Source organism: Beta vulgaris, chromosome 3 (genome assembly GCF_026745355.1).
Source record: "Beta vulgaris subsp. vulgaris cultivar EL10 chromosome 3, EL10.2, whole genome shotgun sequence".
Taxonomy (NCBI): Eukaryota; Viridiplantae; Streptophyta; class Magnoliopsida; order Caryophyllales; family Amaranthaceae; genus Beta; species Beta vulgaris.
This window is the reverse complement of record NC_079204.1, coordinates 1,636,886-1,759,004: the sequence shown is the minus strand read 5'-3', so window position 1 is coordinate 1,759,004 and position 122,119 is coordinate 1,636,886. Positions and strand designations below refer to the sequence as shown.

The following is a 122,119-nucleotide window of genomic DNA, read 5'->3' as shown; positions in this document are numbered from 1 at the left end:
TATTATCTTTGAAAGAGTACTTGTGAAGGTTGATGTTTCCAGAGGTGGTACTTGACTAATGACTATTCATCTTAAGGGATGAGCTGAAATTTCGAATACGGTATTGAACTCGGGTACGTTTCTGGTTTAAAGGATTAGAACCTGTTTAGAATCGATTTCGATTTTGAAATTGCTGGACCCACTGCATTGGGTACCCATTGGAACCGGTTCTGGTTCAGGTTAGGGGTATGCAGTTTCCGCTCCGTGAAAATTGGGGATTTCGGATTTCCGGTCTGGTCCGGACCGAAGTGGACCGGAATTATCTTAGTTTGTAAAAATGGGTTTGAAGGTTAAAAAGAAGTTTAAAACTTAGAAAAGTTAAAACCTCATCTTTATTGCCTTTAAGATTAGTGCTTTTAGTATTATTATTAGTTTTAAATCTATCGATTCTATAAATATGTTTAATCGTATCAAAAAAGTTTTTTTTGAATAAAAAAATACATGTTCCGGTCCAACTGGTCCAAAATCGAGCTGGAAAAATTATAGTCACATTTCAAAAAAAATCGGATTCTGCTCTACCGGTCCGATTTTGGGCCCGTGCACGCCCCCTCAAGGTGCTCAATTAAACTGGTTTGTGAATTGTGTGCATTGTACTGGAATTGGTGTATTATATTTGTGTATCCCATAAAACAATCTCACATCCTATAAATGCCCTAAACCCAAAGCTAATATTACCCAAAAAATACAAAAATAAAAATAAAAGTAAAAATTAACATGTGTATATGTCGAATATAGGAATATAATTGCATAAAGTAGTGACCATTTTTTTTAATTGTAATGTTTCCCTTATTATGAAGTTTTGGGACTGATTTTCATTGCGTCAAGGTTCGGGCATGAAAATAAATGAACCGGATTATGTTCCAAATCCAATTCCCGGTCGAGTTCATTCCCGATGAAATTAACTGAGTACCCGATCTTGCTTACCCGACCCCCATTCCCTCCGTCTTGTATTGTTCTGTCTTTATTGAATTTTACATATTTCGGAATTGTGTTCTTTGATTACTTAAATAAGTGTTTTTTTTTTGAATTGTGTTGTTTGATTACTTAATTTTTTTTGTATTATTTTATGTAGTATAAAAAAGAGTCATGAGAGAGATTATGAATGTCGCCTACTTATCTATATTTATATACTTTCTTCGTTCCATTATTATGCAATATTTTTCCCTTAGCAATTTTTTTTTTAAAGTAAAGTGAAAAGGAGATAGAAAAAGGCAGATAAAAAGTTGGACCTATGTGATAGAAGACAGGTAGAGAAAATATATAAAAGTTGCAATTGATATGAAACTTCTTAATAAGAAAAACGATGTAACTAAAAATTGGGTAGTATACTAATAAAACTTGTGGGGGATCTTGCATCTCCCTACTGGTTCTCCAAATTAATCCCGCAATCACATGTAATTCAGAAGAATTGTAAGTAATTCATATACATCCTTTTCTTTTATCAAGTATTCAACCAATTGATATGTTTCCACAAATAATTCAGACGTTGATAATCTGGCATGGCATCATGTAAGTTCAAATTTGATGATCAATTAATTATAATATCATCCTTTTCAATGCACCATCAAGCTACATCACTCTTTTTTTTAAAAAAAACAAAACTCTAATTCAAATACATTATGCTCATGCTTATTTTAAAAAATTCAAAGAAAAACAAAAACAAGATAAAAGTAATAAATCAATACATTAAGTTAAATCAATTTTCTTTTCCAAAGTGGTTTTCTACTCCCTCTAGATACTTCCATGGCCAATACTGCATGTAAAGTTTCTTCTGCATGTAACTAGATGATGATGTCAAAGGTTTTGCATTCTTCTTGAAAAAATTAAATCTAATATAGATTTCATTACAAAAAAAAATTAAAGTAATTCACCCCTAGATTTCTTATTCATCATCAACTTGTAATGCATAAGATTGAGAAAATGTTGGTAATTATAAGTCTAATTATATTAGGTCTAACGAATTATAGTTGATCTCTAACAAATATTATAACCACCTAAATTATCTACATGAATTTATACTCATAAATAATGACATACTAAACAGATTAATACTAGTTCAGTAATGACTTCATACACGTTCAAATCCGGTTTAGTAATGAATATGTTACAAGTTTATTGCTATGAATACATAAGTATTAACGTCTTTGTTTGTTTTCCACGTTGTAAAAAAAAAAGTCTTTATTGGGCCATTATCCTTGGAATACCATGTCCAAATGTAAACTAAATAGATTCTTGAAACAATATTGTATGCCCAATTAAAAAGCGTTAACTTTTGCATCTAAAATTATAGATTATGGACCGATGTATTGACATCAATGTTATCAGGATCGAGATCCTACTTTGGATTGTAGGAGTTGGTAGGATCGAATTAGTGGGATCGCACCGTAGGATCGTAAGATCCTACAATTTCGTAAAGTATAGATAATTATGCTAGAAAATGGTGAGAAACTCGCGTTAAAAATGTACACAACTTGATAATGACTTATATCATTAACAAATGGTGATAGTTTTTCAATATTATAAGATTGAAATAACATGCAACCAAAATCTAATAGGAGAAATATAATATGTGAAATTACTTTATAATTTTTTTTTATGATAGGATCGAATCGTAGAGTCGTAGGATTGTAGAATCATATTATGATCCTACCATGTGAACTTTTGTGGTTAGGTAGGATCGAAAAATCCTACAAAATTAAGATCCTACGTAAGAGGTCTTTCTGAATCGTAGGAAAGGTAAGATCTTTCGGAATTGTAGAATCGTAAGATCGTAAGATACGGATCGAAATTTTAACAACAATGGTTGACATGTCGATCATGCAGGTTAAGCGTGGGTGAAGCGTGCAACGCCTCATAGGTGTTAAGATTGACGTAATTTGTCAATTGTGCACGCCGGTCTAAGTTCATTGCATAAAGCCATAAATCATAAATGTCGCCAAAAATAGACCCAACACAGGAATATATCATATATAGATAGTTAGACATACAATTTGATTTGATGGCTGATGTGATGCAGTCTAAGAGCAATTTTGTTGCTATTAATGAGAGGTGGGCATGGGCCGGGCCGGCCCGACACGAGCCCGTTCGAGGCCCAGTCCATCGTCCGCTACGTGGGCTACGGGCCTGTTACGGTAAAAAAAATTATTTCTGACACGCACCGGCACGAGCCCGTGTGGGACGGCCCGCGAGTCGAACACTCCCTTTTTTTTGTTTTTTACCCTAAAACTGTAAAAAATACAACATAAAACACCGCGGGCTTGGGTCGAGCCGTGGACAAATTTTTAAAATTTCAAGCACGGCCCACCACTCATGGGACTGGGCCCGGCCCGGCTCGCCGTTTACTCAAGCCCGCGGGCCGAGCCCATGAACACGCCCGGCCCATGCCCACCTCTACTATTAATCATAGTTAATGAATCAATCATACTATTTATGCAACGTAAAAAGTTTTTCTTTTAAAAAAAACAATGTTGAACACAGATATATATATTCTCAAAAGCTCTCAAAATAAAATAGTAACAAACTTAAATTAACATTACAAACTAGGATAAAATTGTATTAACAATATAATAAGAGTGAGCATTAATTAATTTGGTCTCGATCAGTATTAGATGCTCTCCTCACTAATACTAGTAAGGTTCACATCAAAACTCTCAAATGTTTCTTCAAATCTATGTCAAAATATAATACAAGATCTCGTATAATTTAAAAAAATAGACAACTTCAAATTCTAAGGCTCTTCAAAAGTGGAATATAACTAAATAGTACCTTGATTTTTATTTACGTACATGTTTTAGCTTTCAACTTGTCAATATATGCACCAAGTAAGTGTTGGCCCAGTGGTGATGGGAACTGGCTTTGGTAGGACGGACCCGTGTTTGAATCCCCGCAACACCCTTGGGAGAGGAATGGAACCTAACCACCCCGAACTTGGCCTCGATCCGGATGTACCCCGAAGGGTAAACTGGGTGCAAACACTCAAAAAACTTGTCAATATATGCATAATTTGACGGTTTTAACCATATCTTTAATTGCGAAAAAAATTATCAAAGTGCAAAGCGCATAGATTAAAAGAAAAACCAAGAGACTCTTATGTTTTTTTTTTTTTTCTTTTAACAACTTTTCTTACTTTTTTTTAATAGGAAGAAAATCTATCATTAATAATAAGCCACACTTACAATGCATTTCTTTGTTTTTTCTTTGTAAAAAGATTAGTTTAATAGTTTTTTTTGTTCTCGATTAGATTAAACAAAACAAGCTATTTTCAGTATAATATACAATGTATTTCTTTGTTTTTCGTATATGATTCATAATAAGCTTCAAATCCATATATGGAACAATATGTACCTACACAACATCATGTCGGAAAAAGCTCTTGAAAATCACCTCGTACCTACACATTTTACTTTGTAAAATCACATAGTCTTTAATATATAGATTTTGTTTTCTTTGATGAAAAACATTTTTCATAAAAAGCACATAAATATTAGTTTTCCTTTGTTTGATTTGACGGAAAACTATAGTTAAGAAGGGGAAAATAGAGATGTTGAGAATGAGAGCTTGAAAAAAAAAAAAAAACTCATTTTCCTTCAAATTTCGAAGGAAAATATTTACAAAAAGACGGACAACTAATTTCTACCTAATTTTCCTCAAAAATATTTTCCTCCAAAATTAACGGAGGGCTTGTTCTCCCCATCTTATTTTCAGTTCAATTCAGTTCAGTTCAGATCAGTTCAGTTCAATTCAGATCAGTTCAGCTCTTGACAATACTTTAACTCTCACATATCACTATTCATTTCAGTTCAGTTCAATTCAGTTCAGTTCACTTCAGTTCAATTCAGTTCAGATCAGTTCAGTCCAGCTGTTTTATGCCGAAGAGAACATAAATTATACTTAAATCTTCAATTTATGCAGCTTTTAAAACTTTCCCATCTTCTCTAACATTTACAAACGTACATGGCCATTCACTCTTCACACCAAAACTCGGCGCTGAATTGGAGGAGGAGAATTGAGCACAGAATAGATTCTTTCTTTGCAAAATCTTTCCACCTTATGAAAACATCTCACTGCATGCACAAGCTTAAAATCCTTTCAAGACAACGATTAATACGAGCTATCAATCCTTTAGCTTTGGTGAAGAAACGAGTGAGAACAATAAGTGAGTAGTAGGGGTGGTTCGCTTACCATAATTCCACATTTTTACTTTGGCCAAATCTTACATATTCTTCCATTCTTCGTCCTTTTTTTTTCTCACTTCAAATAATACAAGTTGAAGGTCTGATACCTCCTTTCGTAAGATCAAATGGCTAACAATCTTGTTAGACCTAATCATCTAATATTGGTCCATACAGTCCTCTGAAGCTAATGCGATGGTCTGAGAATCGAACGATCTTTATCAAAATTTGAAATTCCGTAAGCATGATCCCAGCACCATAAACAAGCATTTTGCAAACAAAAATAAGTTCATTTGATATTTAGATGGCTCTACAATAGATTGGGAAATTCATAAGTTCTCATATGCCATCTTATACTTGCGACTAAAACCCATACATTGATCAGATGACACCACCCTGCATAGAAGAGAGAAAGATGAAGCATAACACAATTTCCATCTCGACAAAATTCATCCACGCCACCGTTGAATGCCTAAGAAGCAACCCCATAAAAGGTAAAGAAAAGTGTCCCTAATGTTCACAAAAATAATCCAGGCCGGTGCACCTCCAAATTAGACGTGAACGTAAAAAAAATGCAATCAATACAGAAGGGGTCTGAATATTTTTATAGAATTGACAATCGATCATACCCTCAACAACTGAATCATCATCTGATTTATCCTTTGCTGATAGGGTTCTAATAAAGAATGAGCAATACTCCTATTCTGGCATTTCAAAATAATATCAGCAGCTTGAACAAATTGCCTATGGAGTATACCTACCACTAACAAGTTCAACATTTTCCAGTAAACACAAAAGGCATTCACTCCCTCAGAAACCAAGGTGTAAAGAACATTAAAATTGCTAAAACATCTATACCCACAACTCAATGCGGCATTTTACAACCAACCCGGTATGTTCTTGCCAGACATCTGACTTCAATACTTATACGAGTCAATCACCCACCAGGCAGTAAAATGGAAAGAAAAGCAACAGCATGGACTGAATGTCAAATGCCTGGTGAGCTTTCTATGTACATACGACGCTGCAAAGTCTCTCATTTGCCAATCCTCATAAGCCTTTTTCAAGCATGAAATAAGCAATTGTTTTACCTTTACGCAATCCAGAAAAATGTCCTCAAAGGGATTCCATCCACCACCACAATTGTTCTGCCAGATTCAATTTCAGACATTTTTTCTGGATCAACCATCAATAGGGCATGAACCAAATTGGTCCCAGAGCTATCAGGTAAGCAGGGAAATCCTTGAGTTATCCTATGAAGAAGATAAAACCACTATTTACTTGAAGAAAATCTCAAGGAACTATCACGAGGGACTTCCTGGCTCATCATCACTCGACAGGAAAGGGTCTGAAACATCAGCAAGGGCATCAAGCATTGTAATGACTTCTGCAGTATCATCCAAATAATATTTTGCTTTGCTCGGCTTTTGTCCGACTGTACAAGCATATACTGATGTATTAGATGACAGAACACCACTGCTCATTGCACTCCCAATGATCTCAAACATGTCTTCATCAGATCTATCATCACCAACACACAGTACAAAATCAGCCTGCTTTCTAATCTCAGCCATTTTGGTGAATATCTTCTCCGCAACCAAACCTTTACTTACCCCCTGAAAGAAGGAAAACAAATTTCATATATCAAATCAAGGCATTCTCCAGTAGGATCATATGATGAACTTCTAGTTGCAAATCTTCACATTATGCCATGCAGAAGCAGTCACAAAGTGCTGGATATTCCACATCCAACTTGTAAATTAGTTGCAAGTCAAAAGTAAATGATACTCCATTGCAGCTGTTAATATAGTGCCCACAAAGCCACAATGTCGCATGCACATAAGTGAGATACAATTAGGGGCCATTAAGAATTTCAGGTAAGAGCAAAGCAATATGCACCTATTCTCTTTAGCTGGTCTACTGTTCATTTTTAAAAAGAAAAATATCCCTTCTCTCTATGACAAAGATGTTAACACAGAGAATTTTAAAAAAGTACTAGCATCGTGCACGCACGCACGCACACACATCAATCAAAACATACCCCCTAAACTTTTAACGTGTGCAAAATCATACAAAGAGAGAATGGATTGTTGCCTATACGTTAATAATACTGATGTCGCAGAAGCGATCAACTACCTAGTTGTTTCGCAGATTTGTTATTATTTTTTGCTATAGTTAGTCTCTCTCGAGAAACTTTGTTACATTTTAGCATTAACTGTGCATCATGTATAAACTAAACTATATGACAAAAGTTGTTGATACCATGTCAGCTCGTTTGTTAGTCATTAATAAATGGTGGTAATGGGAATGAATTTTAAGTGTAATATTACAAGGGAAGTATCCTTAAAATCTCCATGGGGAGGCAATTTTTGTTACCACCTAGAAGATGATGGAGGTATTAGATGGGATGAAAATTTAAGAGGAGAAAAACACTTTAAAATAAATTAGCATTACCATGGGAACGAACAATGATTTTTTTCACAAATTTACATACAAATTCATTCTCATTACCACCATTTATAACCAACTACCAAATGGGCCGTATTGAGTTTTCAAAAGTATAAGTGTCAAGAACACACACACACATCAATCACAAGATATGCTTTATAAGTAACATTGTATCCCTTATACCATCTACTCTTTTGTGCACAATACAAAGAAAGACATAGTGAGTTGTTACTTCATGTTAACAATAATAGTGCAGCAAAAGCGTTCAGCTACCTAGTTCATTGTTTGGCATAGTTGTTATCAAATTTGTTTAAGCTCTTATAGAATCTCTCTGAAGAAGTGTTGTTACCTTTTACGATGCCATCATGCAAAAGTTCTATTAGAATATTAGATATAAGAAGTTGTTATGTGAGTTGTGTTAAAAAGATAAGGATATCCAGTGAAATATATACATATACTTCCTCTGTTTTTTAATAGTTGCAACGCCTTAACTTTCACACTTGCCGATACACAATTTGAGGATTAGTGTCTCTAATTATGTATTTGTGAAAATTACAAAAAGTTGAAATCTTGCAAATATGTATAAAAAAAATTAACATCTTACCTGCTAAAGTTTGCGTCATATGTTAGTCACCATTTTTTTGGTTAAAGTAAGTGCATGAATAGCGTAAAAGTCAAAACGTTGCAACTTTAAAAAATGGAGAAAGTATAAAAGATTTCACATTCAAATATAGTTAGTAGTTCAAACTATTTGTAATATACTCACTCCATCAACTAATATACATCCTATTACCTTAAATAGAAAATCTACATCAACCCATGTGCATGAAGTGAGCCCCTTTGCTAACTATCTCTCCCACATCCATGTGAAGTGGGACCTAATTCTCTCTCTCTCTTCAATCAATTATTTAATTCTTACTTTTATGATACCCACCAAAAATAAGCCTACATTCCCCTGCTATTTGCTCTTGATAAGAGCCCAAAAGCCTAAGAGGATATATATTTATGGACGGAGGCAGTATTATGTCGAAATCAAAACCATTTGATGATTCCACTTAGAGCAAAAAGAAAAGTGAATATATGTTCCGACGGTTAAATTATCACCAGGATAGCATCTACATTTAAATTGCTTTAAAAAAAGTAAGTGCAAAGAGAGAAGTATGAATATAATTTATATAAAAAGTGAGTAAACTTTAGACTTAGTTAAACTTCATCCGCTACCTGATCCTAGCCTAACAGAATCCCCTCACTTCCCCTCCTTACCTTCGGGTTGTGTCTTGTATACCTCATAAGAATAGGAGTCCCAGATGACACCATTACACTACCAAATTTAAAACCCACAGTGAAATCACTTTTGACAACCCGCAGTGAAATCAGTTTTCACAGCCCTCAGGGAAAATGAAGTTTGAAATCATATCTCAATTTATCTGACTTTTGTCACTTTCTCCATGCATTCACTTTTTATGTTTAATAAAAAATAAAATTATATTCTTCCACCAAATAAATGATGGAAAAAACATCTAAGAGCTGTTTCACTATTGCTAACTTTACCCATTTTTCATCACTCATAACTCTCCGACAGTTAGATCTCCACGCTGCACCCTTCTGATTATACATGCTTATGTAATAGTCTATTCCCAGATTATGTTAAACTGGCGCAGAATTTTTGTCAATACATCTTTCTATTATTAACTAACAAGTTTAAGGAATTAAGCTAGCAATTAACAAACAAAAAATGGCATGATTAAATGGAATGGCAATTCATGTCTGAAAAGCAAAGTAGCTACCTGAGGCTTGACTTCAACAATATGCTGGCCACTTTTTACAGCAACAGGCTCATTTGCTAAAACACTTTCTAAATGATCTAGCATCTCCTTTGCTTGGCAAGACCCAAAACCTGGATCAGCATCTCTATAGTGCCAGACCAAGGCACTCTCTTTAGTTTCGATTTGAGAACCATCTGTTGACTCTGTATACAGCTTCATAACAGGTTCAGCTATCTGTACCCATCCAAAATCACAATTTTGACTACATGTTTCCCATTCTTCTTCACCACCCCACCTGACGTATCAAATACCACACATAAGTAGAAGAACAAGAAGAAAAAGTAAAGACATTACTGGAGTACAAGTACAGCGTCAATACCTCATAAAGTATCCATGTTCAGCAGCAATGCCAACCTTCTTGCAAGGTGAAAACCATTTACCTAAACTCTCTCTTCCTCGTCCACTAACAATAAAAACAGTGTTTCTAGGGTCTCCGGCCAATAGGTTGATAATAGTTATCACCTCTTGACTAGGCTTCTTGTCAATGGATGTCTGGGGCATCATAGTGCCGTCATAATCTAACAATATGGCCCTACTTTTAGACCTAGAGAATGCAGAGACAATAGCATCAATGGTCAACTTTCTGAAATTAGGATCTAGGGCAACTACCCTAAATCCAAAACCCAACCCGATTCCCCAGCAGCGCCGCCTGAAATGGTCCCTGCACGTCCTCTCTAGATCTTGGAAAAAGCTTCTTGACCAAAATCCCACATCATGCGTACAAACATATCTGTAATGTTTCTCGTGGCGTAGCTGCTTCTCAGCGTCATTCATAGAGATAGCCTCGTTCATTGCCTCGGCTGTTGCATCCACATTCCATGGGTTTGTCCTGATAGCGCCACTCAGAGAAGGAGAACAGCCTATAAATTCTGACACGACCAACATACTCTTCTTGGGATTACTAGGTGATGAACCTGACCCAGATTCGGAGACACCTTGCCTACAGACTATGTACTCATATGGAATGAGGTTCATACCATCCCTTACTGCTGTGACAACTACACACTCAGCAATGGTATAATACACAGCCCTTTCACTCAGAGATACTGGTCTGTCAATATAAACAATGGGTTCATAGCCAGGACGTCCAAAGGTTTCATTTATTCTCTTACAGCTAGCCAAAATCTCAGCTTGAATCTCTTCGAGATCCTTGCCTTTCCCCCTGGAAGGATTTGCAATCTGAACCAAAACTGCTCTTCCTTGCCACTTAGGATGTAGCTTGAGCATTTGCTCCATAGCCAAGAGCTTCAGGTTGACCCCTTTAAAGATATCCATATCATCCACACCAAGCAACACAGTCTTTCCTTGAAACTGCTGTTTAAGCTCCTGCAACCTCCATTCTTTATCAGCAAGTCTCAAAACCGACTCAATCTGCCCCATATGAATGCCAACTGGCATAATCTTTATTCCAACAGTCCTGCCATAATATTCTAATCCAATATATCCCCTTTTTGATTTATACTCCAAGCCTAACATACGACTACAACAAGAAAGAAAGTGGCGAGCATAATCAAAGGTGTGGAATCCAATAAGGTCTGCATTTAGCAATGCCTTAAGGATCTCCTCCCTCACAGGCAAAGTCCTGTATATCTCTGAAGAAGGGAAGGGGCTGTGTAGAAAGAATCCCATCCTCAATTTGATGAATCGCCGTCTCAAGAAAGTTGGCAACACCATCAAATGGTAATCATGTATCCAAACATAGTCATCCTCAGGGTTTATCACCTCAATCACCCTCTGTGAGAATATTTTATTCGCAGCCACATAGGCTTCCCACAGCGACCTGTCAAACCTCCCACCATGGCTTGCCGAAAAGGGCAACATGTAATGAAAAAGCGGCCATAAATGATGCTTGCAGAATCCATGGTAAAACTTAGTATGAATATCCTGGGGCAGGAAAGCCGGGACACATTTAAACTTCTCCAATAAAATCTGTGACACATCATCTTGCTCATCCACATCCACTTCTACCTTCAATGATCCTACATACAGAACCTCCATGTCCTCAGGTAACCCATGCTTCAAGTGCAACAACAACGAGTCCTCGTCCCAACTAAAACTCCACCCCTTATTATCCGGCCTCCTCTTCGCTCTCACAGGCAGCTGATTCGCTACAATAATTATTCGATCTTGTACAATCGATGACGGCACATCCGACGACACACTATTAGCCTGATCATCATCCATCTCCGAAATCACTCCCGCTACCGTCATCACCCTCGGAAGCCGCCTTTTCTCCCTCCCCATCTCCATCGCCGGAAAATTCCCCGACGCTAGATCTAAAAGGTTTGTATACGATCTTGACATCATTTTTCCTCTCTTTTCTTTGATCTCTCCTCTCTTCTTCCTCTTCTCCTCCAAATCCACTATCAACTAAACTCTTTCCCCCAAAATTCCAATATCGCTTCCTATATACAACTACACACGATCCATATCAATAACCAAAAATCAAATAAACAACACAAAAACACTCATATTCATCCAATATAATCACATAAACTCAACATTTCCAACCAAAATAACGATAAATTCATCATCCAAAATCAAAAAAAATCGCGTAAATCAACAATCAAATGCAGCATAAATCAACAAAAATAAATCATATAAACACAAATACTAACCTCGATTTAATCAATTTGAAGATCATGAACGAATCAAAATGAAAGATTAAAAGTATAAAAATCAAGATTTCCAATTTGAATAGATCTAGGGTTTATTTTTTCTACCCTCTATCTATTATCTCTGCGACTTCCAACTTTTGTTGTTATTTTATCCAAAAAAACATAAACTTTGCTTTAAAAATTTAATTTTTATGGCACTACACTTTTCGAATATAGTGACAGAAAAGAAAAAGAAAAATGAAAAAAAAAAGTTAGTAAAATCCATACAAAAATATTAAAAGAACTACCTGATAATGTATACACGTCACGTGGCACATCTATTACCTCATTGGAATTGTTTAATGTGCACGTAATGTCAATTTACAAAAGTAAAATTATTATATTTGTATCTTATATTTTAATGAGAATGAAACAAATGAAATCAAGTTCGGAAAAAAGTACCAACTCGAAGAAATATCCGGACCCAAATACTAGTTGATTAAATAATAATATAGGGACAAGAAAATAATACAAAAAATGAAAGAGGATAAGGTTGGACAGCTTGATTACCCCGTAAAGCCAGCTGGCATTGTGAGTTTTTGTTTCAGTCACGCGCTTTTTTTTTGGGTTTGTGGAAAGCTTGTTTTAAGGAAAGTGGGGCCTGAGATTTAGTCTTGGGCCACATCAGCGGTTTGAATGGAAGAGTAGTACTAGTAGTATAACGTAACGGTCAAACTCGGCATCTATATTTCAATAGTAGTAGTATTTTAAAGTTTTATGTTTTGTGATGTGAATTGTGCACATTTTTGTAGTGGGAGGGATGAAAGTGTGGTTGGTGGACTATTAGAGTATGATTTTGTTTATGTGCAATGATTAGGTCATGTTTAGGGGCTTAGCCACCCTAATAATTTTCGGTTCAGTTTCAGTTCAGTTGCAATCAGTTTAGTGAATTATCATTTTTATTGTTTATAATTTTATTCATTTTGGTTCAGTTCAATTTAGTTGTTTTATGTCGAAGATAACAGATCCTTAGGATATGCTTCCTCGTTTTTCTAGATGACTCGTTTTGACGGTTGATAATGTTTATATATGTAATTTTTTTACTATCTTTTATGATTTGTAGTTAAGAAAAATTTGAGATCTTGTTAGATTTGTTTCGATATATATTTTCAGAATATCAATTTTTTATAATTTTTGCTCTTGATAATTAGAGATATAAGTGTATATAATAGTGTGTTGACATGTGAGTACAAGAAAAACGAGTCAATTAAAAAATAGAGGAAGTATTATGTTCGCCTTGTATAAGATATTGATGTGGAATTTCTAAGATTTGGTTTGATTTTAATTTTATTTTTTAAGTCTATTGTTCTGTTTATGTGTTGATCGAAATTTGAACTATATTACAATAATCTATAAGAAAAAATATATTTGCGTGGGATTTGGTTAGATTTGTTTTAGCAACTAGTTTCATAAACCTTTTTTATGTAATCTTTTACTAATATGAAATTATATATATATATGATAATTAATAGACAAAATTTCTTTAGGTGTAATGATTTAGACCCCACGTATAGGGTATGTTCTTTTCATTTTAAGTAGGTGGATCTGGTCGAAAATTGTAAGATTTGATTTGATCTGGATTAGTCTACTCTAGTATTGTAATTTCACTATATGTTACGTTGATATAAGAAAACATTTTCGCCTCGGATGTTGTTTGATTTGTCTCAACAGGTAGTTTCAAAAAAGAGTTTTTTAAAATTACTTTTACTAAAACAAAGTTGTATATATATAGGGTTGGGATCCAGTAGAACGGGTCCTTATATGAGAACATATTTATGTTTAGAGCATTCACAACACTTAGCTTTTTAGAACATACTTAATTTTTTGTTTTTAGAACATATTCAACCCTTCTTAGAACATGTGCAACATATATTTAGAACAATAAGTTGTAGAATATATTCTATGATTTCTAGATAATTAACACGTCTTTTTACGTAAAAACCTAATCAACACATATACTCATATTAATATATACATGTTTTAAACTTTTGAAGCTTATGTCCTAAATTATTTCAAGTATGTTTTAAAATTATTTTAAGTGTGTTCTAACTTTTTTCAAGAATTAATGTTCTAAATTGTCTGTCAAAAAAAAGTATGTTATGAATTATTTTTAACATGTTCAAAATTATTTCAAGTATACATGATTACAAGTACATCCTAAATTAATTCCAATAAAATTTTAGGAACATGTACATATTTTGTAGAGCATCTATACTATATCTTATATCATATATAATAACTTTTAGAACATATGTAATACCACATATACAAAATCACAATGTAAGGCAACCCCATCTTATCTCATCTCAGCAAACTTTAAATTACTACTTAGCAATAACTAATCATCATCATTAACCATATCAAATGATCAAAAGCATGTATCATCAACACAATTATTATAGCAATTATTTTAGAACACGGGTTTCCAAAGTTTAGAACATGAAATACAAAATTTTAGAACATCAAATTCAACCTAAATAAAATCGAACTCCAAAATTTTGATAAAGAATTCGTTAAACTTGGTAAGAACCTCTGTTGGATTCATGTAACTTTATTGATTTATATATGAAGAACTTTGTTGAATTTTCTCTTGAATTTGGTTGAGTTTATCTGAGGATAGAGAACGGATATTCTTGAATAGTGAAAATGATCATCTTGAGAAATTAGAACAAACATGAATTCACTCTAAATTAGTTGAATCTTTTATGAAAAATTTCGTTGCACTTGTGAAAAAACTTGATTGAAGTTGAAATTGGAGCTTCAACTAAAAGAAAATGGGTATTCTTGCGGAGAAATAATTAGTCTTTTAGAAGAGAGATATGAAATAAATTTGTAGTTAATGAATGCGAGCTAAAAAGATTGAATTTTATAAAATTTAGTAATATTTGTGAAGAACTATGTTGATTTTGAGCTTTAAACTTTAATGGGGTATTTCTGAGAAGAAACATAATCCAAAAAATATTACTTAATTTATAGAACATATATAGGATGTGTTCTCACATAAGAAAGTGTTCTCACATAAGAAAGGTGGTCTCACAAGAGTCTTGCCCTAAAGAAAGTTTGGTGTGATCTGGTATGATTTGATCTGATTATAGTAAGAATCATAAATAAAATCTTGAAATCAAGTGGATACAACATAGCTTTTGTTGAACTTTTTTACTTAAGTACCTTAGGTTTATAGGAATTTATGATAATGTGTGACATTGAGATGCAGATTAAGGATGATGTATCTCATTACTTACGAGATCCTTTAAACTCAATCATGTCATAACACAACTACAAAGAACAATAAGTCAACAAGTGAAATCAAGTTTATAGCTATCTCAAAGCAACGATGAGAACAATATAAAGTCTCCACTCTATTATACCTGATTTAACCTAAACTTTTGATAAGTATAAAGAACGTGGAGATCTTTGTTGAGTTGGCTCTATCCTCAACCCTTGCCAGGGTAAGAAGTACTAATGATGTTGGGCTTCTAATATATACTTCAAATGGCATAAATTGAGTAGTTTTACCAGCCACGTTTTTATATAAGTGGATTTCCAAAATTCCGTACATTTTGATTTTTGGATGTTTCTTTCGAAAACCAAAAAATTGATGTTTGATGTTTTGTTACTTTCACTTAAGTTTCTGATTGATCAAATGTTCATTGCTAAAACTCGATGATGTGACTAATTGGATATGTAGGTGGTTGCCGTTACAAATTGGAGTCTGCAGAATAGGCAGGGGTGGAGTGGTTACATATATACATGGTCAAACTAAAAAGTTTGTCACCATTAAACCTCTTGAAGTCCAAACAATGTAAAAATTAATTAATGTTGAAGAGTTGTACGATAAAGAGAGATTTGGCATTTTTTTCGACAACTAGCAAGTTATATTGATTTCAATCTGTAAGCTAATAAGTGTACATCTGATCAAATTTAAATTATTGGGTGGGCCGAATATTTAGGCTCGGGTCATTGGACAAGCTTTTAACTGCCCGAAATATTAGGTGTCCGTTGTCAAGGACCACACCCCTAATTTTAGGAGCATCACACACCTTTACATCTAAGTACTCAACCTTGTAATATTTGAACTACTAGCGGTAAAAGACATTCATTAGGATATATAGTTATACGAGAGTTTAGGCTTTTTGATAAAGGATATTAAATATATCTCATTAAATTTGAAAAATGTTTATCATGCTAAATTTACAAGTTCATCAAGCCTACATGCTACAAGCATAACTCAATCATTTTGAAAGTTAATTAGCTCATTTTAAACCCAAACGGTAATATTGGATTGTAATATGTCTCGTTTCCATATAAATTGAGAGACCTAGACTTTTGATCATTATAAAAAATTCAACACTATAACTAAATAAAAATACAAGGAACTAAGTTGTTACAACATAGACAATCCTAGCCAAAACGACTCTACTTATATCCACCAATAAAATGGGAGACCTCAAGGGCTGCCTCATGAATAAGCAACCGTGGATACAATAAAACTCAATAGTTAACTAACCAATATACAGCTCGATAAACTTCTCTATATAAACAATGGATTGTGATTTCCAACTCGGACCTACTAATCAATGTCTTGCACTTATTTACTACACAACATGATAATAACGAGAAGAGGGGGGTTACGTACGCTATCTATAAAAAAACGAGCCACTAGCTCTGAGTCATTTGTGATTGTGTATCCGATAGTGACCCGCATGTATATCATTAATAGGCGTTACATCGCCGCTAAATGATCGGTATTCAATATAATATTAGTTGGTTGAACTATTGAAACGTATGAGTTAAGTATACAAATAAGGATTAATGTTTTGCATTTTTAATTTCATTTTTAAGGACCTCATATGTTTTTGTTCACCTTTTAGGACCTAAGTTCACAATTTCAATGACTTAATCCAACTGTTAACTCAATTTGAGTTTTCAATCCAAAAAAAAACATGCTTTTACAACTTGTTTTTGCAATTAAAAGAAGACTAAAATTATTTCAATATTTAACAGTTAGAAATGTGGGTTACATAATACTCGAGTAAGGCATACAATTAGGGATTTACATTTTAATTTTCTCACCTTTTAGGACCACGCAGGTTTGTCTTTTTTCATGGTTTAGAACCTTACGGATCCCATTTTCAAAGCCTCTTAATCGTATGAACTCAACTGATGAACCCTTAGTAAAATATATATTATTAAATGAAAAAAAAATGATAAACTAAAGTATTATCATTGTTTAATTTATTATATCTTACTACCTCCGATCTTTGTTAGTTTACTCGTATTCCTTTTTGGAATGTCGCCTATTAGTTTACCCATTTCTTTTGTTTTTACTTTTGGAATGAGACCACTAACTTTCCATCACACATACATTTAACTTTAATATAAAATAATAGTTTCTCTTTCTTTCTATGTCCCACAATATTGTTTCTCCTAAAATTTTGTGCAAAAAAAAACCCTGCATAAACTAATAAAGACAGATGGAAGTATTTCTTAATAGATGTAAATCGTCCTTGGCTTAATTGCACATATTAACTTTCCAACACATTCTCTTTCCTATGTTCTTTAAGAATCTTTCTAACTCAAACTTCACCACGTATAAAGTGGATAAATAATCTAAGATTGAGGTATGTCAATGGTAATGCAAAGTTACCGATGTTCATTCCATAATAAAACCTTTGCTCACTTTGTGCAAACAATCAACCCAATCATAAAAATGACAAGTAGTTGTTTGCTTATATTTCCGACATATATAAAAACCTCATTAATGAATTGCTCAATAGCTCTTGATGTTAGTTGTTCTGTTCGTCGACTAAGTGATTCAAGTGTATGTTATTTTCTTATTCCAATGTTTTTAAGGACAAAGAAGATATTTTATGTTGTACGAACTTTGAAGAAATTGATTTTTTTTTTTTGAATTGAGTGAATATGGAATAACATGAAGAATTTTTGTTATAACTTTTTGAAAAATTCGAAGAATTTGTTCCTATGGAAACAAATGAAGTCGGCATGTTACATCCCATGTTTACAACTATTTAATAGTAAATTTGTTTTTTTTTCATCGAAAAAAGAAATTGTAATTTTTTTTTTGTTTTACTAGTTTGAAAAGTCAACTTGGGTTAACAGTGAGGTTAACTAATCCAAATAGCGGACTTAGGTCATTTTTTTAACGCAATCCAACGCACTTTTTTAATCATTAATATCTTTACTTGTGCATGCATAAAAAATACAAAAAATTATACTTAGATAGTACATCGAGATGAATCTAACAAGATTCCACTTGATTATATTTTTTTTATAATTATAAATTAGATTCAAAATTGATCAATAAATAGTATCATTTACTCATTTCACATAATATTTTATTTAAAACAGAACGGAGTCGATAGTGACTAGTGAGTCTAGTAATTGTATGCTCTCAGAACGTAACACAAAAACATAATTCTACATAGTCGATAGCTTAAAACTGACGTGAACAGGAATGAGAGTCTGATAGATCATCAAATTGAATCACTACATTTGATTTTCGAGGTTTAACAAACTCAAAATCAATTCAAAAACATCAGATCAAGCAAAAACACATCTCAATTCCGCAATCCCCAATTAATTAGGGTTTTCTTCGATTGAAATCAGAAAATTGTTCAATACTTGCAGAAAGAAGAGAGAAAGATTAAAAATGGGTTGGGGATGGACATTAATCGAAGGAATTGAGGTTGTAGGTTCACTAATTCTTCTTGGATGGGGAGGTTTATGGTTTTTAAATCGTAGATTATACAAAGAGTATGAAGAAAAAAGAGTTTTAGTTCAGATCATTTTCAGTGTTGTTTTTGCTTTTTCTTGTAATCTTCTTCAACTTGTTCTTTTCGAGATTATTCCTATTCTTTCTAAAGAGTAAGAATTTCTACTTGTTTTTTTTGATTGGATAGTTTGAATTTTATATACTGTGATTTTACTTGTTCATAATTATGTTTCATTGTAGGGCGAGATGGATGAACTGGAAGCTGGATTTGTTTTGCTTGATTTTGTTACTAGTCTTCATGTTGCCGTATTATCATTGCTACTTAATGCTTTGTAATAGTGGTATGTCTTGATTTATCTTTGCTTTCGAGCTTTTGTCGATTTTCGTTGACAATGTATTGCATATTAGGGATGGTTTTGATTGTTTGAGTTAGTTTGCAATTTGAAATTGAGTATAGGTTATTTTTGTAGGTTGGCTGGTATGGAATTATTGTTTTGATTTGATCTGATCATTTAATTAGGTGTAAGAAAGGAGCGAGCTGCACTTGGGGCTATCTTATTTTTGTTTGCTTTCTTGTATGCTTTTTGGCGAATGGGCATCCACTTTCCCATGCCATCACCTGATAAAGGTAAATGTTGTCGTTCAGATTTTCCTGCTTATGCTTCCCACATTGGGGATTCTTTATGTGAAGACATGGTTTTGTTGAATCATGTAATGAACTGACATTCATATGGTAGATTAGAGAAGAAGATTAAGAAATCAAATGGACTTTGATTAATGATTTTTTAGAAGGCAGTAAAATAAAGTGATAATTAGAAGCTTTCGAGAGGCTTATACTCTCCCAAACACCAAACTGAACTCTAAATAATTTTCAACATGCTCTCTCTCCCTAATGTTCTGTATTTATAGCATTTGATCCCTCACTAACTCTCTAGCTTATTCTTCAAGCTACTACTAGAACTAACAACTAACTAATTGTGCTATGCCAAGGGCCCAAGAGTCCCCCTCTCATATTCTCATTAGGTTGATTCATTAAAAATTATTTATATGTCTTGGTGTTATATGCTATATCATACTCATCTTGGTATACTACAACAGCCCGGTGTTGATTGTTGATGGGAGGATTTGTTGAAGTCAAGACTTAGGTTATAGCTCCAACATTCTAGTTTATGATGTGGTATTGACTTTACTTGTTACTGATACGTGGGACCTTTGACCACCAACTATTTTTTTGGCTGTTACCCTAATATTGTGGCAAATTATGCGTTACACCCAAGGGCCAAGCCCCAAGGAGCACCAAGCATGGTTTGAGGTTCATCAATCAACCTACCAATTAAGGTTTATGAATATGATCTTCTAATTGAATTTTAGTGACACTGATATTCCCATAACCGTAAATGAAACATTGTTTGTTGAGCAAAATTAAATCATATCTTCATTAACTGAGATCTATTCATGAACCTACTAATTAGTCTTCATCAAATTGAACTTTATCTGTCAGAACCCTTTTGTAAACAATTTAATTTCTCATCTATGTCAGGATTTTTTACCATGCCTCAGTTGGTTAGCCGAATTGGGGTCATTGGAGTGACCGTCATGGCTGTCTTGTCATGGCTGTCAATCTACCTTACAGTTATCAGTCTCTCTTTATTAGGTATATAAATTATCGCTCTCCTAGTTACATTTATTATATGGGTGTGAGAGCTTTACATTGTGGGGGTTATGCTTGTTAGGGAGATTGATGAGTTTGAAATAAAATCCTTGGAGAGGCAATTAATGCAATCAATTGAGACATGCGTTACCAAAAAGAAGAAAATTATACTTTGTCAAATGGAGATGGAACGAAGTCAAGTATCAGAAGAGGTTTATTTTCTCTCTCTGGTCTTCTCTTATTTTTGATGTAGCCATGTTGGCAAGAGTATATCGTGGTTGATTTTCTTAGCTATTGCATACATGCTTTGTTTTGTCGTTCCTAAGAGAGGAGGAACTCATGTTGCTAATTTAAGATTCATGTTCTGATCCACAGCAGATGGTGAAACTTGAGATTCTCTTTCTCGTTTTGTGATTTTCAATTTTCTGCTTTGATTGCTTGGTTCACTAACTAGTTATTGTTGTAGAAGTTGAATGCTCGATCTTTCTTCAAGAGAATTGTTGGAACAGTTGTGAGATCTGTACAGGAAGACCAAAGGGAACAAGGTTGGTGGCCTTCTATCATTATTTAGGTTGATCTTATTATCTTCCAGTATGTTTTGGTTTAACACATCTTGTTGACAAGCTGCTACTGCAATGTCTAAATCTTGGGTAGTTTTATCTTTTTACGTTGGTATTGGTTTCATGGTTATGGTGCACTTGAAGAAGGGTTGTTTTAGCTTCTATCAACTTTCTTCTATTAGATCTCTTTCTTTTGGATGTGAGGGGAGGTTTAATTGGTCCACTTATGACCCATGGAATGTCTTGACAAGGAAATTAAGAAATTTGGACAATGTCTATACTAGAAGACATGTCCATTTTAATGGAGCCAAAGGTTGACTATTCTCTGTCTTTGGATTATCAGGTTTGTGTAGCTATATACTAATTTCGGACCATTGCTGAAATGGGTCCGTGTATTCTTGGTACATTTTTAATGTTACTCTTGAAAGTTGGATCCATGCCCGAGTTAGCAACTTGTATTCCAATCTAAATATCATTGTTTTTTCTTTCTTTCTCTTTTTGTTCTCCCTCACATACTAAAGCCCATCCAACTTGCATCGTAGAATGACCTAGCCTTAGAGGAGGCCTACTAAGGGTGCATTGTCTTTGCACTGTTTTCACGTGATTTTCACTTTTCAGATGCTGTTTGACCTTATCTTAACTTGTGAACTTATGAGGTGTTATATGCACTTATTGACTATGAACGTATTAGGACTTATTTAAAAATCATTAGTATTTATTGTAGTTCTGAATTAAACTTGAGTAGCCTTGTTGACCTTGAATTCAAAACTTATCTGAACTTATTAACCATGAAAGTAGCTGAACCAAATATTCATTTTCGTGAAATAACAGAGCATAACTCTCCAACGAAAGAAAGGACATGGTTTATCTTGGTTCACCATTGAAGGTGGTACTGCACACCTCTCCTCTTCGTCCTGTTTTGTTACGTTTACAACTTTTTCTGCCTGGTTTTTGATTGCATCAACATCCAAAATAAGGGTAGCCTTCTATGGTCCTAGCCTAATATGGGGCTCACCACCTTAGCGCATTACCTGCCAATAATAATTAAAGTGCTCTTTGATGTTTCACCTTTGAAGGGGATGAAGCTGGTGTCATTTTTTCTCTACATCCTCAACTTTTATGTTGCTTAATCTTCTCTCCACCTCTCCAGGGGATTGTTGTATCAGCTTTCAGAGCCTCTCTCTCTCTCTCTTTCTCTCTCATCTCAGGTGCCTTCTGTCAGATCTTTCTTACAGTTGCATACATTCAGATAAAATGAACTATCTGTGCATGAGTGTGTCGTTGACTTCGTATGGCACTTTGTTTCTTTTTAGATGTCGATGATGAAGTGCTTCATTATTTTCAGTCAAGCATCAAAGTCGCAGCCTCATGGAGCTTTGGTGTCTTGGATCAAATGAAGATGCAAGCTACTTAAAAGTTAAATGACTTGAAAGTTAAAAGTAAATCCTATGTGATTAATTTGTTCTCATAATATAGTGCAAAATTTTGGCTAGTGTTTCTTCCTTTTAGACTCTGCACCTTTGCTTTTGCTTTTGTTGTGTTCAGGTGATGTATATGGTCTATGAAACCAAATAGAATGCATGGATTTTAGTATATTCCGGGTAGTACTTAGCTTGATTTCTAAAGAATTTAGTCACCAAGAAAACAAACTAAGGGCTGAAAGCTTAAAGAAATCAATTACCAACTTTCGGAATTGTGTTCAACAAACAAATCTGTTTAAACTCTCCTTTGTATTTCGTGAATGATTAATTCGAATACAAAAATAAGCTGTTTAAATAAAACTGCTCCTCCTACTATGCTTAGGACAAGTCCCTAAGTCATTGTCTGCTATAACTTTACTTAAAAACTAGATAACAACTGAAAAGGATAAAGGATAACAATAAAAGGAATCCTAGATGCTGAAAACAAGAAGAACCTATCCCAAGTAGGATAGTAAAAACATGCAAGCGAAATACTAAATAAATTAGCATATGGAGAGCTCTAAGAGAACTCAAGTATGACTGGCCTAAGCATTACTTGACGCTCAAGTCATGGCAGACTTTGTATTGAGGACTTTGCTTTGCCAGTTTTTGATAGGTCGATTGTGAATTCTGGTAAATTGGTGCAAGAAGAGTTCAATTCCTTTACACCCATTATGGAACAGTATATCTGGGTTTTGAGTCTTTGGGGCTGGAGGGCTAAATACTATGTCACTCTGTAAACGTGCCTCTCTGCTGGAAAACAGCTCACTGAACACTCACACACTATTTACAATCAGCTCCTGTATGTTTATGAACGAGAGTAAAGGTTTTATAAACTCCAGATTCACTGTATCCAACAACTCTGCTGCACCAAGGTAAATTTGGCCAATTGTTGGTAGTCAGAAAGGTTTGGCAGATATTCGCAACCGAGGAAAACGTATTGTATAGTGCGTTTAAGTGCAGTGCAGGTGTGCAACGACGGAGATTCAAAGGAATTGGGTGAATGTGTAATAGCTTCATTTGCCTCAAGGATTCTTATCTTGTTTTTTACTTCTTTCTCTATTTTATACAGAGTACTTATTGCAAAAGAAAATAGAGGAAAGACGTTATAATTGCACGCATGTTTAGGTCTTAAACTGCAATTTCATTGCAGAATTTTCTTGCTTTCTATATACCTTCTCTTCTGTGGCAAATTCTGCCTACTTCGTAAGGCTCTTTGCCCATCTCATAAGGCTCCTTTCTTTATTGTAGACATCAAGAACCTAGAAGCTGAGGTGCAGGCGTTAGAGGAGCTGTCAAAGCAGCTGTTTTTGGAGATTTATGAGCTTCGCCAGGCTAAGGTACACTCTGCTCACTGCTGTGCGTTGTTGTGCATCTTGTCTTGCTATACCTTATTAAAATATCATGAATGTGCAATTATTTGAGATGTTTGATTTTCTGGATCTATGAACTGGTCCCAAATTCATCTCCTCTTTGTGTGAGATAGTACTTGAGCTGATCCAGCTGTGGTTTTGAAAACTATTTTTGATTCATATTTCACATGTTTCAGGAAGCTGCTGCTTTTTCTCGAACCTGGAAAGGCCATATGCAGAATCTTTTGGGCTACGCATGTTCAATATATTGTGTATACAAAATGATTAAGGTGGAGACTTTTCTTACATGTTTAGCTTACCTGCTTCTGATATGAAGTTGTCCCAATGTGGTGGCTAATCTGTACCTGAAATCGTGATTCATCTTGACTTCTTAAGAGATGGAGATTTACAAAAGGAAGGAGGAGAAATTATGTATGATAATAGAAATATATTGTTAAACAGGAAGATTAATAGTTGGGGCAAGTAAACTAAGTATTATTATTATCTCAAATTTCTCTAGAGAATGGAATTTCGAGGTGATAAAGAAAATTGGAAATGGGAGAGAGAATTCCATAACCTTTGAACTATAAGTTACAGAATTATGTAGCTTTGTGGTACTCCTTTTAGAGTTCTGAGATATGGTACCTAGTATTACGTCTCTATTTTTCTCTTTGGCTTGTTCTTGCAATATGTTCTGTCTTACTGATTGATTTCCTTGATCTTGCAGTCGTTGCAGAGCGTTGTCTTTAAGGAGGTATTTTGCTGCCAGATTAGTCTATATCGGGACTTGCTTACCTTTCCAGCTTAATAATTTATTTATTTATTATTATTGATGGTGTCTGAGATGACATATTGACATACAATTAGCTGGCTGCAGCCTGATGATCTTTCTTTTTGTCCCCCATCTCTTCACAGGCTGGTTCAGTTGATCCTGTCACAAAGACGATCAGTATATTCCTACAATACTTTGATATAGGAATAGATGCTACTTTACTATCCCAGGTGATATAATGCATTCTTCAGATATTGCTTCTAGTATATAATGACTCTTCCTATTGCTTTTGGTTATTTTTATGGCGCCTAACTTCAGATACATTATTGCTCACATTTGCTCTCTCCTAGCATGTAATGATGGGTGTTCTTTAGAAATGGAATAGCATCTCTGTTTATTTATCAAACTCTATTGAAAAGATAACATTCTGTTAAGCCTATTTATGAGTCAAACGATTGACTCAGAAAAACCTCTTAAAACATGTTCTGGCCTATTGGTCTGCAAAGGATAATGATATAACAATCAGTACCCTAACCCTACTATGAACTCATTGTACGCCATGATAATATAGAAAATCCGACTTGCTTTGGAGTGGTGGTGCTCCATCATTCAAGCTTCATCGAGTCTCTTCTTACTTCTTCTCTAATTCTGTAACGCATACACTGATTCTAAGAGGACCATAAAAGGAGGAGAGAGACTTCACTAACAAACGCTTCTGGATACGGGCTTTTATGATAGGCGGAGCTTTTTTTTTTTCATTCTGTTTCTAGAAATTGATATCGGGGGATGTTAGGTTGAAGAAACAGAAACAAGGCGTGAGGAAGAGAATATGAGCTAGTAACGATGGATTTTGAGGTGTTTACTTAGTCCAATGCTAAAGTCGGAGATAACTTTGATTTTAAGCAGATATTATGAAGGAAAAGATTGTTTGGGTGATGTTAAAGGCTTGGATTACAGTTTCAGTGAGGAAAAGGATGGACTCGGAGCAGGTTTATGAGGATTAATTAAACAGGTCGTTTGTGGAACAGAAGGATTCATGTTTATTTTTCTGTATTAAAAAGAGGTAATAGGTGTGTTACACAGGTTTTGGAATAGTATATTCTTTGGTGAATCATGGAAATCCTGTAGGCCCTTTTTTGTTGGAAAGACTCAGTGAGTCTTTACAATTTACTGATTGCTTTTAATGAAATTGAGTTATTTTCTCGATCTGGCATTATCGTCATGCAGATTCAATTTTTCTAGGTTTTTCTTGGTACGCTATTTTGTATAGATGGTTATTGATAGAGGGTGATCATTATCAGATTTTGTGTTGCTTTCTTTGCTAATAGTCCTTTCATTCTAAATAAATCTCGGTATAACAACTTTCTTTTCCCTTAAGTTTCCTATTATATACGACTTGACATATCAATGTACCGTTACTTGTTTGTTGAAAATTCGAATGCACCATTGCTTGTCATTCTAGAATTCCAATGCAAAACTAACCTCTCCTTGATCTATATGCAGACAACCTTAAGAGACACTTATTCTAAAACGGAGGGAGTAATGTTACTTTTTTTTGCTGTTCTTATGTGCGTTCAAAGATATTTATGAAGAGTTTTGATTTTTTATTCTAGAATAAATTCTGGATAAATCGACATTTTCTCCTGAATTAGAAAGGATCAGGAGTAAGTAAATGGCCTACAGTCCAGGGGTGGTCAAAATTTTCTCATATTTGGCCAAAGCTTAGTTCATTGCTGCCCCCTCAGGTGCCCGCAGGCCCTCACCTCCAAAATGATGATGAAGCATCATGGACATTCTAGGTTTGAGGGCAAAGTTAAAACTACTGGACCATCATAACCTTTTAGGATAAATGTTGAAGTTTGCAATCTTAATAAGCGTTTTCATTGCTTGAACCAAGTGCTCAGTGTTGATGCTTATCTGAGTATTTGTAATATTTTTATGATGAAGTTTGCAATCCGTGTGAGATATGCGAAGAACAATTAGATTATGTTTTCTTTTTTTTGCTGACTAGTTCATTGTTCATGTGTTAACTTCTTGCCTTGCATCTTAACCTCTCTAGATCCAACCTGCACATGGTGATATTTGATGTCATGGTGGTCATTTATTGGCATTCTTCTTAACCTTCTATTTACCTGTCTTCTATCGTGCAGTATATATCTTTACTATTCATTGGGATGTTGATTGTCATATCAGTTCGAGGATTTTTATCAAATCTAATGAAGGTAATGTTACCTCAACTCCTCAAGGTCCTTTCCCCTAAAATTTCATGCTCTTACAACATGTAATTATGCTGCTGATAGCTTGTAAATGTGTGTTATTTGTCGAGTAAAACTAATGAATGAAGCAATATGTTGCCACCTGTTATAGAAAATTTCTACCTATATGAGTTTAAAAACCTTGACATAGTATCTTGTCAATTCCTTTCTATATTGACATCCAATGTTCTCTTTCTTACTTGAATTCTTTGGTACTTGCAGTTTTTCTTTGCAGTTTCCAGAGGTGGGAGTGGATCTTCCAGCAATGTTGTCCTATTTTTATCAGAAATTATGGGCATGTATTTTGTCTCATCTATTCTTTTGATAAGGAAAAGTTTAGCAACTGAATACAGGTAATGATACAGCGCTTCCCTTCTGTTTCTGTTAGCAATCTTTTAAATTACCCTGGTGCTGTAAAACACAGTTATTTGCTTGACTTTGCCCATTTCCCCATCTTCTAGAGTGCTGTCCCTGGGCAAACTCAATCATTTGTTTGCTTTTCCCCCCCTTTTCAAATTTCTTTTAGTCAGGTTCCTGATGCTTTATAACACCGAGAGCTACAAAATGCGAAGTTGCTGGCAGACATCCATCTATGATCACTTGTAGAATTTTTGTTGAACGTTGTTATTGCTAGGGTTCATGTAGGGTGAAGCTTGTGCACGTCTAGGTTCTGAGTGGCACTTGACATTTCTTGATTTTGTAGATAAATTTTTACATGCTAGTGGGAGCTGGGAGGACATGATCTTTTAAACCTTATCCCTCATTTTGTAGATTAGCTTTTAATGCTAAGGTCCATGGATATTTTCGATTACTACTTGTGAGTTGTGACACTATCAAACTTCAAACTTGAAGATATACTCACAAGATGCACACTATTTTTTAAGAATTACTCCCTCCGTCCCAAAATATAGTTCCCATTTCCATTTTGGGTGTCCCAAAATATAGTTCCCATTTCCATATTTGTTTCCACATTTTTCCATAATTTGTCTAGAAAAAACGTGTCCCATCATTTATTTGCTTCTTGAATTTTGTTTTTTTCCTTTGTTTATTCAACAAAAATGTTACAATTAATGCTCTTTCACCAATAATTCTCCATTCTCTCTCCTAAAATCATCTTTTCCCATACAACATTTATTTAAATAAACAAAAAATATTTACTATCCATCTTAGATTCTACTTGCATAAATTACCGTGAAAAAAGAGAAATGGGAACTATATTTTGGGACGGAGGGAGTATTAGATATTAGGGAACAGACTAGTCTAATGGGTGATAAAGTTACTATATCACCATGAGAACCTCTCCCCACCTTCCTCATGCAGATGAGTCCCTCCTGAAGTTGCATGTCTATGAGTAGGATCAGCTCATCAGGATCTAAGGATAATGTGTTTCACAGGTTATAAGACAAAATTCTTCAGAGTGCTAGATAGTTTCTTCACTGCTATTTTTGCCATTTATTCACTGCTTTCAATATTCATATTAGGATAATGTATTGAATGTGGTAGATTTCTGTCTCTGGTTTGAAGTCTTCTAAATCATTTTCCCAACCCCCTTAGTTTTCTACTATTGTATTCATCCGTCGAAGGTCTTCCTTCTGTTTCTGGATTTCTGTCCCCTATTTAATGTGTTGCTATTTCCAGATAGAGGGAGTATTCGGGAGGAAATCTGGTTCTCATTCTAATTGTTTATCATTTTAAAAACTCAGTCCTATCAAGTTGTGCAGCGAATAGTCAAATGCTTATAACTTCTGGAGCTTTCGGCTGCCTGGAATTAGGTTTTATACCCCAAGCTTAGTGGTGATTTTTTGAACTTTGCAGGATGATAATAACTGATGTTTTGGGAGATATACAATTTGACTTCTATCACCGCTGGTTTGATGCAATATTCGTTGCTAGTGCCTTCCTTTCCTTGCTTTTGCTTTCTGCACATTATACATCTCGCCAAGCTGACAAACATCCAATTGATTAGGGTGCATGTAAGTCCCTCTGACCTTGTCTTCTTTTTATCTCTTTGCCATGTTCTAATGTTGAACCCTTTTGCTGCCCATTTGTTAGTATTGTGGATGAGTTGTCTCGGCTCATAGATCTTGATCATTTTGACAGAAGTATGGGTGCTGCCAATCAAGATCACACGACTATCACACAGCATGTATCATCATGGGAAAGAAGAGTTGTCAGTCATTGTATCCTATGCTGGTAAATTCGGCTCCGTCTTGTGTGTAGATACGGTAACATTGTTCTAGAAAATTCATGGTGTTCTATAGCTAGAGATGTTTCCCGGGATATGGTCTACTGGAGCCGACCTTGGATGACGGTACTCAAGTAATTCCAATTTTCAGCATGCTAGCTTGAAGCAGCCGTAGCAGTTTTGGTGGATGTTTCTTATGAGAGGTTTTTTTGGCTTTTGGCACCTTCACTGAAGCATCCGAGCTTTTGCGAAGGCTCAAGTAGCACATTTATGGATGTATTAGAAAAGTGTATGTAAATTTCCTCATTGTGTTATAGAAGAGGTGTTGAATCAAAATGTTGATTGAACATATTGAATTCAAAATAGATACAAGAATCTTTCATCACCTTTCATGTTTTTTTCTGTCAAAATAGATCAATTTGAATTGCAGCTTGCAAATCGTTTTTTCCCCTAGGTGTTGTATGTAATGAGAGATGATCGTGCCCATAGACTCATATTTTGTGCGTAACTCAGATCAGGTTTTCGGATTCTTGTCAGGACGATTTTTATGAATTCAACAGGGAAAGTTAGATATATACATTCTCCGTTTTTAACTTGCAATATTAAATTATGGCACAAGTATTTGGGAGAAGACAGAGACAAAAAGTGACAAGTTAAAAGACTCTCCCGTGTTAGTATATACTCCCTCCGTCCCATATTATAGTGCTTCTTTCCTTTTAAGGTGTCCCAAAATATAATTCTTGTTTCCATTTTTTATTCCACACATTTCCATGATTTTCCTAGAAAAATTGTGCCACCATTATTTATTTGCTTCTTGAAAATAGTTTTTTGCTTTGTTTATTCAACTCAAAGGTTGAATGAGTCATGCATTTAATTCTCTTTCACCACTTATAGTCATTCTCTCTCCTAAAATCAGCTTTTCCCCATAACATTTATTTTCAATACACAAACACTCTTTACATTTCTCTTAGATTCTATTTACCTTAATAAACGTGAAAAAATAGAATCAGGCACTATAATATGGGACGGAGGGAGTATAAGGAAATTTGAGCATGAGTTTACCTTATCAATTTTATTAGGATTCAATGGGAATTGTTCCTTTTTGACATAATTTAAACTTCTTTCCGTTTTCTTAAAATAATCTCAATCTTGAAATATATAAGAATATTCCGAAGTTTTGGGAAGACATTTTCCTAAAAATCCGAGTCATTATTATAATTGCATTTTTAAATCCAATTTGAGTCTATACTATAAAGGAAAATTAACAACTCATTATCTTGACTGGAAATTGAAATTATTACAAAATAATCAAAATTAACATAATCTTGGAAAAAGATGTAAAAGATGTGAAAGTTGAGAACGTTTAAGCTCTAGAGTATTCAAACTTTCCAGATTTATTTGCCATTAGAATACAAGTTACGTCAACAGACAACAATGAGGCAGTCATAGCAGCAATTCACCTTTCAAATGAAACCTGCGATGCCAAATGAAAAGCAGAAGACATACTACAGTCTATAACGATTCGTAGTCTTACTGAACCTCGACTACATTTTTATGCCAACGTATAAGAAAACATATCTACGTAAAATCTTGTTAAATTTGTCTTAATATATAGATTTCATATATCTAATTTTTGTACGTTTTACTAATACGCAATTAGAGATATTTTGCAATTAGTAACCGGAATTAAAAAGGCCAGAAATGATCAGTCTAAATCTTTTATCTTATCTGATTATAATAAGAACAACTAACAAGTTCTTCAAATATGATTAATAGCATATACCCTAAACAGCGCATCAGAAGAAGATTGAAACTTAAGGTCTCAAATTTAACCATCAATCATAACAAACTTTTTGACACATAATCAATAAAAAGTTTAACGTCAGATGTAAACTTATTTGGAGACACAGGTTGTACAACGAACATATCAACCATTACTCAGGAACAAAATATGGAAAAGGTCTGTCACAAAGGCACAACATTATTTGCTAACTGATCAATATAGCTAGCAAGGAGGACCTGAAAATCTCATACTCTATGTGACCAGTTGCAGACTACTACTTATAAAGAAAAACATAAACTAGCAGCCGGAGCAAGTGAAGGCGAAGAGTTGAATTACTAGTATTTCATGCTTCGCATGTACCCTCCGATGTTGCTTCCAAAGAGGGACAATACCAAAACAAACTTCTATTCAATTCTTAGCTTCAGGCCCCTCCAGTAGCATTTCCACTAATCGGTACGCCTGATGCTTGCCATCTTCTTTTAAGCACAACATCATACTGTAAAAAGGCTTTTCATATAAGTATTAACTACATATATTTTTAATCAACAAGCAAGGATACCAAGAGCTTCAGAACATACCGGATTAGTGCTAGCTCAGTGAAAGCATCCCTTATTTCAAGAATCTGCAAGAAAAAGAATTACAGAAGATTTTCAGAAGATGATAACAATTCTCTTTCATTAATGAATAATAGCACTTCACCTTGACGGGAAAATGGGCTGGTTGAGAAGTCCGATGTAGCCATTGGTACGGAAATGGAGAGCTGTGTCGTGGAGAAGGAAACCTGATTGGCCCTCTCATCTTCCATACTAGACCATGTCTCCCTGTTATTTGGCCACTCCTCAAAGAAAGGGTGAAGAGACTGACTGCTCTGTTTCATAGTCTGCGGTCGGCCAAATTCACAGTTGATAAGAGAATTGTGGCGACGATAATCATCATTCAATGAGGAACCATCCTTCGGCTTTGACTGAGAGAGTGAGGACATCTGGGTTGACAATGAGGGCCATGTATTGTCCAAAGCCGAGTCCGTTAGGAGAGATTTGTTTCCACCTGAGCATTGAGAGATGGATCTATTCTCACCAGACTCAGGTTTATATCCCTGGAGGTGCCTGCATGTCTCCATCAGTAATGGCTAAACTAAGATCTGTATTACTAAAAAATTCTTTAAAGCAAGAACGTGAAGGCAGATAAAACATACAATAGAAGAGAGTGACACTGCAGTAGAAGTAGAATATGTTATTACATAAGATTAAACCATTGCAGTCAGCCTATCGGTTACATAAATGTCCCCAGATGTCCTTCACAACGGAAAAGAATCAGAAATATGGAACTTAAAGATTCATTGAATCTATAACGATACAGGCAGGAGATACTCAAAAAGTACAACGTCTTGTAATACAGAACAGCATATAATTGACATTTCTTGACTATTTAAACTGTGGAAGGACCAACCAAGGGACCCAAGTTTCAGAATGATATGACTATATGAGTTCTGTTTCTGAGTTGTTTATCTCAAGTGGGAAAATGAAAGAAGAACATTAAAGTCCTAACCCAAAGTTGTAGGTGAAGTTGATAATGAATGTTCGTGAACATGGAAATATTCTGAGATGTTAAAATTGTTTATGTTTAGTGATATGGTAAAGAAGAGTTCTAAACATGATGCCAGAGAAGTACAAGATAAGGCCTGCCTATGGGTCTGAACTTTCTTCATAAAGAGTAGTATAAAGTACAAAAATGAGAGTCAACCAGCAAATGGGATTGACAAAGATCGGAAAAGAGATCAAGTTTCTAAATAGTGATGGGTACGTTTAGATTGATCAATGTCGTTTGTTCCTATTATTTCGCTTCGATTATAAGATCCAGTATTGAACGTTTCTTCAGGTGCTTTACACTTGCAGCAAAAATTTCAAATCTAAGGTAGATATAATGAATACAAGTGATTGATAATGGTGGAACTGTGAAATCTCAAAGTCATCATTTAAGAGTTACTGTATCTCACTCCAAGAGGCACAAAAGTCCTAGTGTTTTGGTTTTAGACCAACCAGTTCAAGTTTAAAGCTAAAAAATTCAATCTCAATATGATTTCATAAGCCACAAAATTAGCTTCTAGATATAATAAGCTTAGAGACGTTTGTAAATAACTGATATATCATTCGTGTTTATGTTACAACACGGCGAAAGTAAATGTCCTAACACTAGAGTAATTGGAACTCATCAGGCTCACGACTTTCCCAACACTAGATGTCCTACCTGAAAGGGACGGTACTAAATAATTTAGGAAACAATTGCAACAAACTCATAACAAGAACTTTCCTATAACAATAAAATCATGTGATAAACTAGAGGCTAAGGAGAGTGACTATGCTTGCTCTCCAAAGCTAAAGATAATCATCCAATTAAAGCCTTGGTCCTTGCTAACTCCTAATCCAACTCAGCAAAAAATTGGAACCTATCACAGAATTCAAAATTGGCCCAATAGCATATACTCCCTCCATTTCTTTTTAATCTACACACTTTCCTTTTTGTTGCTTTTTCTATTTTCAGTAACATGTCCCATATAATTTCTCTTTTTGTCCACCAATGAGGTTTACTTTTTTAATATAATAATCCATCTTAATGTTTCTCTCTCCACCTTTTAGTTTCTCTATCTCAAATTTCAGTTTTGCTCTCAACCTTTTTAGTTCTTCTCTCTCACTTTTGGATTTTCTCCTTGGTCCCCCCAAAGTGAAGTGAGTAAATTAAAAAGAAACGGAGGTAGTACAGATCAGACTCAATTCCCATTTAGTTAATAGATTGAATTAGGAATTAATCACGCTTAGAGCTGTTTAATTCTTGATCTAGCATTAAAAACAATTAGTGTTTGGTACCAATAGCTGTTGGATTAGTAAGGAATAGAAAATGAACTATGTTGTACCTTTCAAAAGGTACTCCAGACGCTAGCACTACCTCAATGCTAACTTTTGAGCTTTTCCAAAACACTACCTCAACTAGTAGAAGCCACCTTAAAATGCTACTTTATTGAACACTTCTTTCACATTTAGAAAAGTGCAGGCTTTGTCAAACCACTGACTGTTACTTGAAATTTTATTGCCGATCACACCCTTCGTGTAGTAGTCATCCTTAGCTTTGGAGGTGCATATTACTTTCCTTAGTCTATTTTATTTCCTAACTCTACCATGATTCGTTCCAAAAGGTCTTTGTTAGGTGTTTGTTATGATTGTTTCCCAAAATATTTAGGATTCACTTCACATATTCTATAAGCTTATTTGAAGGCCAAAATCAGGTTGATATCAAATCAGTGAGCTTTGAAGTTGAACTAGTTAGTCTAAACCAAAACAAAAATTTGAAAATTTTACGCTGAAGAAAACCTCAAATTGCAAATTTGAGATCTACCCTTCATGTGTCTATCATCATCAATCACTTAAACTTGTTCAATCTATCCACAGTAGTTTTCAATTCACACGTTCAAACTTGTAGACTAGTAAAACATCCAAGATTTGCCCAAAGGACAGATTTTTCTCCCAAGATTTGCCCAAAGGACAGATTTTTCTCCCAAGATTCTTTGTTTTCCACTTTTCCTTAAAGATTCGCCAAAAAGGATCCTGTCCTTGTCTCGTGTTTAGCTTGTGATGCTCATGTCATATGCATTGATTTTCTTGATTCAGTCTATATTTGTTTGATGGGAGTAGTATAGTCTGTAATTTCGACAGTTTAACAAATTGGGAGGCAGCAATCTTCCTAAAAGCAAGGAATCAACTTCCAATCAATGCAACAAGGATCTCCACATGTAAACATAACACAATTTCAGCTTCAGGTCTTTTGACTATTGACTAGCCCTAACCCACATATGAAGAGTTTACAATGCACCAGCGATGAGGGAAAATAAGAGCCAACAACAAATTCCAAACAGCAAAGCATCCAAGGGAAAGCCAACTCCTACATAATTGACATTGCACAAAGAAAAGCACCCAGTATTGCTAAACAGAGGAAAAGCAACAGCAACAGTTAGACAGAGTAAAAAACAACTAAAGTAACCGTAAATACCTGGAGTAGTGTTTGGTAGGAATAGCATAAGGGATAGAGTCCAATTGAAATTGGGAATGATTAGAATTAGAAATGGGCCCAGTCGTCGTACTAGCTGAAGCAAAAGCATCAAATTTAAGAGGAACGCTCTGAGTTTGATTCAGGGTAAGAGCAGCAGCAGCAGCAACAGGCAGCAAAGATGAAGATGACGACGAAGACGAACAAGATGAAGAAGAGGAGGAGAGAGAATGGGATTCCACAGGCTTTCTTGAACGGTTGCGGCCACGGTGCATGTGGCGCTCGCAATACTTCGAGTCCAGGTATGCTTCTTTCGAACACCTCCATTTTTTACCATCTGTTCTTCTACATCTACCCGGCTCCGGATCCACCTTCTTTCCACCATACCCATATCCAATACCAATCCCATACAATGAGCTTTCTCTACTACAATATCCCACTGCACAAACCCAACCCACCAAATCAAAACAAAAAACATCAACCAAAATCAGCATAAAATTTCCTCAAAAACCTAGAAAAACAAAATTAGAGCCTGATTTTAATCAGTATATAAACTCAACACACCAATTCAATCCTTCAGAAAAAAAAATTAGGGTTTGATTTGAATCAGTACAAAAACCCAACCCACCAAATCAAAGCAAAAACATCAACAAATTTCAGCATAACTTTCCTTAAAACCCAGACAAACTAAAAAAAAGTCTGATTTAAATCACTACATAAACCCAACCCCTACCAAATTAAACAAAAACATCAACAAATGTCAGCATAAATTTCCTCAAAAACCCAAATAAAAAACAAGAATAAGGGTTTCATTTAAATCAGCAAATAAACCCAACCCAAGCTCAATTCAACAAATTAAAACAAAAATATCAACAAAAAAATCCAGCTAACAAAAACCCAGAAAAAACAAAAATTAGGGTTTGGTTAAATTGAGAACAACTTACAAGAAGGTCGATGGAAGAATCTAGAAGACGACATACTAATACTTGAATCGAAGCTATTTTGAATAGGAAGAACTAGATCCGGTGGTACAGGAAGTCCAGCAATTAAATACTTGTAGATCAAAGCTTGATGCTCTAATTCCTGCCATTGTGATACTGTAAATGGCGAAACCCCAATTTCTGATTCTCGATTCATTTTTTCTGCCTTTTTCAACTTTCTCTCTCTTCACCAAAACAAGCAAACATTTGCATTTTTTCTTAGATGAAGTGAAGTTTTCTGGGATTTGATACTGTGTTGAAGTTGGGGGAAATTAGAGGAGAGAGAAAGAGATGAATTTTTTGCAGGTTGAATTGAATATAATGTATCTAGATTATGAACCCTTTGAAGTTGGAATCTTTCTGGTTTTGTTTCTCCATTACAGCGTTTTTGTTGATTGCAAACAAAATACCTGAAATTCAATTTAAGGTCTTAATTTTTCTTGTTTCATGGCGGGTTATGTTAAGGTCTTATTACGGGAAATTCCTAATTCACAAACATTTTAATAGAAATTTTATATCTTAGAATAATTAATCTATGTTCTTTTAGATTAGATTAACGGAAATTTAGTTCAGTTTAGTTAGATTTCTGCCACAATTTTAATCCAAAATCAATTCAGTTTAGTTCAGATAAATTTAAGTTACGTTTGGATCGGTTTTACTTCAGTTCAGTACAAAAAAGTTCAATGCAAAAAAAAAAACAGAGCCTTCCTCAACTACTTGTGTGTTTGCACAAAACAAAAACTATATATGTTGTGTACTGAATCATAAATGTTGTACATATAATTAGGAAATTTATATATGAAAATTAGGTATGAATATCATGTATTACTATTATTACTATTATTTATATATAACATTCGTGATTCAATATATATCATTTATGTATGTTATGAGCCAAAATTGTTAAGCATAGTTTGAAATTGAGAAATACTCGTCTTATTACGGCGTCAATAAAGCAATCTAGTATTACAAGTTAAAGCAAAATATCCATCGTATTAGTAATTTCACACCAGTTAGCAACAAGTTGTGAGGAAAGTAAATTTGACGGTTTAATATTTGATTAGGTACACAAAAATAATTAAAAGAATGGCAAAAAAAAAAAGAAGGCAATAAGTAAATAGTAGGATTGCTATACCAAGTGAGACTATTTTGGTCGATTATAGTTAGTTAGTTTTTTTCCCCTTATGAGTTCATTGAGGATATTTTTTAAAACTGTATTTTATATGGTCTCGTAGATTCTCTATTGACCATTATATAAAGTTCTTCCTGTTTCATTTTGCATGTTTTTTGCCCATTCATGTTTTGTTTTATTAATCTTTTTACATGTTGATAAAAATGAAAATGATATATGCAAGACTATATCCGAGAAGCTAAAAGTGAAGATATTAAGCCATAAATTGAAGATATTATGATGTGTATATATGTCATAAATTTCAAAATTAATTTACTATTCCAAAAAAAGTATATAATAATTATTTGCAACCATAAATGTTACATATATCAAAACTCATTTAAATGCTTACAATAGAAAACATAAAGATCAAGAGAAACGTAAAAAGTTAAATAATCCCACTAAAAATCATTTTGATTAAACCTTCTAACAGAAGATCCAAATAATGATAAAGAAAACAGATACAGAGTATGGAAATCATGATTCTTAAACTTTAAGCATGATTCTTTAATTTAAGTGTTAATATCTCATTTAAATATTTTTCTGTACAACTTATATCATTGAAGCCAAGTTCATTTTCTCGTTGAGTAGATTCTTTGCGTAATCCTTATTCTATAATCTATAGTATATGTAAGTTGTCACATGTTAGATATGGGTTGGGCTTTTGGATTCATTTTTGTTGGGTTCGGGTTTATGATTCAATGGGGAAATGGGTAGAGTTATGGAAATAGAGGTTTTGGGTCTTGTACATATTTTAAGTTGGGTTGGGCTATGGATCAGAAGTGAAGATCACAGATGTGGGCATTCTTTTCAGATGTTAGGACTATGGATCAGATACTTAGATCCAATTAGGTTTTTGATACTCGCAAGTCGCAAGCTTGAAAATCGATACGTTAACTACATTCAATAAGGTTCAAATACATATCCTAGTCGATCCAAATGGCTAGGCAATGGATGAGGTTTTGGGGACGGGAGGACATGGCATGAAGGGGAGGGGGTTCAAAGGGAGGGGGATGTGGTGGCAGGGGGAGGGACGGGAAACGGGTGGCTGTTGGTGGCAGGGCAGGGCAAGGCCGGGAATTGGGTGGCGGGGGTGGCAAATGTTGTAGCATCTAACCTTTCACCTGTTGTTGTAGCAGATCATTAATTTGTTGGGACCGTTTTTGTAAAACATACGCCAAAGTTGGGACCACAGAGGATTAATCAAAAGTTGAGACTAAATTAACAGAACGCCCATAATTGAAACTATTCTCGTCAATTATTTCTTCTAAATATAACCACAATTACTCCCCAATATTAATTCCCCAATATTAATTACTTACATTAACACATAAATTAACACTCCAGAAACACGACTAGATAGTCCGCATCATATAATATTCTTTTACACTTGATATATAGTTGCATTGAAGACTATCACTTACAAACAAGGGAGAAATGATAAAGCAATAACAGGTAGCAGCCATTATTGTTCGCTAACAGTAAAATAAGTAGCGATATATAGCGATTATGTTTTGCGATATAGTATTTGTGTTACATATATTATTTGAGTAAACAACAAGACAAGAGAGAGATGTTTAACAAAAGTGAGAGAATATTTACCAATTCACAAACACTTTGTCAAAATATCAAAGTACGAGAGAAATGTTTACCAAAAGTGAGATAAATATTTACCTTTTCACAAACATTATATTTATTTTGGTATTAAAAGGTAGGGTTGTCAATCCGGGTTATCAAGTATGTCTAGGTTGGCCTGAGTTGAGTCGGTGTGTTTGGGTCAGATCGTATTGGATCAAATCTTTTCTCATATCCAGCATGGTCGGGTCGGAACCACTTAGGCCTGATCAAGCCTGGCCAACATATTCCTGTGTGTGGGTATGGGTCGGACCATTCAGCTTGGCTCAAATCGTTTTTTCGGGTAGACAAAACTGGTGTTCCAAATGGGTTTGTGCAAATCAAGTTGGATTCAGATGGACTTGGGTCTAGGTCGTGTTTGGATGAACTTGGGTCAACTGGTCCATTATATATGTTTGAGTTCATTCGTTCTAGTCATTATGGACATCGATCTAAGTTTGGGTTAGCACATGATACTCGTGTGCGCAACAACGTGAGAAATACATAAATGAACAAGTTAATAAACTTGATCTATGTTAACTGTAATCATATTATCAAATGTCCAGAGATTTTATTAGTAGCAATATTTTACTAACTTAGCTTGTATAGAAAATTATAAAAACATGAACAAAAGTTATTAGCAAAACATATTTGATTGATAATGTCAGGTCGGTAATGGGTTGGGTTTGACATGGAACGGGTTACAATTGGTTAAGTCTACATGAGTTTTCTCGAGTCTACTTGGGTTCAGGTTGACTTTAGGTCGGATGCAAATTGAGTGCAGATTTTGGTATTCGGCTTTAATTGAATTCAAAATTATTTGTGTCGGTAACCTATCGAGTTGAGTTTTGATATGCTCGGGTATAACTGGTTGGGTTGATTTCAGATCAAAGGAGTCAGTGGAAAAGATAATTATGTCATATCCGAATAGATTGAATGCATAACTGATGCTGATAAATCCATAAATCGGGTCTATTTTTGACACTCCTAGTTAAAGGCTACAATAGCTACAAAGGAGGACCTAACATCCAAGGGGTACATAAAAGATATTTTGTCTTCTCAAGATTAGATTTGTTAAGATGCAAAAGTGCCAGAGACACAACTGACAATTGACAAATTCCATGATATCTTTTCATTTTCACGAGGCAACTGCAGTGACAGGCAAGCAAGTGGCCCAGTGAGGTAAAAAACCCTATATCTAAACGTTTAAATTATACTATTATATTACCCATAAACTATCCGAAAATGTGGAGCAGTAATTATTGGAGTAGGTGTGGCAGTGCTACCAATCATGCTATAACTACTCAAATATCCTCCTCACTTTTGCTGCCGCAATCTCCGAGTACTATACTAGTAAGCCCCAGTACTAGTACTAGACTCCGCAACAGTAGTAGCGGTAGTAGTAGCAGTAGCCGTAGCAGCAAACGCAGCCGTAGCATAACAATCAGCATGGCTGTTGCGCAGGAGATATCCACGACTGGCACAGTAAGGTCGAGGGAAGAATTGAATAAAGGCATTGCAGAATTATATGATGAATCTTCAGGGATTTGGGAGGATATTTGGGGAGACCATATGCATCATGGTTACTATGATCCTTCACAACCTGCTTCTCTTACTCAACATCGCGCTGCTCAGATCCAAATGATCGAGGAGGCGCTTCGTTTCGCTGGTGTTTCAGGTCCTCGTTTACCCTTTGATTTTTTAAGTTGCGTTATACTTCCTCCGTTTTTATTTACTTTTGTTTCTTTTTGATGCATTTTACAAATATCTACTTATTTTTCCTCTGAAAGAGTGATTAGATTTGTGTCGTGTCAAATTCGTGTTCATATAATTTAATGGCGTTTTTATAATTGACTGAATGTGGCTGGCGGCTGATTAGCATGTTGTGGTGTTGTTTAAGTTGTATGATGTTTTATGTGTGTGTTGTTTTTTTGGCCTTTGGGAATCTATTTTTTTATTGGTCTTTTTCAGTGTGTCACTATTAAATTTCTTCACATCTAGTTTTTTTTTTTGTAAACTGTCACATCTAGTTTGTTTACCTCTTCCCTGCCTCAATTTCTTTTGGAGCATCCTCCTATCTCGTGTGCTTACAGCTGGATATTGGAGGACTTACCCTGAAGGCCTGAAGTCTACTTTCTCACCCAATCTTATTTCTTCTCGAGAAATTCCAATTGGTACCATTGTATTTTGGATTTTTTTATTTGGTATCCAATTTTTTTGGAGTACCACGGTAGTTTGGAGGTCAGTAACATTTAGTTAAATAAAATATTAGTTTTGGGTTAAATGAAGTTAGTAGTTTGCCTCGTTTACGTACCTTTTGCATCGAGAATAGTTCAACTAAAGATTTGGGAGTCATTTTGGCTTTATAGGTTAAAATTAAAGTCGAAATTGGAAAATTAATGACAACCTCGTTTTACGTGTCAGGAAATGCCTACTTGTTTTTTTTAATGAAATTGGACCTTAAATTTGGTTGTTAAGGATAAAATTGACTCCAAAAACAGTAATTATACAAAGTTAGTCAAACTTGTAACTCTATTTGACCCCACACTAATATTTTGTTTAATATAATGTTTACTTTATAGAATAATTCCAAACTACAGTGATACTATATAAAATCAAAAGAAAATTGGATATCAAATGGAAAAGTCCAAACTATAGTGATACTATAACGTGATTTACTCAATAGTATGAGTGATTTGTAAAGTTTATTCTTTTAAGTGATTTGTGAATGAGTGTTGTAAATTAATTTTCGGTAGTTTTTTTGAGTGCCGATTATGATTTTGACATTCCTTTTGTAATTTAGAAAGGGAAGGGGGGTAAAATAGGCATTTCAAAAGAGGACACCATTGCTCCCCCTTCCCTAATATAATGGAGATATGTAAGAAGGAACATCTAGTTCTAGGTGCTCTCAGAAGCACTACGAAGCCTTTGGATACCTATGGCATATCGTGTTCTTATCAATTCTAACACGAAAGCTGTAACGACTTGCAGATGATTCAAGCAGTAAGCCGAAAGTAGTTGTTGACATTGGTTGTGGGATCGGAGGCAGCTCAAGGTACCTAGCAAAGAAGTTTGGGGCTACATGTCAAGGAATCACCTTGAGTCCTATGCAAGCCCAAAGAGCTCAAGCTTTAGCTGCTGTTGAGGGTATTGCTGATAAGGTCAGTACCATCAACTATCAAAAACATGGTATTTGTTGCACACGTAGATGCAAAATCTTTTTGTTCTTCTAGGGAATTTCTTTGATTATCTAATGACTAATGTAATGTACATGTCAAAATGAAAAACTAGACGTACTCTATTGAATCAGTAACACCAATTTTCTGTGAATATAAGAGAGTCGAACTATTATCCCTACATAAGGCATCTTTTCCTTTCATAAAATTGCCTATTTGTTGAATGGATATTGATCAAAATTAGTTTCTATTCGTGACTAGTTTTGGTTAGTAACGACTACTTTATTGATCAACTCCACAGATCGGAAAAAATGCAATATAAATATATAGGTGCACTTGAGTCCTAAATTGTTTTTCCATGTTGATATCAAAGAAGTGATATAGTATATCTGTATTATTTTTCTTGTGTCACACTTAAGATAAATAGCAAAAGAGAATAGAAGAAAGGAGAAACAGAGGATACATGATTTCCTATATAAAGTGCCGCACACTCAAATTACATGGTGACGCATTAGTAACTTTATTAAGACATTATTTAGTAACTCGTTTAAACTTTGTACTATATGCAGCATTGACGATAATCTAACTATTATCCAACGAATACTTATCAGTAACCCACGTCACACCATCAACTAATGATGTAGCGGACTGCATATTAGAATTTGCCGTTCTCTATAATCCGCATTCTTAATAGGAGTAGGAAAATTTAAGCTAAGTCATTTGCTCATGAAGCTAGTAAAATAACAGGCATTCTTTCAAGTAGCAGATGCTTTGGATCAGCCATTTCCTGATGGACAATTTGATTTGGTTTGGTCTATGGAGAGTGGTGAACACATGCCTGACAAGAAAAAGGTTTTGTTTTTGTTTCATGTCTTAAAAAAGTTTTCCTAGTTTACATAAACAACTTGGTAAATTACACACTTATACTAATTGTATAATTCTTGTTTCAGTTTATCAGTGAATTGGCTAGAGTTGCTGCCCCTGGTGCAACAATAATAATAGTGACATGGTGTCATAGGGACCTTGCTGCCTCAGAGGAGTCCTTGCGCCCTGATGAAACTGAACTCTTGCGCAAAATTTGTGATGCTTATTATCTTCCAGCTTGGTGTTCTGCTGCTGATTATGTCCAGTTGCTTGAATCTCTCTCTTTTCAGGTACATTGCCTGACAAATACGTCGTTTGGATATGGTTTATTTTGAGTTATGAGTATGCTAACCTGAAATAAGGCGATCTGGTCTAAATTTATTATGATTTGCCTGGTTTGATCCAATTTGGTATTCGGGTTTGACTGAATATTAACCATATCTTGACGCTCATTTGTATGACAACATATTTATATGAGATCTTATTAGATTTGTGTGTTTTTTTTCCCGAAAATCTATACTTAATATATGGCCTGTTTTGATTGGATCATCGGGTGTTTGTAAATTTGAGATCAAGTCAATTTATTGTATACCAGGTACAATTGAATCAGTAATATTAAATTCATTTTACTTGTAAATGATACAAAGTTGTGAGTTCTTATTGCAGGACATAAAAACTGAAGATTGGTCTCAATATGTTGCTCCATTTTGGCCAGCAGTTATACGCTCAGCACTGACATGGAAGGGTCTGACATCGTTGCTGCGCAGTGGTATGCTTAGAATAATTCTAGTTACATACTACTATATGTGTTACTAGTAAAGTTTAACAAATGTTGCCTAAATAAGCAGTAAAAATACGGGTGCAAATTGCAAAAACATAATTTGTTGCCCAATTTTGTTAAAGCGACGTAAAAGTATACCACTTGCATGTACCAATATAGATTTTTTTTATTGTAGTTCGTGGAAGTTTTAGCTAATTTGATTTCACTAAGTTTAACATTCAGGGAAATTCAATCACATAAAAGTTACTCTATTCCAAGTGACATATTGGTGTTTTATTGTCTACAGGATGGAAAACAATAAAAGGAGCATTAGCAATGCCATTGATGGTTGAAGGATACAAGAAGGATCTTATTAAATTTGCAATTATTACATGTCGAAAGCCCGAGTAATTATCTGTTATTTATAGAAGGTTGTTTCTCCTCTTTGTTCTGCAAATTACATTACATAAAGATGAATGTAGAACATAGAGAAGCATTGTCCTTTCTATTTTTTTCGATACCGAAATAATAGTCAAAATTCAAACTATTGAACTTGATATGATATTGTAATACCTTCAACCTTCTTTTGGTTCAAAAGATGCTGAAAAAATGAAATAAGGATTTGTACAAGGTACATCAGAGTTGGGGAGGGGAGTCCCTCATTTCCAATTTGCCTTTTAAACATTTCTATGCAAGTTTACATACAATCCAAGCAATTACTTGAATTAGGGATGAGTATTAATGGCAAACTAGCAACACATATGGTGGATAGATGGTAGATGGTGAGTTCCAAAATTGTTTCCGCGAACAAACAACGCATAGTTCGTAGTGGACTGTGATACTATATGGCACGACTGCTAATCAGCCAAGTGCTCAAACGATTTCGAAACACTTGATCACCGACAACGTATGTATTAGTACGAGCACAAAGGCATGAAAATTGCCTCATTTGAATTTCTTATAGCTGGTAGGAACTAGGAAGAGATTTTTTTTGGCTTTTACACAATCATATACATCACCCTACGGGTTTCTAAGGGCTGCATTTCAGGACTCAGTAGCCAATGTTATATTAAAGGAAAAATCAACAAATATAACATCGTCATAGAGAGCTAAATCTTCTAGTGCTAGTACTTATCACCAAGAAATGCTCATAACAATGTATATAATCAGTTCCCCTAACCACCAGTGCACACAAAGCCCGCTAATCACCTAGAATTTAGATCGAATTCTGCGCTTTCACGCCACTCCTCTTGCATTCCCGCATCTCCATTTTCTGCCTCCTCATCATTCAAGAAATCATCCGAAGGTTCTCTCTCCACCCTCTGTGCGTTATTGCCCCACCCATTGATCATCTCATCAGGGATGACCCCTTGTTCTTGATCAGTCAGTTCATGATTCATGGAAGCATCATTTCCTTGTGATCCAAGAGCATTAACCCTAATAGGGGCTCGAGCCATCAACTCAGCATGTGCCTGTGATTCAGCGCGAGCTTGCTCAGCCTGAAGGGCTGCCATCCGCAACTTAGCCTCATGAGCCTCTCGGCCAGCTCTTGACTCAATCTCTGCCCGTACTTCCATAATGGCTCGTTTTTCTTCTTGTAACAGAGCCTGTTCAAGCATCAATCTCTCCTCTGAGCGAAATTCTCCCAAGGTCCGCTTTCGAGTTATAATATTAAAGGCCAGTGTCTGTTTCTCGAAAGTTGATGTGAACTCGGCTACTTTAGCAGCAATATTGTGATCCCACTGCTGGGAGCGTGAGAGTATTTGCCCTGTAGTATCAGAATCAAGAATTCTATCATCTTCTTCAGCTTCATAATCTGCCACAACATGGTACGGTAGCAGCCTGTATGACAGAGCAAGTACAAGAAAATTAAACAGAAATATATGATCTGAGGAGCACTTTACAAACAGCACTTGACCAATTAGAGAGAGAGAGATTCTAATAGGGACCACTACAGGAGGAATAGCAATCTAAGAAAAACAGTTGCCAGAGACCGCTTAATTAAATTAAGAGTATAAAGCTGAAGTTCTTTTGATTAGATCATTAGACTCCATATAGTTTTTTGAGGGGAATTAGACTCCATATATAGTTAATACAATATGCTCATAATCAGTTTTATGAAACTTTACTATCTAGAATTTCGTCATTTTAGATCATGTACTTAAACTCTATACCCTGATAACCATTATGTTCAACCTACAATTCATCAACATATTTGAAACCAATGAGTGTTTCTTGATGTGTTTTTATGGTAGACTAATCAACCATGCTAAAATGCTCTCCTTTTTTTAGTATTGTAATTCCCCCTTACCTTCCACGACTCCAGGCTTCATATATGAATCACACAATAACATATCAAGATAACACCTTTTCATCACCAGTAAGATTCCTTTTAATTATTATTTATCTATTACAGGTAAAGAGTTCCAACAGGACTTCAACCAAGATAATAGACACAAATCTTCATGGCATCATGGCAGCTAATAGTATCAACCTCAAGATAAGACAATACGCTATCAGAAATTTCTGCAACCGCACTCCACCTAATCCCATATTTAAATATCACCAGTAGGGTAGCAGATACCCATCAAATTTAATCCACTAAAGTAAAGTTAAATTATGCTCACCATTCCAGCTAAAATTACCAATACATTAAATACAATTTAAACTCTAAGAAGGCATAGTAATAGAATGAGAACTTCTTCAGCCAAACTGGCAAGAGGCTTACCCTCGCCTTACGGGTAGGGAAGGGACGAAGGATTTATAACATACCTCACATCACGGAGGTCATATCCCTACTAGTTTAAACTGATTAAGCTAAAGTAGCACACATCTAGAGTTCTAGACTTTTCTAGACCTCCTCAAACTCAACAATGACAGATCCATACCGCATTGTTTATCATGTGTGACCACAAATGTCTATTTCAGCACAAGTGATGCTTTTTTGTGGGTTTTAGGCTAATGGGTGACTCAAGGTTCTTTTTCGGATAATGTTTAATACAGAGATCAGCTACTTAAAGTTTAATGATATAGATATCTAGTTTACTTTTCTAATGATATACCGACACAAAATTTAATCGGAACCAGGTTCAATTTTAGCGAGTCAAAATAGGTGGAGTAGTAGTGTATTACCAAGGAGGCAAAATATAATCATATGGTATAATTTAAGAGGGGGGAAGTGGGAGGAGAATTAACATGCTGCACCAAAGAAACTCCTAAGACGCATGATTCCAATCTCCACATAACTTTGATAAACGAGTTCACAAAAAGGTGGATAAAGCCAAAAGGCTTCTTGGAGACCAACTAACAAATAACAAGAACCAACTGCGGATCTCAACTGGAGAGGATGTTAAGGGACAGCAATCAACTACTCCAAATGGAGGAAGTAATGCTTCTAGTTTCATTGATCTGCTTAAAATAACATCACATGGAATTATTTAACTTAAGACTCAACTTAAGCCATAGCGAAAGTGGTTTTTCATGTTCCCTTTTTGCTGGTAAAACAGAAGAATCTTGTGCCAAGACTTGTAGCAAGCAAAAGTAACCTCCATACCATGCTTACTAATGAAAAGATTGCCCATTGGACTTCATGTCAGGTAGAACATGCCATGTGACAATTTAATAGGAGTGATGGTGACAATGGAAAAAACAAGGCTTACGAAGATGATAAAACAAAAGAACAAAAGGATATTAGAATCGCAAGATTAGAACACGAAAGCAAACATTGACCACGCTTACTACTAAAACAAAAGGTCAAGTGTCGTAATAGACTTCACTTACACAACCTACCTCACCCCGCTTCCCCCCAAACACACCCAACAACAACAAAAAACTTCATAAAAGCAGATTCAACCTTGAAAATTCTGTCAATTTCCTTCCCAAGTGAATAACCAAAATATCAACTAAACCCTTTCTCAAAAAAAAAAAAAAAAAAAAAAACTAAAACACCCTCTAAAAGGACATTTCTATGGTGATCATGATAAATATGCACATGGATATATAATGGTTCAAAATGATCTTGGGCCCACAACTTTAAAATTCAAATCATTCTAAACCACTAGATTTCCCATGGCCATATTTATTATGACCACCATAAAATTTTCACTGTAAGAAATAAAAAGCCCACTCATGGTTGAAGACCATCTTTTTTTCTTTTTCCATTTCTTTTTAGCAGAAATGATAAAGCATACATTAAAAACCAAAGGAATGTCAGCCCATGTGTAAAAGGTGGGTTAGAGCCAAAATTTTCAAGCTCTCAAGCTATCATAAAACAGTATGTAAAGTTTACAAAAGGTCAAGTATCACACTAGACTTTAGTTACAACTTACAAAGCCTCAATCCCCACCCCAATAAAAACTTCATGAAAGCAGATCAACTGCACCTAGGTCGGGACTGACGGGGCTCGATCCCACTTGAAAATTCCGTCAATTACTTTTCCCAAGCGCACTACCAATTTACCAACTAACCACCCTCTAGAGCTCAGCAATGCAACCTTCACTCACCTTTATTGTACAAGCCACTAAATGAGCGTGGTTGTTCTCATTCCAAAAAAGCGATAAATGAATGCAATTGCCAACAAGACGATAACCATGGGAAAAATAGAAAGGGGTGATGGACAGGCCAATCCTCCTCTTCACAAAAGCTAGAATGAGTTGCAACATTAAAAATGTCATCTCTCAATTACCTCTCTAAGACATTGCCTATGCACCTATAAAAGGAAAAAAAAAAAACTTAGCCTCTGGTCTAATTATCTCGTCGTTCCCATCAGGATCAAAGTCACCTAGAAAAATAACCCAAACACACACACCCACACACACCCACAAGAAACCAGATGACAATGCCTTGGATTCTAAAATTCCAAAAGAGCCAAGTCAAAAACACAAATCCATGTACTATAAGCTACCTATCCCACCCTTAGTAATTACACTCTTCAATAGCAACATTTCCTCTTCAAGTATTTCAATCGTTTCTATACAAACCGATAAATATTTAGAATTTACCATGCACCCTGCACCCTATCAGAAAAGCTTACCACTAGAAGCAACATAGTATCAGCTAAGTTGACAATGCCATCACAATCTATCCTACGACGTAAGCTAAAAGACATATATAAATCCCCTTAAACGTCTCCTCAGAAATTAAGCATCAGACAAACTAAACCAGTGATTGTTCCCTATAACTGCTTTCTTGTTCTTATATTAATCTTCTTTTGACTTCAACCACCATATAAACCCAACTTTTTTCAGATAACCACCTTATAAACAACTTTTCTTCCAATAAACCACCTTATATAATTGTTTTTATTTCAGATTGTGACCACTTAACAGATTCAGTCGAACAAATCGCCTTTTTTTTTTTTTCTCATGGAATCCATCAATTGATTGTAATCTAAAGCGTGGTTGTATAAAAAAAATCGACTTTATAAGGTCTTAAAAGTTAAATAATTCTAAAATTAATCAACAATTTCCACAAAAACAACTAAAAATAATGAAAATTCTCAGCTAATAAGAAAGAGGAAAAAAAAAACCTTTCACAAGCATCTTCAAGAGAAGAGAAAGGACGCTTAAAATCAGGATGACAAACACGCCAAGCATCCTGATAAGCCATCTGAAGTTCAGCTTGATTTCCAGCAAGCGGAGCCGAAGACGGCTGCGATTGAGACGGCGTTCTATTCAACTTCTGCTGCAATTGCTGCTGCTGTTGCTGTTGCTGTTGTTGTTGAATTTGAGAATTCGAGCTAGGGTTTACTTGTTGCTGATGAATCGGATGAATTGAATTAGAACTAGGGCTATTATTATGACTTTGATTTTGATTTTGATTCTGATTTTGACCTAATGGACGATTTGCACCAAGAGGTCGCAGATGAGCATCGATGTTCGACGGAAATCGCGCCATTGCTGCTTGTTGTTGTTGTCTTTGTTGTTGATGTTGTTGTTGATGTTGTTGTTGTTGATGCTGTTGATGCTGTTGATGTTGTTGTTGTTGTTGTTGTTGAAAGTGTTGAAGAAGATAGAGTTGTTGTTGTTGTTGTTGATGTTGTTGCTGTAAGATTAGTTGTTGTTGGCGTTGCGCTAATGCTTTCGCTTCTTCCATGTTTTCTCTCTCTTACGACTGGCTACCTCTGTGCCGAGAAATTTGGGGGATGTGCGAGAGGTTCTTACAACTATCGTCGGATAATGGAGTAGGAGATTGTCCTTATATCTGAATGGGTTAATTTTCTGAACTTCTATTCGTCGGCCTAAAATTACTTAAAATCGCCTCCAAATAAAGTTGAAATTACATTTATTTCCTTTTCTTTCTTTTTCCTAACCCACCTCCACCACCACCCACCAGCAGCCCCCACCCCCCCTCCCCACCCCACCAGCAGCCCCGGCCCCCGGCCACCACCCACTCATAAAAAATCGAAATTTTTTTTGGGACATGGGAGAACGTTCTGCTTGAACGTTCCACCCATCGAATTTTTTTTTTGTTAATCTTCCGTATGAATTTTGTTTTCCATCACCCATGTTTTTTGTTGTTTGTTTCTTCCTCATACTTACCTCAAAAAATGCCGGCAAGTGGTGGTCACATGCACCTTTCCAATGGAAAAAGTTGGTCACATCAAGAAAATTATATGGCAGGTGGTGGTTGTGGGGATGGAGGTGATGGTGGTTGTGGGGATGGAGGTGGTGGTTGTGAAAAAGAAAAGGGAAAAAAGAAAGGGTAAAATTGGAAATATTTAGTGGGACCGGGGCGATTTTAAGTAGTTCGGGCGATGTTTAACAATGTCTCGCATGGATCGGATTTATAATAATTTATTGTGCACTCAAATTGACTCAATTACACAAATATTTAACTATATTAGGGAAAAATGAATGTACCATACGAAAATTCATTACTCCCTCTATTTTAATTTAATTGTAACACTTTCTACTTTAGGAAGTTTCAATCTTTTCACAAATATTTAACTATGTTAGGTAATAACTTTTCTATCTCTCTCTCCTAACATATGAGACCCATTTATTTTCTTTCTCTACCTCTCACCACTCCAAAAATTGCCTAAAAATACTGATTTTAAAAGTGTCACAACTAAATTGAAACAAAGGAAGTATATCATACAAAAACTAACTATATAAAAGGTGATTTGAATAATTATTTATCTCAAATGTTATCAATTAATACTAACTTGCTGAAATAATTTTAAACTTTTGATTATTTTATATGTTTTTACTTGGTTAATTTTTTTTTTTACAGATTTTCATTGTCCGGTGAAACAACTAAAGCTTTATTCACTTTATTTAATCAAACTCTGGACAGTTTTCTGTGTTTAAATCGAACCCTTGTCACAGAGGTGGAAGGAAGATATGCAACTTTCTTCAAAGAATATACTACTGTCTACTAGACAATATTATAAACACGGTAACATTTACAGCAACTATGAACCGAACATTTCTCTGCATTGGTGAAAGTTGTAACTGTTAGCAAAAGGAAAGGAGGAAATAGTACTAATCGAAATATTTCGTCAGGGAAGAACAAATTATAGGAGCTGAGGAATATGTTGAAAATCAATTCCATTATCAAAAAATTGCCATGCTTATAGATCTTAAGAGGCTTAGAATTTAGTACACACATCGCCCAGTAATCGGAGTCCAACGTTAGGTCTTAGAATTTAGTACACACATCGCTCAGAAATAAATACGAGCACGAGTACGAGCGGAACTGACATACTGTTGCTAATCAATCAACCGACGAAAATGGCATGATCCCCAAACTGCAAATTCTTCACACAATGAACCAATTCATCTACATTTTAGTTATAAAGCTATCCAGACATCTAATCTGGTGTGTAACAAAAGCAGAGAGATGCTACAATAGTGGTGTGTTCTACAATCAAGTCATGATGAACCATTGCTGGCGAGGTAGCCTTGGCGTGCCCTCCAGCCACCTGACTCATTTGATAATAGTTGGAACGATTTCGATTAACATCGAGAAAATGGAGACATTGGTAAATGTCACTTGGCCTTCACTCAAAACGATGCACGTTGCATTAGAGACAACAACAATAGAAGGTAACATCATGAAAGCAAACCAGAAGATTTACTTCAAAATTCATATAAATGACAGATAATTTCCAAAGACAATGAATGAGCATGTTAAGGATGGAAAAATTCTACAGCACAAGCTCACAAAAGAAGGAAGTAAAGTGGAGCTTCCTTGCTAGCTCCAGAAATATGATAATGGAGGTGATATACTAGGAGTTTGCAAGATCACGATATCCTTCCATAGTCTTTTCTTCCACGAGATGACGGTGGAATGTTGACAAGTTGGTTTGTTCTACGACCTACCAAACAAGAGCAATAACTATCAAAACGCATAACAATATTGTATCTAACTCCTTTCCCTCAGTGTTAACCTTGACAAGAGAATAAATAAAGCAAAGAAACAAACACCAAAAAGAAATTGCTCTTTGATTATTTGCATATCATACTTTGACAATTTCTGTTTTTTGAAGTTCGTCTCAAAATTATCGCAACACTTACCACTTCAAGTGTCCTAGAATAATTGCAACACTTCCTACAAGGTCAATTTCTCTCCCTTGGTGGTCCCCATTACCTTGTTTCAAATACACTATCTTCTATCATATCTACTTTTACAATTAAAAAAATTAGAAAAACTAATAGAAAAACCCTACAAGATAAGTCTGCACAAACTCTCTAGAAAGGCTAGTGTTGCGATTATTTAGGGATGATGGTAGTAGTATGTACAAATAGATGTTATTATGTAAAAAGTTGTCTTAATAGATATACTTCTTCCGTTTTCTAAAAGATGCAACATTTTGACTCACATGCTTGCCAACACGTAACTTTGACCATCAATTTTTTTAATTATTTATTAGTGTAAATTATAGAGTTAATATTTTCTAAATATACATTAACACAAAGTCAACATCTTACATATACTAGTCAAAAATTTCAGGTCGAAATTGGTGCATGATAGTGCAAAAGTCAAAGTGTTGCAACTTTTAAAACAGAGGAGGTATTTCCAAATTACCTACTTAATAAAGATATTTGTAGATATCAATGCCTAAAGCTGGCAAATGTCAAATCAATATGGAACATCTACCAGAAAACGGAAAGAGTTCATGTGCAGAGAGACAATTTCAGAGCTGGTTGTAATACTCAAAAGAAAGAAAACCAAGATCAAATCTGTGCTTACCCCATGGTGTACTGTTATTGAAGGAGCTACCTCCAAGAGAATGTGGATTTCCAGGATCATAGCTGAAAGAACTGTTCTGTGATTTTATATGATTTCCCTCATTCCCATGAGTAACAGATGATCTCCCATGATTGGTACGCTGAAAAGGCGGCTGCCCCAAACGACTCAGAGACGTTGGTGATAACTGTGACATAAATTGTGGTGGCCTTGACATAGAACGACCATACCCAGGAGGCATATTGTACACAGAAGGTGGGCTGCTCATCTCTGGTTTTGGAAATCCTTGTATAGGTCCACTGGGCCTGAGTCAAACCATACACACACACATTAGAGCAAGCTCAGCTTTTACCTTTAAAACTCCAAGATTTGCAGCTTCTTAATCTTATCCAACAATTGACGCATGGAAACAAGTTTTGATAAAGGTCACAACATCTGGCCCACATGAGAAGTATACTTGGCTCCTCAGCAGGAATGTTGCACCAAACTAATGATTGGCCATTCAACTCTACCTCACTTCTTTTACTTGGCCCTAGAAGTTTAATTCAGATACTCCATGTCTCCATTGAAGGCAGTCATCCCTTGGGCCTAATGAGAAAGAGACAGTTGCCTAGTGACAATGTACCACCATCAGTCCTGTCCCTTCACATGACAAGAGTACAAGAAATGGCCTTTGGTGTGTTTGTAGCACATTGAAGTTGGTTGCAGGATGTCCATCTAGCGATCAGCGGTCTTTCATTCCTCGCACGGGGACTCACAATTGCACAAAGTGGTCACTCCGCAGCTCATAAACATCTTCCTTTTTGTACTGCTAGGGAAGCCATTTGAACCCCATCACCATTTTGAACAAAGGAATTTGTAATTACTCCTTTCTCCATTCAGCTTCAAGCTGCATAGCTGTCCCTGCTCCTACCAAGGGAGCCAAGCATCCATTTTGTATAGGCCAGATGTCATGACGTAAACAGCCCATTTGGTAGGCGGGCATTAAATGGCAATAATAATGATGAGATGATATGTAATTTGCAAGGAAAACTCCCTACTCATTAGTAATTACCATGGTACTGGCAGGGATATTATCCCAGAACATGTGACTATATTTACATATTTTCATTCCCACTCAAACCACTTGTAAAGTGGTGGTAATGGATGGTAATGACTTGATGAGATTTTATGAAGTAAATCTAAAGTTTGGAATGCACAAGCATTACATCATACTTTCTACACAAAATTACACATGACTACCATTTATTACCATCTACCAAACAGGTCATAACTGCCCAAACAGTTTCCCCTCAGTGTTTAAGTAGTTTGACTCGGGAAAACAAACATGGGGATCAACAGTAACACAATGGAGATCACAATCTCCAATAACTAATAAACTAACCACTGTATCAAGTATGCAAAGCCCATACACAATGGAATGGGTAGTCATATACAAGGCACCTAATTTAAATAAAAGAGGTAATTCAATTATCTAGAATACATCTAAATTGGTTACTTGTACATTATCTAAGGACGATCCTTAGCACAGCCATTCAAATGACAAACTGACAGTACACAAATGAATAATAGATACTCCTTCCTTCCCATATTAATAGCAACACACCCTTGTGCACAAAGATTTAAGGAAGTAGACAAAGTGGGACATGAGTTTTATTATTCTATAATGGGTAGATTTATATATATATGAATAAATTATATGGGTCCTTTAATTGTGTGTGAATGTGCGAGTTGGGGGGGGGGGGGGGGTATAGGGGGTTATTGTTTCATAATTATCAATAAAGGTGTGAAGTATAGTTGTAAAGTGAAATAATAATATGAAAAAAGAGGATCCCTTCCTTTTATAAAGTGTGCAATTTAATATGACACGATCGGATAATGAAAGTGTTGCAATTAATATGGGACGACCGGATTTAGAAGGTGTTGCGATAAATATGGAACGGAGGGAGTAAGTCATTCGGAATTCAACAATTGAATCAACATGCACAAGAAAGGCAACTATGATTAGGACTGATTGCGCCAGCCAGTAAGCAATTTACCTCCACGATGCACAAGAATTTGTATTTGAATCATGGCTGTATTTGCCAATACCAAAAGTTTGTGGCGATGCTGTAGCTTGATCTATATGCACCACCCTACCAAACTCAGAAGTGATGCTGCTCACATCAGAACTATCCTCTTGCAGCAGTAGTTCATCACTGAAAAAAGCAAACTAAGAACCTTCACAAAAATGCATGAGATATTGCTAGATAATCAATAACATACCAATGACCCCCCCCCCCCCCGAAAAGGGGGTTAGTACCTCCTTTAGTCAAATGACATTCTAAACAAATCAGAACCACTACAAGTGAACTACTTCAAAGTTCAAAGAATAGATTATCGATGTTCTCTTTTCTATGATCATCCAAGATGAAACCTTTCTAATGCAAGTAATCCATGTTCAACTGTTGTCTGTTTGAATGGACCAACAGCCAGTGCACCAGGTTGAAAAGGTTAATACAAGATGTTAATGGTCAAAGTAGTGCTTTCATAAATGTGAAAGTCAAAGTAGAACAACAAATAACAAGCAAGTTCAGACTTTAGCAAGATTACAAATAAAGCGATAGTACTAAAGTATGTCATATTCTGCCAGCTCTCTTCAAAGACAGAGGGACAGCTTTTGTTGACATTCATGCTCCTATCATCAAATTACTAGTTTCTATGTCTACAGCCCCCAATCTCATGAGTTAAGAACCAAAGCTTTACAAGTAGACCACGAAGTTCTCCACCGTGATTTACAAAGCATTCAAAGAATCTCCTCAATTCATTTTCTGGATAATCCCAGTCTATTAGAAAGATGACATACTCTATAAAGCAAGGAAGAACAAAAGTAATATACAACAACAACAACAACAACAAAGCCTCAGTCCCAAAATGATTTGGGAACATAAAAGTAGTATGAAAGCAAAAATTTCTTCAGGAAAATAGCAAGGCAAATAGACACTTCCCACAAAATGCACTCAAAATAACACGGCAGATAGCAGCAGAGAATATAGAGTATTGCATTTTAGCTATCCTCGAGGCATAACACTATAAACAAAGCACATAGCTTATTCCATGTATCCTCTGTCCCAACAGAGCCATCATAGTTTGACACAATCTTATGAGACATGAACCCTCAAGACTTCTCTTTGATGTTCAAAGCAAAAAAATTAGAAGGCTGCGTAAGTGGAAGGTAGTCAGTGCCTCTTTGACTGTTGGTACTAATTTGAAACCGATCCAATTGCCCCAACTATAATGAATAGTGTGACAGGTTATGAGGCAACAAAAGATTCTTCATATAGAAAACATCTACAAGCTACTTACTACTTAGCGACAACAAAACTGGTAGGCCCAAATGTGGTTGCGAGTATGACCTCCAGTAAAATGCATGCAGGCTATAGCAGAAATAATTACTATTCATGCTAACACTTGCAGTCATGAGCCACCGAAGTCCTAAGCGCATGCTCAATTTGAAGAGTGATCTTTTAAAGAGAAAAAAAAATTATTTTTTTAAAAAAGGAAGAAACTAGGAAGCATGCAAAAGGAAGTCCAAAACATAAAAAGTATAATTCTAGGACAAAGGAATTATATTAGGAAAAATGAAAAAGGAAGAGGAAACATTGGTGATTCAGCAATACCCATGAGTAAACATCTCCAAATGATTTTGAAAACAACCTAAGAAGTCTATATTTTATACACAAGGGAGGCACTAAGCGTACATACCTATAGTTTGGATCCCAATCACCAGGATCAGGCAATGCTGTTGCATCAAGCTTCTCATCAGCAGATCCTTTGATTTTTGAAAATTGCAGATTTGAACCACCCAAAATAGAACTTGGCATATGGGAAAGGGAGTGATCATTACTTAAGTTACTACTTACAGGTGGCTGCTTCCAGCTTGTAGTGTTAGAGTTTATAGGCATATGCATTGGACCACCAGGTACCTGTGAGTTACCCTCACCTTGTATAAAGCAAGGACTCTCAGTCAATTGTCCTTGACCATGCAAAGAGGATGTACTCTCTTGAGACTGCATATTTCCAGAATATCCCCAACTTTTCCTCCGGCTAAAATTGCTAACAGCAATACCTTTTCCTAGAGGAGATCCCTGACAATTTCCTCTTGCAGGAGATGCACCACCATAATGTCCAGGAGAACCAGAATTTTGAATGAAACCACTTGGTGGAGTAAACTGTGAAGGACTAGTTCCAAGGGGTAATGGTGCAAAATTTCCTGCAGACGGACTAACACCAAGTCCTTGTGGCCTTTGAAAAACTCTCCACCTTGCATCAGGGCTAGTACCAACCATGGTCATACCCCCTTGAGTGTGAAAATTCATTGCAGATGGACCAACAGGAGAAAAATACGTAAATGTATTAAAATTATCCCCATAGCTCCCATAGCTACTTCCAAGTACATTACCATCATTATAACTATTATGGCTTCCTAAACTACCATAGCTACTGCCGTGTGCATATGGAGCCATCTGAATGTGTGGAGCAGTATGCATCGATGCAGTCAGTCCTGGAACCTGCAAAAATTCTATCAAAAGCCAGCCACAAAGCAAAGATAACAAGACACTATCCCCAAGCCCTCTCTTTGGAAAGTGAAGGACCATTGTGTTTAATCAATTGAACTTCACTTGTATGTTTTTATTAAAACTTACTAAAATTATTATTCTAATATTAATTAATAAATATTAATAATAAATTAGTAATAATAATGATAGGACTTACATTAAATTAAGAGTAATAACAATATAAACATTAAAAATTATTATAAATAGGAAATAAATATGATATTGCATGCCATTTAATAATATATTTGTGTATTATCATCAACATTTATATTGTTGTTGTATAACTAATAATAATATTAGTGTCAATAATTATTATTATTATGAGGATCTTCATGACATAGTAGTAATAATTAATAATAAAGAGAAGAAATTTTTTATTTTGAAACTTACTGAAACTCATTGGAAGTTATTTGAACTTACTAAATTTTTTATTAGAGCTTATCTCAACTTATTATTAAAATAAGTCAAAATAAGTTGAACAGAGCACTAACATAGTGGTGGCAGTGGCATCGTTGATATCATCATCTAGGGAAAGAAAAAAAGTATCTGAAGAGGCAGAGCAAGCTCACATTAGGAGATAGACCAGCTGCAAACCAGTGCCCTCCACCAGGATGATGGTCCACCTTGAAGTTTTGTGACACTGGGCTTACCGGCTTCCCAATAGAAAATCACAAGAAACAGAAGGAGATAAAGAGTCAGGAACTTTGATAAGAAAGAAGAAGAGGAAAAAAATAAAGGCTTCCACAATAAAATGACACTAAGTTACTAACCATTAACCAATGACTAAAGACAAATCGCACAGCATGTGAGTATGGAAACAATAATATTTATGCTTAATAAACCGATGAATACTTGCAATCAGAAAACAGAGATCAATGTTGCATATCAATGACAATTACAACAAAAGGGAGAAGTCAAGCTACCAGAGGCCACCGGCCACTACTCAACATATTATGAATCTGTTCAAGGGGACCTCATTTCTCGACAAGTTCAGTTTTGTGAATTGATGAGTTTGCTACCTGATTTCTATGTAAGTCTAACCTCTTTACATCCTTTTCCCCGACTCACTCCAATTGATGCCTAAACTACTTTGACTCCCTTATGGTAATAAACTAATAGTATGTATAGAAGAAAATAGAAAGTTTCTAAAGAAAGAAGGATAATAGGAATCATAAGAATGTTTGATCACCAGATAACTGTTCAGTACTAAGGTGTCCATTCATAGTAGAGGGACCAATCAACAATCTTACAAGTTCTCAATTATCGTAATTTTTTTAGTATATCTAATTCTGCAAATGCTAGATAAAGCAACATTTCTAATCAAACATGAATCTTTCCCATGGAGGAATTTTCAAGTTTTAGTAGATATATATACTACTCACGCACATTACAGACTTATCACTTTAAAGGAATGACTCAGAATTGACCGTTGTTCATAGGTATTACCACATCTTCACATTTTTCATTTGCTCAACGACTCTCACATCCCCCTAACCCAAGGACAGCAAAAGAAAAAGAGAGTGGTCCTGGAATGTGCAAACTGGATTGCTATAAGATTTCTGTGGAAAGAAATATGACCTTACAGATTACTAACTCTACTTTCAATCTACATAGTTTGACTTTTACGAACGAAAACATTGACCATTAATCTTTTTAATTATTACTGAGTAAAATTTATGAAAAGTTGATACTATAAAATGTGTTGAGACAAATCTAACACGATCCAACATGACTGAAGGATGGACAACGTGAAGTATGTGAATAGTGTCAAAGTTAAAAGTGTGTAGAATAAAAAGAAACGGGGGAGTAGTACACGGCACAATAAGCTATCTGGAATTAGCCATCAGTAAACGACACAGCATGTGAAAAGGTAGGATGGGAGGAAGGCATTATTTAGTGAACTAAAAATCTTGATTCAGCACTTCAAGCAAGTCAAAGGCTAATTTTACAAAGCAATTCAGCAGGAGAAAACGATGTATGACACAAAAAGCATTGATCAAAATCTGGCACTTGAGCAAGATGCAGAGCAATCCATACAAGAAATACATATATCTTCATAGAAAAGTAGAGCCTTCAGCTAAATCAAGTATTAAGTAGGGGTAAGTTGCCAACAGCCAACATCAATGTGCCTCTTATGCTCGAAAACTTAAATTTCCCTGCATACTAAATAAAAACCAAAGTAGAAAACAGCTTCACGAGTAATCCATTATGACATGGTTTTGAATTACCATATTCCCAGGGATTCATGGCTTTAAAGGCTTACAAATTTATGTGTACAAAGTTCTTTCTAATACTACATAAAGAATATGCTTCAGTTTGTTGTCAAAAAGATTCATTATGTTAGACATTTTGTACATTTGAAGTCAATGAGTTTCAATATTCTTTTGCCAATCAACAAAGCATAAGTGCAAATTCAATATAAAAAGATATACGACCTTATGCGTGACATGAATTTATAAATAGAAGTAACAGGGATCCATACAAGGCCAGTGGTAAAAGAGGAGTTGCTAAAAATGATTGACATGGAATTCAAATTGTCCTTAGCAAGAAGTAACTTCGGCCAGCACACCTAAGTATGTTACTCAAGCTCTTCATTTTACCTGAAGTACCCGTGCCGGAACCCAACACCTCTGACCTGGGTATGGACACTTTGGACAGTTCATTTTGAGACAAATATCATGGAAGATTTTCACAAACTAGACGAATCGGACACTTCAACACATGCCCACGTTCGACATGGTACCAGAGATCAAGTAACATGACACCAGACAAAGTAACTAATTACAGATCTAACTGCAGATTTGATGGTGGAATTCAACTGATTAAATCTCCAGAACAATTTTTAATAATAATTAATAATAAATTAAAATGATAAACATAACAATAAATAATCACAATAATAAAATGATATGAATTGTAATAATCATTGCTGTCAAAAACCGCTCACCACACGTGGAGTCTCAATAGGAGGTTGATAAGGACTTGTGAATGGCTCTCCAGTCACAAAAGGATGTTTTGAAGCCTGCCGGTAGAAGTCAAGCAATTAGTACCATAATTGATATCATACTACATCAGATAACTCGGGAATATAAAAAAAAACAAAGCTGCTACTATGACAGAAGATGGAAGAACCTGAAACGGAGACCACCGTTTTGCAGGATCAAACTCCACAAGGCCCCTTAGAAAATCAATGAGAGCTAACCGTACTTGCCTTTCTGCAATAGACAATAGTAGAACACCCATTCCATTTAAGCACAAGTGAAGGAAGTTTTCCTACTGGGAGCTTCCAGAAGAAAATACAAACAGCATACAAACCTTTCATTATATCTTCTTCAGGTAAATTTTTCCTGTAAGGATAGGCTGCAACAATTCCTTCCAGATTCATATAATTAAAATATTCTTTTCCAATACCAGGTTTCTTCTTCTCCCTCTGTCTCAAAATGATGGAAAAACTTGAATGAAGATCGGAAGCAGTAAATCTAACAGTCATCTAATATAAAGGGGCCAAACACATAATCATACAACTCCATTTTGAAAAACAAAAAAACAGTGTTCATCCCAGAACAGCTTCTCTATCTATGTAGAGCCTTAGAGGTAAGGCTGTATAAATAGGCCTCCCAAACCCCACCATTGGTGAAATCTATACTGAGTGGTGGTTTTGTATAACATGATCTGTAACGTTAATCAGATGGGAGAATCTCGGATGTTTCAGAGTATTATGCTTCTCTTATAAATAGCAACAAAATTTCCAATTTACCTTCATACTCCCTCTGGATTTTATTAGTTTAACCATTTCCTTTTTGGGTTGTCATTTATTAGGTTACCCACTTTTTTTTCTGTTTTTGCAATGGTTTTACCAATTTCATATTATTATCTTCACCTTATCACTCTGTTTCTCTTGGCCCACAACATAAACATCAATACACTATGCATTAAATTACTTTATCTTCCCCTTCTAAGACCCTTGTACACATTTCTCCTAAAAACTCTATGCCCAAAGAAGTGGGTAAACTAATAAAAATCGGAGGGAGTAATATTTAAGAAATAAATGACTAACTAGCTCAAGTTACACTACACAATAGCCTTCTGTCCCTTGCATTCCTTGTGTACAAGGGTGGCACCCTCTAGTCAGAAAAGTACTATTGTTGCTAACCCAAAATGATAGGTAATGTAGATTGACTGGAAATTCTGAGCCCTAACCAGCCTTATTTTACATGATAGGAACTAGGAAGTGCCACCAACCAATAACTAAATTCAATATTTCTTGTGCTCACTTAACATAATCACAGTATTTCACGAGTACAAACACTTACTGCTTCATATTCTTCCTCAGATAATGCTTGGTAAGCACTTTTTCCCCTCGTAGAAACATGGCCAGCATCTACATGATCAACACTTCCGACAAACTTAAAAAACTTGTTTGTGCTTTTTGCCTCCTTAAGTAAATAATCAGGGGGTTGACCCCTACAATATTCAAATATAGACAACAGTCAGCCAAGATCCAGCAAAAAAAAAAAAAGGCAAGACTGTAATGGTCTTCTCTGTTGGACTACATAGTGATGCATTGGCTAAGATAACATTATGAATCATACCAGAAATAAGAGATGAACTGATCTTTGTAACACCATGAAAAAAATATTTGAAATGGTAGGATATATCCAAAATGAGATTGAACTGAAATATAGCACATAATGATTTTCTGCAACATCTCAATCTTGACTCTTAAGAGAATCCTTCATTATATTCCAACTTAGCCCAAAGAAGTACAATAGTCAATGGAAGACTTTAAGGAATATAAATTATGCTTTGACGGGAAAAGAGACTTCCTATGCTAGCCCTTGAAAGTACATCAACGCCATCACATCTCGTAGGGTGCAGGGTAGGAGCTAGGAACTACTGGGAGAAAGTATGGACAGTGAAGCAGGAGCAACCCTTTTCTAATCAATTTTCCATTTGTAACATCTCTATCATCACATCATATCCCTAATTCAGCTTTCATGGCAAAATATTGAAGGTATGAACTCTTGGACTTTTCATATTAGCAGGAATTCAAACTTGTCAACGACTTGCGTCATTAGCATACATGGTCATACATTTATCTTCCTATATAAGTTTTGTATCTCTATTCTATAAGCCAACTCTTGAGAAGTTTGGTGTCCACATGAGAAAATCACTAGAATACCCTTACTCGCACATTTTATTAAATTAATTTGAAAAAATGATGCAAAAATTATTTAATCAATGGATTTTGCTCCATACGCACGTGATTATTTAATGTTTGTTCAATAAAAATGATATCAATTTTTTCTTTAGTGGAAATTTGTGAACAATTTTTCTTACCTATTATTCAGGGTTATTAAATGTAATAGACAATTTTGCTTTCACACGCATCCTATGCATATAAGACTAGTAACTTATTGGATGGAGGGGGAGAGAGCCTTGATTATCTGAAAATATTAGACATCGGAAAATTTGATGGACTGAAACTCTCAGTAAATATCTTTTGAGAAGTTTTTGCGACCCCCCCCCCCCCCCCCCCCCCCCCCCCCCAAGAAAAAAAAAAAAAATCCATCTCCTGAACCTTTTACACCAGCCAGATAATGGAAAGAGTTTAACAAATCAAAGATTGGCAAACCTTTACTACCCAATCAGAAAAATGCTACATCCTGCCACCAAATGCATTTTAGAAAGTATATAAGAAAAAGATAACAGATATAATAGAAGGCTTTCTGCAAATTAACAAGGGACATCAGATAATCATATGATAAAACTTGGTTATAAAACTAGACAATGATTTAGCTACATGATGATTAACCAGCAGTTAAGCACAAGAGCCATGCCTACACTTTTCCAAAATACAAAAAAAGGACTCATCAGAAATCAGAGAGGCATACCCAAGTATTCGGATCATCCTTTTTAGAAGATCGAACTCGGATATTCCAGGAAATAAAGGGAGGCCTAGAAACAACTCAGCAACAATGCATCCAAATGACCACATGTCAATGGCAGTAGTATATCTTACAAACACGTTAAGGTATGCATATCATTTTGATGCATCATTCAAATTTGATTGATCAATAAACAGCTATATATACAGACAGCAATTGTAACTGGCATACTCTATCTATGTGTGTCTGGAACAATGATTTGTGCAATACTTCCTCTGTTGCTTAATACTTCCACTTCACTAACTTCTAATGTTCTATATTCACTGTATGTCTCCATTCTAATCTATTAAATAGGGCAGCTTGACACTTCAATTTACCAATGTCCGCATTCCCATGGATTACTATAAGTCTATAACTCCCCCTTTGTACAGGTATGGACTACAGAGTACTCCGATTGTGAGTGATCTGCATTCCAACATCTAACATTAGTGAGGAATTATTTTTTTTACTTAATAAGGGAGAGAAAATTTAAAACCTATTCATTTCTCACATCTGAAAATAATGTGCAAATCCTGCAACAACTGATACTGGGAACAAAGAGAGTAGACACAAACAAATAGTAGCAAGGTAGATAATGAAAATCAGGACTTTTTAATACAAGAGGTTGGAAACGAATTCACGTCCAATTATCAATAGTCCTGTAATAAAGATAGAAAGACATAAAAAGTGAGTGACAAAGGATACTGATAGCCAAGAAGCACTTCTGGGGACCTATAGTAACGACTCTGCAGGGGGGGAAAAAATAGATACTTCCAGTCAAAATATTTATTCAGTAGAAAAATTGCTTTGTCACTATGAAGAAGATGTGACCTGAATATAAGAGTAAACTGTCTTATCTTCCATGCAGGCAGATCCAAAGTCAATAATTTTTATTTCTGCTGGTTTCATACTGTCAATATCACAACAATGTCATACTTCAATAAGAACAAATACAGCAAATCAGCTTCCCACTTTTTCCGTTTCCCTCGTGCTCATAAAACGAAAGCTCACCTTGTGCATAGAAGAATGTTCTCTGGCTTCAGATCACAGTGAATAATACCAGCATCTTTCATCAGTCCCAAAGCACGCAAAATCTATTAAATTGAATTACTTAGAAATCCAAAGGAAATGACAAAGGTACTGTAGCAAATACCATACTAGTGTATACCAACAAGTTCTACCTGCTTTGAGAACAATTGTACAATACTCAACGAAAGCCCTCTGAAATTGTTTAGTTTTATCAGCTCATACCTGCCACAAAAGTATCAACTCCAAGTCACACAATAATGTCAACAGCTAGATTGCAGAGTCAGAGACAGGTAGAACTTACAAATTTGTGTCTAGCAATTCAAAAGAAATGCATAGATGACGCTGAAATACAAAGTAATCATGAATGCGAACAATATGATGCTTATCTTCAGGATCAAGCTTCTTATTTAACTGCAAACAAGAAAAGAAAAGTTATTCCAGTCCAGTTATTATAAATCACAATCAGCACCCCTTAAAAAAAAATTTAAATAAATCACAATCAGCAGTGAAGATACCGTCGTCAAGATTGAGACTTCGACCCATGCTTGTTGATAGTAAGCAGGCTGGTTTTTAATAATCTTGATTGCTACAAAACTGCTAGTTTCAGGCACCCAACACTTGGCAACCTGTCCAAATGTCCCATGTCCAAGAATATCTTTGACAATGTATCTGTATAAAAACAAACATAAAAGTCTATATTATTTACACTAATACACTTCAGCATGACGTATCCTGGCAATTGTGACTCTTAGACAACAGCAGTGATCATGGAAAACAAAAAGAACCTCTAGTAAATATTAGAGACCTCTAAGCATACCTTAAAGGACCATAGCAGTATAGCATAATTACATACATACTGTACTAGTCATAAACTGATAAACCCCATGACAAAAAACAAGGAATCGCTGAATACGCACTAAACATAAGCTAAATACCGGTGGTACCATATAAACAGAAAATTTTGTTCAGTTATCTATACCTGGAAGCTACTTTAGTCATCTGTTGTTAAATCTATTCTTTAATTATTACCTGTCCCCAGACTCCCTCCTCTAATATGGTCAGGGTTCACCAGCTGATAATCATTGATAATATTAATAGCACCATCCTTCAGTCATTCACCCCCTCTCCCCTCCCATACTCCTTCATTAAACAAAGGCATTCCCTCCTTCTCTCGCTCTCTTGCAACAGCAGCCGGCAAATTTTAAAGGCTCACATCAATCAAGCAACCAAAAACACCAACTTCCCATTTCCTTGTTTTTGATCTGGTGTTCTAATTGTCAAATTCAGGTTTCTGGAGAACTAACAAGATTTCTCCTTCCTCTTGATTTAGCGTCGAGTCTGTTCCCCTAACGTGTCTGACCAATATCCCGTGTTTGCACCAGGATCATGACGTGTCAACATGGGCACGACCGGCGTAAAATCCTAGTTTGAGCATCATTGTGCTAATGTTATCATTTGAAGACAAGTGTACATATTGATGAAGAATAACTAAGTTCCTCAGCAACTCTCGGAGAAAATTTACAAGGTATACTTTAGTTCCTACATAACTTCATTAGAAGAGACAATTTGTGCTTAAGTAAAGCCATATAAATGCGCCAAATCTTCATTTAGGGTGCAACAACATTGAACATACCCAATGAAGGCGTATTAAGGGTCTTAGTCAATAGTTATTACTTAATTACGAAGAAAAAGGCACGTAAGTGAGTGTTTTAAGTATTTTGGGTTACGTTTTAGAAAGCAATGTAGATACTGATTAAGACATGACTCCATATGAGATGATGAGGGTGGCTAAAATGCAAAGGATCAACTAGAATTTTGAGTGACCATTATGTACCTATACAAGACATTTGGTATGAGGGATAAGGATTATGGGCATAAAGGGGTGAGATAAAGATAGGAAATTGAGTGGGATAAGAATAAATCAAGTGCTTTCACTTGTTTCGTATGGGTCAAAAATAAAATTGGGATAACAAATTTCCTTAAATATCCTCACTCTCCATACTCTCGCATAGTGTTAAATAACGGCCGCATGGATTTCAACTTTGGCGAACCGAATTCCACCGTTCATACCGCCTTTTCAAAATACACCAGAGATTTCTCTCGTTCCGAACGAAACAAAGAATTATCGCCCGCATTTCCCGTTCCAAGACGCGATTTTCAGTTTTTTTTTTCTGGAGAAACAAAATCCTAGATCTGTCAATTGAAGATGAAATATGTGATTTCGACATTGGGGCTTTTGCACACGAAGTTGATTCCAGTAGGAAGGTATAATTTTGACGTCAATGTAAAATTTGTCGGCCATTTTCCGGCCACTGTAGGGAGGAGAGAGAACATAGAAGAGAAGTAGTGAAGAAGAAGGGGGTATCGAATAGATATTTGGTGATATGATATTTCCTTTTAGTTTATTATATGATTTGAGGTGGGAAGGGATATAACCAATAAGAAATTAGGACCCACGTGGTGTGGAGTACAACTACGGTAGAGAGGAGTAACTCTTTCTCCCTCAATTGTTTGATGTCTTTATTCTGTCCAGCCATAGTGTCAAAACAAGGCCGCATCGAATTGTATAGCTTGTGTCGTAAAGGTTTCCAAATCTACCGAAGCGATATTACCCGCATCGTAAAGGTGTAAAAAACGGCATTTTAGGCGGGTTTTAGGGATATTTCATGGTTTAAGCCGATATTCAACGGTACTACAACCGCATCATCCTCGTTCCCGCATCACCGTGACCGTTACCACAACTGTGACCGAAACCGTATTTTCGAACTATGAGTCCAACTCTTTTTCTTTCAACTCTTTACTGCATTTTTTGGGTTTACTAAAAGACTATCGAGGTTGTTTTCAAAAAAAATATTCTTTTTTTATTCTATCTAGTGTACTTATTTAAACTTTTCACTTTTCAACCCCATGTATCCTGAAATTTAAATCAAGAAGGTATATTGACGAGGAAATATTAAAGATATACTTAAGTATTGGTGTCCAACCATTAAAAAATATAAAAAAGCCTAAAAAGTGCTATAATTTCAAATTCATCACTGACAACCGCATCGCGGTCCGTGATTAGCGTATCCGTTCCGTTCCTCCAAAACAGCAACTATTTCCGCAACCGCGACCGAAACCGCATTTTCGAACTATGTACTCTCCTCCCTTCTTCCTTTTCCTTCAGGATCAAATTGTCTTTTCCTCCCTGTTTCTTATATCCTCCAAACCACACACTCATTTCTTCTGTCCTTCCCTATCCCACCCTTTTTATCCCCCTAAACACCCCCAAAGTTTACAAGGGAAATTCTATAGAGCGACAATTAGATCAACGTCTGTGGGACTAAATGTTAGCATTAGGTTGGATCATATTAGATTGACAAGGAGGTAGAAATACGTATGAGATAAATATGTGAAACATCATAAGTGAAAGGATCCTAAACGAATATATGGGCGAGAACATTAACGGGGTAGATATAGATGATAAGATACGAGAGATAGGCTTGGGTATGTGAGATTCGACTAGATGATAAGGTGAAGGTAGTGGAAATTTTAGATTCAAAGATATAAAGAAGTTGGAGGATGACAAAAAAAAACATTGACAAAGGGTGTTCAGACATGAAGAAACTAGATATGTGGCTTGGCTTTAAAAGGCGTGAAGCACCTCAAGGCCTAAAGGGTCCTTAAAGCCTAGGTGCAAGGCGAAGGCAAATGAATCTTATAGGAGAGGTGCACCTTCAAAGTATGGGGAAAGCAACAACAATGACACTAATAAAGCAATCTCCCATGTGATATTTGTTATGTTTGGTATGTATTGAGAGAATGAAAAGTAAATGGAAACAAAAGGGGAAAAAACAAAGGAAGGGAAGGGAGAGAACACACAAGAGAAGCTATTGTTCTCGATAAGAATGGCCATTGAGAGCGCTAATAGACAAAGAATATCAACAAACACGAGTCAGAAGAATCGGTCACGGTCTATGTTGTAAGCATTCTCCAATTGACTAATTCTTAAATTGAAGCATTAGCTAAATTTTAGTCTACACCTCCAAATGAAGAAAGAAATTTTGGTTATTTTCTAACTCAAATCTTGTCCTCCTTACTTGCCTCTTTCTTAAAAGCTTCCTAGGCGTTGTGCCTTGCTCGATGCGCACGCATCCGATACCTATGGCAGGTTGTTAAACCTATGTTTTCAAATGCGTTTTGGTTTGCGCCTTAGTATCCCCTTCGTCCCTCGCTCAGACGTGCTTTTGAAGGCTAACATATGCGGCACTCGCCATAAAAGAATGGAGGAAATGATTTATGTGCATGTTCACTAGAGAGAAATCTTGGCTCACACAACCAACCTCATCCTATTTGGGTTGACGTTGTGGCATTGCTATTGTTGTTGACTTCTTGTACTATATTATGATTGTTTACTACATGTAAACTTGTAACAATTATCATGGTGCCTTGGAAGGCATTGTGGTAAATCGTGATGCCTGAAAGGCTTTGGTCTATGCAACTATAACCACATAGTGGGGAAAAAAGGTACAAGTTTTTTATGTCCTTAATGGTGTTCAATGACACTCTCAAACAGTTCAGTAAAAGTCCAATAATGGCAACAATGTTGAAAATTGACCATGCAAAAAGAGCATTAAACCATATAACCAATTACAAATTGCTAAACCAAAGTCAAGCATCACCTAAGAACAATCATTTCTCTTCAGCTAATACAAAAGAAAAATTAGCAAGAAATGAACTTCATCTTCACCAAAGCTCCTCTCAAAAAATCTAATTCCATGACTAAGTTACTTCGTGGCATTAAAAGGAAAAAATTTACGGTTTCATTGGAAGCTAAGCGCAACAACTTTCATAGCTTATACTTGTCTCATAATTTTAAATTCCTCTATTCCAGACAGTGACTCTTATTCTGTCACTATAAAAGACTTAAGTGCTCTTCTTGTGAGGCTATTCACTAATTAAGCTTTTGGACTGTTCCTGATCATAAGTCCTAACTAGTTTATATTGCACACCCGCCCACATTACATGTCCACCATTGGTGTGTTGAAAAAATGAGCACTTTCTATCAGAAGCTTCACTTTGTCCAAATAATAATCTTGTCCCTGGAATCACTCGTATTCACTCTCAAACCTGGGCCCTTGCATGTTAGCCTCATCAGCATTATTGGGAAGTGGAACAAGTATAAGTTACCACCTCATGAAGAGCCTCATCTGCATTCTCTGGCAGCAGAGTATTCATGATTGGTGGAGGAAACAGTAATGAATCTGCATAGCTGGTAGTCCCCACCAATGTCCCCTTTTGCTACACAGCTCAATCTCAGGTCCCATTACCTCTAGCTATCACATAGATTTGAGTTCTCCCCTTGATATGAAACCTCATTTGGAGGAAAGTCAAAAAATTGCCACTTTCTCATTAGCAGCTTCCCATGTCCTTGCAAAGTGCATACAACTTGACACCTGGCCTTAAAAGAATAGAAGAGAAGATCGACCTCCCTTGAGTAGCAATGTGAAATCGATTTATATTGTACATCATCTTCCGTTAGCATTGTCCACATGCTCCCCACATGCCTCACACAAATTAATCAAGTGCTGCACGCCCTAACACTAGCTACTGACTTTTGTCATTAAGATAGAGACCTTGATTGTTCCCACACTTCAAATGCAGCTCATTACCGGGTACCCCCACATCCTTGAAATTATCCGGCCACCACATCCAACCAAAAAAATTACCTGAGAAAGACCACAACTGACTAACGGCACCTGTCATAACTTAACACAACCATCCACTCAGACCTTTTTATCCCTTCTCCTGAACTCCAAGTTTCTAACAGAACTGTCATATTTGTAAAATTAGTATCTAAAGTTCTTACATTTCATTGTCAAGTGTCAATGTGTCATCAACAATGGCATCCTGCTTCTATAATAATTTCAAGTAATGCTACAATCAGGACCTTGGGGAAGGGGGAGGAACTACCCAATGCAAAATAATCATAAAAAAACACACCTTTGCTGTGTCTGTGAATTCACCAACACATAATTTACGGAAAGAATAAGATCCGAATTTGCATTATCATGGCCATTATTGAACACTCCATCAGATGGACTTGTTAAAAACCTCTTGGGATTAAGTTCATCAGTATACTTGAAATCAGCATTACATACTTGATACGTTTCAACTATGTGCTTCGTAAGTTTCGATACCAACTACAAAACACAAATAAAACAAACACAAACACAACACACATAAATTAGCATGATACACAACCAACCAACCATCTCATTCATGATCATGATCATGCCAAAAAGAAATAACAATTGCATCCATCTAAATTAACTTGATCATACCCTAATTACATTACTAAAAACTAAAACAATCACACACAATTTAGCATGATACACAACCAACCAACCATCTTATTCATTCATGATCATGCCAAAAAGCAATAATAATTGCATCCATCTAAATCAACTTAATCATACCCTAATTACATTACTAAAAACTAAAACAATTACATACAAATTAGCATAATACACAACCAACAATCTCATTCACAATCATGCCAAAAAGCAATAAGAATTCTACCCATCTAAATCTACTTGATCATACCCTAATTACATTACTAAAAAACTAAAACAATTACAGCATCAAGTCCAGAACTTTACCGGTTTTCTAACCACAACCCTTAAAGTCGTAGGCTTATTACTCGATTGATATGGACGGAAAACCAGCTGCCGAGGACAAAACCCCGAACCGATAGACGGCGAAGATGATGGCAACTCATCCAATAGCTCACCGCCATCACTGCGACATACTTCTTCATCCATCAAAACCACCCCAAGGGGTTCAGTGGGTCAACTGAACCCCCAATTTCTCAATATTTTTGAACTTACCACTCAAAATCATATAAATTGAATTCTAAATTCTTACTCAAACATGTAAAGGCTACAAATTTGGTTAAAATTTGTAGTAAACAACCAACCCTTTGAAATTTTTGGAAGATCCGGGTCTTGGATGTTGTAGAAAGAAGATAAATTTGATAGCAAATTCTTTGATTTTTGTTCGCTAACAACTCTTGTTAATTGAATTATCAAATTTAGGAAGGTAATTTGATGAAATTGATGATGATGGAAATATGATTTGTCAGTTTTTTAGATAGGAAATTGAAATGAATGAAGGTAGAAGAAGAGAGAGATGTAAAACGAAATCGAGGGTTAGGGTCAAAAACTTCTTCTTTTGTATGTTTCTCTTTCCCATTGTTTTTTTGTTTATCTTTTTTCTTTCTGCCTTCCCCTCTTTGTTAAAAATGTCGAGGTAGAAAGTCAAAATAAGGGTAGTAAAGGTAAATTGGCTAGATATTAGGGGTGTTCGCAGTTTGGATTTGTGCGGTTTGGAATGTAACCCAATCCAAACCGCAAATATACGGTTTGACATTTTCCCAATTTAAATCGCACCGTACTTTTACCCAAATCAATTCAAACCGAATTGCACGAAACGGTTTGGTGTGGTGTGGTGTGGTTTGGTTTGCGGTTTGAACTTTTTTCTATCCGATGTTAATTTTGTAAACTAAGAGTAAAAAAAATTGTTAATAAATATAAAGATCAATTTCGTAATTAAACACAAAAATCTATTACTTAAGTCAAGGGAGGAGTTGTGGAGTCCCCCTTTGAAATGACTAGGATACCCTTTAATAACTTATAAATGTTTTCTTTTTATAAAAAAAAAATGAGAATCAATGCAATTTGCTATATGGAATAAGTCAAAATGGAATACGCAATCATCATTAATAACCTTACAAAAATAGATTGACACAATTAATTCACAAAATTAATTAGAATCTTCAATCAAGAAAAGTTAGCGATATACCATGACAACATAACACTTCGTATTTACAGAGTTCAAACAATATGGTTTATTAACATTTACAGTCACTAAATAAATATACTAAAGCCGCTGACAATGAATTATTAAATCTTTGACCAAATTTTTCAGTGACAGTATTAAACAGTTAAAATTGGTCATCTTCAATTTAAAAAGATAATAACATGTACAAAATAACCTCAATAATTTACATCACTACCAAAATAATTTTAGATTTAAACAAGATATGTACATTCGTACATAAGGTTGTTGACGCACGCAACGCGTGCATATACGACTAGTAATAATTTATCAAAAGTGTCCAACTTCTTTACCTCAAACTTCTATTTTCATTTATATACTTGTATATCAGCTTGTCAAGTGTATTTAAAAAAATCAAAATAGATAAAATTTTATTTTTAAAAAATCATATAAAATTGTGGCTTACGGTAAGATTTCGGTTTACAAAAATTAGAAGTGTTTGTTTGCTATTTAGAAGTTTTTTTTTTTTTTTTTATTGGGGCATATTTGGTCTCTCCCTTTATAAAATTATAAGGTAGGTTGGTTCACCATCTCTGTCTTTCTTACTTTTACTACAACTCGTTTATATTTTTTTGTTTACTTTACTCTGTTCCTCTTTCTACTTTTTATACGTCTATGTTGCTCATGTGCAAAAGTAAATATGGCATAAACAAAAACAGAGTTAATAGGTTGCAATGGGTATGGAATAGAGATGTTCACGGGCGGGACGACCCGCTAAACCCACCCAGACCGGCTCGTTAAAGTTACGGACTTGGACAACAAAATTTGAAAATAAAATTAATGGGCAGGCCAAGCCCAGCCCGCTAATACTCATGGGTGGATATGGACAACCTCAAACATATTGCAGGCTAGCCCTTCCGACCCGTTTATCATAATATTTATTTTCTATGAAATTTTATTTTATAATCTTACTAATTTAGTGTTGATTTATCTTTTGGAATATACAGTTTATTTGCACTAATATAGCTTTTGTAACACATAACTATCTTTATTCTTACCTTTACAACTTAATTTGTCGTCCTCTAACTTTTTTTTTACGAGATTTTTTAACTTTCTCTTTATTTTACATTGTGGTTATCAACCTTTTTTCTATTTTAACTAAAACTATGTTTTAATCTATTTTAAAGGAAATTAGCTAGACTTATTTGAAAAAAATAAAGGTACTAATAGACCCTAAGGCCCGCGGGCTAGCCCGTCCGTTCATTAATTAGGACAGATCATGGACAAGTAGAAAAGCCGCATACAAGAGCTTGGACTAGGCATATTAGGCCTGTTGGACAAAAATTTAAGGTTAGGCCTGACCCATATCCCACCGAAGCCCACAAATGATCACCTCTAGTATGGAACCTCCCAAAATGGTTTATGTTGAAATTGAGATCTTTTGGGATTCATTTCGAAGGGTAATTTATAATATCAAATTTTAACAATTTTTATTAACACTTAATTGAATATATTAATGATTAAATCTGTGTTGGATACTATATATAAATAAACAAGATCAAAAAGTACTAAGGGACTTACAATTTTTTTTTTCACGTGTCACTTTTAGAACAAACTTCACGACAATATTTCTCAAATCATACTCCCTTCATTATCTTTTGTTCTTCTTATTTAAAATCTTATTCAAAGACAAAGAAATAAGTCAAAGAGAAACAAATCAAAGAAAACGAAGGGGTATTTCACTAAACAACTATTTTTCAAAGAACTTCAATATTCTTGCAATTATTATACCTCGCTTTCCCAATTTATTCAAATATATTTCCACAAAAAGTATTCCCTTTGTTTTCAAAAGTTCTTCCTACTGGTAGGCGTGTCGCGCACCTAACAAAAATAAATAACCTAACTAATCCTCCTAACTATGTAGTAGGGTAAGTCAGAGTCGATCCCACAGAGAGAAAGTTGTTCTATGATTAGCCTTCAAATAATGGTAAGACTAAAGGAGATTAATAACAAGAATAATGGTGAATTAAACTATACTAATCAATATAAAAATAAAAGACTCTACAGTTAAGTATCCCACTAGCACGAAGTAATACAAAATAATTTCTACCCCAAACTAATCAATTAAATGTTCACAAGGAAAAGTACACCCTATAAAGTACCATAACCTCTCCCGAGTATCTATGGCTTCTCTAATATTACTCCCGTGGAATCATGCAAATTAAAGACATTAAACACGACACTTTAACTTCCTAACAATCCATTCTACCTACTCCCGTGGAGAACTTCATGTCCTTAATTGAAATACTCAAATCCGTCAAAATCCAACTCCCGTTGTGATCAAGACAATGGAATCATAACAATACTAGTTATCCCTAATCTAGTATTGGGATATGCACAATCAATTAAGCAAGAACAATTAATAATTAATATGAGAATTTAAAGAAACAATCATGAATTAAATCATACTAGGGTTCAACTTAACCATAGATAAAAGAAACTACTCTATCATGAAATAAATAATGAAATCTAAAACTATAAAAGAAAACATAATTAAAGAAATCAATGAAAGAAACTAATAAACTCATAATTAATGAAAAGAATAAAACTAGGGTTTACACTAAAAACTAGAGAGAAAGAGAGAGAGAAAACTAAAACCTAGAGAAATAACGTGAGAGGGAGGAGGAGAAAGAAAGAATGAAAATCTATCTAAATAAATATTCAATAACCTAATATGACTTGGAAAGTAATTTACAAGATAAGGAAAGTCTTAAATAAATCATTACTAGGCGGATTAGTGATCCGCGCGTACACGTGGCAGATTCCAGCAAAACAGTGCAATCTTCCGAAAGGCATAACTCCTTGACTAGAAGTCTCCTCGGGGCGTGCCACCTATCGTTGGAAAGATCTTCAAGTCTAGTTTCCAAATCTGGTGGAATTACTCTATTTTAAGAATCACATCAAAAGTTATGATCAGAAGAGTAAACGTGACTCTTTTTTCACATTTCTTCTAATGATTTTCCGCTTTGTTTTCGCTCAAATTCGTACTATAAAATATGTATGACGATCCTTATGCATTGTAGCTTCCTTCCAAGTGCTCCTAATCCTCAAGTTTAGCTAATCATAATCCAAATACGTTCTCAATGCCTGAAATTCATCAAAAACAAGAAAACATACCAAATAGAAGTACAAAAGCATAACTTAAGAATATAATGCAATAATGAACCTAAATATGAAACTAAATGCTCTAAAATGCAACCTAAATGCATCTAAAAACTATATATAAAAATGACTTATCACCTACTTTGATCATTTTTCTCTCATAAAAAGATTACAAATATGAAAAACAAACAAAACGGAGGGAGTACATAATATATAATCATATCCATAGTGTATCCAACGATGAAACATATCATGGTTTTAATTGGTCCTATATCCAAGGGGAGAGCAGTATAAGAAGCCAACCCAAAACTATTTTTTAAAGTGTTACAGTCCTATTTTAAAGCCCAATCAATTATTCTTTTATGATAATGTAGATATTTAATATAAAAGTCATTCCTTTGTACATTCTAACCTTTTCTTAATTTCTTTCTATTTATTATTCACATACGTACATGTTGTTGTGATGGTCCTTATTTAATGCTTTCATCACCCACATGATATTTTTGCTAATTAAGACATAAAGAACTATTATAATATAATCAGATAATTTAAACAACCTGTTAGCTATAGGTTTCCTGTAATTTGATTGCTAAATAACTTGTCACTAAAAAACTAGTTTGTTTATGTGTTTCCTAAACCAACCTAAACTAAATTAATTTTAGGGTGCATGAAAATATTTTATGATTTTTCTATTTTATAAAAATTGACATGAACCGATATTAAGTAGAGGCCAACAACGGGTGAACGTGGTTCATGACAGTGTTCATACTCCCACCCCCAAACTCAATCTATGGTTCATTGACCATCTATGAGGTTGATCTGGATGGAGAAATCTGCAGTGCATAAGTCCCAAATTTGTTCTTACAATTTTTCAATATCCAATTAGGTTTATTAGTCTTCTTTTAAAGACTTGTTTGTGACTTCAAAAATGTTTTCAATAAAACCTTTACAATAAGATAGTCAGATACACGCTCATCCCGCGAAGACGGAAAAAAAAACACACCTACACATAGTCATAGATACAACTTTCTAATATAAAAAACAGAAAAAAAAATTGCGACATGATGATCTTTATTATATAAGGGAAGGGAGGAGTAATGGTGTCCTATTTTGGAATGCCTATTTTGCCCCCTCTTCCCTTTCTAAATTACAAAAGGAATGTCAAAATCAAAATTGACACTCAAAGAAAACTAACGAAAATTAATTTAAAACATTCATTCACAAATCACTTAAAAGAAGAAACTTTACAAATCACTCATACAATTGAGAAAATCACGTTATAAAAATCGCGCAAATCACTCAAATAATCAGGAAACTTTATTAAAACTTAAAATTAATATATAAACTAAAACTAATAACCTAGAACGTCAATACATTTACAAAAATTGGCTTACAAATCACTATTCTCAAGAACCATTCACAATTACATACTCACAAAAGTTACCTATAAACACAAGTCTGAGAAAAACATAAGATTTTAACAACGATATCACACATTCATCCATCGGCAATTTGCGAACTTCCAAAAAGGTACATAATTCTTTTAGCCTTCAAAATTATTGCATATTAGTGAAATAAACAATAGCAACTTAGTCGACTGTTATGTAGTTAAAAAATGGAGATGTTTTTTTTTTTGAAAGAAAGAAAAGGGATTTCATTAATATTTCGCCAAACGGCACTTACAAGTCATTTCTGAAAAACATAAAATTCTAATAGAAATACATATCACCCTAGAAATGTAAACATCGCAGATTTGACTTAATTTTGCCTTAATAAAAATCTTCATCTGAAGCAATGCAATCTGTGAGTTCGCTCTGGTTCGGCATACGATCTGCAGATGCGGAAATTTTGGAATGAACGTACTCCAATAGTCTTCCATAATTTTACAGAAGTTGTGAAACCCTAATTCTTCAGGTTGAATCTCGAACTTCAACAATGAGAATAATTTCTCATACCTAAAAACAAAAGAACCATACTCACAACTCCCAGAGGGGAGAAGGAGATTTCCAAAACAGAAACTAAAAAACCCATAAAAGGGTTTGAGAAAATCTCATAAAGAGATACTAATTTATTGAACAAAACAAGAAAATGAACTAAAAACTGGAAATAAAAGGGAAAAAGGGGCTTACCATGGATGAAAACATCCATGGCAGCCCCCTAATTGATGAAGAAGGGGTAAGGGAGGCTAGGGTTTTAGAGAGAGAAAAGGAGAGGGGAGGCTAGGTTTTTATCTGACTTTTAAAATGGAGATGATAGTAATGAATTCAAAAGGGCTTTTATACAATCAGACTTAAATTTTATTCATTTTCATATAAAATAAATTTATTTTTTTCTTAAAAATTGCCAATATTAAAATTTTTGCCCAAAATTTTTGCAAAAAATCCATGTTCAGAAATAAATTCTGAAAAAAAAACAATATCTAACTTTTTGCGAACAACTTTTGCAAAAATCCATTTTCAGAAAAAAAAACTACATTAATTTGCGAAAAGTACCGATTTTTGTTTTTCTAAAAAAAATTTACAATATCAAATTGTGTATGAAAAATTTAAAATTTCATTTCAAATATAATTGAAGCTCAAAGTGTTAAAATTTAGAAAAGGACAAGATTTAAAATGATGAAAATTTTAAATATCAATGTGTGAAAACAGAATTTAGAAGTTAGACAAGGAAAAAAACTGAAATTAGTTTATACTTTCCGGTTACAATTTTGGGATCATGGAACAAATTTTACCCTTGCTAATGCCCCAAAAAGGTAGAATTTGTTTTTTTAAAAAATGAGGCACGCATCGCGTGCGTAAAATCAAAGCTTACGATATAATTTGAGACTAACTCTAGTATAACTTAGTTTCATTAATTAGTTGCACACATGAGGATAAAACTCACAATATAATTTGAGACTAACTCCAGTTTTGCAAAGTAGTTATAAAAATATTAAAGCATAATCAAAACACGATTACTCTTTAATCAAACGCGATTAGAATGCAAGCAATTACACTTTCAACTACGTATACTCTTGCTTCCTTCTTTTTATAAAGAGTTTGTCTTGTAAGAGACCGCCTATATTTAAATTATAATTAGGCAATGACAAGCCCTATATTAAAAAGAGAATAAGCTCAATAGTAAATAGGTTAATTTCTTTCGTGACTAGTTTGATACATTTAGTGACTAGGTTTACTTTTATATTAAAATTAGACCGTCCCTTTTAATAATTTTGTTTTATGAAACCCTTATTATATTGTCCGATCCATTAATTTAGTTTCTAAAGCATCCAAACAAATATTTAGTTTGATGTAAAATGACATGAAGTTGATAAATAATGATAAGGCATATAATGATATCAATTATCTTATAAATAATATATATCATTTTGTGTTAGCTATATAAGGTTGACAAATGGTAATATAATATGAGAACAATAATGATATAATTTCGCTGAAGAATGATATTAAAGTGAGTAATAATGATATCATTTATCTTGTAAAGCATAACAGTTTGTGTAATAATAATAAGATATATAAATAGTTGAAAATAATAATGAAATGGAGGAAAATAATATAAGTATACTGCAAAATGACATAAAAGTGATTAATAATGATATTCTTTTTTTTTTTAATAAATGATATGTGTTTGTGAAATAATTATCAAGTATATATAGAGTTAAAATGTGATAATGAAATAGGAGAAGACTCCCCATTAAGAACTCATAAATTATCTCTATTTTATATGGGAAGAGGGGTAGGACACCAAAATATTAAAAATTCCATTTTACCCTCATTACATCTCTATTCTAACTACTTACTTTAATTAAAAAATAAAAAATTTAAAAATAAAAAAAGGAAACTACCTAATTAATTTTAAAAATAAAAAAAGACATTACAAAAAGATAACCATCAACAATTCAAAGACTTTATAAACATCATACTTTTCTACGTTCGATCTCCCGAAGTCAAAAAACAACTTATAAACATACTTTTCAACTATATCTATAGTTCCGTCTATATTTTGCTATAAATAAATGATCAGCTTCAAAGCATAACGTACTCTCAACCCCATTGTAGCTTATTCTTGCTTTGTCGCTCGCATCATTTAGTACCCAAAAAACAGAAAAGAGCAAGCAAGGTAGTTATACAAAGATAGAATGAGCCCAACACAATCCACAACAACAAACAACCAATATGACCGAAAAAGTGAACTACAATCCTTTGATGAATCAAAACTAGGTGTTAAGGGACTCATTGATTCAGGCTTGTCTAAGGTCCCTCGCATGTTCGTGAATGACCTAGACCACAATTGCCCTGATCATGAACCCAACAACGCCAAGCCAAACACTGAATTCACCATACCAACCATCGATCTCGAAGGGATCGAAAGCGATCCCGAAAAGCTTAATAATGTGGTGAAAGAAATCGGGGATGCTTGTGTGAATTGGGGTTTCTTTCAAGTGGTTAACCATGGCATCCCTCAAGATATCGTAGATGATGTTATTGATGGGGTGCGTAGGTTCCATGAGGACGATGTTGAGGTTAAAAAACAACATTACACTCGTGATGTGCATGGTAAAAAGTTTTTCTACTTTTCTAATTACTACTTGTACACTGGCCCCGTAGCCAATTGGAGGGATACAATTACCGCTTTCATGGCTCCGGATCCTCCTCAACCTGAGGAGCTACCACTTGTTTGCAGGTATATTACATACTTGATCCGGAAAAAACTATCTACTCATCGGGTAGACTACTGACTACCCATTATTAATAAAAAAATTTGTTAAGAGTTGTGGAAATGAAATCCAACTCAGCATATTTTTACACTCTATTAGTATTGAATTGTCTACCCATTAGATAGGTGTAGCAATATCCGACTTGATCAGGCCTTCTTAGCAATTACAATATTAACTTTTCTTAAAGGATAATGAGATATCAATATATATTTCCAACTCTGACCTTTTTGTTTAGCTTAAGGGCCTGTTCTCCCCAACTTATTTTTAGTTCAGTTCAGTTCAGCTCCAATCAATTCAGTTCAGTTCAGTTCAGTTCAGCTCCAATCAGTTCAGTTCAGCTCCATTCTTTTATAACCATTTTGTTAAATAATAATTATAATGATAAGTAATAATAATGAATAATAATAATAGTAGTATTTTGGATATTTTTAAATGATAGTTATAAATATATAATAATAATAATTAATGATAATAATATTCATATTATTATTGTTTAAGTATTGTTTATATAATTATTACATTCAATTTAATTTAATTCAATTCAATTCAATTCAGTTCAGTTCAATTCAGCTCCAATCAATTCAGTTCAGTTCAGCTCCAATCAGTTCAGTTCAGTTCAGCTATTTTATGCCGAAGAGAATAGACCTTAAGTTGTCGATTAACTCGACATAATTTCACTGCAAAGCAATAAGTTATAATTATTTAAATACTTAATTTTAATTTTTTATCTTTCTCACCTGAAATCTTGACAGTATTCATACTTAGATAGAATCTTCTTAATTTTTTTAAATTTATATGAAAAATATAGTCATGTGTGATCTTGTTTGATTCGTCTCAATTGATATTTTATTAGTATTCAATAGTTATGATTTATACTAATATATAATAAAAGATATTTAAGTTTAAAGATGTGTATTGTGAGACGCACACAAGACAGTGAGAAGGATAGAAAACAGAGAGAGAAATACCAAAAAAGGGATGTCACGTCAATGGGGAAACAATATTTCTCAAAAACAATATATTAAATTCAATATTCTTAGCATGCATGCTATACAGGTCATGATACATAAATTAGCTAGGATAGTATATAGGACTGCTAGTTTAGGGGAAACTTTTCTCATACATCTATGTGTACCATGTTCATGGTTAGGGCTGTGTAATTAACAGGATTGGTTCGATTCTCGGTCCACAAAAACATGATTCTGGGTTTTCAGTCCCGTACGATCCAAACCCGAAAAATTCTGGTCCGGACTGGTTGGGCCGGAATTTCTATTATTTTGTAAAAAAAAATGTTTATAGGTTAATTTTTTTTTAAAAAAGGTAAAAAGTTAAAAACCTATTATTTATTACTTTACAATTATTATTATTAAAATTGAATACATTAAAAATTTAATGTATTCAATTTTAATGTTATTGAATATGTATTCAATTTTAATGTTATTGAATATTAAATTTTAATAAAATTTTAATATATATAGGTCAATTTTAATGTATTGTTATCCAGTCTAGACCGCTGGTCTGGTCCCGGTCCAAAAAAATACCAGATTCCGATCCACCAGTCTGGTCGATTTCGGCCTTGTCCTAGACCGATGCACACCCCTATTCATGGTACACTCAAGACTATTTGGTCATTACTCATTTGAAATCTCCAATTAATCATAATTACATAATAGGTAGAGTTTCAAATGAGCAAAATTTTTTCTTAAATGTACCATGCACATGGTACATCCGGATGTATAATCAACACACTCTAGTTTAGAGAAAAGAAATATATGAAGTTGGTTTTATTTTTGTTTTACTATTGAGAGGAGATATAATATATATATATATATATATATATATATATATATATATATAATATATATATATATATAATATATATATATATATATATATATATATATATATATATATATATATATATATATATAGTTGGTATTGTATAACTCAATACTATATGCTACTATGTCGTTGTGTTGTAGGGATATAATGTTCGAGTACTCTAAGCGAGTGACGAAGCTATGCCACACTTTGTTTGAACTAATCTCAGGGGCTCTAGGTCTTAGCCCCAACCATTTGAACGACATGGACTGCGCCGAGCACTTGATGCTGCTTGGCCACTATTACCCACCATGCCCTGAGCCAGACGTAGCCATTGGGTTCGGTAAACACGCTGATAATGATGTGCTAACCGTCCTCATCCAAGACCAAGTTGGTGGCCTTCAAGTTTGGCATCAAGATCAATTGGTTGATGTTCCTCATATCCCTGGTGCTCTTGTCATCAATACTGGAGATCTTCTTCAGGTAAGTTGCAACTCCACGATGGAGACAGGTTCATGATTTTAATTTGGTGCCAATTAATAAGATGATTTAGAAGTATAAACTGGTGGTTGTCCCAGACGATACCCCATATTATGGGCATGTTTGGCAAAACTAGCGGTTCTAGTAGCTGTTAGCGGTTGTAGTAGCTGTAGCTGTTGAGGGTAGCTGCTAGCTGCCTACTAGTAGCTGTCAGCGGTCAGCGATTAAATTAGTTGTTTAATTAGAAGTGTTTGGCAATTGGAATTGTAAAAGATAAAAAAACATTGGTTAATAATTCTACCTTATGCTATTATATAGGGTTTATTTCGTAGACCGCTACCTCTAAACCTCAAACGTTACTTGTAGTAACGTTCCACAACCGCTACTTATAATCTACTCCGACTGCTACCCGCCACTACAACCACTACCTTACCAAACACTCATGATTTTCTTAAGTAGCATTTCAATCTTATCCAACCGCTAACCGCTACCTCAAACGCTAGTGCCAAACAGGGCCTATGTACCAATGTGAATTTGAAGTCTTTATCAAACACTTGAGAGAAGTCGAAAAAAGAGTTATAGACATTGGTATCATGCTCAGAAAATTAATTTCAATATAACCCTCAACTTCAAAATAGTACATATGTATAAATATATATAAGTACTCACAAAGGTTTGATTAATACAATCTTGTTTTTGAATTTTAGTGTGTTAATCCCCATATAATCCATTTTTACACTTTCTGTAACTAATAGTACTACAACTGCTTATTGGTTAATAAACTAGAAATATTATTTTGATTCGTGATTTATTAATTTCATCTTCGCAGTTGATTACAAACGACAAAATCAAGAGTGTGTATCATAGAGTGAAATCAACTAACGTGGGTTCCAGAACTTCAGTGGCAGCATTTTTTAAGCCACAACCAACTAATACAAGAGATTACGGTCCAATAAAGGAGTTGTTATCCGAAGAAAATCCACCAATATATCGGGAAATCACCATAAATGAATATCTTGGCCATTACTTTAGCAAAGGTCAAGATGGAAGCCCTGCCCTTGAATATTTCAAGATGTGATAATGAGTGTTCACTTTGGATCGGATTCAATTGAACTTAGCACTTCACTTGCTTCATATACTTTTATATGTCAATGTACTACCTCTGTTTTTCAAATTATATTCGTACGTAAAAGAATAAAAAATTTCCCATACCTTGTTATGTTTTGGAAATGTCACTATATAAGAACTGATTATTGGAACTATAAATTTCCTCTGAAGGATGAGAATGAGAGTGTTCTTTTAATTATATTAGAATTATTTCTAACAATCAGAACTCGAAAAAATTATTTCGTTTTAAAAAATCATCAAAGCACATATATTTTCGTTTTTTTACAACACTCATTTTGCTAGACTTTTCACAATATAATACAAATTTAGGATCTATTCTGTTCAACTTATTTAACTTATTTTAGAAAAAATAAGATTAGATAATATAAGATACGATAAGATCAGATAAGTAGAACGGATGTAAATAAACCTACTTAATTAAAATATTTTTGATAATATCTTGTAATATTATACTTGTTAAACTTGAAAAATGGCTCATTAGTATATATCATATGATTTTATAAATTTAACTATAATATCATTGCCTCATACACGTAGAAATGAAATATAGATCACGACTCACAAGTATAGGCACATTATCATTTTTTTTACCCTTTAATATAACTTGTAAAAATAATGTTATATATTTTGCCACTATATCAAAAAGGTGGATGTAAAAATAATGTTATATATTTTGCCACTATAGTATGGCCAACCTCGATTGTTGGATACCATTATTGCATCCACCAACTCAGTCGTACCTCAGGCGGTGTTGGAGGTGGAGGAGGCAATCCGGGAACGGGAGATCACTGACATCAATTACAGGTATAATGGTATATATAGTGTTAGATGTTGCGTCAGCCGTCAATTATAACCCTACTAGAATTTTGATATTCTCGTTTTTTATTTTATCTAAGAGTTTTGATATATGCAGCACTTGGAGTTGCAAATAAGCATTATCTTAAGAGTTTTTTGCGGGGATATAAGACATTTTGTGGGGATATACCTCACTAAATTTTTTTAATGGAGATATATCAACCTAAATTTAAGTTTTGTTAAAAGGTACCAAAAACACTATTTGCGGCGAAAAAGTCAAATTTTCCGTACTTTGTCAATATTTCACAGTCATGTAGATATAATTACTACTTATGTCTTTGTCAATATTTCATTTCCATTTTTAAGTTCATATATTAAGCTTTAAGGGCTGCATCTAAAAACTCAAAAAACTGGAAAACTTACTATATTTCGCTCAAATTAGTATTTTGGCCCAGATGATACTCCGGATCAGTCGTTATAATTATCAAATATGTTATTATTCAGAAATTTCATGATTCAGTGCAAAATTGAAAAATGGACGTTTTATGGCATGATAATATATTAAAAAATTAAAATCTTCTACGGAATTGGGGATATAAATCACAATTTCGGTTAAAGTAGGGTAAGAAAATGATATTACCTTAATAAAAGTGTTAAAGATCAAAAAACTTATCTATATCTTTATCGTTACATATAATTGTAAGATTTTATCATGTTTTACTTTGAAACATTGAACATTGAAATTGTACTAGTTTGATGGTTAAATTCTCACATTTTCATTTCAAAAGTCATTGATTTGATTCTTATTAGCTATACATTGTTAATATTTTTAATGAGATCATATTGCTGTGGATCTGCCACCATAGGCAAGACGAAGCTAGAATTTATGATTTTGCGCCATGGAGGATCGTTACACAAGACACATATAACTTCGACCCAACCCCCGCTAGAAAGTGGCTGGTTTTCACTTCATCTCATTCGTGGAAGGTGGCATTGTCGATGCAACTCAGGGTACGCATTATCCCCGTGTTGTTACAAGGTAAAATCAACTTCAATGTGTCCTACAGCAGTAACGTCGAATGTTCGGAGATGACAGAAACTACTGAAGGAGTGATATCCGATCCGGTTTAGAGGTCATTGTAAATCCCATGAGTAAAGCCGTGGTTACTTTGACAGCATCAAAGGGCACAATCGACGTCCCTTACTTGTACACGCAGCGCGACGTTCTTCCTGATGGCACACGAGTTTCTACAAGAATGCACCAGGGGCACTTCACTGGTGTAAGCTCCGAGATGTTATTCGTAGTGTTTTGTATATCGATTTAAAGGTTGTTTTGTTTAGTTATTTATGTATATATGAAAAATATAAAAATGTAGTCTTTCTAATTTCTCTCCAAGTTTCTCTTTTTTCTCCTCTAAAAATTCTACACGAGAACATTACACAAACTATTAGGCAAGAAAACTTGTCCGGGTTGTCGACGTCGGAGTTAGAAGAGGCGAAAATTAAGGCATTAGAGGCAGAAGAAGCGAGAGTAGCACTCATGTCCTCAAAGCTCTAACTTACAACTTTGTTGATTTAAGCAATGCTTCTAAATAAAGGAGGTTATGGGGGATTACTTAAACCTTTCATGTATGTGTGTTTTAAAGAGGGTGCATTTTCTTTTAGTCTTGTACTTGTAATTCGTTGCTCTTCGTTGAACTCTGTTCATTCATGTATTTTTTTTTTTATATCTATGTTTATCTCTCTACTTGTCTATCTATGATTACTTCTTCAATTTGTCCTTCCAAGATGAATAGTGATTTGATTACAAATTTTCTCTAAACCTATATAGTAAGCAACTACAACCTTGGAAAACCAATCTTCTTCGCTGTTTTTCCAGTTGAAATAATTTATTAAAATGGAAAAAAAACAAAACAAAACAAAACAAATGATGTTTATCAAAATATAGGGTAAAGAGTAAGATTCTCAAGGAACCGTCTTATAGGCATTAACGTGAGAGTGTGAGACGTGATGATCTACAGGCGTTTGAATATGGTCTAATCGTGCAATTCAATAAAATATACTACCTCTGTTTTTATTTAGTTGCAATGTTTTGACTTTCACGCTTGCCAATGTACAATTTCAAATCGTTTTATCTCTAATTGTATGTAAGTAAAAATTATAATAGTTTGATATTATGAAAGCTTACATCGAAACGAATCAAACAAGACCCCACATGACTATATTTTGTTTAACATATAAATCAATAAATGTGGTCAAATAAGAGAACATGAATAGTGCAATTTGTCAAACGTTGCAACTAAAAAAGAACGGAGGTAGTATATAAAAATGTTGTCTAATTGCAAAAAAAAATCTGCAACTATTTTTACAGAATAAATTTTAATGAAATTATGTTAATTAATAAATTAAACTCATATATCAACCCAAAACTATAATATCAACCAAACCACCATAATCAGAACCCAAAACAAGAACTTTTCATCTAAACCTTATAACTAACAATCCAAAACAATAACGATTAACTCGAAAATCGTAACAAGCAAACCATAACTATTTAATATCCATCCAAGACCATATTTTATCTCGAAAACTATAGGTAATAACATGAAAACTATAACTAATAACGTCTAAACAATTACTAATAACTACTTTCTTCGTTCTCTTTCGTTCTTCCTATTTAGAATCTTGACACTATTCACAATTAAAGATAATCTTCTAAATTATTTCAACATATGATTAAAAACATATAGTCATGTTGGATCTTGTTTGATTTGTCTCAATGATTACTTTATTAATATTTAATCATTATAATTTTTACTAATACATAATGAAAGATATTTAAAATCAAAAATGTGCATTGGCAAACGTAAAAGTTAAAATAGGACGAACAAAAAGAAACGGAGAGAGTAAAAACCATAACTATTAACCATATCTCTCTTTTATATATATACTAGAGAGAATTACAAGGAAACAGAAGTATTAAGAACACCTAGATTAGTAATTACGTGCAAGGCACATGTTGTATCGTATTTCTTCCATTACATAATGATTGCATCATTTGTGGAAAATGTCATTAACGTTCTGTTTGGTAGGGTGTAAAATATTTTCCTAAAAAATTGTTTTCATCTATTTTCAATTTTACATTATTTGGTTTGCAAAGGAGTGTAAACCCATTTTTTCCTAGGAGTAAAATTGCTCTCCCAATGATGGAAAATCATTTTTCCTTCAAAATGAAGGAAAAACTGTTTTTCTTCATTTTTCTTAACACTATTGCACACTCCTCTCGCTACCTCCTTGCTTTCCCTTTTATTTTCCTTTCGTTTTTATCATTTTTCTCACATTAAATCAAACAACGGAAAATTAATTTATTTTTTTTCCATAAAAATCATTTATACTGAAAATATTTTACACACAACCAAACGAAGCCTAAATACCTTTCAAAAAAGAAAATTTTAATGATTGTACTTTCGTTGAACAGCTCAATTTCTACTTTTATTAGTCAAATTAATGAATTATTTATCAAGTTAATAGTCAAAATTAGCCAACTCTCACTATCACAGTCAACTATATATATTGTAAATCATCTTAGAATCAATGTAATTATGCCGAAGAAAATTGAGTTTCTATTTCGAACAAAAATTCAAGCACGCATCGCGTGCAAAAAATTCTAATGTAGTCCTATTGAGAGGTGAGTTATTTATATGTCAAGTCAACATACTTCTGTATGACAATATTTTCTAGGAGCGGACAAAGAACATTGGAAAACACTATGATGAAGATTTTATTAAAGCCATGTCTTGGAGGAACTCAAGCTGTGAATTAATAACATTCTTTGAGATGCAAACAAGCATGTATATTTGTTTAAAAATAATTATGATAATGAATTTTGAGAACAAAGGTTAAAAAAAATCATAGTTATATGTCATCCACTTTGTTCCATTGTGAAATAGTCTATTCTTGACTACTTTTACGTGTAGTGGATGATTTAGTACGAACTACTCCATTGATTATGTGTTAGAAAGAAAGGTTGAAGCTAGGATTCCTAAATTAATTTGAATGGAAATCTTGAAAGATGTCTTTGTATTTCAACAACTTACACCCTCCATCACAATCAAAATGACATTTAATTTCAAAGGCAAATAAATACATAATTTTACATTATATAGGTTAGTAGTTGGAAAATTCAATGCTATTAGTTGTGTATTACTTGTTTGAATATTGATGGTTTTAAGGACCTACTCCCTACGTCCTACTACCTCTGTTTTTATTTAGTTGCAACAATTTCTACTTTTAGGTGTTTTTTATTAGTTGCAACATTTTCCTTTTTAGGAAAGCGTTTGGGATAATTTGACTATATTACCCTTACTTCACTTACTCTCCCCATTTAATTACAGTACTAGTAGTAGGGGCAAATGGGTCAATTATACTATCTTTTCTCATTTCTAAAAGTTTGTGCAAAAAGGTGAATGTTGCAACTAAATAAAAATAGAGGTAGTATAATATAGTGCTTGTTTATCTCTTTTCAGGTCACATTTTAAATTCTTTGACGAAATATTTTTCATTTGTGTATATAAAAAAATATATACATATGAGATTTTGTTGAATTTGCCAATGTATAATTATACCCACATGTAAGTAAGACATAAGTTTTGGTGGGGACTAGGAAAACTTGTCTTGATTAGAAAAGTCAGACAGAAAAAACTTCACTTTCAAGTTTACTTTTGCTTATTGCTGCCTCACTTTGAGAGATTACCAAAAATTTGGAATTAAGTAGGTTAAGACAATCAAATCAGGATAAGATTGCCAATTTCCGGAAACATATATTTTGACTTATCTTTTTAAAATCATCATAGGACATATCGACTAATTTTTTTTTTCATTATAGGACATATATCATCTAACTTTTAAATACAAAAAACTAAAAAACTGAAAATCACAGTGATATATATCGAACAAGCCCTTAGTGAGGAGTTTTGATTTTTCTTATATAGAAAAATCTCATTGAAATGTCCAATTTGTAATTCTTTTTGTAGTTGGAGGTATATATTGGTAAAAGAGGATGGACACCAAGTACTCCATAGTTCCTTGATTTTCCTGACTATATATTTCCTGCAAAGTTCAAAACTCTATATATTGTCTGAAGCAGGGGAACAAGCATGGTTCTACTAAATCAATATTTATCTTGCTTGGAAGAAATGGTCCTTCTCTGTATTCTGTAGAGTAATTTCCCGTTGAAGGACCATATGTGAACCCAGAGAAAGTATAGTCCCATACTTGGTATGGGATAACTTTTCCCATATCAGTTACTTGATATGATTAGATGTAGCTCAGATATGATTTAATAGCGAACTGATATGATTTGATGTAGCACAGATATGATTTAAGATTTCAACTGACAAGACCCCCAAAAAAAATATGAAAAAAAAATTATAATTTTTTAATATTACTTTTGTCATACATAAATGCCATGATATTGGCACATACCCGATATGGAAATATCATTCCTCACTCAACCCATACTCCATCTCATGAACTGAAATATCATCAGTTGCAACTTGCAACTTGCAACATGCATAGAAAAAGGATTATTTGAAAACAAATTAGATGGTAGGGCAAAGCTTGATAATTTTGACCTTCCCAAGAAAAACGGAACACTAAATTCGACACCTTAACCTATAATTTTTTGGGACCTTTTCACTTACCGTTGATCCAAATCGATCTTACTACTTCTATATTATAACAATAAGAACATATTTTCTCCGTTTCATAATAAGTGAAATATTTTCCTTATTTGGAATAGTCACAATAAGTGAAATCAAGTTCTAAATGGTAAAAAAAAGTTCACTCTTATTACAAATATGCTATCGAAAAATAAGAGGGGACCACAACTCTTTTTTCTATCACTCTATTTTATTGTGGTCCCAACTTTCTCTCTTTAGATTCTTTGATAACTCCCCACTTCTTTATTTTTCACTTATTGTGAAACAGAAGAAGTATAAAATAGTTTTTGGGCTTTTTTTTTTTTTGTTGAGGGCCCTATGCGGTCAAGCAAAATGCACCGGTTGAGCCATGTCCTTGCCGATCCATGCATAATTTTATCATTAGAAAGCAATTATCTCAGTTCCCCTTAGAAAAAAATTTTGATATACCCGTCATAAATTTAAATTATCATATATATTAAATAATATTTATCTTTTCCTACTTGTCATATATATTGAAGAAGTTAACAATGTAATTAAATTTAAAATTTCAATTAAATATTAAATTAAGGCAAATGATATAATTATAAATGTTTTTTCGAATCAATTTTTTGTAAAACTAAAGAATAATTAATTGAGATTAAAACATTAATATGATACGCATAAATAGCGTGCAAAAAATGCTAGTCTTAAGAAACGCTACAAGGCTTCTAATTTTTCCTTCACTTTTTTATTAGGTTGAATTGCAAATTCTCGAGGAATGTTTGTTTCATAGCTGATAAAAACGCTATAGTGTTTATAGTTTATACCACTATTGATAGTAGGGATGGGAACGGGTCGGACTTAGACCAGATTATGCATAATCCAACTCTGACCCTACAAGAAGTCGAATTTTAAATCCGAGTCCGACACTTGGCTCCTAAAATCTAAATCTGACCTGACTAAAATCCGAACATCCAACTCTGAGTCTGATCCGACTTAAAAACCAAACACTTGACTTAAAATATGGCCATCCGACTCCGAACCCGATTCGACTTATTTTTCTACCCTTTTTTATAATAGAATAATCTTCTATAATACAATAATCTAATCATTACAATTTATTCTAATAATCATATAGAAATCTTGTATAGTACAAACAATCTAAATATTAATATGATTTTTAACAATCATTTTTTTAAGGAGAAAATCCTATATAATACAATTGGCTGAAAGTCGAAGTCAGATTATACATAAATAATACATTAACATAAATAAGAAAAAAGGATTGATTGACTCAAAGTTGGAGTCGGATTCGGATGTCGGATTATTTTATGAGATCCGACTCCGACCCTCCTCTGGCTTGGAGTCGGACTTTTTAAACGGAGTCGGAGTCAGATTACTTTTTTGTCGAAGTCGACTCAGGTTTTTTTTTTTCCTTCGGATCGGAGCGGACTAGAGTCAGATTCAGATTAGGTTGTCGAGTTGATAGTATATATTTGATCATCATGTGTGGTATATTAAATTTAAAAAGTAGTATATAAAACCAACATATATGTAATTAAAATTATTTGATAGGAGGCCATAGGCTATAAAAAGGGTTATGATCAAACAATACACAAGCACACCAGAACTCAAACACCTAAACACAAAACTTCTATATTATCATGGGTACCATATCTCATGAATATGATAGAAACATCGAGATTAAAGCTTTTGACGAGACAAAATTAGGTGTTAAGGGACTTGCTGCCACTGGTTTGACCAAGGTCCCTAGCATCTTCATCAACCACCAAGAACACAATCGTAACAACAAACAACATACTCCTGACTCCAAATCCCAATTCACCATACCTACAATAGACTTAGCCGGAATCGATATCGATTCCGACAAGTTTAAGAAGGTTGTTGATGAAATTTGGGATGCTTGTAAGGAGTGGGGTTTCTTCCAGGTGATTAACCATGGAATTCCCCAAGAAGTTCTAGACGGTGTGATGGATGGAGTTCGTAGGTTTCATGAGGAAGATGATGAAGTGAAAAAACAATATTACACCCGTGATATTACAATAAGTAGTATGAGGTTTGCGTATTTCTCCAATTATTACTTATTCAAAGGGCCTGTTACAAATTGGAGGGACACAATGTGGGCGTCAATGGCCCCTTACCCGCCTCAGCCCGAGGAGCTCCCAGTCGCTTGCAGGTTTGTTATTATCGTTATTCGTTACCATCATTTATTATTGACTAACTATATACTTTCTCTGTTTCTTTTTACTTGTAACAAGTTGACTTTCACGTTTGCCAATGCATAATTTCAATCATCAATAAGTTTAATTACTGATAAATAAAAATTATAAAAAGTATATATTCGGAAAATATACATGTAGACGAATCTAACAAGATCCTACATGGATATTATGTTTTTTCTTAACTATAAATCATCAAACATAAACTAAATAGAGTTGGGGAATAGTGTAAAAGTTAAATCGTTGCAAGTAAAAAGAAACGGAAGAAGTATATTTCATGAGAGTTACAAGTATTTTTCAAGTTTAGCAAGCATTATAATGTTTGTGCAGGGACGTATTATTCGAATATGCAAAGCATGTAACAAAGGTAGGCCACACATTGCTTGAAATGATATCAATGGGACTAGGTCTTAATCCAACACATCTCAAAGACATAGATTGTGCTCAAGAGCTCATGTTGTTAGGAAACTACTACCCACCATGTCCTGAACCAGATGTAGCCATTGGGTTCAGTAAGCACGCTGATAATGATGTGCTGACCATCCTAATTCAAGACAAACAAATTGGTGGTCTTCAAGTTTGGCATCAAAATCAGTGGGTGGACGTCCCCCATGTCCCTGGTGCTCTTGTTATCAACACCGGCGATGTCCTACAGGCAAGCTCTTCTTGTTATCTATTGTTAAATTTCAGATTATATGAAAATGGACCTGGGTAGCCCAATAAAGAGGAGGAGAGTTTAGCCTACTTACAAGCTAGGAGGTTCCATCCTAAAACCAATTGGTGACAGGAGGAGTAATTCCTAATCTTATAAAGTGGTTTATTCTCTCTTTTTTCTCCAATATAGGACACTCACAAGTGGGCATTTAATGATGAAAGTTAATCTAGAAAATTCTAGATAGGTCATGTAATGTAAGGAAAAATCTTATATGCATGTCTTAAATTGTCTAGAAAAATCTTGTAAAATATCTATGTAAAAAAATCTAAGTTTAGAATATTTGAGTGTGTGTTAGAAATATCAAGGTCTAGAAAAATCTAGAAATCAAGGTACAACAACTATAAATATGTTGTATGTGTATGAGTTAAGAGTAAGCTCAAATGAGAGGGAGCCAAATGAGCTCAAATGAGGGAGAGCCAAACAAGTGAGCTCCACACAAAATATTAGGAAGGTAGAAACAAAGAGTTCTACCAAGGTGAATGAGAGACATGAGCTCTCACAAACACACTTGTACAAATAATTATCAATGAAAATACAATTTCATGATACTATTCGGGTCCGTCAAAACTTCCGTATGCGCCACAAATTTCTATCATTTAATGGGTTTTAACATCTATATATGCTGATCATGCTCTTCTTGTTGATTGAAATATTAGAGTTTAGTTTTTGGATCATCATGTAGATCAATCTTGTTTGGCCTGACGTTGATTGCACTTCGTAGCTTGTTTGACCATTTTATGTATGTGGGTGCTTTATCTTGGTTCTTTGAGTGATCAACTGGTAGTATTACATGTTTAGTAAAATAAGCTATTAATTTTTAGTTGTTACTAGCCAAAATGACCAACTTTATGGAGAGAAAGAGTGTAGATTTCAGCGTAAGAGTTTTATAACTTGCTTATGACCATTGAATAGAATTTTGTGCTCATTGACACAAGAAAAAGCCAAAATTTAAAAATATTTGGAAGATTCCATTATATCTTAATTACTTACTTAGTAACAAAATTGATATTACACTTTGAAAATTGTATTTTTTACCTAGTATAGTTGACCATGCATTTTTTAGTTCTAGATAACATCAACCGCTATCATCATATGATATGTTGTCGGATTCATCTCAATGTATACTTTCATAATATTATTAACTTATAACTTTACTAATTAATACACAATTAAAGCTATTAATGGTAAAAATATTGTATCAACAAGCGTGAAAGTCAAAGTGGAACACCTATTATGTTACGAGGAAGTATCTAGCATTTGCATCTTACTTTGGATCACGTCGACTTATCTTATGGCTGCATAATTAGTAATGATTATCCTTAATAATGTCAAACACATGCAGCTAATTACAAATGACAAGATGAAGAGTGTGTATCATAGAGTTGTTGCACAAGGAGTTGGGCCCAGAATCTCATTGGGAGCTTTCTTCAAGCCGCACACTCAAAATCCAAGACTTTTCGGACCAATTAAAGAGTTATTATCTGAAGAAAAGCCCCCAATTTATAGGGAAACCACTATGAAGGACTATCTGACTCACTACTTTAGCACTGGGCAAGATGGTAGCTATGCCTTGGACGAATTCAAGCTGCAAAATCCTTGAGATCGATCAAGATCATATATCATGCATATTTGCAGATAAATCCTTTCAATATATTATGTTATATATGAATAACAGTATGATAAAGTTGAATAAACGATGGCAAATCGTAGTTATGTATTTTACTATTTTAGTCAAGTTGATGTGAGATTTGAGAAAGCTAAGTTTTGTTGGTTTACAACCAAGTAGTACTTGGTCTAGTGGTTTAGTCAAGGTTGTGAGATCAAACCCTACTAGAGGCATTTGGGGGTGGGGATTTTCCCTTACCATTACCTCATACTCCCTAGGAGCCTTGTCTGTAAACTCGGGCCGGATTGACCTAAGTAAGGTTCCGGTTCGATTAGAATGTCTTTTCCTTACCTATAATTTTTTTTGTTTGTTTACAAATAATTAAACCACGAATGGGTATGAGCTAGCTCAATTGGATAGAGCGCTCTCCCTTAACCCCTAAGGTCAGGGGTTCTATCCTTATTATGCCCGCCATTCCATCACATTATCAGCCAAAACATATTGCAAGTTTGCAAGCAACTTGTTCCGTCATTGTTTGAAAAGCACCATTCTCAAGTGCGTGGGTCGGTAATAATTGGTTTTAACTTTTACGTGAACCAGACGGAATTGGTAGAGACCCACTGCCTCTCATTTGCCCTAGTTAGGCGAGGATCGGTGTTAGGACGGGGATAAGGATAAAAATTATACTTGATGTGAATGATTATACGGCGGGAGTAAATTTTAAATTGGAGTCCAAATCATTCGTTAAATCTTTTTTTACTATAATATGTGTCACTCAATATTATTAATTTATTTCACTAGATTTAGACAAATTTCTTTTTTTTTAAATAAATAAATAAGGTAAAGAATCATTTGACATCAATCAATTACATCGAGTCGCACAAATTATATTATAAACTAGTTGTTAGGTTTGAGAGCTATGCCACATGTGAGGAAAATTTCCATTTATTAATATTATACTTTATAGTAATAAAACTAATATTACTTGGTCTAGTGGTTAAGAATTTAGTATATCAATCAACTTGTAGTCACGAGATCGAATCCTATAGCATGCAACTTCTAATTGTTTTTATTGTATGTGGATTACATGGAGTAAAATGCACTTTGGGAGAGCGCCACGTGACACCCTTTCTTGTTTAGGAACACCTTTTAATATATTAGTATAGAATAGTGTGTGGCCCAGGCGTTGTCTCGAAGGACTATTTTCTAATTTTTTTAATATGGTTTAACTATTGTTTGTCGTGTGATTTCCTTTCAGTCATTTGTTGTGTGTCAAAATAATAATCATTACTTTGACATTGGCTAACTAAACACAAATTTTAGAGGTGATCATGGGTGCCAAAAAATTTTTGCCCATTGGTCGGGCCAGGCCTAAATTCAGGCCGAATTTTTGTGTCCAAAGCCCGCTATTTCGGGCCTAATTTAGCGGGCTTTTGCGGGCCAAAACGGGCCCGACCAAAAAATAGACTAAAAAGTCTTTTTGGCTTGCCCAAAGCCAAAAAAAATACAGGCGGGCCGGGCCAAAATAATCACCTCTAACAAATTCACAACTAAACTGTTATTGATTAACACATATTCATAACTTTTTATTTGTCAGAATCAGTTTAACTTTTTAATTACATTACTTGTTCCACCCGCCTACCCAATGTTAACCCAACACTACATGACCAAATTGAATTACACTTCCTATCTAGTTAGTTCCATAAGTAACTATTCACACACCAACATCAGTATTATAAACATAAAAATGAGTTGATGTACCACTAGTAAAACGATTGCTTATTGTTGCGCTTGAATTGCTGCGATTTTACCCAAACACACTGCAATAAACCACGTCAAAAGAAAAGGAATTGTCGAAAATCAACATATTGCTGCGGTTCTGGATGGAAACTAGAATAATAGATGTCAACGAAAATTTTTCAAAATTGTTTGACTGTTTTGACCAAATTCATTGTTGCGGTTTCCACCCGGAACTGCAGCATTAGATTCAAAAATTATTTTTATTAATAATATATATATGAACCTATTGCTGCGGTTCCATAACAACCGCAACAATAGACTTTACTATGAAAACTTAAAGGTGCCATCAACCCCCTCTCTCATTCTTCTCCGATCCCTCATCTCAAACCCTTCTCACTCTCAAACCCTTCTCACTCTCAAACCATCCACGATTTACCCTCTCTCTCATTCTTCTCCCTCTCAAACCTTTTCCCTCACTCGTCCTCCTCACTCTGTCACCCTCTAAAATCCAAAAAAATCGTCATTCACCTTTTAATGGCTTTGGCAAATTTAGTGGCGGAAGGTTGACGCATCCGCTCAAGGAAGTTATAAATGTGAGTCACACCCTCCGTCCTTCTCAGGCCACGTTAGTCCTTCTCCCTCTGTCCTTCTCACACATCTCTCGTCGTCATTAATTACAAATCATTAATGGTGAATTTCGAAAGAGAGATGAAGCAATGGGATGACTGCAAGGAATGAAAACGTATAAGAAAAATAAACTTGGTTGCAAGTAGGCGTTGACTGCCACATTACTAAATTTTTTTTTTACAAACATATTCAATGTTTTCTGAAAATACGAATCATGAAAAGGTGTTTGCTCAAACGGTAAGTCTTTAGATATTATTACCTAAGGTTAGGAGTTCGAGCTTGGGTTTGAGCATATATATTTTTTAAATAACGATCATCTATCTTATTGTAGAAAAGTGTTTCACTTATAATGGAATGCAGGAAATATTTTCTCCATTAGTTGTGTGCTTAAGTGCATTAGTATTAGGTTGGTATATAATTGGGCCTTTGCTTGGGGATTTGTCTAGTGAAGGGAAAATTCAGACATCATTCTCATTTTCAAGCTTTTGTCTTGTTGAGGCGTCACACTCGAAATAATGAATATAGTGAACTCTAGTTGGAGTATAGGTGAAGAAAATGAGTTCAGATTTGGCGGAAGATGGAATGGATTTGAAAAAGTCCCAATTTCATCTAATTTTCTTGGGCAGCTTACTAGTTAAGAAGAAGCACATACTTCATTACTTTCTCTATTTCTTTTTAACGGCAACATTTTGACTTCTAAACTGTTAGGAAACAGGGTGCATGTTGTAGTTTGATTAATGCGGAACAAAAAATCAATGAAATAATAAAGGTGAGAAAATAATAAAAATGAACAAACAAAGAACACAAGGATTTACGTGGTTCAGTCAAATTTGACCTACGTCCACAGGTGGGAGATTAGAGCTTCTTCACTATAATGGAGAAAATCAGAGAGAATAATACAAGGAGTCCTAAATTCTAGAGGCTAAAAGTGTTTCATAAGTTGTGTGTTAATAATAAAGAACACTAGGAAGCCCTTTTATAGCATAAGGAACCCAGTACAAACCCTAAACGATAACTTAGAAACGAAAAAAAACTCAAAAAACGCGTTCGGCGCACAAAACGGCGCACCGCCCGGTCGGGCCCGGGACGAAACAGTTTCGTCAGTTCTTCGTAAAACAGTCATAACTTTCTCGTTTCTCAACGGAATTGGGCATATGACCTATCGTTGCAAAGCTCTTTGAACAAGCTATCACCTACAATTTGAGTCACATCAAAACCATTTATAGATTAAGAGATATGTACATTCAAAGTTAGCGTTATGCCATTCACAAGATTTCAAGTCATAAATAACAAATCTCCACCTTGACTTGAAATTGATCAACCAAGGTAAATCCACCTTAAACCAAGAAATGATGCTCAACCAAAAACACCATAGAACCTCCACCTCAAACAAAATTCCATGAGCCTACTCACTTTAGGCAATCAAAAACGGACATCTTCTATACCTTGTGTACCAATGCGTCTTCGAACACAAAATTCGTATACAAAACCATCACATGGCCTAGATCGAGAGTATAAAGTCACCAACCCCAAGCATGCTTTCTCAAATTGACCAAACTCTCTTCAAACACTTCTTCATCTCAACAACAAAATCAAAGGCAATTCTAGAAACTGAATGACAACAATAATTTCTAAATTGCAATTGTACTTAATAAACACAAAAGTACCAAATTTGAGATAAGAAAATAGCATAACTAGAACAAAATCTAATGCATAACTAAGATTGCTAATTTATTATAAACTCAAACAATCTATCATAGACTTCATAGCAAAATCCACACAGTTTCTCGTTTTACCAAGAGATCTCAAGGGGACACAAAACATAAAGAGATCGTAGAAATCGCAGCCCCAAATCTTGTAACCCTAAAGTGCAAGATCATCATCAGAAACAGCGTCGGCAATATTTGGAGATCGATCTTCATTAGACATTTCTCCATTTTTCTTCTTTAATTTCCAACACTCATATTTAATATGACCCTTCACGTGACAATAGTTACAGATTTTTCCAGAATTCTTTCCACCATGAGCAACCAAAGCATTTGTGTGAGCAGAATTATTAGATTTATTAACCAATTTATTGTCAATTAAAATCTCTCTGATTTAATGCCTCCTTAACATCTTGCAAAATCAAATCATCTTTGCCATATAATAGGGTATCTCGAAAGTGCTTATATGAAGGGGGTAAAGAACACAACAACCTAATAATCATATCTTCATCATCGATCTCAACATCGATGTTTTGCAAATCCATAATTATAGAGAAGAATTCATTTAAATGAGACTTAAGCGATTTACCTTCTTCTAGACCGAGATCATGAAGTCTAGATTTAAGTAGTAAACGGTTGGTCACAGACTTTGTCATATAGAGAAGAATTGCATTCATGTATCCGGATATAGCGCGAGTGCCCTTTGTAATATTGCGGAATTGAGCTTTGAGAAGTTTGGAATGGCTACGGAATCGCAAGCAAAAGTATAGGCAAGGATTTCCCATGCTTCCTTAGCGATGGAAGCACGAGAGACAAGTGGTACAATAGTGGGGTGAGAGTGCCAATCATGGCCCCGGAAAAGCGGCTTGTCTTGGCATAACCAAGTGGTGTACGTTGAGTTGGGAGTGGAGGCAGCATATGACGTGGTGGTGGTGACGGTGGAGGGTGAGGATCATGAGTGCCATCTAGAAATTTAGATAAGTAATAGTTGACAAGAGTGGCGGCAAGTTGGGTATTCCAGGATAAGTAGTTGGTGTTGTTAAGCATAATGATATTGGTGAGAGTAACGATAATGAGTGGTGTCTTGGGAAAATTGTCATTGGGCCGGGAATCATAGGCGGTGAGGCCATGGAATTAATATAGGGGAGGGAAGGCCGAAAATTTTTGTTGTGGGTTGGAAGGTATCCTGCTCTGATACCATGAATGATTAAGAAGGCTTATATTAATCATTAAACTCAATGAGTTTATACAACACTAAGACTAAACTACATAACAAAGATAAGTAGATTACATAATACAAGAGAGGATAAATACATTAGTTGCAAAGATGACATAGGCTAACAAATTAAACTATAATATATCTTAGTCAAACAACTAGGTAAGACAGATAATATACAAGGATAAGATAACATTAGTCTAAGAGTAATGCTTATGTCCAACAATCCTTACCTTGAACCTCATCCGCCACCATGACATCTCCACTATCATCTCAATGCACCTTACTATAATCTTGGGGAAGTTGTATTGTTCTTTGTTAATAGTTATTCCGATAGACTTGAAAAATCTATGTATAGCGACTTTAGAGAGTAGGACAGAAAAGCTTGACTTTCAAGATTTTATTTGTGCGTCACATTGATACAATTAAAAGCTTGGAATTGGAATGAATGAAAAGATAATAAATTTTATGCGTCACATTGAGACAATTGAAAGCTTGTAGTTGGTGAAGATGATAAATCAAGGTTAAAATTGCCAGCCTGATTTATTTGGTTTGTCTCTTGATTTTCTTAGTTTCCATTAATGGCGATTACTCAATATTTTCCCTAACGAAACATTCAAACAATATTATTCCGTGATATTCCTAATTCATGCATCAAAAGTCTAAGTACTACGCATGCAAGATTTTGAACAAGGATTGGAATAATATTATTACGTGACATTCCTAATTCATTTGCAGGTCATTCAACTCGCACACGTGATACGACCTGAATAAAAATCCTTTTGGTGTCTTCAGTCTAAAATTCAGACCAATTAAGTACACCTGACCTACCCAGTACTTACGATTACTAAGTGAAAACTTTAGTCTATCCAGTGTTGGTTAAGGTCATGTGCAGGGTGAACAACTGCATAGCGCCCCCGAAATATAAGGGTCCAATTCTATTAGTTGTCCGCACAAAGTAAAAAAAAGAAAAGAAAACCCAAATCTTACAAATATAAAGAGATTAATTTCTATTTGGTGTTTTTATTCTTATATTCTTTAAAAAGCTTCATTTATAACTCTTCCATCTCTGCTATTCACCATAAAATTTTTATATTAACACAGGCTTCTACTTTTATGAGACGGTCATGCCAATGTTAAAATACATACTAGATATATAATGATGAATAATGTAATTAGGCTGTGAAATTTTGTTCAACAAAATAACTAATTTCTTGTTGTCTAATCGTATCGGGTGATTTCATTATCCAATGAGCAGATACAAGAAATAAATTCTCCATTCTTAAGCTAGCTAATAATGATAAGCAACTCAAAGTCAAAAATGTTGGCTTAGCTTCCTCGATGGGATAATTGACTTTACAAATAATTTATACTTCCTATCGCATCATATTAGAATTCACATAATCACATGTACTAATGAACATCTTTTAATTAACTAGTAGCAAAAATTATATTTTGAAGATAGACATTAAGATATTTCAACATAATTTTGTATATTTAGTCAAAAAATTCAAGTTCAAACTAGTATATTTATACTATGCAGCACCTCTCTTACTAATTGATTGCTCTTACTAAACTAGAATTGTTCAATGTATATATATGTCATGTCAATTAACAAAAGTAAAGTAATTTGGCTTGCAACAAGATTTTTGAACCAGTGACATCTTGCTATTATATATAGCACAATTACTATTTTAACTAACTTTTAATGATACTTTAATGTCCACATTATTATATTTACACCTTTTAAATATTGAGGTTTTTTTTATTATATTTTAATGTGGATGGGAAAAAATGTATATCAAGTTCGAAAAAAATGCCATCCACAACAACGTCCGGGTCCAAATACTAGCAAAATATTAAAAGGCGTTCCTAAACAAGGAATGATGTCATATGGCGCTTTTTCGTGTATTAGTTCATGTAATCCACATACAATAAAAAAAATAGAAAATGCATTATATAAGACTTGATCCCTTTATCACAAGCATATATATACTAAAGTCTTAACAACTAATTAAACCAAATAATACTTGATTTTATATACTACCGTAAAATAAAATGTATATTAATAAATGAAAGATATAATTAATCGGGACATAGCCTAGACTTAAAAACTAAGCAATAGTGTAAAAGTCAAATTTATACCATTAGAAGAAAAGGAAGTATTACAAAATTAGCTTTCATGTAACATGATGTTCTCTATTTCATCTTTTCATCTACTCTCTCCGTTTCATTTTAATTGTTACACTTTGATATTTTACACTATTCACAAATTTCACTTTGACCATCATTTGTGATTTATACGCGGATGAAAATATAGTCATGTGGGATCTTGTTAGATTCATCACAACATGTATTTTATTAATATGTATTTTTTATAATTTTTACAAATACAAAACTAAAAAATATATATATGTTCTCAAAATTTTGTATTATCATGCGTAAAAAGTGTGTGTGCGTAGATTAAAATGAAACGGAGGGAGTAGTTTATATGTCATTAAGATGATGACAGATTGACAGATGAACTAACAAAAAGTACCAAAAAAATCCTCTATTTCCCCTCTTATGACAAAAATTAAATTTTTGATTTGTGGTATCTCTGTCATAGAATGGTGACAGCATTCAAATGTCCAATCTCCATAGTCTCCAACTCTCCATTGGAAAATTCTGCCGTGAAGTATAATACTAGTCAAATTAATTAAAAAATTGGGATTCTCCAAATTATTTAGCTATATAGTATTCTCAAATAATCATACATTCATATCCTTAATCATTTTATGCTCTTTACTACTCATACTATCTAATAGTGAGCTAGTAAAACTCAAATTCAACAAGAAAAAAAACTAAGGAATGGGCTCAGTCGCAGATAATGTAGAAGAAATCAGCCCTTACTGGGACCTAAGTGAACAAGAAGAGGAGGAAGCATCTTGTTTTGCTTTGTCCTTAATGACTGATGGGATCAAGTTTGGCGTAATCAAAGTAGTGACAGAACTCAACGTTCTTGAGATAATCAAGAAGGTTGGGCCTGGTGCTAAGCTCTCGGCGGCTGAGATTGCCGCCGAGTTGCCTACGGACAACCCGGACACTGCAGCGGCCACTCTTGGCCGCTTGCTCGACTATTTAGTGAGCTACTCTATCCTTACCGTCTCTTCGACCACCCTCTCCGAGGAGAGGGTAGAGAGACGGTATGGCCTTGCTCCAGTTTGTAAATTCTACACGTCAAATATCGATGGTGCTTCTTTTGCTTCTTTCTCAAATACATTTATGTATAACGTTATAAAGGAGACCGGGTAAGTTGTTAATCCAATAATCTTTTTCTACTCCCTCTCTGATATCAATTTGAGTGTGTCTTGGGTGTAACATGTTACACCATAACTTATTGTGTAACATGTGTAATGACATGTATTTTAACAAAAATAACATGGACTACACAAATTAAATCATGACATAAATCTCACGTCATGTTGTCATTTATTTCATGTTATTTGATTTATTTATTTTTACAAAAAAAGTTCTTAAAACTTATTGCTAAGGACTCGTTCGATATTATTGTGGTATTCTGTTCTTGGTTTTTTGATTTAAAAGTCATATGATATATATAATGAATAAAAAAATTAGTCAAATTTATTGGAAACATGATAATTTTTGAAAACTGACAACTGAAAAGTAAAAATCGCTTTTTCTGATTTCCAGTTTTTGATTTTTAGTTTTAAAAAAAAAAACTGAAAACTGAAAACAAATAACGATAACAAACGTCTACATTTGATTTGAAATAATCATTTCGAAAAACTTTAGCTGAAACATCACTTTTTTTTGTATTATGTGCAGTCTATGTCTAAAAGATGCAGTTCTTTATGGTAAGCAGCCATTCACAGAGGCGTACGGGATGAGTATGTATGAGTATATGGGAAAAAATGCCGAGTGCTGCAATAGTTTTCATAAGGCAATGTCTGATCATTCTACGCTCGTTATGAGCAAATTATTGAGGACATATAATGGATTTAAGGGTCTCTCCTCGTTGATTGATGTTGGTGGTGGTAACGGAGCTAGCCTGAACACGATCCTTACACAATACCCTACTATCAAGGGAATTAATTTTGATCAGCCTCATGTCATTGCAGATGCTCCCTCTTACACTGGTATATATTGTTCTCTTTGTTTTCGGATTCCAAGTTTTATTTGATTTTGAATCTCTCTTACTATATGCAATGATAAATTTATTCGAGTTTTTCTAACTTATGCACCAAGTCTATACGTTTAGCTATTTGTTTTAGCTTTATTAAAAAAACTGATAAATATGACGTAGTTAATTAAAGATAAAAATGAATATATACTATTAAGTATCTTTACTAATAAGTGATATAAAATTTCACATGTTCAAATTCAAAGCACATGTATGTATGTTGTTTTTTTAGCGAGTTGGGTCTGCTAGGTCAACTTGTAGGTTGGAAATAAATGCATTTTCTTAAGTTACGTTACATTTGGTTGGATTTTCTAACTTTGTATTCGGGCTTTGCTTGGGTCTTAGACAGTTCAATATTGACAAGTTATGTGACCTTCCTTTCAATAGTAATGCATGTATTGTGCTCCCAAGAGCACAATGAGAACTATGCTCTCACAAAACAAAATAGAATATTTAGGAATACGAAAACGAATATTTTACTGTTGAAGTGGAACATTACAAAAATTCACTTACGAATACGAACATTTTACTATTGAAACGGAACATTACAATAATTCATTTACGAAAAAGAACATTTTACTGTTGAAGTAGAACATTACCGGAATCCAATTACAAAAATGAATATTTTACTGTTGAAGCAGAACAATACTAGAATTCAATTACTTAAATAGAACATGTGCTTATCAAATATAGAACATATTTTCAGGAAAAATAGAATATATTTTTGGTGGAAAATAAATATTCAAAGAATATTTTTTAAAACAGAACATTTACTTATCGAAAATAGTACAATTTTCACGAAAAATAGAACATAATTTTCTACTAAAAAATAAGTTTAAAACGAACATTTGTTGAAATAGAACACTTACTAAAATAGCACAATTTTTACAAAAAAACAGATAGTACTTTTTTGCTGAAAAATATGCTTAAACTGAAACATTTGTTGAAATAAAACATTTACTCATCGAAAATGGAACAAATTTACTGAGTGCATGGTGTGCACCGTACTTCTGGAAGCACAATATAATTTTCATTTCAATAGGCTTTCGAACTCTTAAATTACAATTGATTATTTATGCTTACATACAGGTGTGGAGCATGTTGGAGGAGATATGTTTGTCAATATTCCCAAAGGCGATGCTATATTCCTCAAGGTACGTAAGAAAGATAATAATTAAGCCAACAATGTTACAAACTTTGAAAAAGAAAAATTGTCAATAAACAAATGCTAACATTGGACTTAAAATTAACAATTTGGATTGTGCCTTTCTTCAAATTTTCAGTGGATACTACATTGTTTTAGTGATGAGGCATGCATAAAGATCCTAAAGAACTGCTATGCTGCCCTAACAGAGGACCATGGAAAAGTTATAGTTTGTGAATATCTTCTTCCTCATTTACATGAAACCTCCAATAACATGGCGGCTAAATCAGTCGTTCAGTTCGATGTGATTATGATGGTTTCGGGCGGTAAAGAAAGGACTGAGAAGGAGCTCAAGGCGTTAGCATTTGCAGCTGGGTTTCAAGGCTTCCAAGTTGTTTGCTCTACCTATAATGTTAAGATCATGGAGTTGCTCAAGAAAAATTAGACCATGATAGATTGATATTACTTGTTCATTGTCAATCCAAATTTGTCACTTATTTTCTATTTGACTTTTGCATCGAGTTACATTGTTTTATGTAGTGTCTCATTGTCCGCCGCATCTTTAATTTAGTGGTTACTGATAAACCAAAAAGAATAGGAAAGCAAGGAATATGGGAAAGTTGTTTTTATTCACTCACTTAAACTCATTACAACAGTGACCTTTTATAAGACTTAGAAAAACATAACTGACTTAGCCAAGAATTGGAAAGTCTCCCATTAATAACTTTAGAATTAGAAACCTTTGTAACTGATAAGAAATTAACAATCATAGAATTTGAATCAATCCTCAACACTCCCCCTTGATTCAAAGTCACCAACTCCTAGCTGAGATGTAAAAAATTGATGCTTAGTTTTCGGAAGCGACTTGGTGAAGATATCAGCGACTTGCTCATTTGTACCACAAAACTTCAAGATAATTTTTTTCATCAGCAACCAACTTCCGGATGAAGTGGTGTTGAACATCAATATGCTTGGTTCGTCCATGGATGCCGGATTTTTTGCCATTGCAATTGCTGACCTGTTGTCACAGTAGAAGAGTGTAGCTTCTGTTTGCTGCACGTCAAAATTAGATAGCAATTTCTGTAGCCACAATGCTTGTCTTGCCGTTGCAGTACCTGCTGCATATTCAGCTTCATAAGATGACAATGCCACTGTTTCCTGCTTCTTTGAACTCCAAGTGATAGCTCCAGAACCTAAGGTAAAAATGTTACCTGAAGTGCTTTTTCGATCGTCTAGGCAGCCTACCCAATCACTGTCAGTGAAGCCAACCAACTTAAAATCTAGCACTCTAGTATACCAAATGCCAAACTTCAAAGTTCCTGCCACATAGCGAAGTATTCTCTTAGTTGCACCCAGATGTTGCCTAGTGGGATTATGCATATATCTTGACACCATACTCACAGGAAAGGAAATATCTGGCCTAGAGTGTATAAGATAGTTTAACCCACCAACTAAACTCCTGTAGAATTTCCCATCAGCATGTGCAGTCCCGTCTTCATGCTGCAACTTTTCATTCACATTCATGGGTGTAACCGCAACTTCACAGTTGGTCATGTGAAATTTTTTCAACAAATCAGTAGCATACTTTTCTTGGCTTACAAAAATACCATCATCACTTTGCTTCACTTCAAGGCCCAAAAAATATTTTAATAAACCCAAGTCTGTCATCTCAAATTGACTCATCATACTATGCTTAAAATCATCAACTATGGATTGAGAAGAACCCATATAAATGATATCATCCACATAAAGACACACTACCAAAAAACTTCCATTGCCTTGCTTCTTCAAGTAGAGTGTAGGCTCATTCTCACTTCTTGTAAAATCGTTTGACAGAAAGAAAGCATCAATCTTGCTGTACCATGCACGCGGGGCTTGCTTTAGCCCGTACAAAGCTTTCTTCAACCTATAGACTTTGTCTTCATTGCCATTTTCAATAAAGCCTTCAGGTTGTGAGACATAGACCTCCTCTAGCAAATCACCATTGAGGAAGGCAGACTTCACATCAAATTGATAAAGCGGCAACTGGAATTGAGCAGCTACAGCAAGAAATGCTCTAACCGTCTCAAAGCGAGCAACAGGTGAGTAAGTCTCATCAAAGTCTACACCTTGTTGTTGTGCATACCCCTTGGCAACGAGACGAGCTTTGTGCTTTTGGATGCTCCCATCAGAGTTATATTTTGTGCGAAACACCCACTTGAGCCCGATAACGTTCTTCCCCTCTGGTTTATCAATTAGCTGCCATGTCTCATTCTTCTCTATGCATCGCATCTCTTCTTTCGTTGCATCCTCCCACACACCACTTTCTGATGCTTCTTCATAGGTGGTTGGGTCTGAAACATACAAAGCAAAGTTACATGTTCTGTAAATATCACTAAGTGATCTGGACTTTCTTGGAGGCGTCTCGCTGGAGGAACCATCAGGTGAGCTTGATATTGACAAGGAACCACTGGTGTTATGAGTTGGGCTGTGTGGAGGTGTTGAGGCAGGAGATGATGAGTTGCTCCTGTTAATTTGTTCAAGGTCTGGAGGTTCTTCAGGTTCTTCCATATCAAGTCTTGTACCCATAATTTGCTCATCATCACTCCATATCCATCGTTCATCTTCATTAAATCTGACATCTCTACTCACAACAACTTTGCCATTCACCAGATTATACAACTTATATGCTTTAGATTCACTACTATAGCCAACAAATATATATTTTTCAGATTTGCTATCAAGTTTGTGGCGTAAATTAGCAGGAATTAAAGCATAAGCAACGCAACCAAATATTCTCAAGTGCCTTACACGAGGTTTTTTACCTCTCCATGCTTCAAATGGGGTTCGATCCATGTTCAGCAAGTAGACTGCTGTTGCTACAGCTTGTCCCCAGAATTTATTTGGCAACCCCTTCGCTTTCAGCATACTTCGAGCCATTTCAACAACAGTTCTATTTTTGCGCTCTGCCACGCCATTTTGTTGAGGCGTGTAGGGTGCTGTAAGTTCTCTTCGAATGCCATGGTCAGCACAAAACTCATTAAACTCATTTGATATAAATTCACCACCGCGATCAGTTCGAAGAGCCTTTATGGTTCTCCCACTTTGATTCTCCACAAGCACCTTAAACTTCTTGAACTCATTAAAAGCCTCAGACTTGAATGCCAAAAAATAAACCCAGCTCATTCTAGTAAAATCGTCGGTGAGTAATAAAAAATATCGACTACCATCTATAGACTCAGTTCTCATCGGCCCACATAAATCAGCATGAACTAAATCAAGGAAGTTTGATGCTCGCCATGACTGGCCAGAAAGAAAAGGCAACCTACGTTGTTTCCCATACACACACCCCTCACAAAAGGCATGTTCACCAATTTTCGGTAGTCCAATAACCATTTCATTGTTAGTCAAGACTCTTAAACTTTTAACATTCAAATGCCCAAAACGCATATGCCAAAGTCTAGTTTCATTATCACCCTTAACAGTTAGTGCACTACTCACATCATTAATGACATCAAGTGGGAACATTCTATTATGTGTCATAGGAATGCGAGCAATGATTTTGTCACTTTTTTTGTCAGTAACAATGCACACAGCATCTTCAAAAATCACAGAATAGCCACTGCTCACTAACTGACCAACGCTTAATAAGTTGTATGCTAAACTAGGCACAAACTGCACATTATGAATAAGTTTGGCATCACCTTGATGTGTATTTATGGCAATGGTACCTCTCCCTTCGACTTGGATGGGTTTGTCATCTCCGAGCCGCACTTCACTCTTCAACGTTTCATCAAGCTCTTTGAAAAGGGCCTTCGAGCAGGACATATGATTTGAACACCCGTTATCAACAAACCATACACCATCAGCCCGATCATTTATTCGGGAATGCGTCATAAACAATTTGGACTCCTCTTCAACTGTTTATGCAAAATTTGCCTTTTGTGCATTCTTTTGTTTAGCCCAACAATATGCCTCCTTGTAACCAAACTTTTGACAGTAATTGCACTGGAAGGATTTCTTGTCATGACGCCCTTCATAAGAACGTCCTCTTCCTCTGCTGCCACTGCGACCACGACCGTGAAAACCACCTCTTCCATGTCCACGGCCAGAATAATTTGTCTGCCCTTTATAGGAAGACTCACCAAAAATTTTTGTCTTCTCCTTATAAGAAGACTCCCCCTTCACTTGAAAGACCTTCTCTTCTACCTTATCACTTGTTTTTCTAACCCTGCTTTCATGAGCTAATAAAGAGCCCATTAATTCATCAAAGGTATAAGAAGACATATCCTTTGATTCTTCAATGGCAGGGACAACATTATCCCAATTCTTATTGAGGCTCCGCAAAACCTTGCCCACAACATCTTCATTGCTAATTTTTTCACCATAAGACCTCATTTGAATAACAATATTGGTCACTTTAGAGAGGTAATTTTGAACAGACTCCTTATCACCCATGACTAATTCGGCAAAATCACGACGAAGAGTTTGCAATCTTACCTTAGTTACCCTCTGATCACCCAAATACTCCTGTTTGAGTATCTCCCATGCCTCATGAGAACTACTAGCGGCTGAAATACGGGGAAAGATATCATCATCCAATGCTGATTGAATGAAAAACAACGCCTTAGCATCTTTCTTGCGGGTCTCCCTCAACTGTTGATTGGGCACAACCGGTGTCGGAGTCGATTCTTCATAACTGTTCTCCACCAAATCCCACAATTCTTGGGATTTAAACATAGTCTTCATTTTAAGACTCCAAAGATGATATTTTTCCCCTTTGAAAATGGGAATTAAGGGTTGAGGAGTGGAATTTATGCCATTTCCTGCCATTTTTGTGTGGAAACGCTTGTGGGTTTTGGTTCTTAGGAAAGAAGGAGATGTGGAGGGGTTTATCTCAAAATAAAGCTTTTCACTCTCTCTCTTACTTTCCTCTTTTGGATTGCACGTGGTTTGGTCTTTTTCTTTTTTTTTTATGTAAGGGAATCTCACCCAAGCATCTGATACCACATGATAAACCAAAAAAATAGGAAAGCAAGGAATATGGGAGAGTTGTTTTTATTCACTCACTTAAACTCATTACAACAGTGACCTTTTATAAGACTTAGAAAAACATAACTGACTTAGCCAAGAATTGGAAAGTCTCCCATTAATAACTTTAGAATTAGAAACCTTTGTAACTGATAAGAAATTAACAGTCATAGAATTTGAATCAATCCTCAACAGTTACAAGTTACAACATAGGAGAGGGAGGTTCTAGGAACAAGCACTTGTGTCTCGAGTTTCAAGTCTCGACCACTGCTAGTTGTGGCTGGTTAAAGAAGCTAACCAAGCCACAATATGCCTTTGGCCGTCAATTTCTTGTATGCTTCTCCGCATTGTTGTATTTTCCCTTTGATGATAGGTTTTGCAATCTTGCAAGTTTGTTTTCACCAATAAAAGCTTGAAAAAGAAAATATATGGATTCGTTGTTGAAAACATACTAAGAGTTTATTCTATTCAACTTACATTTACTTATTTTCAGAAAAAGTAAGAAAAGTCAAGAAGTGTTTGAAAAGTTGAAAAGTCTAAATAGTTTTAGAAAAGTTAATTAAAGATATATCAGACAAGTTTAGGCAAAATTAAGTTGGATAAAATATATTCTAAGTATACATAGGATCAAGAAACAACAATAAGGTTAAGATGAGTCACAACCTGAGGCAAAAATCAGAAGCTACTACATCATCTACCATGCTTCGGCAACCACTTATCCACACTCTTGTATTAATCTCAAGTGAATTAAGTTGAGCCATAGCATGAGCTACTATATTGACCTCTTTAGAGACATGATTAAAGCTAATTAATTAAATCGAACCACCTAGAAATAGCTCGAATCTTACGAACAATCATACCCAAGCACGAACGATCTCCTTTCTTTTCATTAACCAAATTAATAACCTGAAGATTATCACACTCCACCACTATCTTTTTCATCACATTGAATTATCGCCATTTTTAACCCAAGGGCCAAGCGCAATTGCTTTAGCTTTTGTTATAGACAACTCCCACTACTGCCAAGCTTGTTGACATGCTTGTTCCCATTAACCAAATCTTATAGCGTATAATATATAGTAAAATATAGAAGGGAGAAGATGAGAGAATGTATTTATCTTCATTCAATCAAAAGAAGGTAATAAGAAGTTGACAGAAAGAAAAATCAGTAGCTTATGAATGTGCTATCTGATATTTATACACCAACTATAAGCTGTAACTAACTTTGTTAGTATAACTAACTTCTCATAACAGAAATCATAACTTAATATAAAATTAGTCTTAACAAATATTCATTTTTTTGAAATTGTCGAACAAATCCTTGAGTTTCTTTTCTCAAAAAGTAACTATTTGAAAATTAAAAACCTTTCATTTAATCGAACATTTCTGCCTTGGATTTATGTTTCAATTGTTGTATGATTCTTGTTGCTAAACACGTACGAAATAAAAAAAAACGGAGAGAACATTCTAGCGAGAAATCCTGAGGTGTTCGATTAACTCTTTTGGGGTTTTGGAGATTTGGGGAGACCGATGTATCTATATATGATGTGAGAGAGGACAAAAGTTTAAGGGCTTGGAACTTTTGGGTAAACAAGGAGGGAAACCAAACAAATAGGATGGAGGAAATGGGGATCGTGGAGGACAAGATTGATGTTTTTTTAGGGTTAAAGCAAAAGGTCGTACACCACTTACATATATAAAAGAATCACACCACTGTTGTATTAGCTATTAGATTAATGCAAAATCATACATCCCATTGCAACCATTATCCAAAAAGCATTGCAATATATTTAATGGTTGTTGCATTTGACACTATAATGTTACGGCTTAGTATAAGTGATCGTTGCAATGAGTTGTTACACTAGCATATGTCGTTGCAATAGATCGTTGCACTAGAATGCTGCATTATGGGCAACTATTGCATTAGATTGTTGCAATTGCTTCAAGATGTAGTAAGGTTTAGAGAGAGTAGATTTAGTGTAGAGAGAGAAAATATGTGTACTCAGAATATACCTGCATAATAGTTACAAATAGCTATTTATAGTTGTATCGTAACTAGGATGTCTAATCATTCTCCACATGTATGGTTGTGATAAACCCATGAAAGTGCACTTGTGAGTGTCACACATCGGAGAAAGAGGAGAGATTGTTACACTTTATAAGGTAGACGAGTTACTCCTACTATCACCCATTGGTTTTAGGAGCGCTGATAAGAGCATATCCGGTATTTGTAAATACCGGGGTAAAGTTGTAAATAAATACAACTTTTCCTTTTTTTTATTTTTTTTTTATTTTTTTTTTGGATTTTTTACTTACATATATTCATGATCTGATTCACATTGTAGTTGATCTGATTCATATAATAGTTGATCTGATTTCTCTCCTACATGATCAGAGTTGTCTAAATTGTCATTAAGTCAACTTTTTTTGTCTTTTTCTAGCAAAATTACTAACATACCCCGGTATGGACACTGTTGGCCCATACCGGGTATGCGCTTATACTTTCTCTTGGTTTTAATATGGTATCTCCTTTGGACTTGTAAAGTGGACCAAATCTCTCCTCCTCCTTGTTCGGTCACCCAAGCCCATTTCGTATTGTTTGTAAATTTAACAATGATGAGCCTATCTTAGGGAAATATTCATTGCTCTATTTTTTTCCTATTAGGTAACTACCAATAATGCTATGGGACCACTCATGGACCTAATGTCAACCGTCTTATACATTAGGTTGCGTCTAGGTATATTGCTCGCGGAGATGTATCTATGTCCGTCCATATACGTCGGGTACTACCCATACCGTCATTATTTTTGGTCAGCTAGGACATTAATAAATAGAAGTAGGCCTATCAAGTATCAACATACACAAAGTGGTTGGAATATGTGGTATATGTTCTTGGATCTCCCCTTATCAATAAGACCATCACTTCCCAACCTCACAAAGGGGTAGCTCTGGATCATAGTCGTTGACAATATTCATCATATAGAAATTCATTTGTCTTTCACTATTCTGGTGTACTAGAAGCAACAACTTAGTTTCTAGGAGAATCAATATCTAGTTCATCTACAAAGCTGAAAGATGGGAACAATTAGCATGGACGGATGCACAAGTGGCGTCCAACCCGAATACGATCGCATGAAAGAGGTGAAGGCTTTTGATGATACAAAGACAGGAGTTAAAGGATTGGTAGATTCAGGTGCAAAAAAGCTACCTAAGATGTTCATTAGACCATGTCACGAGCTCGAAGAAGAACTCAAGACACCTAGTGTTAAGCTCCAAGTTCCAGTGATAAATTTGGAGGGGATTGGTAACAAAAATGGTTACGAAGAAATCGTCAAACAAGTCCTTGATGCATCAGAAAAATGGGGATTTTTTCAAGTTGTTAATCATGGAATTTCTATGGAAGTGCTTAATAATATGTTGCAGGGGATTCGGATGTTTCATGAACAAGATGCTGAGGTAAAGAAGAAGTTTTATACTCGTGAAAGAGGAAAACGAGTTTTGTATTCATCAAATTATGACCTCTATTTTTCACGGTTCGCCAATTGGAGGGATACTTTATCAGTTAATAACACAAATTCTGGTCATCTTGATCCAAAAGAGTTACCAGAAATATGCAGGTATCTTGTTATTTATCTGCTTATACATTTGAAATTGTAGAGTGATTTCTTGATTTAAGTCCGATCTATGTTTATCATATTATAATAGTTTCAGCTATGCATAAATCATAATAATCTCGAATACAAATGGTGGCTTGTTAGATTGATTGGGGGACTTCACAAAATTGATTAAAAAGGTGTGGTCAAATAACAAGTTGTCAAGCTCTATAGCTCTAGGCGATGAGTCAGGGGTTAATTGGATAGAACAACACTTGAAAAAAAAAACAACAAATTATCGATCACTTGAGATCATTTTAAAGAGGCATCCCCAATAATTGGGGTTATTTGATTATAATCTATTGTTAAAGTTATTATGAAAAGGCTTGCCATAATTAGAATTATATATACTTACGAAGTATTTCTATATATTACTACCTCGATTTCTAAATACATGAAACATTGAAAATTTTACACTATTCGAATACTAATTTTGACCGCTTTTCAAAAATTAATACTTCCTCCGTTTTATTTTAAATGAAACATTGGGTGAAATGATATCATCTATTGATCAATTTTGACTCCAATTTATCGCCATTATATAAAGATAAAACATAATCAAGTGAGATCTTGTTAGATTCGTCTCGATGCATACTATCGAATTATAAGTTTTTTATACTTTTTACGTGTGCACAACTAAAGATATTAAAGATTAAAGAAGCGTGTTGGTTGCATGAAAAAGTAAACATTTCAATTTAAACAGAACGAAGGAAATATATATAAATACAAATACTATCATATAATATATTATTCAACGAATCTCAAAACTTATTTTTAAAATATCAATTTATTATACGTTTTACTAATCGATAATTAAAGATATAAACAGTCAGAATAATGCATTGAATGTACTGAAAGTCAACATGTATTTAAAACGAAGGAAGTATTACTCTTATATCACCAAAATCAAATTGTTCGTTCGTTGTTTGCAGGGATGTAATGTTGGAATACTCCAACCAAGTACTTAATCTAAGTGATGTTTTACTGGAGTTAATATCTGTAGCTCTTGGACTGAAGCCACATTATTTGAAAGAAACAGAATGCACCAAAGGATGGACCGCAGTTTTCCACTACTATCCTGCTTGCCCTGCTCCAGATTTGACATTAGGAGCAAGCAAACACACTGACCCATCATTCCTCACTATACTTTTGCAAGACCAAATTGGTGGTCTTCAAGTCCTTCATCAAAATCAATGGGTCGATGTTCAGCCTATTCCCGGAGCCCTTGTTGTTAATATTGGCGATATTCTTCAGGTTTCTTTCCTTTTAGACTCATAGACTATAGTAGTGTACTACTAATGTCCTGTTCGCTTCATCTTATTTTTGTCGAACTGGAATTATTTTCATCAATTAAAACAGAATTTTACAAATTAAAACTAATTTTTTTGAGTTGGGAATTTCGCTAATCTCTAGTTTATTTCTTATTGTGTTTTGCTGATTAGGAAGGGTTTTTTTTTACTAATTGAAATAAATATATTGATTAATACTTATTGATTTACTTATCATTTTTAGATTATCATTTTTAGATGTCCTGAGCAATAGTAGTAAATAGTAACGGACAATACTCCATCAGTCTGAAAGGTCTTGCTATTTCGTTCGTATTTAATAATAAATACTGCCCGGATTTTTATACGTATTTTATATTGCTTTTTACCTCAAAAACATAAAATTGAATAATTTTTTAGCAAGAACCGAACCAATTTTTCCGGTTCCACAATGGAGGGAACTAATGTTTTTTTATTCACCGAAAAAAAAGGTCGGGCTCTGATGAAGGGCAAGGAAGGAGGAAGGAGAGGAAGGGACGAGGAGGAGGCCAGGAAGAAAAAGATGGTCGGGCCTGCAGAGGTGGGGGTTGCGGGAGGGTGTTATGGGGGTGGGCTGCGGGGGGTGATTGGGTTGTACAGGTAGCATGCGTTAGGGAGCAGGGGCTTGGGGAGCAAGGGGTTCGGTGGGGGTTGTACATGCCGAATATACAAAAAAACATCACTTAAAATTATTTTAATCCTAAACAGTGTAACCAAATCCTTCTCAACCAATCGAAATCTTTTAAAAGTTATTTTTATCTTTTATAAATCCTCAAAAATCTCTATATTTTCCTAGTTTGTGAGAGGATTTTATTGGCACATATATGGTACAATTGTTGTATAGAAAAACTTCATCTTTTTTCTTACTACGTGTGTTAATATATTATGAAATAAATATTTTGAGAAAAAAGGAACCTGTTGATATATGATGGATGGACTCATGGAGAGATCTAGCTGGTAAATATTTTAATTTTTGCATTATTGAACTTTTAGTAAATTAGCTTTTGTTATAATGCAGATAATGTCTAATGACAAGATCAAGAGTGTGTACCACAGAGTGAGGGCTAATCAAGTTGGACCAAGAGTTTCAGCAGCATTTTTCTTTAAAGGTCTTCTATCATCTCCAAGATTGTATGGCCCAATTAAAGAGTTGATATCCGAAGATAATCCAGCTATATATCGCGAGTTCACTCTGAGTGCATTTCAAACACATTTCTTCTCTAGGCCCCTTGATGAGCCTCCATTTGAATACTACAAGTTACAAAATCATGGACATGAAGAATAGAAAGAATATACTTATGGCTATATTTTCCCTTTTAAGTATATGCAATACTTTTTTCTGTTTCTAAATAAGTTGTTATGATGAGTAAAATGGCAATATTGGTCAACTAACTTTGACTTTATTTTCTCATTATTATATATAGAAAATTATAGTAAAATGAAATCTTATTACATTTGTTTTAGTATATGTTTTTATAATATATGTTAACTTTTTATGACTTATACGCGTACGTAATTATATATACTAATGATCAAAGAAGTCTATTTCATCAAGTGAAAAAGTTAGTATAACACTTATATTTAAAAATAGAGGAATTATATCTGATCAAAGTAAATATGTTATATGTGTTTTATATACAATTACATAAATATTTTATTTTATCCTATTATCAATATTATTCATCATCATTAAGTATTTGTCCACTACTCCACTTGTATGCTATATCAACATGATTTTCTGAACACTATTGGAATATGTGGCATGTGGACCTCCTCTTATGACTTATCTATACGAGTATGCCCCTCCAAACTCACAAAGGGGAAGCTCATTGTCGAGAAATGCCTATTAAGTTCTTTTGAGAAAGAATTAATAATATCCCTTCCACGCCATATTTAATCATCTATAAATAACTTGCATAAAGTTTTTTTCTTCCGCAATGGTTTTTGAGATTCATCTAGGGTGAGGTGATGTAGTTGATGAAAATAGAAGGTTAAAGGAAGATAGAAAGGTCATCACTGTGCACCTCAAAAACTACAACAGAAAATGGAAATAGGTTTCATCTTAAAAAAAATTAAGTTTTGTGATTGTTTTTTTGCAAAAAATGTTTTAAAAGATTTTTTATTGCAAATTAATCATGCGAGGTTGCGAACTGACTCAAAAATATATATAATATAATTATCTACATATATATTGATCACCTAATTGTTGTAGGAAATAATACTACAAAAATATAAAAGATTAAACCTTAAATCTCAAGAACAAATTTTGTGGTAGTAAAAGAGCCACTACCTTAGAAACAAACTTTCACCGCCTCCAGTACGTACGAATTATTGATGACATTTGTTTTCCAAGGTCAATATAAAGATCTATGACAGTGCCTCTATGCATCTGGATCCAAATTTCTCCAGAACTTCTCAAAACTTAGAGCGAACGACAGATAAAATATGTGTTTAGAATTAACTTTTGTGAATAAATGACACGGAAATTAGTAGGGGTATTAATTTTTATGGAAGCAAAAAAAAAGAGAAAATAGAATAAAGAAAATTGTGTAACTGGTCATCTCAAAATTACTCCTGATAAGAGCATACCAACACAAACGTGTCACCAATTTCAAACAAACAAGCAACAAAATTTTATTTCAGCTACTTCTTCCAAATGTAAAAATCAACACATATATGTTAAAAGTGACACGAATATGTTCCCTTATGAAAAGGCGGTTCGTTCCATTCCTTTCGATAGCATCATCTAATAATTGTCAACTCTATTCTTGAGATGGTAAAATATTATACAAAATATTTAGTGCACGTTTTTAGTCCCCCATTAGTAATTAGTAGATAACGTAAAGGTGCGCATTCACTCATCCACAAATTACATATTGATCAAGCTCATTTGTCTTTCAGTATTCTGGTGTACTTTGAAGCAATATAGCTTCTAGGAGACTCCATTATCTAGCTCATCTACAAATCTGAAACATGGGAACAATTAGCATGGACGGATACACCGGTGGCGTTCAACCCGAATACGATCGCTTGAAAGAGGTGAAGGCTTTTGATGATACAAAGACAGGGGTGAAAGGATTGGTAGATTCAGGTACAAAAACTGTACCTAAGATGTTCGTTCGACCATGTCACGAGCTCGAAGAAGACCTCAAGACACCTTGTGTTAAGCTCCAAGTTCCAGTGATAAATTTGAAGGGGATTGGTAACAAAATGGTTACGAAGAAATCGTCAAACAAGTCCTTGATGCATCAGAAAAATGGGGATTTTTTCAAGTTGTTAATCATGGAATTTCTATGGAAGTGCTTAATAATATGCTGCAGGGAATTCGGATGTTTCATGAACAAGATGATGAGGTAAAGAAGTTATATTCCCGTGATAGAACAAATCAAGTGTTGTATCAATCCAATTTTGATCTCTATGTTTCACGCGCCGCAAATTGGAGGGATACTTTAGCAGTTGATACCACACACTCTGGTCATCTTGATCCCAAGGAGTTACCAGAAATATGCAGGTGCCTTTCTTATCCTGTTTTTATACTTCCTTCGTTTCAATTTAATTATGACACTTTCTATTTGATTGTCGCAATTTTTTTTAGTTGTCTGAATTTACTATTTGACAAGCTCCTTTTTTTTTTTACAATTATTGTATGGCTACTTTTTTTTTTTGTTTTTTAGAGTTGTTATATGGCTACTTTGTCTTTATAGTTTGTTGTACATCTACTTTGGGACATCTAATTTCTCTTTTGGTGTTCAAAAAAACCGAAATCGAAATCAAAACCCGAAAAACCGGTTTAAATGGGTGGTTACCGAACCGGAAAATTTAGGATTGAACGGTTCGGTTACCGAATCGGTAAAAATAACGGTTAAACAGTACGGTTACGGTTATGATTTTTTATAAAACGGTTAACCGAAAAACCGGATAAATTTATTTATTATTATTATTTAATTTTTTATAATAATTATATTAATTAATTTTTTTTATTAAAGACATTAATTATAAAGTGTAGACATGTAGTCTGTGACTTCACTTCTTGTCACTAGTAACTTACCTAAGGGTTAAGGCTAAGAGAATTAGAGTCTAAGAGGAGTAGAGAACTAGAGGAAAGTAAGCCCAAATTCGAAAATATTGGTTAGTTACTTAGTTAGCCCAAGTCCAAAATAATGAAGACTCTTCAGCTAAGCCTCTAAGCATGTAAGCAATAAGTTGAAACTTGCTGCTGTTTTTATTTGTAATGCTGCTGTTTTTTCATGTACTGCTGTTTTTTTTTTTAACTTCTCAGTTCTCACTGTGAAGTGTGTGGCAGTGTGCTCAACATGTAATAGTTTAATGTCTTTGTGCTTGTTTTTTCTTAGAACTTTGAAATATGTATTTCATTATATCGTAATATTTTATGGTGTGGAATGTTTTTAACGATGATTGTCTTTTATAGATAATTTTGGTATTAATGGTATATTATTTAGGTTGAGAAAAAATTAAAATCTAATATATAAAATAAGTAAACTTATTTGATAAAACTTGAGTAACGGTTAATGGTTAACCGGAAAACCGTACCGAAAAATCGGTTAACCGTTTATGCGGTTACCGGTTTGAACGGTTACGATTACGGTTCGCAAATATGACGAACCAATATTCCTGGTTATCGTCTCGAAATTTTATTTCGGTACGGTTAACCACCCATGAACACCCCTAGTTTTTATATTATGGAAATTACTTTGGGACATAAGGTTTATAATTTTGTATTATTTGCTCAAACTTTTACTTCTTCAATTTCTTAATAAGTGATTTTTTTTTATGAATAAAAAAAGGATCACCGTATTTTGGAAAAAGTAATTTTTAATGAGAAGAACCGTGATACCTATAATATAATACCTATAAAAATTACTTGATGAAGAAGTTATTTTAATTTCTTGTTATTTTTATTACTTGTTAATGGATGTTGGTATATTGTTACTGCACTTCAAAGTTGACGTAAAATTAAAATTTTATGTCTTTGGTTGTGTAATTGATTAGAAAATTGCTTTAGTTATGTTAATTGTTCTTCAATCAAACTTTTTTTTTTCTTTTAATACACATAGTTTTACGAAAGTTTATTTTACCTACTTTCAACTTCCTTTGATTTGATATACATATTTTAAATTTAAGAGGGCTACGAATGAGGAAAAAGTCTTTTTTTGAAGGGACACCATAGCTTCCCCTTGTCTATTATCCTCTAACATGCTTTTCCAAAATAATTTTTTTTAATTATAAGAAGATTTCCTTAGATTTACCATATAAAAGTATTAGTTTTTTTTAGGGGAAAGTACTAGTTTTATATGCATGTAAAAGCATATAAAATTTTTCATATATAATAGAGATAGTGATACGATTAGCAGGTAGTTCACTTTTCTTTTTTTTTCTTCCTTTTTTCTATTTTGAAGTCTCCATATGTTGCCTTATATACAGAGTTGGTGTTGTGCGGTATAATTACAATAATATGCCATACATTGCTATTAGTTTACAATAACAATCAAATTGTTCGTTCGTTGTTTGCAGGGATGTATTGTTGGAATACTCCAACCAAGTACTTAATCTAAGTGATGTTTTACTGGAGTTAATATCTGTAGCTCTTGGACTGAAGCCACATTATTTGAAAGAACTAGAATGCACCAAAGGATGGACCGCAGTTTTCCACTACTATCCTGCTTGCCCTGCTCCAGATTTGACATTAGGAACAAGCAAACACACTGACCCATCATTCCTCACTATACTTTTGCAAGACCAAATCGGTGGTCTTCAAGTCCTTCATCAAAATCAATGGGTCGATGTTCAGCCTATTCCCGGAGCCCTTGTTGTTAATATTGGCGATATTCTTCAGGTTTCTTTCCTTTTAGACTCATAGACTATAGTAGTGTACTACTAATGTCCTGTTCGCTTCATCTTATTTTTGTCGAATTGGAATTATTTTCATCAATTAAAACATAATTTTACAAATTAAAACTAATTTTTCTGAGTTGGGAATTTCGCTAATCTCTTGTTTATTTCTTATTGTGTTTTGCTGATTAGGAAGGTTTTTTTTTTACTAATTGAAATAAATATATTGATTTACTTATCATTTTTAGATTATCATTTTTAGATGTCCTGAGCAATAGTAGTAAATAGTAACGGGCAACACTCCATCAGTTTGAAAGGTCTTGCTATTTCATTCGTATTTACTAATAAATACTGCCCGAATTTTTATACGTATTTTATATTTCTTTTTACCTCAAAAACATAAAATTGAATAATTTTTTTAGCAAGAACCGAACCAATTTTTCCGATTCCACGATGGAGGGAACTAAAGTTTTTCTATTCACCGAAAAAAATGGTCGGGCTCCGATGAAGGGCAAGGAAGGAGGAAGGAGAGGAAGGGACGAGGAGGAGGAAGAAAAAAAAGGTCGGGCCTGCAGAGCTGCGGGTTGCGGGAGGGTGTTATGGGGGTGGGCTACGGGGGGTGATTGGGTTGTACAGGTAGCAGGCGTTAGGGAGCAGGGGCTTGGGGAGCAAGGGGTTGGGTGGGGGCTGTACATGCCGAATATACAAAAAACATCACTTAAAATTATTTTAATCCTAAACAGTGTAACCAAATCCTTCTCAACCAATCGAAATCTTTTAAAAGTTATTTTTATCTTTTATAAATCCTCAAAAATCTCTATATTTTCCTAGTTTGTGAGAGGATTTTATTGGCACATGGTACAATTGTTGTATAGAAAAACTTCATCTTTTTTCTTACTACGTGTGTTAATATATTATGAAATAAATATTTTGAGAAAAAAGGAACCTGTTGATATATGATGGATGGACTCATGGAGAGATCTAGCTGGTAAATATTTTAATTTTTGCATTATTGAACTTTTAGTAAATTAGCTTTTGTTGTAATGCAGATAATGTCTAATGACAAGATCAAGAGTGTGTACCACAGAATGAGGGCTAATCAAGTTGGACCAAGAGTTTCAGCAGCATTTTTCTTTAAAGGTCTTCTATCATCTCCAAGATTGTATGGCCCAATTAAAGAGTTGATATCCGAAGATAATCTAGCTATATATCGCGAGTTCACTCTCAGTGCATTTCAAACACATTTCTTCTCTAGGCCCCTTGATGAGCCTCCATTTGAAT

The 122,119-nt window shown here is 34.5% G+C and overlaps 11 protein-coding genes and 1 pseudogene across 14 annotated transcripts; 7 read left to right on the top strand and 5 right to left on the bottom strand.

The window, feature by feature from the left end:
• Nucleotides 1–5,792: 5,792 nt before the first annotated feature.
• On the bottom strand, nucleotides 5,793–12,293 carry LOC104887979 (probable alpha,alpha-trehalose-phosphate synthase [UDP-forming] 7). 2 transcript variants are annotated; one of them, XM_010672771.4, is made up of 4 exons: nucleotides 12,103–12,293; nucleotides 9,804–11,899; nucleotides 9,446–9,719; nucleotides 5,793–6,826 (listed from the first exon to the last, which is right to left on the bottom strand). In XM_010672771.4, the coding sequence occupies exons 2-4, from the start codon at nucleotides 11,789–11,791 to the stop codon at nucleotides 6,515–6,517; spliced, it is 2,574 nt and encodes an 857-aa protein (XP_010671073.2). In that variant the 5' UTR covers nucleotides 11,792–11,899; nucleotides 12,103–12,293; the 3' UTR covers nucleotides 5,793–6,514. The 2 variants fall into 2 exon arrangements, with proteins under 2 accessions (XP_010671073.2, XP_010671074.2); XM_010672772.4 differs by having other exon boundaries at nucleotides 9,804–11,889.
• A 6,240-nt stretch (nucleotides 12,294–18,533) lies between these two features.
• LOC104887977 (GPCR-type G protein 2) lies at nucleotides 18,534–29,700 on the top strand. Its single transcript, XM_048640757.2, is given in 15 exon segments — nucleotides 18,534–19,026; nucleotides 19,115–19,215; nucleotides 19,395–19,502; nucleotides 20,415–20,483; nucleotides 20,486–20,528; nucleotides 20,608–20,737; nucleotides 20,992–21,070; nucleotides 23,797–23,885; nucleotides 24,095–24,187; nucleotides 24,625–24,651; nucleotides 24,813–24,899; nucleotides 26,820–26,891; nucleotides 27,147–27,277; nucleotides 28,740–28,897; nucleotides 29,025–29,700. Coding segments are annotated over 14 exon segments (1,395 nt in total). The 5' UTR covers nucleotides 18,534–18,811; the 3' UTR covers nucleotides 28,891–28,897; nucleotides 29,025–29,700.
• A 1,251-nt stretch (nucleotides 29,701–30,951) lies between these two features.
• LOC109134603 (growth-regulating factor 4) lies at nucleotides 30,952–36,378 on the bottom strand. Of its 2 annotated transcripts, XM_019248427.3 has the most exons (5): nucleotides 35,875–36,376; nucleotides 34,934–35,369; nucleotides 31,592–31,998; nucleotides 31,471–31,514; nucleotides 30,952–31,388 (listed from the first exon to the last, which is right to left on the bottom strand). In XM_019248427.3, the coding sequence occupies exons 1-4, from the start codon at nucleotides 36,065–36,067 to the stop codon at nucleotides 31,507–31,509; spliced, it is 1,044 nt and encodes a 347-aa protein (XP_019103972.2). In that variant the 5' UTR covers nucleotides 36,068–36,376; the 3' UTR covers nucleotides 30,952–31,388; nucleotides 31,471–31,506. The 2 variants fall into 2 exon arrangements, 1 of the variants encoding a protein (XP_019103972.2); XR_007272363.2 differs by having other exon boundaries at nucleotides 31,471–31,998; nucleotides 35,875–36,378.
• LOC104888087 (probable tocopherol O-methyltransferase, chloroplastic) lies at nucleotides 35,097–44,052 on the top strand. Of its 2 annotated transcripts, none has more exons than XM_048640755.2 (8): nucleotides 35,097–35,232; nucleotides 39,851–39,877; nucleotides 39,976–40,373; nucleotides 41,687–41,856; nucleotides 42,619–42,723; nucleotides 42,822–43,025; nucleotides 43,402–43,504; nucleotides 43,803–44,052. In XM_048640755.2, exons 1-8 carry the CDS (start codon nucleotides 35,204–35,206, stop codon nucleotides 43,904–43,906), a joined length of 1,140 nt encoding a protein of 379 aa, XP_048496712.1. In that variant the 5' UTR covers nucleotides 35,097–35,203; the 3' UTR covers nucleotides 43,907–44,052. The 2 variants fall into 2 exon arrangements, with proteins under 2 accessions (XP_048496712.1, XP_019103971.2); XM_019248426.3 differs by having other exon boundaries at nucleotides 39,967–40,373.
• A 357-nt stretch (nucleotides 44,053–44,409) lies between these two features.
• LOC104887976 (uncharacterized) lies at nucleotides 44,410–49,690 on the bottom strand. The gene is made up of 2 exons (XM_010672767.4): nucleotides 49,023–49,690; nucleotides 44,410–45,337 (listed from the first exon to the last, which is right to left on the bottom strand). Exons 1-2 carry the CDS (start codon nucleotides 49,586–49,588, stop codon nucleotides 44,701–44,703), a joined length of 1,203 nt encoding a protein of 400 aa, XP_010671069.2. The 5' UTR covers nucleotides 49,589–49,690; the 3' UTR covers nucleotides 44,410–44,700.
• Nucleotides 49,691–51,537: 1,847 nt separating this feature from the next.
• Nucleotides 51,538–71,494, bottom strand: LOC104887975 (hypothetical protein). Its single transcript, XM_010672766.4, has 18 exons — nucleotides 70,883–71,494; nucleotides 70,224–70,423; nucleotides 64,757–64,910; nucleotides 64,543–64,652; nucleotides 64,394–64,463; nucleotides 64,224–64,306; nucleotides 64,044–64,122; nucleotides 63,918–63,958; nucleotides 63,180–63,302; nucleotides 61,599–61,749; nucleotides 60,601–60,715; nucleotides 60,418–60,500; nucleotides 60,233–60,307; nucleotides 57,855–57,938; nucleotides 56,432–57,237; nucleotides 54,727–54,885; nucleotides 52,691–52,992; nucleotides 51,538–51,815 (listed from the first exon to the last, which is right to left on the bottom strand). Exons 1-18 carry the CDS (start codon nucleotides 71,042–71,044, stop codon nucleotides 51,742–51,744), a joined length of 2,871 nt encoding a protein of 956 aa, XP_010671068.2. The 5' UTR covers nucleotides 71,045–71,494; the 3' UTR covers nucleotides 51,538–51,741.
• Nucleotides 71,495–78,748: 7,254 nt separating this feature from the next.
• On the top strand, nucleotides 78,749–83,497 carry LOC104887974 (1-aminocyclopropane-1-carboxylate oxidase homolog 1). The gene is made up of 3 exons (XM_010672765.3): nucleotides 78,749–79,904; nucleotides 81,921–82,242; nucleotides 83,069–83,497. The coding sequence occupies exons 1-3, from the start codon at nucleotides 79,360–79,362 to the stop codon at nucleotides 83,315–83,317; spliced, it is 1,116 nt and encodes a 371-aa protein (XP_010671067.2). The 5' UTR covers nucleotides 78,749–79,359; the 3' UTR covers nucleotides 83,318–83,497.
• Nucleotides 83,498–91,413: 7,916 nt separating this feature from the next.
• On the top strand, nucleotides 91,414–92,842 carry LOC104887973 (1-aminocyclopropane-1-carboxylate oxidase homolog 1). Its single transcript, XM_010672764.4, has 2 exons — nucleotides 91,414–92,040; nucleotides 92,414–92,842. The coding sequence occupies exons 1-2, from the start codon at nucleotides 91,508–91,510 to the stop codon at nucleotides 92,796–92,798; spliced, it is 918 nt and encodes a 305-aa protein (XP_010671066.3). The 5' UTR covers nucleotides 91,414–91,507; the 3' UTR covers nucleotides 92,799–92,842.
• A 9,464-nt stretch (nucleotides 92,843–102,306) lies between these two features.
• LOC104887972 (caffeic acid 3-O-methyltransferase) lies at nucleotides 102,307–105,524 on the top strand. Its single transcript, XM_010672763.4, has 4 exons — nucleotides 102,307–102,983; nucleotides 103,522–103,832; nucleotides 104,966–105,030; nucleotides 105,160–105,524. The coding sequence occupies exons 1-4, from the start codon at nucleotides 102,544–102,546 to the stop codon at nucleotides 105,463–105,465; spliced, it is 1,122 nt and encodes a 373-aa protein (XP_010671065.2). The 5' UTR covers nucleotides 102,307–102,543; the 3' UTR covers nucleotides 105,466–105,524.
• Nucleotides 105,525–108,923: 3,399 nt separating this feature from the next.
• On the bottom strand, nucleotides 108,924–109,832 carry LOC125496054 (uncharacterized). Its single transcript, XM_048641428.1, has one exon. It carries the CDS (start codon nucleotides 109,830–109,832, stop codon nucleotides 108,924–108,926), a length of 909 nt encoding a protein of 302 aa, XP_048497385.1.
• A 2,540-nt stretch (nucleotides 109,833–112,372) lies between these two features.
• Nucleotides 112,373–116,328, top strand: LOC104887969 (1-aminocyclopropane-1-carboxylate oxidase homolog 1). Its single transcript, XM_048640751.2, has 3 exons — nucleotides 112,373–113,648; nucleotides 114,617–114,938; nucleotides 116,007–116,328. The coding sequence occupies exons 1-3, from the start codon at nucleotides 113,107–113,109 to the stop codon at nucleotides 116,271–116,273; spliced, it is 1,131 nt and encodes a 376-aa protein (XP_048496708.1). The 5' UTR covers nucleotides 112,373–113,106; the 3' UTR covers nucleotides 116,274–116,328.
• Nucleotides 116,329–117,930: 1,602 nt separating this feature from the next.
• The window catches only part of LOC125496053 (1-aminocyclopropane-1-carboxylate oxidase homolog 1-like), a 4,388-nt pseudogene continuing 199 nt past the window's right edge, over nucleotides 117,931–122,119 (top strand).

Coding starts and splice junctions, on each gene's coding strand:
- LOC104887973 (XM_010672764.4), top strand. CDS start 91,508: ATGGGTACCATATCTCATGAATATGATAGAAACATCGAGATTAAAGCT. Junction 92,041..92,413: donor GAGCTCCCAGTCGCTTGCAG/GTTTGTTATTAT, acceptor ATGTTTGTGCAG/GGACGTATTATTCGAATATG.
- LOC104887975 (XM_010672766.4), bottom strand. CDS start 71,044: ATGGATGAAGAAGTATGTCGCAGTGATGGCGGTGAGCTATTGGATGAG. Junction 64,307..64,393: donor TACAATTGTTCTCAAAGCAG/GTAGAACTTGTT, acceptor TCAATTTAATAG/ATTTTGCGTGCTTTGGGACT. Junction 61,750..63,179: donor AGGATGATCCGAATACTTGG/GTATGCCTCTCT, acceptor TGAATATTGTAG/GGGTCAACCCCCTGATTATT.
- LOC104887976 (XM_010672767.4), bottom strand. CDS start 49,588: ATGGAAGAAGCGAAAGCATTAGCGCAACGCCAACAACAACTAATCTTA. Junction 45,338..49,022: donor CTTGAAGATGCTTGTGAAAG/GTTTTTTTTTTC, acceptor TCTGTCATACAG/GCTGCTACCGTACCATGTTG.
- LOC109134603 (XM_019248427.3), bottom strand. CDS start 36,067: ATGAATCGAGAATCAGAAATTGGGGTTTCGCCATTTACAGTATCACAA. Junction 35,370..35,874: donor ATTCTTCCATCGACCTTCTT/GTAAGTTGTTCT, acceptor GGGTTTGTGCAG/TGGGATATTGTAGTAGAGAA. Junction 31,999..34,933: donor CCTACCAAACACTACTCCAG/GTATTTACGGTT, acceptor GGAGACATGCAG/GCACCTCCAGGGATATAAAC.
- LOC104887979 (XM_010672771.4), bottom strand. CDS start 11,791: ATGATGTCAAGATCGTATACAAACCTTTTAGATCTAGCGTCGGGGAAT. Junction 9,720..9,803: donor GAACATGGATACTTTATGAG/GTATTGACGCTG, acceptor TTGATACGTCAG/GTGGGGTGGTGAAGAAGAAT. Junction 6,827..9,445: donor TTGTTGAAGTCAAGCCTCAG/GTAGCTACTTTG, acceptor TCCTTCTTTCAG/GGGGTAAGTAAAGGTTTGGT.
- LOC125496054 (XM_048641428.1), bottom strand. CDS start 109,832: ATGGCAGGAAATGGCATAAATTCCACTCCTCAACCCTTAATTCCCATT.
- LOC104888087 (XM_019248426.3), top strand. CDS start 35,204: ATGTGGCGCTCGCAATACTTCGAGTCCAG. Junction 35,233..39,850: donor TCGCAATACTTCGAGTCCAG/GTATGCTTCTTT, acceptor AGGCAACTGCAG/TGACAGGCAAGCAAGTGGCC. Junction 41,857..42,618: donor TTGAGGGTATTGCTGATAAG/GTCAGTACCATC, acceptor GTAAAATAACAG/GCATTCTTTCAAGTAGCAGA.
- LOC104887969 (XM_048640751.2), top strand. CDS start 113,107: ATGGGAACAATTAGCATGGACGGATGCACAAGTGGCGTCCAACCCGAA. Junction 113,649..114,616: donor GAGTTACCAGAAATATGCAG/GTATCTTGTTAT, acceptor CGTTGTTTGCAG/GGATGTAATGTTGGAATACT. Junction 114,939..116,006: donor ATATTGGCGATATTCTTCAG/GTTTCTTTCCTT, acceptor GTTATAATGCAG/ATAATGTCTAATGACAAGAT.
- LOC104887972 (XM_010672763.4), top strand. CDS start 102,544: ATGGGCTCAGTCGCAGATAATGTAGAAGAAATCAGCCCTTACTGGGAC. Junction 103,833..104,965: donor AGATGCTCCCTCTTACACTG/GTATATATTGTT, acceptor GCTTACATACAG/GTGTGGAGCATGTTGGAGGA. Junction 105,031..105,159: donor GCGATGCTATATTCCTCAAG/GTACGTAAGAAA, acceptor TCAAATTTTCAG/TGGATACTACATTGTTTTAG.
- LOC104887974 (XM_010672765.3), top strand. CDS start 79,360: ATGAGCCCAACACAATCCACAACAACAAACAACCAATATGACCGAAAA. Junction 79,905..81,920: donor GAGCTACCACTTGTTTGCAG/GTATATTACATA, acceptor GTTGTGTTGTAG/GGATATAATGTTCGAGTACT. Junction 82,243..83,068: donor ATACTGGAGATCTTCTTCAG/GTAAGTTGCAAC, acceptor TCATCTTCGCAG/TTGATTACAAACGACAAAAT.